General features: G+C 44.0%; 4 protein-coding genes and 3 long non-coding RNA genes across 14 annotated transcripts; 3 read left to right on the forward strand and 4 right to left on the reverse strand.

Annotated features, from left to right (window-relative positions):
* Positions 1–6025: 6025 nt before the first annotated feature.
* LOC135383998 (uncharacterized) lies at positions 6026–7631 on the reverse strand. The gene is made up of 3 exons (XR_010420197.1): positions 7494–7631; positions 7070–7185; positions 6026–6503 (listed from the first exon to the last, which is right to left on the reverse strand). It is a non-coding gene; the product is annotated as an uncharacterized LOC135383998 (long non-coding RNA).
* Positions 7467–9485, forward strand: LOC135383999 (uncharacterized). Its single transcript, XR_010420198.1, has 3 exons — positions 7467–8017; positions 8492–8582; positions 9005–9485. It is a non-coding gene; the product is annotated as an uncharacterized LOC135383999 (long non-coding RNA).
* Positions 9486–14285: 4800 nt separating this feature from the next.
* LOC135386018 (leishmanolysin-like peptidase) lies at positions 14286–38537 on the reverse strand. Of its 2 annotated transcripts, XM_064615720.1 has the most exons (18): positions 38269–38532; positions 37863–37963; positions 37663–37693; positions 37483–37565; positions 37287–37404; positions 36563–36741; positions 35233–35338; positions 31106–31200; positions 30100–30217; positions 29871–29978; positions 29699–29775; positions 26040–26150; positions 24998–25130; positions 24788–24877; positions 16443–16512; positions 15826–15959; positions 15594–15746; positions 14286–14751 (listed from the first exon to the last, which is right to left on the reverse strand). In XM_064615720.1, the coding sequence occupies exons 1-18, from the start codon at positions 38410–38412 to the stop codon at positions 14593–14595; spliced, it is 2010 nt and encodes a 669-aa protein (XP_064471790.1). In that variant the 5' UTR covers positions 38413–38532; the 3' UTR covers positions 14286–14592. The 2 variants fall into 2 exon arrangements, with proteins under 2 accessions (XP_064471790.1, XP_064471791.1); XM_064615721.1 differs by lacking the exons at positions 14286–14751; positions 15594–15746; positions 15826–15959; positions 16443–16512 and adding an exon at positions 20843–22898 and having other exon boundaries at positions 38269–38537.
* A 2640-nt stretch (positions 38538–41177) lies between these two features.
* LOC135386019 (LIM zinc-binding domain-containing Nebulette-like) lies at positions 41178–55083 on the reverse strand. Of its 6 annotated transcripts, XM_064615723.1 has the most exons (10): positions 54829–55079; positions 54157–54251; positions 50638–50722; positions 49170–49368; positions 47513–47551; positions 46234–46377; positions 44602–44715; positions 44318–44508; positions 43280–43458; positions 41178–42160 (listed from the first exon to the last, which is right to left on the reverse strand). In XM_064615723.1, the coding sequence occupies exons 1-9, from the start codon at positions 54898–54900 to the stop codon at positions 43285–43287; spliced, it is 1113 nt and encodes a 370-aa protein (XP_064471793.1). In that variant the 5' UTR covers positions 54901–55079; the 3' UTR covers positions 41178–42160; positions 43280–43284. The 6 variants fall into 6 exon arrangements, with proteins under 6 accessions (XP_064471793.1, XP_064471795.1, XP_064471794.1 ...); XM_064615725.1 differs by having other exon boundaries at positions 41178–43458; positions 44318–44502; positions 54829–55083; XM_064615724.1 differs by having other exon boundaries at positions 41178–43458; positions 46234–46374; positions 54829–55080.
* Positions 55084–56007: 924 nt separating this feature from the next.
* On the forward strand, positions 56008–58787 carry LOC135386021 (large ribosomal subunit protein uL14). The gene is made up of 4 exons (XM_064615729.1): positions 56008–56106; positions 56549–56761; positions 58448–58561; positions 58666–58787. Exons 1-4 carry the CDS (start codon positions 56094–56096, stop codon positions 58746–58748), a joined length of 423 nt encoding a protein of 140 aa, XP_064471799.1. The 5' UTR covers positions 56008–56093; the 3' UTR covers positions 58749–58787.
* Positions 58788–62344: 3557 nt separating this feature from the next.
* On the reverse strand, positions 62345–89522 carry LOC135386022 (uncharacterized). 2 transcript variants are annotated; one of them, XM_064615731.1, is made up of 9 exons: positions 87859–89522; positions 85378–85463; positions 81863–82111; positions 79441–79675; positions 76687–76909; positions 72456–72749; positions 68568–68848; positions 67622–67771; positions 62345–63963 (listed from the first exon to the last, which is right to left on the reverse strand). In XM_064615731.1, exons 1-9 carry the CDS (start codon positions 88762–88764, stop codon positions 63739–63741), a joined length of 2649 nt encoding a protein of 882 aa, XP_064471801.1. In that variant the 5' UTR covers positions 88765–89522; the 3' UTR covers positions 62345–63738. The 2 variants fall into 2 exon arrangements, with proteins under 2 accessions (XP_064471801.1, XP_064471800.1); XM_064615730.1 differs by having other exon boundaries at positions 81803–82111; positions 87859–89521.
* Positions 89523–93408: 3886 nt separating this feature from the next.
* LOC135384000 (uncharacterized) lies at positions 93409–96895 on the forward strand. The gene is made up of 6 exons (XR_010420199.1): positions 93409–93596; positions 93679–93762; positions 95400–95490; positions 95781–95906; positions 95987–96196; positions 96605–96895. It is a non-coding gene; the product is annotated as an uncharacterized LOC135384000 (long non-coding RNA).
* The last annotated feature ends 12532 nt before the right edge of the window (positions 96896–109427 follow it).

Here is a 109427-nt window from a genome sequence, read left to right on the forward strand (position 1 = left end):
AAGCTGCATTGCCCCTGCCTGTAAGAAATCCTCCCTGGAATCCTACAGGATCCCTGTAAGAAACTCTGAGAGAAACTTTGTAAGATTTAGTCTCATAACCTCATAGAAATTCCTTCAGCAGTCTGAGAGATTTCTTTTGTAAGATTTTCTGAAGTATTTTTCAATCCTGAATAGCGAACTTGCGAGTAGAGTACCTGAGAAGTATTTTGGGGGCGGGGGGGGGAGGAGAATTTATGTTAGGAGTAGCAGAACAAGTCGGGAGAAGAGTTCAATTTCTGCTCTCTCTTTTTTTCCTCTTACAAACAAACAATAGACCATCATGAAGAGCGCAGTCCTCTTCGTGACGCCGATCATGAAACGTTTATTAAAAGCAAAAACAAGCGAACACAGGAGCCGTCAAAATCCGTCAATTCATTCCACGAAAACAGAAAAAAAAAGAGACAGAAATGGGATCATGACTCAGTACTTATTGCCGACCATTTTCGCGGTCCCAAGGAACGCGCGTCCCTAGGTTCACATAGAGTCACTGTACCGGTAGTGACTCTAGGTTCACAGATCGAGCAGCGCCATCTCACGGGCCAACTCAGGGCCGTGGTGGATGGAACGACCCAGTGGATGTAGCATCGCCAAAAGCACGTCCCCGTCTACGTTCGAACCTCTGCCCCCAGATGGCACTCAGCAGACGCCGCTCACGCGTCCTCCCATTGGCGCGCTCCGGGTGGGCGGGGCGCGCGAGGGAGAGGGAAAATCTCAGGCCAGCTCTCTAGAGAATAGTCAATGCAGGACTCAATGAGCAGGACTCTAATGCGCGAAGTTTGTAGGACATCGTGCATAAACTGTCACCTTCACAACTAAACATGTGTTGCAACTCTCTACGCAGTTTTAAAAAACATACCACTATGTGCAACTTTACATTTAAGAGGGGATACCAGCCGCGGCGTTTCGCCGACTCTTGGCACGAGATGGCGCCGGGGTCTAGACAGCCACCAGATGGCGCTATAGGCGCCGGGTGCCGTACCCAGTACCGTTGTTCAGGAAGTGCGCAATACGCCGCTGGGGCATGTAGTTCCAACAACACGCGTGACCTTGTTGCATTTGTTCGGATCGACAAGAATGTACGGCTAATCTCCTAAGAAAAGAGGAGTTCTTGAAGGGAATGCAGCTTTGTGGGACATATGTGTCTGCGGTTTCTTCCTTGGTTCGCACTCTGTTCGACTTGTGTATCGTCTTGCAGCTTTTGACTTACAGCGTGCTCCTCACTAAAATCTCCCGACTGAATGACTCGAAAACGGTTCATGCTGGTGAAATAATTTCTTTTGGGTTGGTATTAGTGATGCGCCGGCTACAAGATATGCCGCGTAACGTTTATTTGCATACTCACACCAATTGAATAAAAATTAACTTATGAATTTCGCATGCGATGGTCTCCGAGCATGTACCCCATGAAAGGGCACCTTCATAGGTTTCCATTTCTTTCCCCTAAGTGATCGAAAGCAGGTTATTAAAGCGAAGTTCGGTGAAATAACTTATTTGCTGTATTAATTCACGAGAAGTCTATCCTACATAAATTGTACAGCTAATTTTAATCGCAGATGTTGGGATAACAGTTCTCGTATCTGGGTCCAGGAAGAAATGTCCCCGGAAAAAATGTCCGCGGAAGAAATGCCCCCGAAAAAATTGTCCCCAGAAGAAATGTTCCCTGGAAGAAACGTCCCCGGAAAAAATGTCCCCTGAGGAAAATTCACTTTTGGTACGCGTAGACTGGTTGACTTCGGACGTTGACTTTTTACTATATAGGACGGTGTGAATGTTTGGATTTTTGAGCACCGAAGCGAGTAACCGTATATCCTATTCCATTTCCTAATCAAATATGGAATTCAATGTTCGAATTCCAAATCGAAGTGATGCTTCTACTAAACTGAATATATTTGAAGAGACCCGGCACATGGAGAACAAAAAAAAAAAAAAGAGAGTAAGCGCTATACTTACGCATACATACAGGGTGTCCCAGAAAACGTGTCATTGAATTATAATAAAAGAACTACACCACCTAGAGTCATGCGGTCAATGGCATTTGTTCTTACTGGGTTTTTGCCACCTCCTGTTGTGAATGTCGTGTAACGTAAGTTTAATTATGTACATTTTTGCGACCTTAAGTCGGAAATTTGCCTAGCAAAGGTCACTCTTCTATCCCACCAATGTGAAGAGCGTGCCTAATTTTGTCAAGTGGATGATAATTGACAGGGATATTCAGGAGCTATCCCATCGGAAAAAATAGCCGAACATCATGCTCTACGGAGGTCGCACAGAATAGCGCACAATGAATTTTTCAGCGCAATCTTTGTCAATCCGACGAAAGGAGGTTGGAAACCCAGCCCTCCCCGACATCGCAGAAAGAGATAAAACAGGCACGGCTTATCACGTCCGACTTTCGCTTGGATAATACTTTCCCTCTCCCAATTTTAGGACCTGTTACTTTTTCTACTATCACTCTGTGGGCTGGCTTCGGAACCTCCTTTCGTCGGATTGACAGCGATTGCGCTCAAAAAGTCATCGCGCGTTATGGTCCGATGCTCCAAAAAGCATGATATTCGGCTATTTTTTCCGATGGGATAGCTCGTGAATATCACTGTCAATTATCATGAATTTGAGTGAATTCGGCACGCTCTTCATATTGGTGGGGTAAAAAAGTGACATTTACTTGGCAAATTTCCGAGTTCAGTTCGCAAATATTTACATAATTAAACTCGGAGTACATGACATTCACATTATGAAGTAGCAAAAATCTAATAAAAACAAATGCCGTTGACCGCATGATTGTAGGTGGCGTAGTTTGTTTATTATAATTCAATTACACGTTTTCTGGGACACCCTGTATACGTACCGTACATGTTTGTACTCCAATATATGTTGTATATGTATCCAATTACGGTTATTCAACGAGTCACTTAATTTATTCGTATTCATTTCCATTTTAAAATGACTATTCACACATAGCATTTCTTTGCCTAGGTAGTCGCTGTGCGTCAGTTTTGGTGAATTTACTTCATTGTGTCTTGCAACAATGCGGCCTGTACAGTCATGGGGCTCCCGAGATGTGATACCGCTAGACATACTGGAATATATTTTTGTCTGTCAATTTTGTTGCTTTCCCCCCGCATTTTATTTTCCTCTTCACACATCACCGTGCACGTCGATCTGCACACTTCTAAAAAAGAACTTGACAGGCTCCTGGTCAATCCGAATGGCGTCTTCTCTCCTGATTTGTTGAAACTGGACGGCGTACTACTTTCTGTGACACTTCACATTTGTGCTAATTAGCAGAGAAAATGTTTTTCCGTGTTAGCGCTGCGAAGCAACTATTGCTGTACGCGGTGTACAGGCGTGGACGGAGGACAGCAGGAGGGAGGGTGACAGGGGGTTAGTATGCGTCCTGGGCCGACTTCAGGGCTAAGTGAGCGGACATTCATCAGGAAAGTCCGACGGAAAACCCAGGGAAAACCTCAGAGAGCACACCTGGTGACAGGGTTCGAACCCGTGTCACGTTGTATCAACGAACGTGAAATTGATTGCAGTGTATTCCCTACGAGAAATTGTAAGTGAAAGTTGGTCGAGCTTCAAAGTAAAAACCCTTAGTAAGTGGTTAGGAATTTTAGTATTTATTTTGAGCCGGAGGACTTCAAGACCTGCAATATCGCAACCGGGGATTTCGCAAAAATTCCACGCGCACCAAGAGTAGATGTTTCTCGATGGGACATTTTTTCCGGGGGACATATTTTCCTGGGGACATTTCTTCCGGGAACATTTTTTCCGGGGACATTTCTTCCGGGGACATTTTTTTTTCGGGAACATTTTTTCCGGTTCCCCTCGTATCTTGGGTTCCTTATTTTTCGGCCTTTCGATAATTCGGTTTTCTGACTTTTCGGCCTTTTGATGGTTCGGTTTTCTGAAATTTCGGCCTTCTGCTTTTTGGCAGCGGTCGTTTGATCGTTTTTTTTTTTTTTTTATTCTTCACGCACACTTCAATTTGAATAGGCGAGAAGCAGTGTGCACTGAAAGACCCCACAGAAAAGAAATCCTCTCGCGTGACGTCATGTGCACAGTGTCTGTGTATTCCAGCGTTCTCCTACGTCAAAAAGGAGAAACATGCTTTGTATTTGAATCATTCGATAAAAATGGACATGGTTCTCTGTTATGAGGCAGTGCCATGTGTCATACATTTATCGGTATTTATTGAACAAGCATTCCTGACAACGTTCACGTCGCTACAATGCCCCTCTTCCACCTTTGGTTCCTGACAACGCACGGATTATTGGAATATTTACGGGAATCTCTAAATAACCTTTTATGCTTTCTGTTTTTCATCTGCTATATTTCGTCTTTTCCGCTACCAAAAGCGAAATTGGTAATATAACATGTGTGCTCCCTTTCGTTTCCTTGGTGGATGGAGACGTCCCCGACAAAAAGGCTGCTACCCGTTTTCACTTGGCAAGCCTACCGAGGGCGGGTATTATCTACCTTGGCCATCAGTTAATCCGCTTTGAAGGCACCAAGTGGGCCTCCTACAATGGGCTTCTGGTCCCTTCTGACTCACACCACGAGAAGGAAGGATATGGGTTTGGAATACGGGAGCTTCCTCACGCGGAGTGGTACTTCTCCCTTCTAATCCGCTGCATGGCGCTACTATGCAGGGGGAAGACAGGACCATCTCCCACGGCTCTCGGTACATCTGCATTTTGCCCTTAATCTCGATAACGGGTGAGCGGATTTCAATGAGTATGGTATCAAAATACTCTGGAAAGAATTCTGCATCCGAGTTTCAATACGGATTTTTCGTTTTTCTTCTTACTTTTTAACAAGAGCGCTTCAAAGTTGCATTCAATTTTTCCCGTGCTTTCGCAACGCCTAGAAAAATGTCAAGAGCGAAAATAAAAAATCGGTTCTGAAGCTCAAATGCACCATTGGACAAGCTATCGTACAAAACAAACCGGGTGAAAATCCGTCGAATATTAGCCGAGATTAAGGACGAAACGTGTTCCATAGAAAATACATGGGGCCTTTGGAGCTGGTATCCCCTCTTAAAGCCAGCAGAAACAGCGGGCACGCTGGTACCGTCAAGGCGCGTCTCCATCCCGGCTGTCAGATGGTCATGCGTATAACTAGACTGCATCGATGCGCAATAGGCGGTAGCCGACTGAATAGCGGACTTGGCGAGATTTGGAACGTGACTTAACATGGCGGCACATCCGGTTAGACCGCTAGGCAGTCGACTAACCAGGGTATTGGGCGAGTTTGACCTTAGGCGAGGGACCTTGAGCGAGTTTGAGTTCCAAGAGACTGTTATATTCTGGGCACCGTCAAGGAGTGGGCAGTCATGATTATACTTTTGCATTATAATACTGTTACTGTTAAGTTTAATTGTATGTATTATGTATAAGACTTATTTTCTGAATGTATATTTGTCATAGATTGAGAAGTTACCCGTCAAAAAGAACTCGTTACAAGTTAAGTTACCGTGTGAAAAATGTCATTAAGTCAATAACGAAGTTCTTCAGCCTGAAACGTAATTCTCAGTTACTGAGTTACTTAAAAAAAAGAACGAGTTACTTCCAAGTTACTTCGGACACAAAATAGCATTACGCAGGTGCAGCGCGCGTGAGCAGTTGGGTTAGACATGGAGTTGCCTGTGGGAGCGCAACACGCTTAGATCGTTTTCGTTTATGTCCAACATTAGACCTCTCCCTGTTTATAAACAAATGACGTCATAGTGTTTGACAGCTCCACAAATTTGGTAGAGTTGAACTGCGCTCAAAGCTAGAGTTGAACAAAGTCGCACCCGAAAGCCACGGTCTTGAGGGGACTACGATGGTCCCTGGAAAGGACACGTCCTTCGGTCCTACTTTTCTTTCAATAGGAGGCAGCGAACAAGTGCCCGTTCGTGGAACCCAGCCCTCTCCTTCCGATTTGTTTCTGTGTCAGTCTGTCTACCAACGTGGTAACATCTCATTACGGCCCGAGTCTCATTACGGCCGAAAATCCTTTAATCCCCAAGTGTCTCGTTACGGCCAAAGTCTCAATACGGCCGAAGGTAGTCTCATTACGGCCGAAGATGTCTCATAACGGCCAAAAAGAAAAAAGAAGCATCCACCATACTAGCTCTGTATATACTGTGTTTTATGCTTCCCAAAATGTGTCCGAGGCGGTGTGCCCCCACGGCTTGTGTCACACACAATGGTTCATGCACACAATATTGCGACAGTGTTTCATGCATCCCTCGTGAAAAATGTTTTTATTGTCATATGTGTCACACGATATTTGTATGTGTTACGCCATTTTCTCTCAGTATTCAAGCAACATCCTACTCGTTGGTTCTGTGAGCAAACTGTATGTGTGTGTGTTCTGAAAAGTACTCCACAAGGGAGCCCACTGGGAGCTCCAGGAGTCACATGACCTATGACCATGATCTTCTCCCCCACTAGCTGCCTTCTACAATTTACGTCCACCTGAAATTTACAAAAAAGTACATAAGCCACTGAACAAAATGACATATGCTCTTGTTTGATGATGACTATAAGACATATGCTGTCAAGCAGACTTTTTTTTTTCATATATTCAAAACATATTCAAGAATTATGGACAACAATGACAATTACGTCATAATAATGCAGCTGCATAGCCAGGAAACTATTTCAGGAGGTGTTTTATGAGGCTTGACATGGGGTGGAGGAGTCCCCCTCGTCAGTGCTTTATCCAGACCCCCCCTAACTTTTTTGCCTGTGCACCCCCTACAGGGGGTGCCCCTGCGATTTCAGCTCCAGATACATCTGTAATGATATGTTAAGCTGTAATGACGTAACTATTCCAACAATTTTTTCCAACACCCTTCTCGTGCTTGGGATTCTGGATAAACCACTACCCCTTGTTCATTTTCGTGGGGCACTACATTAGAGCTTATGCCACTGCACTGATGTCACAATATTAAAAGTGTGTGTCACTCTGGGCATTCAGAATTCCTCTAAGCGACAATATGTAAATTCAGAATATCCGAAGGGTAAACATCAGATGTTACCTGCAGGCTTCATGCTGAAACGCGTGTACGCAAAACACTTCCGCCGTGGTGGGCGACGCCGTTAGTGTAATCATACACGCAAGACAATTGCGGGCACATGGAGTAGTGGCAGCAACCTGAAAACGATACATTTTCTTGTTACATATGAGTAATCAAAAATATACATTCCCACATGTTTCGTTTTGTCGTTTGTAGGAAGCGCTAGTAAGGGAACAGCACTTGGTTGGTCACATGCAAGCCACAATGCGAAAGGTGCCGATATTTCGATTACGCGATCAAAAATTAAAAGTCTACAACCATGCACACTTCCACATGCAATTACTTCCTCAGCATCGTGAGACATGACACCCATGACATGACACCATGTATTCACGTATAGTGTAATGTGAAATGATATGCAGGAATGAAAAAGATGCCAACATACCTGTAATCCAGTGTCCCATAAGCTTGATTCGATTTTCTGGCAGCTACCAAGAAGAGCAAATGCACGATTCACAAGTTTCGTTTCGCCATTTTCAAGCAATCCCACGTGACCTCCTTTGGATCAGTGAAAAGTGAAAATTACTCGCGTCATGAACATATATGTTCATCTCAGCGCAAATCACGTTTCGCATGCTATAGAAGGAGGGGGGATCAATACTCTTCCTTTCGTGTTTTGATATCTTGTTGTTTTGCTACTCTCACTTCGGAGTTCGGATGGTGTCTAGCAACGTTGGGTACCTCGTTTCTTGTGTGTGTGAGCGAGTGGTTGCTGTTTACGATGTGTTCATATATCGCTTTGTAGTGCTGTAATGTGCAAATTAGCGGACTTTATAGCGGCTCTCTATTTTCCGTCGTTGTCTTTCGAGCAGCGCCTGTTGTTCCGGTAAAAATCGAGTTGAATGAATCGCCACAGCCCCAACGTATATCGCGCAGTGTTGACCAAGACCAAGTCAAGCAGGAATTCTGGTGAGTAATGCTTTCGTAGATTGCCTGTCTTAGTAGTGTGCTGTCCACACATAGTTGGATTCTCATAAGAGTAATTTAAATTAATCAAAACAGCTGAAGTGCCTGTAATAGATGTAACTCGGTATCCGTTCGTAGGTTTGCGCCGTTTCTAGTTGGTTGCGCGTTTAGGAACAACAAATTTATTCGAAGACGATAAGATACCGATAATGCATCACCGTACAGCAGCATTTACTCGTATCATTGTGAGCCATATTTCATTTGTTAAAATTTGTCGTCGTATTTCTTCAAAAATAAAAGCGCAAGTCGGCGTACTTGAATTGATCTCCAAGAACTGCTTACGTCGAACGTCTGCAAATGTTGTACTTATGTGCCTTCGCGCACCATAGTAGGCACAAAGCATATCTGATTAGAATAAATACTTCAAGAGGAAGTCATTCAAATACATTGTTATTTATAGCTGGTTTTCCATTCCAGGCATGGTATGTGGCTGCACGAAGGATTCCGGAAAAGAAAAACAACAACAGGGCTAATAGGATGTTGCTGCCCAGGGAGTCCTGGCGAAGAGGTGAGCTGTTAAGATCATCATAAGGTTCTGTTGTGAAGTGAGAAATTTTGTAGTAGTGCACGAATGTTAATTCGTGCACTACTTTTATAAAAAAGAAACCAGAAATGGAAAGTTATGCATGCATCATTTCATGAATTGTAATGTATTACTATTTGATATTCACATGTTTCCATTAAGGGAATGAACTACTGAACCTATATTCATATCATGGTCATGCTCTGTGTTTACCGGGAAGTCACATTTTTAAGGCTTGTCATTCTTTTGTCTAAATGAATATTTATGTTAACCTTGTATGAAATAGCAGACACGTATCAACACGTGTGCAGCTTGTGCACATTAAAATGAGCCATGTAGAGACAAATGCTTGTTGTTTTTTCTTTTAATATTCTAGCCTATTCATGGTTGCTCATCGCTTCTTGCAGGTTTACTCATTCCAGAAGCAAGAATTGTATCATTGTAAGGCGAATGGAAATAAACTGACATCGACTGAGATAGGTGCTCTGTCATGGCCAATGACTGTCGGATGGCTCCAAAAGCGTCACAACAAAGCCAATATTCATCTAGCTCTCTACAAGTAGCTAACTCCACATAGTAGCCTGCTTCACAGCCTACACTAGCTTGTGGGAGTACACATTACACAATATGTTGCATTGTGCTGTGGTATGATAACATACCGTTTGTCTCGCAATATGTGTATATAAATATGATAAGGGCCCTAAGGGCACAGTGCATGGCTTATACCCTGCTGAATATATATCCATACCTGGCTGCGACATTGCATATCAATGCAGGTTACAATACACATTTTGACATTTGGCCGTTATGAGACATCTTCGGCCGTAATGAGACTGCCTTCGGCCGTATTGAGACTTTGGCCGTAATGAGACACTTGGGGATTAAAGGATTATCGGCAGTATTGAGACTTTCGGCCGTATTGAGACATCGGCCGTAATGACGAAAAGCGAATTAAAAGTTACTTGGAACTTAACTTAACTTACTTTGGCAAAGTTACCTGAAAAAGGAACGAGTTCCTCTGAAAGTTACCACGGCGCAAAAGTACCGAGTTAAGTTACAAATTACCAAAAAAAGGAACTTAGTTACAGTAACGAGTTACCTCGAACTCTGATATTTGTACAAGGGTCGTTCACAGTTGACCGATACATTTATTTCTTTAAATACCATGAAAAATTCGGGAAGCATGAAACTACGTCAGCCTTTTCGAAGTATTCACTGTGCGCATCTAGACATGCATACCATCGCTGCGGCAATTCTTTGGCGTAGAAAGAACTGGGCTGCTGTCGTAGCCACTGCAGGGCATCTTTCTGGAAGGCTTCCTCGGTGTGGAACGTGTAATGGTAATCGCAACAAAAAAATGCACGCCTTTTCGCAGTCACGTGCGAAGAAGTGACAGCGATAGCTGTATCTATCATCCACGCACAATAAGGGCTAGATGTGGCTCACGGTTCTGCTCGGCACTCACCACGTAGACTATTTCAACGTAGACTATTTTCGAGTCTTCTCGGCTTCGTCTCATCGCGGCCGCGTTACGTTTCCGCACTGCTGGGTCAAGTTGTCGTAATGCAGCCAATGCGCGTCCGATTACACGCCCACAACTCTGATTACACAGCCACAACAGCGGCGCAAGCTTTCAAAATATGCCGCCGGCGTGGAAGAAGGCTTGCGCCGCTGTTGTGGCTGTGTAGTTAGTAACAGTTAGTGATAGAGGTGGATAGTGGTAGTGGGTGGGTCCGCTGAATGCTAACGCATTTCCGCCGCATTAATTACATCAATCGTTCTCTCCTTTTTTTTTATCTCTGAGGTGAAATGATGCATCCAGGTTTCATCACCACGTGATGATTGATTGCAAAAAATTACGTCCCCCTCGGATTGGAAGCGGTTCGGCAGCTGCTCAGAGACTGTCATGCGCCCTCCCTTCTGGTTACAAGTGAGGTGTCGGGGAACGCATCTTGCACAGACTTTGCGGAACAGTAGCTGCAGGTGAATGATTGTCTCCACACTGCCGACACTAATGGCCAATTCCGCGCTGGTCGTTTTCGTGCTGCGCAGTGTACTGTGCTGGAGTGTTTTCAGCCTATAGAAACGAACAAAGAGTGAAAGGAAGGACCAATGAAACACGACGCCCGTTGGATTAAGGCAGCCGTGTGACATGCACTGCTCAAGCCAGTGCAACGTTTTCTGCACTACAACAACCAGCGGAATTCGCGATAATATTACGCTGGGCTGCAATGTCCCGAACTGTTACTCGCCGGTTCTTGAGGATGGCTCGCTCAACGTCCGGGATATTCACTGGTGGTGACTGCAAGTCGGACGAACGCGTTCATGTGGTTCATTCGCCACCATATCCCGCCCTTCGCCAAACTGTCAGCACCATTCGTACACTCTTCCCCTTCACATCGTTCGTTCCCCATACTGTGCCTGTAATGAGTATAATCTGCAAAACCTCCAATTTTAGAAAAATCTGCCACCGAAGCTGGTCATTTGTTGCAGCAGTTAATTGGTTTCAGCTTACATAATTTTGTCGCGGCTGGTCGCAGTGAAGCGCAAAAGGACGCTCTTTCACTCCCTTGTCCACCAATGAATTACGTCCTTTTGCGCTTCGCCGCGACCAGCCGCGACAAAAATACATAAACCGAAACTAATTAATTACTGCAACAAATGACCCGCTTCGGTGGCAGATTTTTCTCTAAAAGGTGTCCACTGAAGGTCCCAAAAGGGGTAGTACACATTTTAATGTCGACGGCGCCCTGCTTTAGAAGTTACGTTTTTTCACGAAACTCATTTGAATTTTTATTTATATAATGAGCGCCTCCCACTCATTCACACGGTGCGCAGCTTGTAGGTGGTGTCGGACAGATAATTGTAAAAAAGAAAGTTCTTCGATTGGTGCACCCGTTCGCAAACTATTTCACCCGGGGATTTAGCTGAAACACCCTGTAGACATGGCTCATGCATGGTGGTGCTAATGAAAGAGCTCGCCATTGTTGGCAGATCTTATCCTATAATATGTACAGTTTACACTGAACAGCTCTACAAAAGGAAAAAATGGGCACCAGTGGCAGTAGAAAAAAACTCGATACAAGTAGTATACACAATAGTATGCACGAGTCGACGTGAGAGGTCTCACCTCATTCACAGGAGTACCGCAATAAGTTCAAGTATTACCAGCGATTACCAGAGAGCAGAATTTTAGGCTCTAACAGCCACCGGTTGGGCACCTCAAATGATGCAAAAAAAAACGACAAACAGAGTGCCACAACACAGACATGCTTTTAATTTATGGTGTAGCTGTAAAGAAAATACATTTTGAACACGTGTTGAGCAATAGTAACTTATATAAAAGGTACCGTTTTTTAAATAACTCTTGTCTAACAAAACTGTTTCAGGGATCCTCACTCAAAAACTTTCCCTAATTTCCTCCAAATCCCCCCTAGAATGCACGAAAGCAGCAGATGGCAATAATCTGTCGAAGGTTCTCTGGTGTAAAGGCATGTTTCTATCATTTATGTGTGTGTGTGTGCTCGGCAGAGATGCTTGAGTAGTCACACATGTAACTACACACATAAATACGAAGTTTGCTTTGAAGGGATTATTATATTTTAAAAAGTTATCTAATTTTCCTGAACACAGCTAGTTCTGTCCATTGACCAGCTCATAAGGTTATTAATTCAAATTTTCATTTATACATGCACTGCTGATTCCTATTGCAAAAACTCCTGTGGTTCCGGAACTCCGACTCCGGATACGCGTTATTCTTTTTAATTCCGTGTTAGCGCCGCGAAGCAACTGTGGCTATGAGTGGCTAACAGACGTCGACAGATGCAGAGAGGACAGCAGGACGGAGTGGGGGACAAGGGGCTTAGTATGCGTCCTGGGCAGACTTCAAAGGGAACTGTGCAGACATTTGTTTGGAAAATCTGCAGGAAAACCCAGGGAAAACCTCAGACAGCACAGCTGGTGCAGGGATTCGAACCCGTGTCACCTCCCAGTCTCGGCGTGGAAAGCAGTCATCATAACCACAATGCCCACGGGAGCTGGATTCCCCCCCCCCCCCCCCCCATAATGGGTCCCTTTTCATACCAGACGGTACGCGATGCATAACAATACCATACTCACGCAGAAAAAAAAAGGATGTGCTCGCGGAGGGCTCCTCATGTCGCCACAGAGTAAGAGAGCTACTGGTGCTGCGTGTCAACCCTTCTCTGGCGTCTCCCCCCCGAGTGACGCCACTGCCAGTGGGAACCATGTGTATAGGGACAAGCTCGTACAGAGTACTGTAGAAAGGACACCTGCTAGTTTCGCGGTGTATTACTTATTCCTCGGATGAAACAGCACTTGCCTAAGATTCTGCTCTCTCGTATCATAACATACTGCAAGCAATCATGAACACATTGGAATGCTGTTCTATACATATATACACATATGTACAAGGCATTAACATAGACCAAGCAAAATTGGAACGTGAAGGAAGTGAGTGCAATCGATGAGCTCACGTGGCCACATAAAAAGTGCAGCACTGCTCACACTGCACTAGACATATCTGCTTATTATTTGCTACATGGTCATGTGGACACAGCACCAAAAGAGGAATAAAGAAACACAGAAGAACGAAAGGCGTCTTCTGCGAGATGAAACATGATTTTTTAACCAAAACAATCAAAGTGGTCTGTTTTCTTTGACACCGACTAAAGTACTGATGCAGTGCAAAAATCTTAGAAAAACTCTAAGATGCAAAATTACAATGAAGATGAATGTCAAGGACCTGTCAAATGTCAACGCCTCAATAGAAACTGCTACTAGCTGCAATCAAAATACGGCACTTTGTAAGGTTTAGATTCCTCGTTAGTTGGAACCAAACACATAAGCCAGAGCCATTTCCACAAAGTTGTATGAGCCGTATAATTTACTGTGAATCACCAATTTTACAGAGTCAATAATAATCTTAATAATTGGAAGTAGATTTACAGATAAGGTGAGGATTACGAAAGTTGAGCGGAAACCCATAAGTTCTTGACATTTTTTGGACACGTGGCTCCACACACTGGCAGCAGAACATACAAAATGTGGACTTTCCCACTGTCATCTCGCCCGTTGGCGAAACTGGTTTTTAGATTACAGCTGAGATAAACAGAATAAACTTGGACCTGACACATTCAAAGCAAGGTACAAATGAAGTCAACACTTTCAGATGCTTGAGCAGTAAAAAAGAATCTCACTTCAGCACAACAGCTCTAATTTCTCTTTTTTCTGTGTCCCAATATATTCGACACAGGTACTGAACGTGTTGTTGGTACAGCTTGGGACAAAAGTTTACGGAACACCGGGGTCTCGCATTTGTCCATTGGGGTGACACCCAAGCAGCCAACAGGAGCGGACACACATACAAGGAGATGGACAGAATAACCGGTCACCCGTTTCTTATTTGAACTCCCCTTGATAGCTAGCACGAGACCGCTGTGATGAAGAAATACGCAAGTGCTGTGTTCCGTAAACTTTTGTCCCAAGCTGTACATGAGAAGCACTGTATTTGTGTCAATAACAGTGCTAAATGCACTCGACATGTTGCACATGCTGCATGTTGTACAGCAAATATGCAACAAAAGAATGTAAAAAAAAATCACCTATTGGCAGTACGGTATGGAACGTAAGCTAAGCTGCTAGGAATATCACAGAATTTACAACATGTGACCACGAAAATGCAGAGGCTTTGTGAGTCTTCTGCAGTATTTATTCTGTTCGCCCCAGGAGTGACGCTTCAACGTCGCCTGCCCAAAGACAGTACTTCCATAAACACTGCTGTTGTTTTGAGCTGCACTTCGTCACTAAGGACATTCTTGGCGGGGTGCTGCTGGGCTAGCCTCCCAGGACAATCATAGCTCCCCGTCTTCTCCACAAATATCCCTCAAAGGATGGCTGTTGAAAGCCACTTGGCCTTTGAGTAGAAGTCCTGTGGACTTCGCTATGCTCCAAGCTCTACCCTTAGTCCACTGCACTAGCTTATCCTGAATAGTAATACAATGAATAGGAACACACACAGGAGTGGCTGCCGCACGGCATGTGCGGCGCACTGCAGTTGGTCCCTGTAGAAGGCCCTCTCTGCACGAATGTAGCTAGCCTTTATTAAATCCGCTTCACATTCCATGCCAGTCCCCTGCGACAAGTTACAAATACATGTATGAACTATACTTAGAGCCATGGCTGTAAAATAATGTGACAAAACAATTTCAGGCATCTCTGTATCATATTTGGAAGTCAGTGTATACAGGGTTAGTCTAGCAAATGTTACACATTTCGATCGCATAGTAAAAAATACAGGACGAGGTCGAACCCACCCCGAACTTTGCAGACTGGTAGCCGTTTGCCTGAAGTTTCATCGAAATTTTTTGCAAGTGTTATGGTCATGTAGAGAGAAAACTAAGAACCAAGCAATATCTCACACCATGCATTTTCAATGGCCTATCTCATACAACGAGTGGCACTTATTTCTACTTCCTCTCTTGCTACTTATGACCATGTGTCGGATTTGTGGAAAATGGTAGTACTGCCATCCATGTAGGTGCGGCATTCCTGATGAATATTGTTTGAAATTCAGTAAGATACCTGGAATAGTTGTGGAAATAAATTCTATTCAGACAAATATAATTTTATCACAGATGGGCTAATAGGCAGCAACATGCGGGAACAAGCATCAGGAACTAGGACAGCCCCAATAGGTATGGGGGAGGGGGGGAATATGTTTATTATATAAAAAAAAAAAAAGGAGGTAAAGGCGCAATAGGTAAGAGAGTGTGCATTTCTCAAAGGGAATAGTATACTTTCACTCTCTTCTGCGTATATGTTAGGAATAGAGCCCTTACGCTCCACAGGAACATGTGGACTGCAGTACCATTTCATCAAAAGGCAAATGTCAGCAGTACCTGCATACCTGCACTAACTGTGGTGGAGTCAGAAAACTACAGAGGTAGCATTTCAAATAACAAAGTTGTCACTTACTGCACATATTTCATGACAAGAGGGGCAGACTATGGTTCCGATGTGCAGCCAGCCATTAGAAAGCAACTGAATCTTAATTTCTTGCTTAGAATGGTAGCAGGTGTAGGTATAGTTTCCTACATCAATGTGGAGTCGACCATCTGCACAGGAGTACTGAAAAATAAATGCTGCGTTGGTTGTAAGAGTTTTCAACTGCACACAGGCTGGAGACAATGCACTGGCTGCACAATACCTTGTAGCATCCACTTCCCCAGTGCTGCCACTGGCGCACCTGGTGGCACGTTCTCTCTTCCCACATCTCTTTATTATGATTGAAGCACTTTGAGCCAGGGCCGTAGTATTCGAGAGCAAAGTTCTTCTCTTCCTCTGTTATACCACCACCCACCAAAAGAAGTAGTTAGTGTACAGGTACTATTAGGAAATATTTTGATGTCAAGCTAAACAAGCTCGTCTTTTAAGAAACACTCACGGTGTGCGAGTGCAACGTGATGGTCACAATATAAATTTGAGCAATGACAATGTGCCACAGATATCATTCGGAGGCCTTGGAAACCGGAATGATCCGTTGTTCATCACTGGTGTAATGCAAGGGCTTTGAGTATATTTACTCGAATATAACAACAACCTTAACTAACACTTTTTTTTTGTTCGACTATTTATTTATCTATTTATTTTTCCCCGAAAATAAGGGGTGCGCGTTAGAATCGGGGACGACTGCGAGAGATGGCGCAGCGCCGCACTTTGGTCACAACAAAGTTTGTTACAAGTGGGATCAACTGTAAGCACGCTCATCTAAGCACATGCCTAGATTATGCTCAGATTATGCTTATCGGTTACAATGGTACTTACGTGGGTTGTTCTCTGGAAACTGGCAATGAGAGCCCCTCACAACGGTATTCTTGGACTTCCAAGTAAATTCCTGAAAAATGCAAATGAAGGACTCAGCTACAAGTGTTCTACATTTCAAGTAGCACTGAAATGACAACACAAAAATGAAGTTTGCAATATAAACACAAAACCCATCATTTTAAATAAATAGGACCGTGCAAATATTATTTTCCCAATTTCAATTGACCATTTCATCAATCTGAAAATAAAAACATTTTTTTATGCACTGTATGAAGCATGTTCAAATAACAATGTTTCTTATGCAGGGAAGGCAAACAGATGTAGATTCTTTGGAGTGGGGGGAAGTTCTGGGCTTTTAGGAGTGTGTGTGTGTTAAGAAACCATAAATGTGACATAAAGATGTTGGTTGTATGTTACAGACACTGACACACACGTAACACCCCCGACAAGATCGCAAGGTCATTGTGCATAAAGTCACTGCGACGTTTCTATGACGCTTTTGATTGACTGGGGGAAGTATGTGCTCACACCACAAAGGTAAACAAATGAGCATTCAGTTCCAGGTGTGCCTTAAAATGAGGGCTCAAATAGCTCTGATTTCTTAATCACAAGTTCCATTTTTATTTTGAGATGATCTTGGTTCATCCATGAAAGGCAAAAAGAATTTTAACATTAGCTATGTGCTGAAGTTCAAACTGTTCACACTTTTGTATAGTTTAGATCAAGTTAGGATCTTTTTAAAAATATCCGGATTTTTTTCAACCTTGCTTGGGAGCCTATTATAAATAGTGAAGTCAGATTATTCTTAGATGCTGGAGAAAAATGCATTAGCAAGCCGTCAGTAGAGCACAATGATAAGATACCAGAGTTTAAAGATAAACGGAACAAATCAACATAAAGGTGAACTGCAGACCTTTTGGGAGTTTCTGCAGAGGGTGAGGATAACGGCATGAATAGATATCTTGTGCAATAAAATTCATTTGGTTGAAGTAGAGCGCCCGGTGTTGTGCCCGTTTTTATTTGTCCCAGCAGTGGCATTTTAGCCATTTTACTGTTCACACAGTTCGCAAGCTGTAGACTGGATTCTTGTATTGCACTGCACAATAGTGCCTTGTAAAGGCACACTGAACATGTTTTGAACTGCCAGTGACAGGTGTTCAAGAAAAGACCAAGAGGACAGTCAGACACTTCCTCATAACTTTATCTTGGTCAGTGTAGCCACGGCCCCTCGATCGCTCTCTCTGCTTCGCTTGGTAAATATAAATTCCTGATAAATTCCTGAAGCTGATCAAACATTTACGGTGATTTCTGTGCGCTACCTCCTGTAAATATCGCCGAAAGCTAGCGGCATGCAAGGTGTCCTGCTGGCGAATTCGTGTGCGTCAGGGCGGCTGGTTCCTCGTGCAGTTTAACTGTGTATGCGTGCCAGCTATAACGCTGAATGAACGTCATTGAAGTAGCCGAAACTACGATCGAGAGGCATCATATGCCAGCCACTCTACGCAGTGCATTTGGAGAAGGTGAAAAACGGGAATGCGTATGCTACCATGTATGAAGTAACTCTGTAACGGCCGGTTTCCTTTTTTAACTTTTATAGCATTTTTATAAAAAGGCTCAGAGATCAGCATAGATGTCGTTTTGCCGCGGCCAGGCGGACATCCTATCAAAGAAAGTGTGCAACTACAAGATGACTAATTACCTAAAATTCATTTATTAGCTTTAAATATGGGATTTCGGGCAAAAGCGAGATGGCAGATTGGGAAACTAGTTGCAAGTCATTTCACGCTTAACAAATCCTGAAACATACACGTTAAAATGTCCATCCCCAAATTTTGATATACAAATGAGCTAAAACCGCGGCGGCCGGTAAAGCTGGGAGTACAGCGCTCATTTCACGTGAGAGGGCCACGTGATTTGGAGTGATGGAGGCAGTTTCAACAAGGATGGTCTCCCGTTCTGTCATCTCACTTTTGCCCGAAATTCCCTAATTAAAGAGTTAATTAATGAATTTCAGGCAGTGCAGGCATCTTGCAGTTACATACTTTCTTCCAGAGAATGCATAATGTAAAACCCCGAGACTAGGGAACACGAAAGGACAGACACAAACACGAAGTCTCAATAGCCATTTTTTCATTTCCAGAGGATGTTCGCTGGGTCGTAGAACTCAACTGCAAAAACGACATCAACCCTGCTGTCATATCTTTTTAATCAAATTTATGTAATTCTATATAAAATACTATTCACACAACTACAAGCAAAAGTTAGAAACGTAGAAACTTCCTAGATAGTGGCCTTCGTATGTAGCTCACTATCCTTTCCACTGATGCTGTCACATTACCTGCCCAGTTTGCAAGCAGTGGACGCAAAAGCTTTGTCAAGAATACCCGACATAGCTGGTCACAGTGATCACCGGAGTGTAGTCTGCACTGCATTACAGTGCATGACTTAAGGCGGGGAAGGATTGTGTCCAAGAAAAGTGACGCAATGCACCACGAACGACACACGTTTGGACTCCTCATTCCACATCAATGAGTCAGGACAGCACAAGCGAACACAACCGCAATCACATGATGAAATGATAATTACACGCAAGAAGGTAGGTAAAGTTATACCCCGGAAACAATTAAAAAGAAAGAAACGTTTGAGTTATCGTTCACGGCATATTATTATTATTTCGCTCTCGAATGTTCTCTGATGAATCTGTATCGTACAAAAGTAAAAAATTGGGATATTTTACATCCCTGTGCGCAATTCGCTTAATTGGGAACGCGATTTAAAGGTCGAAACCCCGTAGGAGCAACGTAGAAATCCGACGGGGAACCCCCGCTCTGTCGCGCCCCTAGCGTGGAAATGTGGCGATTCCCTCGTCACGCTTTTTCTATTGTTCTCTCCCCACATCGGCAGGCCGTACCAGCGGAGCAGAGAGGAGCGATCGAGGGGCTGTGGTGTAGCAATGGTGTTCCAATGTGTACTTCATTGTGTCCATGTTTCTTGAGGAGACGCAATGGCGTTGAGAGGAGAGATGAGAGGAGGAGAGGCGTTGAGAGGAGCAATGGCGTTGTTCAATGCTAAAGGACAGAGTTCACTTCATCATTCTTGTCTTCTATGCATATGATATTTAAAAAATAAAAAAGACGACATTAATCTGCAACAGGTACTTAGGAAACACTCAAAATTTTAGAAAGTGATTGGTGTGGGGTCATATGTCCTTTTGTGATAAACCAACATTATCTTCCAGCAAGCTGGGCAGTTTTTAGAACTGTCTGAATACATAGGAGTAGCCCACACATTTGGGATGTTCTTAGCATCTTGCAACAGAGAAATGTATATTTATTGCTGTACACACACCATTAAATTTGACCATACCACATTTGCATATCTAACTTGATGAGTTCTAGACAGACACATTGCTTAACAACAACTTTCAGCAGTAGCTCAGTTTCACAGCAGCTGACATGGAGACGGTGCTGGAGACCTGTGTAGTGACCTATGTCATCTTCATGTCGGCAGAAGACTGGATTGATGCTCTTCCAAGACCGACTGAACTTCGGACCATTGGCTGTGTGATAGCTGAGCTCCAAGAAAGGCTTGTGGACGCTCGTTATGGACTGGAGTTGAGATAACACCAGTGGGCTGGACAGAGGACTGTGAGGTGGCATTAATCTCAGGCTCGCACGGGCACAATTCTTGGTGAAAGGCTTGCCAGGGTGGCTCCTGCTCGGAAGGCAGAGGATCCATTTGAAGACAGTCTTTGGATTTGGGGATATCAACAGTGCAGGCAAAGCAAGAACTTTGCAGAACGACAGCATCTGCCATGCGAGGTACGATCTTCTGATGCGCTTCAGCAGTGGCGCCCGAAGGGGTGTGTTGCAGGTACGTTGGTTCAGGTACAATGGTGATGCCAAGGTACGCCGTGCCGACGGGGAGGACTGACGATCCACCGAGTACATGAAGTGGAGGCTGAACCCACGAAAAAATCATCTAGGCCGGGAGGAGTGACTGAGAGACAATAGTTATCTTGGAGCCTGTGTCTGGAAATGAGTCATATTGGCCAACACCAGCAATGGTTGCCTCAAAGAAGGAACAATGTAGCTGGGAACCATCAAGTACAGTTGGGGTGCTATGCAGAGCGACTGAATGCGACTGCTCAGGCTGGGTGGCCTGTGGTGGAGCTTGAAATGAGCATATCTGCCAACCTGACAAAGTCAAAATTCGAGAGGCTGCCAGCAACGCGACGGGGAGGGACGCAATGATTTTGGACAACACTGTATTGAAATTCCTCTACCTCATTAGTAGCCGCTATAGGGTGAGGCTGTGCGACGCACTGTCGTGCAATCTTTGCTCCATCAACCGTAATTGCGAAGGCGCGTCATCTCAGGCTCTCCAACATTGCATTTTGCACTGCGCAGCCATTTCTCCGATGATGGCAGCGGTCTTCGTCCGTCACTTCGCTTCGTCACATTTTGGGAACATCTTCCAGACAGCAGTCACTTACGCTCCGCGGCTGGTTGTGCTCAACCAGAAAACCAGTGAAAAGGCATGTGGCACGCATGAGGAAGTATTCCTTTTGTTTGGAGTGTGCCATCGGAGGAGACGAAACTATCGTACGAGGTTGGACTGACGACAGCACGTCTCCTCAAGAATCATGGACACAATGCACGATCAACAAACATGTACACGATCTGCAGCGATCTCCAGCCATGGATGGTCATGCTGCGAAACATGTGTTACAGGCTATCTAATTCTTCAGGAATAAGTTTGCGCAACTTTTAAAGGAAAATGAGAGAAGAAAAGCCAAAGTCCCCAATTTTCTGGGAGATTGGAGGGTGCATCCGTACAATCGGAAGACTGAATTAAATTTGGGAGTCTCCCGGATAATCCAGGAGAGCTGGCAGGTATGAAAGAGTAAGGCTGGCTGGCGAGCAAGGGCACTTGGATGCCAAGTGTCCAAGTCGTTTACATCTGTAACAGGTAGCTTGCGAGATATCCTGGCCGCTGCAAAATGCTGGGGCTCTGTGCTGTTTGGATATCTGTCTCTACTTCCGTTCCTGTTCAGCTGTAGGTAGGTCAGATATACGCTGACGATGGTTGGAAGCATTGTTGGAACTAGTGTTGCGAGTAGGCTTGAACTGAGATCCTGTGTTACACTGAAGGGAAGCAGTGGCAACTGTAGAACTACTATCAACTTGGTGCTGTTGTCCAGTTGGAGTCAACTGTAGCTGAGATGCACGATTTTCAGTTTGTCTGTGGGCTGCAGGTCGATAAACAACGTCGGGTTCCTAAGAAGCTGTTGTCAAGGTCTGTGGCCATATCAATGAAGCCACTATAACAGTTTTTTGGGCACTTCGCCACAATAGCTGCCATGATATTGTGGTCATGAAGTCCTTGGAGGAGATACTCAATTTGCTGCTTTTGGGTCGCAGACACCGGACATCACCGAGGAGCTTGAGCTTTGCGAAGGTGTAACTGTCGAGTGATTGACGTGGAGGTTCGGTGCAGTCGGCTAATTTAGCGTGCCATTCTATGAGAGTCCAGTCATCCTTGAATTGTGTCTGGAAAGCTGTCTTCCAAGATGACCAATCATCATGTCTTTCCCCACGGGCGTCTTTTCAGTTACGACCAGTTCCGCGAAGCTTACTTACAGCTTCATCAGGTTAGGGCTTCATCAGACCATTGTGCTGAGTGACGTGTACGCTCGAGTTCCTTCAACCATTGTTTGGATGAGTTTCGGCGATTGTCTTCGAAGACGTGAATGGACTGTGACAAGTCTGTTTTCGTTACCTGAAGCGACGTGCTTGCTACGGAACGAACTGAAGATGACTGTGAAGATACTGAAGGTGTGTGCGGTGGAACAACCTGTTCCTGATGTGCACTGTGATGTGCTATGGCTGTAGAGTTCCCGTAGGCTGAAGTAGTGAAGACTGTGTTTCCTCTCTAGACTGGGTTGTTGCTGAAATTGAACACCAAATATCTCATTGTTCTTGAAAGTGATGGAAAAGTCGATGCATCAGTGCAGTTCGACGATCATGTTGTGAGAGGTCGCGACGACGAATTTCTTGTTTTATTGCTTCGTCCGAGAGGTCGGCAAGCTGAGCGACACCGGATACAGCATCTCAATTCTTGAGAGATGCCATTGTGCTGAGGGGAAGGTGAGAGTCCAGGGAACGGCGACTTAAGTAAGGCTGTGGAGGCGCACGCACGGGCGACGAATGGGCTTTGGTTGCACCTGGTTATGCAATGTTACGCTTACTCAGTGGGTGAGAAGGGTCTTGGGAGGCCAGGAGAGGGAGATGAACCATGTTTCTCGAAGAAATGTGAGGGGCGTCCATCTTGAACCGTTGATTCCTGTGGCTGATGATTGTGGCTGTTGTGAAGTTGTGACTTGGCTGCTTTTGCGATAAGACTGGCGTTGGAGGCTGGCTTGTATTGGGCTTGAATGAGATCGCTTGAAAAGGACTGTGAAAGCAAAAATAACTGGCGTGGGGCTTGCTATCTCTGTTAGTAAAGGCAGGTTTACTGAGGTAACAGAGATTCTAGGGTTGACTGTACCATGTGAGGAGGTGGAGCGGTGATGATGAGGGTGGTGATGAAGAATGAAGAGGCCAGGCTAATATATAATACTACATTTATTAACTGGGACGACAGTGCGTCCACTGCAAGTGCGAACACTCAGAGCCGAGTCACCAAGTCTCTCTCTCTCTGATGGCAGGCGAAGAGGATAGTTACAACAGAGGCCCCGTCGCATAGGAGCGGTAAGTGACGACTGCATACGCTCACAGCGGAATTACTAGCAGTCTATTTTTTTATTCCGTGTTAGCACCACGAAGCAACAGGGGCTATAAGCAGCATTCAAATTCCAAAGTACAGCTGGAAGGAGTGTGGGGGACAGGGAGGTTAGTATTCGCCCTGGACGACTACTAGCAGCCAAAACACCCCTACAAGACATCTGCTTGTCCGCAGACGAACAAAAGGGTGAAAGACGCCTCAGCGAAAGGTGCGGGCACTTCATGCCAGACTATGCCGAAGTTTAGCAAACGGGATTTTCAGAAGGCGGGGAGAGCCCAGGTGCAGGTAGCCTGTGGTTTCAATTAAGATATTGTTTTTTTTTTGTCGTTTTGTTTTGTCTGTCAAAAATGTTATTTAAAGAAACTGACATTTTGGCAGTGCGAGACTAGACGTTGGGACTTCTAGCAGAGAGGTCGCTTTCCAAGCGAAAAAAAAAAAAGGGGTTGAACGGTAATCTGCCGAGGAAGTATTTTGGAGGCGGGACTAGGCCATGTAACATCAGATATATGTTCAAAGTGTAACTACCTCAAAGTCTGTTTCGGCTTCAATGTGAAGTGTGGAGAGGTGTGACAACAAGACATCGAGGAGTGAAGAAGGAACACCACCACGACATCGGCGATCCCAACTCTGAGAGCTTCCTGGCCCTCAGATAAGACTTTCTTTCAAGATTTTTTTTAAATTTTATATTTGTGTAATAGCCTGTTTGGCAGTTTGGTTGGAACTTGTTAAGACCTCTGAGACAACTTGCACTGTTTCTATTAGAACCTGTGTGGCAACTCGGCTTAGAAAGTGTACCAGAGTCTGCATGGCAATTTGGTTTAGAAAGTCTATTATAGCTAGGGCCTGACTTTTTCGGGTTTTATTTTTGGCCAAATTCGGGGGGTAAATATCGGGTGATATTTTACATTTGAAAATTCTGGTGTATTCGGGTTAAATCCCGTTACGGCATATTCTGTCGTCAGGAATTCGGGTGTATTCGGGTGATTTCTTTTTGTTTAATAAAAATTTGTCTTAACATGGAACTAATGTTTAGCAATGTTATCAAACTTTATTTTAATGCACGCTTATGAGTGTGCCACGCGACCCAGATGTTTTCGGGTAGATTCGGGTTAAACCCAAATTTTACAGATTTCGTTCGGGGGGTAAATATCGGGCGGATACGGGTTTAACCCTAAAAAGTCAGGCCCTAATTATAGCCTGTGCGGCAACTTGAACTAGAAAGTGTACCACAGACTGTGTGGTAACCTTGAGATGGTGTAACTGTGAGCGTCAAACTGAGTTAGTTATCCTTGTGTTTCACGGTGTAGTAAATTTACTTTGTTGGGTTTGAGGTTGAGCATGTGTCCAGTCTCATGTCATTTGCACGTCTAATCATCCTTCTCCAACACTCCGACTGTGTCAACAACAACCTGGTTATGGAGGCGCCTGTTCTCTGGACTCCTTAACACAAGTTCAGTTAGTACAGTCTACACATGTAGAGGTGCAACCACAAGATGCTACTACCATGCTGATGTGTGCATCGACACACCATACCAAATTCACAAGAATAATTGAATTACCTGGATATAGGGACAGTAGTCAGCAAGGACAACAGATCCTCCGTACCAGCTCAAGTTGGCAGAAGGTACACCAGGGATGTAATCAAAGTTCTACAGAGCAGAAGAAAAGAGACAGAGACATCTTATTCAGGTAGATAGTAGTGCCAAGGACAGCACATGTTAACTGTGTGGAAAGGCAATTAAATGCATTATATTCATAAAAATATTTACCAGAAACATATCATCAATTTGTTCTTCATGCTTCATTAGGTTACAAAGAGCCACAGAATCTCTGCTGTCTGTGCATTCAGTTTCCAGGGGATCCTTTTTCACTTTGTCACAGTATGGATGGATGCTCTGTCCCCTTCATATACAAAATGATCGTATTAAAACAACACTTTACTGCAAGGTGCCAGTGATGGGCAAATTCCCTCAAAATTGTACTTACAGTAAAGTATCAAGTACCTGGAAACATTGGTACTTGAAGTACAGTACAAAGTACCCTGTTGCAAATGTTCAAAGTAAAGTACAAAGGTACCTAGTAAAGTACTTCGAAGTACTCGTAAAGTACATTGTAGCACTCGGGGTTGTCCTATTTTTAATTATGCTCCACCAAACAGCCCAGTTCATCACTCTATTTAACACTGTAGTTTATATAGCTCCGTATCCCACTGGTCGGTGGTGACAAAAAGGGAGAACGGAGTTATGCTTTTCATTGGCATTTTTAGCAAGAACATGGTTCCTTGCAAGAGCTTGCAGGTGCAAGGCATGGCCAGTTTGATTTGACTTGATTTATTGGTTCATTAGCACAAAAACTGTAGTATATAATGTTAAAAGTATCATGGAGGAAACAGCAGGAATGCTACTTGTTGAAGTCTCCTCCCTACCAATTCCCCAGCCTTCATTACAAATCAGTCAAGCGAGGCCAACATTGGTTGGTGTAGTTATGTGCATGTAGTGTTAGAAAAATGTTACGAGCCTGCAAGGAACAAGCCTTAGCCCTGCAGTGTCCTGGGTATACCCACAATGTAGCAAGGTTGCATAGATGCAGTTATAGAGAACAGATACGCATTGCATCGAGGGGAGCACACCTGTGGTTAGATGTGGAAAGACGGAAGGGCATCAAGGTTCCATATTTTTCTGTTTGCAGGAGTAAGTAGGGGGCTCTGCCTCAACTTACATACATTTCAGCTAATGGTAAGCAAGTTAGCTATTCTTATGAACTCTACTTTTGGTGGTTGATTAGACACTTGGATTGCAAGAACAAACAAACCTAGCTCGTCTGTTGTCTATCCATTCCTTGCAGCTCTTCGTTGCAAAGTCACATCCTAGGTTATGCCCCCACTCCAGCAACTGAGCTTGTTCATAGTTTGGAATGTACCACCTACGGAAGAGAGAAAATAAGCTCTCAATGTTTTGGTAGCATCCTATTCCACAAACTGAATTGCAAGAAATAAAAATTAATGCATCAGAACAGGTAATAAACATATATACTATTTATATAATACTTGGGTGTAGGGAAAAATGGTCCCTGGTTGCGTGGGGGGGAAAAAAAGGTCCCGCAGGCTCCTGCATGTCCAAAAATACAGGGGCGTGGCTGCAGACAGCTGGTGAAACACATCACAGCCGACCGAGTGTTACTGTTTGTCTGACACGGGTTTTACAGTTGTCCCCTGCATCTTTACTGTGTCGACTTTTATGGACGATAAAAACTGAACACCCTCTCATTCACTGTTTCATTGACCTCACAACTCTGCCTCTGCTGAAGATACGATTCATCGACATAGAAAGTATGACAGAACAACTGCAAAACTTTTGTCTGACCAACAATAGAAAAATACTACCATAGAGGTTGCGTTGGGAACTACATCCGACCATAGGTCGGCATTTGCCCAAGAATTCATTCAACATCACATCATGGTTGGATTTCCGCAAAGCCCATCACATCACACCCCCGTCACAAACCATTGCATCACAAGCCCATCACTCAACATCAACTTCAGAACCCATCATATCACAACCCATCATTCAACTTCAGAGTCCATCACACCATAACCCATCATTCACCTTCACCTTCAGAACCAATGATCGACTTTAACTTCAGAAGCCATCACCGACTTCAACTTCAGAACCCATCACCAACTTCAACTTCGTAACCCATCACCGATTTCAACTTCATACCCCATCACCGACTTCAGAGGCCATAATCGGAATTCAACTTCAGAGCCCATCGCGGTTTTGAAGTTGAATTCCTATGATAGTTCTGAAATCAGTGATGGATTTTGAAGCTGAAGTCAGTGATGGGGTTTTGAAGTTGAATTCTGAGGAAGGCTACATTGGTGTGCCCGGATGCTGATGGATTGTGACGTTGGCGTCCTCCTTGCCCATGTTTGCATGGGTTTCCTGGTAGTGGCGGCGAAAGCGTAAGCGGAGGTGGGGTATGCTGCTTGGAGGAAGGTGTGGTCAGCCTGCTCTTGGTTGGAAGCAGGATGCACGAAGGAAGGAGGAAAGCGAGGGATGAAACGTTTGACCACTGCTGTCGCATGTGAACAGCGGGAGACATGTTACTTGCGCGGTAGGGTTGTTGCACAACATTGCGCCCGTTGTTGACAGCTAAGTGAGCGCATAGCACATTGTGCGTTCATGTGGCTTTGTATGACCGTCTTGTCTTCCGCGCATGGTGCATGAGGTATTAGCTTCGGCATTGCAATATATCGTGGCCCGTCACTCAGTATCACATGACTTCTTGTGTGACATTATGCTTATTGACATTCGAAACAGCCATCATGAACGAATTCAGCGACCAGAGATCACCTTCGCTGGACATATGTTCTTGTTCCCGTTCTTTTATGCAATACACCACTGAAGTGGTTTATCCAGAATCCCATGCGGGGGGCGGGGGGGGGGGGGGGGGGGGGGGGGTCATTATTACAGTTACGTCGTAGCAGCTTTACATATAATTACCTTTATGTCATTAGAGCTGAAATAGTAAGCCCCCTTTTTGTAGGGGGTGTTGCCAAACATTTTTTTTCCTTTAGTGTGGGGGGTGTTGCAGTGGTGTAGGAGGGTCTGGATAAGTCACTGACACTAAAAACTGAGAATCTGCCCTCGGAAAAGTGTAACCCATTGTATCCTTTTTCCTTCAAGGAGAGTATACGGATGGACGCTGAGCGAATTCTTAGCGACCAAGACATTTGAGTAAGCCCATGTAATACATGCATGTGTGTTTCCAGGCTGGAGCCAATGAAAGGGAACCGCTCCTTTGGGGAGGGCCTCCATATTCCTGGTTGCGAAATTTCCGATTTCGAAATTCATGGTCTCAAAACAACGAAGATGCTCTCGACTGCTTCGTAAGATTATATGTTGTGTTTAAAAACCCCATATCACTACTTAACCTCTCAGAATTTTCTGTGTCTGTCGAAGTCATTTTTGCAAACTAAAGCCACATTTTGCAAAATAAGCTGCTGGAAATAAATGTTTTGTGGTCTCTCAATTCATAAATTCAAATTCAAAATTCTCAATTCAAAAATAAGCAGCCTTAAATGCACAGTCGAGAAATTGGGCAATGAGCACTTGATACTAGTTGGAGAGAATGTGAGACGCAAATTCAAGTGAAGACTGCAAGGAACCGGGAAGACCAGCAATTAATTTCGGCATGGTAGCAAGAACTTTCATTTCTCACTTCATTTCATTTTCAGAACGTGAAAGTTGGCTACTCTAACTTAGTTACTTATTTAGCTCGATGACGTAACGCGAAACTAGACCCTTTTGGATGGTAACTTCCCCATCTCTGCTGAAATGTGACTTTACTGGTCATGAACATTTAAGAAATAGCATGTACGTACTTTACCTGACGGAACACCCGTGTCTGGTGGATGCTACACACTCACACGGAACAGATGATTTCGCAAAATATGACCATAACCCTACACACCTCAGATAAATAAGAGCAATAGTGACTCCTGTGTATTACATTTCAAATAAAGGATACCCACAAAATAATGCCAGTCTGATCTTGTGGTTATCTTGGATCCCAATCACACGAAGTCCAAAAAAAGCAAATCTAAGAAGACACAAAATAAGTCTCTATAGTAAAACGCGTCCCAAAATGCAGACCCAATGTGAAGTGCTTGGAAAGGGTATTGGATTCCCGTGAGAATTTTTCATGCTCAATCGCAAATATTGATTGTGCAGAATGCGCATGTAATTGGTCTTCCTGACACTGTCGTGTTCCGGCCCGTGGCATGACAAGCACTAACGCAAACAGGGTACAGATACAGACAGGCCGCTCGTGAAGCCATACTGCAAGAGTACTGTATGGACAAAGATCATCCACGAAAAAGCATGTAGAACAAAAACACAAATATGCATCATATATATATATATATATTTATAAGTCCCAAACATCGCCACACCAGCATTGGACAGCTGTTTCGGCCGTATTGGGCCTTCATCAGCAATGCGTAGGTGGGCGACGCTTGAGCGAGTGGCGTCGGAAGGTCACGTAGAACGTGACGTCCTCCCGTCAGGGTGAGTGACTTACCTCTGAAAGCCCAGTACGAAGCCAGTAAAGTATTAAATCAAGAAAAATAGCATACGCTCTTTGGCTGCACGTTGAACATATGTTTGTAAGTCCCAAACGTCGCCACACCAGCATTGGACAGCTGTTTCGGCCGTATTGGGCCTTCATCAGCAATGCGTAGGTGGGCGACGTTTGAGCGAGCGGCGTCGGAAGGTCACGTGGAACGTGATGTCCTCCCGTCAGGGTGAGTGACTCACCTCTGAAAGCCCAGTGCGAAGCCAGTAAAGTATTAAATGAAGAAAAATTATTTTTTAAAATAAATTTTGTATAAAGTTTTTATATAAATATATAAAAACAAAAACATATATATAAAAAAAAGAAAGGAATTGATGGCTAAAGGAAATACTTGCCCTGTGTCCTCCATGAGTGCCAATGTAATCCGTGAGTACACAGGGTTCTGTGTGTGTGTTCCTGTCATTGCTTCATTCTGTACAGCAGACCATACAAGCATTGTGGATAAACAAAGAAAACGGTAAGCCAAGCTTACATTATTTTGACAAGGAAACGTAAGGCCCGCATTACCTCGAAAAGCCTTTTTTCCCAGTGAGTCAACTTTGTGCCATCTTCACCCTGATCTTCCATCTCGGCACCTTCCAAGTACGAACAGTTAAAATGACGACGGACTTCCTCCTGTAGTTATAAAATGCAGCCTTAAGGATTTTTCTGTCGTTTTTTTTTTTTTTTTTCACCAATACTACTGTTGAGAGGGCAGCACAGACTCACTCATTCCGGATATCGCTATGACACCTACCACAACACGCGGAGTCACCATCATCCAGGAGGTCTTGGGTACTGTGCGGCCACGAATCTTCCAGTTATGCCGCACTATTCTGCGCATAACTCGATCGCTCCACTTGTGTGTCTGCAACCTAAGGAGGTCTATATTACAGCAGGTTACTGTAATACCTGCATCTGTGATGTAGATGCAGATGCCCATTAAAGTATGCAGGAGGCTACAATATCCTTTCCCAAAATGAGAACTTGTCACCAGAGCGTCGAACCGAAACGTTCTTCGGTTTGTTTTGGGTTTGGGTTCGGCCATAAAGGTTCGGTTCCAGTTCAGCTCCGGAGTTCACATATCGGTTTGATTAACCGGTTCAGAGGCTGTAAACCAGGTTCTGAACCGGTTCGAGGTTCTAATATGCTACCAAATTATAGGTAGCCACTAAAAATGATACAAGATCTCTTAGTTAAATTGTTTATGCATTTATTTCTGTTTTTTGACCAACAGGACCCCATTGCATCCCTTCCCCGAGCAACGTGACGGTAGCGGTAACACATATCCGGTATAACGGTCACACATCATCCGGAAGTGGAACGTATTTTTTACGTAGCATCTTCATATGGCAAACAATGTTTACAATGCACTGGTGCTGCAAACTTTCGAAGATAGGAATGACAAAACGCGTTTCTTCTATAAGGGGCGGTGAGAGGACAACTTCCTTCACCCTCAGTGTTGTATGTCCCGCGCTACCGAATGGACCGCTAGATCTCGAGTATTATGTCACCTAAAACAGATGCCGCCACCAGACAATGGGATAGATTACAGGCGGCACACCCCGACCCGAACCGCACCGGTATACTGAACCGGTAACCGAAGCTTTTATATCGATTCAGTTCCAGTTCAGCTTCAAGATGGTGATAGTAATTATTGTTCAGTTCCGGTTCAGTTCCAGCTAAAAGTAACGGTTAATTTTGGTTTCGGTTCAACGCTCTGCTTGTCGCTGTACAATGGAGAGCAGAGTTGATGCTCTTACTCCTTGTTTACAGATGGCTTTCCGCTCCTTTCTCTGGGAGTGAGGGGATAACCATTACTGTCCCTGAAGTATGCATACAGGCTCACAGAGAAACCCTGGAACATGACAGTATGCAAATTACTACCACGTTGGTGTCCTTAGTAAAAAAAAAAAACTCTTAGGACTTGTCGGATGCCGTAGAAAGACCAGAATTTACATTGCAAGGGCACGGAAAATATGAGAGACCATAACATTGGGTAGTACTGCTCGAAATCTAAACATTGTCTATTAACTGTCTGTGAGTATTTGGAGGAGGATGGTTTTCAAAAATATTTGTTGATGTGCTTGACGTGAACCATTTCACACAAATTCTAGCAAGTGTGTATGTGAAGGGCATTTGAGTGAGAGAGAAATGTGTATTATGGACAGCAATGCCCATAAGCCTCCCACAAAGTTTATTACTAAGTACGCTCAAATAAAACACGCGTGCATTCATACAGGGAAAAGGAATTTGCAATCAGTTGAAATCAGAAAACATCAACACCTATTATTTGCACATAGTCCACCCTTGGCACTTTTCCAATGGAAGTTGTGTGAATTTTGGTGATATTGAGTGAATTCCACGAGATGACGGTTATAGGAGTGTCTTTCATACTAAGTATTGAATATGGTGAGGGAAATATTGTTATATAGACTTTAGTGCTGCTGGCGAAAGGCTGGCCAGCCAATGATTGGCAGCTAGTCGGTCAAAGGTACTGAGCCAAGAAAGAAACAACCTTCTTGGCCAACCATTCCACGTGGCTGGCAGGATGTCAGGAAGACGTAGGCCGACCAATGGATGGCCAAGGAACAGATCCGGAATACGGAACGAGCTTGTTGGCCAACCTCATGCCAAGCAAGGGCACCTAGGCCAGCCAAGCTCGTGCCATGCTAGATCCAAGCTTCCATTGTGAGCGCGCACATTAATTATGATTAAAGTAAGGGCTCGATGCTTTCGAGTGCTACATTTTGGGGGGACAAATCAGTACTTGAAGATACAGGATTCAGTCCTAACTGTGGTGGGTACTGAAATGGGCACCTGATAGGTCTATGTACTAGAAAACCTAGAGGTTGGTTGAACTGTACCTCATTTACAATTTCCTCAGTAAGTCACAAAAGACTCTTGAACATGTATCATTTCACAGCACGATTTATTTATTTTTTATTTATAATAGATAATGTCGACCACCTTTTGGTGGTACATATACAAAAATATACGGGTATTTTGAAAATAGACCGAAGTCTATGGTGTAGGCTATTGAAGAATGTTGATTATTATAAATACTTGGGTCTCAATATTAAAAATTCTTTCTCTTTCAATCAATACGTCATTCAATCAATCATCACATCACACACTTTTTATCAGTGCACCGCAGTTAGCTCTGTGAAAACATTCTATCTGCAAAATGTTTTATTGTGAGAACACTGATTTAATGAAAATTTCTTTCAAGTCGCTCAAACTCTCGCAATCGTGCTTCTGTTTCTTGGTACATCTAGAGTTACTAAATAGAGATATGTACACCTATTTAGTGACTCTAGTTGAACTGACAATGATTTATGGGAATGTAAATCACGCCCTTCAAACATGCTCGACTATAAGCGCAGGTGAACTAAACAGAACACGTGGATTCAAATAACTGGGGGGAGGGTTTGCACTTGGCTTTAGCACGGCGTCCAAGAAGTCAAACACGAAAAACCATGATAACATCCCCCACAAAAATCTGTAGATGAAGCCCACAAAGGAACAATAAGGAAGAATACATCTTTGGGGACTTCCTTTACTATTTAGCATCGTTGACCTTGGGAACCCAAAACAGCCAAAAAAAAGCCTCCTCAAAAGCCAAGGAGGCTACAGCTTGTGGGACTACACACTCCCGTTGAGAATGGAGTTACTCTTAACAAGTGTACTGGTTACAGTGCTCACCAGGCTGAGACCTGGATGTTCATGTGGCGCCATCTACATTCGAAAAAATCGTGGATGGGAGATGCCGTAATTTCACGCGTATAAGCCAAACCACAGGTAAGCCGTAGGACCTGTTTTTAGGAAGATTGTGAAAATTTTCCGACAGAGAAGCCGCGGGCAAGACGACACGACTGATTTGTGCGGTACACCAGTGATGCAGATACAAAATCAAAAGCGACTTTAATGCAGTGAAAATGGATATCACTTATTCGACAGAAGGGTGGCTAACATCAGAAACATTACAGGGCGGCTCACTAAGGCATTTTCTGAAAGCTGTGTCAATAACTTCCGTCGAGATGCTCCTCCAGGTTGCCTACCACCCACTGGACCACTTGGGCATGCCTAGCAAGGTGGCTCCGACATGAATCACTGAACCAGATCACTTCCAGAAGACACGAATCACTGTCACCCCTTTCGTTAAAGCTGCATGGGGGAAGGTACCAGGAAGGTCAGTCTGCTCGAATGTGTTTAGTCATCGAGTTGACACACAGTTGTTATCCCTTTGCTATATGTCATCTTTATAATAACAAACCTTAGAAATGCTAACATTCAGCCTCACTATTATTTTGTGACGTATATGTGCTAACACTGATGCACTTCCTTGTTGCCTGCATCATGAGGTGCATTTTTGAGAGCTCTTCGCTCCTGCTGGAATGCTGTGGCCATTGTATGGATACCTTCTTTGAAAACGACCTCATTACATCGCAACTGGTATTTGGGATATATATCGCAGGCATTTGGGATACCGGGCCTTCGCGGCGTTCCAAATCACCGTACAGTTTCCTCTTAGGATCTCCATCAATCTTCATTGCATGCCTTCTTGTTTACAACTTCTAGCGCTTCGTACTCTATGCTCCAGGCCTCAAATGCCTTGCACTTCTTTGCCATTTGGTCGCTAGATACACCTGTAACCGCTAACCTGCTTTCATTTCGGCTAACTCTAGCTCGTTGATCCGAGACATAGTACCCTTCGTAACTTTCGCTTTGCTCCCATTCTACGTGCATGAGTGTGCATCCTTCACGGTCGCCTTCTGATGAAAAGGTTTAGCCGACTTAGGGCCCACAGGTAACTCACCACAGTGACCACTGCCTCCAATCGGAAGTAACTGTACAGGCTTGCAAACACTCGTAAAGCACGTTAAAGCAACGTTGTTAATGTCACGTTAAAGCAACCAAAACCAGCTGCACCTACGAAGCTCACATACGTACGTGAGGTACGGCGAGCATTTATCCAGGCGAAACAAGCGGGAAGCGAGAAACTCTTGATCAGGTCAGCAAATCTGGATCAGCCACATTGCGATAATGTCAATATTTGCTGAATGGTAGCAAATGAAATTTTAACAGCCTTAGTTTTGACTTCTTCACGACAAGGTTGTCAGTCGGTAGCGTCAACGGCGATGCCAAGAGCAGCCGACGTAAATAACTTCCGTGGAGAAATCAGGTTGAACGCTGAAATCGCTCATTTGGATTGGGGATAAATATTGTGTGTTTTTAGGAATTATCCGAAAAAAAGTCAGGCCCTATGTACACGTAGGGTTCTTAGTTTCGGGTTAAACCCGATTTCTCACGATAGTTCCCCCTCCTCCCCCTCGAACAAGTGTTCAAGAATTCGGGTAAAACCCGATATCTACCCGAAATCCTTGCGGTTCTTGAACTTGTCGTTCTCTGTAAACCGTCGGAAAAGTTAATCATGATATCAGCAAAGAGAGCTATCTGTGACAACCTATTTGCCCTCCTTTTATAATCCCGTCCGGCAGGAGTCAAAGACGAGCTTTTGTGGAGCTCGGGCAAGTGTTTGAATATTGCGGTCATTCACTGCCCCAGTTCCGAGCGGAAATATAAATATTCTTGTTTCTCGTCCCAGTGTCACAGAGGTAGCTTGTTTCATGTGCCTTTCGTTTCACCCTAAAATTACCCCGATGACATATCAAACAGAGATCATAGCGCCCGATTTCTCCCCGAATTCTCGTGCGTAAATAGCACCCGATTTTTCCCACTCAAATTTGAAAAATCATAAAACCCGAAAACGAAGAACCCTACGTATACGGGATACACCAATAACCCTTCTGACATGCTCGTATGATATGCCACAAAGAAGACTGTACGAACCACTGTGATCCAAGCTAGAGCAAGGTTTTTCACTCACCAAAGCATGTAATATTTCATGTTTAACAGTTGACAAGAGTGTGTCCATATCCTGAGGCTTAGTAGAAATAGAATCTGGGCATAAATTGGCATGTCCAGCAACTGGCCTAGAAGGTAAAGAAAGCAGTGGCTCTGTTGAAGTGGCTCTCACTAGACAGCACAGTATATTTGACTATACGATATTATATACTTGACACTGGTCTTCGTAACTAGCTCCAGTTACAGAGGTGGTACTTACAACCCAACAGCCTCACTGTATTTGTTCTTATTTACTTATTTTTTTTCTTTTCCTTTTTTTTCTGCCAATAAATGCCACCCCATTCATGATTGCCTCTGGGCAAACTATAGGTGGGAACACTGTCAGGTCGCCCTATGTGTTACGCTTATACCTAAGGGTAAATAAGGGGCCTTCAAGGGAGTGTTAGAAATGGGGCGTGGCAGGATGACGTACGGGGAGCAATGTGTTTCCGAAGAGGAGGGGGGGCAAAGCATGCAACCCCCCTCACCCCTCTTTTTTCTTGGAGGCGGACGCTAAGAACTGTGCGGGTTCATATAATAAGGACATCTGAGATAAAATCATGCCGACCTACGACTACAGAGTGGACAGTTTTTACAAGTGACCTCGAATCTCAAGGGGGAGGGGGGATATGTGCATAGCACCATACATGGCATTGGAACCATACAGCTCTCCACAGAACCAATGTGCATCAGGACCCCCAATTTCACTGAGATTGCCTAGTTGGACATCGGAGCTATCACAGGGCATTATGACTAGAGCCTGAAGTTTTAGGGTTTTACCAGATTCTTCCCCGAATTGAAGGTTGCCTCTTTAGGGTGAAACCCGATTTTTACCAGGCAAATTGCCCACTCTGGGATGTCTGTAGGAATGCACCAACTTACCTGTTTGGCAGAAAAATTCAGTTACATCACCGTTTGTACCAAACCCCTACAGTTAGTTTGAATAACTGAGCATGATTTCTCCCCCGATTTTAGCGTAATGGAAGTTTTTTCACCCGAATTCGCATGAATTTAGCGCACACGTTTATTTACCCGATTTTTACCCCCCGAATTTAGAAAAAAATATTTCCCGAAAACTTCAGGCTCTAATTATGACCCAACCAGACACACTTGCGTCAGAGGTGTTCGCATTCAATGTTTTCTTGTCTCCAATATTTCAGACCACACCTTCAAGGAACAGCACAATTTTGCAATTTGGCTTTTTTGGACACACATTTGGTTTGCTCACATTCGGTCACAGAAAAAACCACTATGGACTAGGCACAATGTCACTTACAGTGAGGTACGTACGTCAGGTGAGTATAGGTACTCACCTATCAGTGGCTGCTTCTTGTTGGCAATGAGCTGCATAAGCTACAGTCTGTCCCTTAAAGCATCGATGTGTCTGCATCGCAGAGATGTAAAATACAAAGTCTGCATTGGCAATACCAGGGCCCATTGTGCCCTTTACAGTTCGACACAAACGTCCTGTACGGTCACATGTCCGGCATGGCTGCAATTCATACAGAAAACAGCAGTTTCAAAATTACTTTACTTATTTACTCACGCCTAGCTACACATGCTAGACTTAGGAGGCCGAGGAGAGTTTCATAAACCAGAAAACCAATCCAAGTGTACCTTTGTCTGCTTTTCTTTCACGAAATATACAGACGGACTTCAGGGGTACATAGTATTCCTCAGTTGTGAATGCAGGTATACATTAGGACAAGTCAACACCCTACACACCAACTCCACGCAGAAACCTAAATACGTTTGTGATTGGCTTAGGCGCGCATATGATGCCTCCAGGTTACAATGTAGTGCATCTGTTGTTGCTTGAAGACAGATCAGGATTCGAAAACACTCGTCGTAGATGCCACACTTACAACATATTTCACAAACACGTAAAATGTGTGCATCAACACAACGAGCAACACCCTCCCTGTCTGTCGGGATATGCCTCTGTGTGTGACAGTATAGCTCTCACGTTGTGTCGGGGCATAGTATCTTACTGGACATTGGTGACAGCCGGAGAAAATATTACAAATAATAGCTTACTTCTAGGTGTTCTTCAGGAACCACAACCTCCCCACAGCTTGTAACCTTCTCACAGTATTCATTGCAGTACAAGTGTGGTTCGTGGTCTCTCGAGAAGGCTTGGTTATTCTTGCACTTCCTGCAACAGAAAAGGTAAATGTAGGAAGAACTCCTGCAGCTTTTCACCAGAAGAAGGGCATTTAGTAATGTGACCAACCTGTTTAGTCGGATTGGGACTTTTGTTGGCCTAACATTAAGTGTCCTCTCCCAGTAAGCAAGAGCAGAAGGAAGTATTGTGTCCTGAAAGGTATGCAACATTAGGACAGATCAACCACGGTACCTCTGCATTCAACAAGACGCCCAATATGTAGTGTTGCGTTGTCCAAACTCAACTTACATTAATTATCACAAACTTCTCCTCTGGTAACCTGTAGTTGACAGAAGACGGTTAGCAATGGTGAGGAAATAATGCAGTCACTTAATAGATGCTTCAATTACGTCGTTTTTGTAGTGTTATTCAGAACTATGTTACCTGCTTAACAGTCAGAGTCAGGATTAATACTTTGCAAACAAGCGGAAAAGGACTGATCGACTTACCCATAAACACTGGCATCATAAATAACCCTTATTCGCAACGGTTGGCTAATGCTTCGTTTTCTTACAATATGCGCCTGCTCCAGGTGAACCGGATTCAATACCTGCAATATCGAAGCGCGTTTAACGGGTTTTTCGAAGATATCCAGTAATAGATGCAAACGTTAGACTAGACTTTACTCGACTTGACAACTTCGTTAAAAAGGAACGCGTAAATTTAAATTTTTTCTTCGGGTATAAATAGGTTGTCGTTATTCCAAACCACAGTGGTTTGCATGGCATACACGTAACATTGTTGTCGCTCGAGAGTAGCACATAAATAACCAGTTTACAGGCAGCGCGAAAGCGCAATAACAGAGTGAACGAGTGGTTTTTGATCAAAGTTACCTTGAACGGAAAGGGAACTTACGTCTTCCGGATTTGGTGGAATATAACTGCACCCGTGCGACGCTGCAGAAATTAACAAAGGCAAAAACACTAACAAATAAACGACACATTGTGGAGAGCTTGTAATTTTTAACTTCACACCCGCAACCATTTTGACAAAAAACATGATAGCGATAGCGATTCGATGCCTGTCACCAGTCCTGTCACATCGAGCAGTCTGGATGTCCTTATCCAACAGTACTGCTCTGGATTACGAACTAGACGCGACACACATGTCATCAACATTTCAGAGGAACGAGAAAGCTAATGACTACCAAGTCCAATTGAAAAAGACGTCGTGCGACACATGATGCGTCACACTGTAAACCTACAAACGCTTACGGGCGTCGAAACTAGGTCACCAGAGTTACCTTGCTCTACCCTGCATAGTGTTGTTGCTTTTTTTTACACGCCATCCGCTCCTCTAAGGTCACTTCCTGAATATCAGTAAGCTGTGAATATGAATGCCCCTCAATTTCTTCACACAATTAGATATGCGTGCAAGAAAAATTCCGCTTAAAAATAATTGTTTTGTTAAAATTTGCGGCGCATCCATCGTATTGAGAGAATGCGAGAGGGTGCGATTCAATGTTTATATATATATATATATATATATATATGTAAAAAAGAAGTATCTGTGTATATATATATATAGACATTGAATCAATCGCACCATGGGCAGACCTTGCATTTTCCCGAGGGGGGGGGGGGGGGCTGCTATGGACAATGCCAGGTGCATGCTGGGTTTTGTCCATTGAACCCTATGTTCAAGTCTGGAATTGAGGAGGTTCCAGACCCCTGCCCCACCCCCTAGATCCGCGCCGGAATCGCACCCTCTCACATTCTCAGGATCACAGTGCCGTCCAGGGCAGAGGCGACAGTGTGCTCTTCCGACCTTCTCACATTGGGGGTGAAGGAAAGACGCATCTCCGAAGATGCGCAACGAAAAAAAAAAACGGTGTTTCTTCACGAATATTTTGCGGACGATCTACCGAACGGATTTTAGTCCTGAAAACGGCTACGATATCAGGTGACCGAAAAGAACAGATGTTCTCATTGGGACAACTTCGGAACTTTTATAATTAAAGAGTTTATTATTGAAAGTTAATTAAGACATTGTCTTAGGAGTTCGCTAATGCCCTCCTAAGGAGTGCCCTTCAGCATATATGCTATATTACAATTGATTTCATCTCAGAAAAAGTGATATATATATATTTCTAAAAAATATGGTCGCAGTTAGCTGGGACACCATGTATATATATATAAAGAGAGGAAAAAAGCCATTAAAAAATAAGAAAAATAACGCTAGATGTGTTTGAAATTCAAACTTATAGATTAAGATGGCTTCTATGGCTGCACGTAGAAAAACAGATACTCATGGAACGATGCGACAGAACCAGAGGACACGTGTTTCGCCGTGTTTGCGGCTCGTCAGCCCTGGGTAGCTGCGCATCGTTCGGGATTGGCAAACCAGGGGTCACTCAGCGAGCGATATACACCTGGGAGGGGGACTGAGCATTCCTCAATGCCACAGTGCAAGCCAGTGAATTATAAAGAGAGGAAAAAAGCCATTAAAAAATAAGAAAAATGACGCTAGATGTGTTTGAAATTCAAACTTATAGATGAAGATGGCTTCTATGACTGCACGTAGAAAAACAGATACTCATGGAACGATGCGACAGCACCAGAGGACACGTGTTTCGCCGTGTTTGCGGCTCGTCAGCCCTGGGTAGCTGCTGGGTTTCTTATTTTTTAATGGCTTTTTTCCTCTCTTTATAATTCACTGGCTTGCACTGTGGCATTGAGGAGTGCTCAGTCACCCTCCCAGGTGTATATCGCTCGCTGAGTGACCCCTGGTTTGCCAATCCCGAACGATGCGCAGCTACCCAGGGCTGACGAGCCGCAAACACGGCGAAACACGTGTCCTTTAAATATTATGTTATTTAAATAATGAGCGCCTGCCACTCATTTACACGGTGCGCAGCCTGTAGATGGTATCGCACAGATACTTGTAAAAAAGAAAGTTCGTCGATTGGTGCACCCGTTCGCGAATTATTTAGCCCGGGGATTTAACGGAAACACCCGGTATATATATATATATATATATATATATATGTTCACAAGTCAGGCGTGCCACGATCCCAGCTGGGGACGGCCATTTCGAGCTGCAGCTCGAAACGGCCGTCCACAGGTCCATCGGTACAGCGTAGGGACACGCGCTCTTGGGTCGGCACGAATAACAGTGTATGTCTCTGCAAGGCGTCAATGTTGTATGCACCTGGTATATTGGAAATATGCTACCGCAAAACTTCGCAGAACCCGGAATTCATCGCGGAAGTCTTTGTTTGGCACGGAATTTTGCGGAATCCCTTATTTTGCTCGAGATTTCCCGCAAATCCGATGAAGTCGAAGGACGCGCAAGAGAGAGTCAGAAAAACGCGCGTGCTGCGCACGCTCCCGGATTAAGGACGATTAAGATTAAGGTACACGCGTATTTACTCGCACATTTTGCACCATCGCATAATTTGCGCACTCACGTTTTCGCGCGCGAATATCTGGCACGCGCGTCACAGCGACCCTGGCGGTTGCTTCAGTGCTATACCGAAGCTATTGCGGTGCTTTTGTTTGATTTGCGCACACTTTCCGATAATTGTTCCAGTGACGCGATGGACGATATACTGTCACTCGAACTAATGCAGTGATGTCAATATCGGCTTTAGCGAGAGCCGATATTTAGTATGACCTGCATACTAAAACGCTCCTGTGCACAATTTGTGCACAACCCCCTCGGAGGTGCAACTGCCGCTACTGCCCATGAGTTTTGGTGTGCGCACTTTTGAAGCTTGCGGAATGCTGGCACGTATAAATCACATCCCAAAACAAGAGAATGCACGCTTTTGCTCTAACATATGACTTTATTCAGTTTCACAAAATATATCGGTAAATGCGGATACTGAATGTCACAACAGAACAAAAAGGTAACCATTTTTTTGTGGCACAATATACGAGCATTAGACACGTTGTCCTGAACCTCGGGAAGGCAAGGCTATTCTACTCTACCTGTCTCTTTAGAAGGTGCTGCAGCAGGAACAACTAGTAAATCATGTGTACATGATACTCTGTTTTATTTGTTGTATATACAAATCTATCGTTTCGTCCAGCGTACTTGGGCTAAGGTACAATATGACATGGAATGCTAGAGGATCTAGAACTGAGTAGCATAGGAAAACGTCCGTAGTTATTTCCTACGAGGCAACATTGAGCACAGACGATTCTAAAATGAATGCAAGAGTGCATACCTTCACAACACACAGAGCAACAACATGCTCCTTCAACACTACAAAAAAAAAAAAAGAAAAAGAAATACGCACCAAAGCATGTACAAGCAAGCATATTCGAGACAGTTAGCTAGTAAATAGTTCCATTCCCGCTGTGCCAGAACACACTGTGGATCATCAATATAGCGATTCCTGAATTCATACCATACAACGAGATGTCCCTTGTTAGACAAGCATGTGCCTCTTTAGGTCACAAAAAAGCATAAAAACAACATATCTTCTACAACGATACTTCAGTGATTTATTGGCGATGTTGTAGCATTTTACTGTAAAGAGGTCTTCTTATCCAAATGGACAGATTAGAAATGTTCCCTAGCTATAAAGCGAAACTATCGCAGCAGATGAAAAAATAAATGGCATGATGCATGTAAAGTATGCTGTTCAAGGCACATTATCAAAGGCACAGGAGAGAGTGCTGCGACAAATCTCGATACCAAAAAATACTAGCTGACATGAAAAACATGTCCTTGAGCTCTGGGCTTTCCTTCGGGAGAACCAAAAAGGAAGGGAGTGCAAGTGAAGGTGCCAGTGGAAGAGCTAAAACATACAAAACCAGTTTGAAAGAAACATCACTCGAAGCACATTGTAGGAATACATGATACAACAGAAACACTGAATTCGATGAAGGTATTATTCCACTGAGAAGCTCTACAGACAAAATACTAAAACATTTCTAGTGTTCTAGCACTCTGTCCCTGACTCATTCAATTGGTCTATGACTTGCACAACCTTAAATTTAAGGATTTCTATCACCCAGTGCATTGATATTGGAGCCCTAAGCATAATGAAGTGCTTTATGACAGTACCATCCCCTTGCAAGAGAGATCTGTGCACCCACCCACATCCTTTGGAAGAGAATGTAGTCACATAGTAATATATGAATCAGGCAATGTTCCCAAATGGGATGTTTGTGCTGCCTGCCAGTTCCAAGCAGTTACTTTGAAAAACAGTGTCCTATCATTCCTGTTGCAGGGACAGTGTAAGAGCACCATTACATTTGTTATGTCATGTGCGATACTGAATTCTACCTGAGTATCTGTAAAATGAAACTGAATGAAATGCTCTCAACAATCCAATAAATTTCTTCACTTTTCCCATGGGCTCTACATTCAGGGACTGCTTTCATGCAGGTGGGCAAGAAGGATCAACTTCTAGTTATGTATGCAGAAAAGATTATAAGCACAACTACTGAGTAACATAAGGTAGAAACAAATAATGCACAATGCAAATTTGAGTTCAGAGACCTGTTGTGAGCCACTATTTATGAGAATTGTAAATGTGAGAGTGCAGCCACTCTAAGGCTGCATGTGTATACTGACACCTAATTGTACGCCACTTACGGCACTTCGTATGTAGCAGAATATAATATTTAGACAGACATCTCAAATTTGCACGTCAAACAACAATAATCCTATTATATTACTACTTTCACAAATACATGTCCCTTCCCTCCTGGAGCCGTCTGCCCAGCACAAAGACTGGACAATAAGCAAAGTACAGAATGATGATAGATTAATATTAAATTTGCATTATCTACAAATATCTATCTATTGCTCGTTACACCAAACGTTCTAGATCACACTGAGATAGCTTCAAGAGGCAAGCTAATACATAGAACATAATAAAATGCAAACGATGTGCCAGCTGCAATAATACCTTGATTAGCATGGCTCAACATAATTTGCAGGCAGCATTCCCGACTGTCCCGTACGCTGCACTGTACCAGTCATCCAGCCTTCATCGATCGGGATGCAGCAGACGATGATGTCCCCATCAAGAAAACTCACTTCGTCAGTGTCCTGTGCTATGTAGTCGTACATCGCTCGAAATGCGCGCTGTAGAAGGTACAGAACGTTATAGTTAAAAAAAAAAAAAATCATTTTGATTGGCTTTGCAACTGCTGAACTGAAAATTCCACATGGCAACTCGCATGATGTATATGCAGAACTTTGCCAGTCATTCTAGCTTATATATAGGGAGTGACTTTTTCAGGTTAAACCCGGTTCTGCCCGGTTATTCCCCCCCGAACTGACCTCTGACCAATTCGTGTTAAACCCGATTTTCCCCCGAATTCCGGTCACTATGAAATCCTCAAGTGACGTTTCCACAGAAGACGAACAAAGGTCGCCACATGCAACACATGTAAGAATGGGTCACTTTCGTTCCCAGCAATACACCCATGTGTGTCAACACTGTCTATGTCGTCGGGAACTACCGCTGGAAGATCAAGATCTCGCAAAAAAAAAAAGAGAAAAAAAAAAGAGAGACATTAGGAAAGGACTTTAATAGACAAGAGCAGAACCAAAAACACCCGATAACACTTGGAAGCACAATTATCGCCCGATTTCTACCCGCATTACAGATTTCAAAATAGCGCCCGATTTTTACCCCCCGAATCTGAGAAAGGCATTTAACCCAAAAATGTCACTCCCTACTTATATACCCCTCTCGGTCAAACGCGTAGCAATGCTCGTTAAATTTTATCAAATCAGTGTTAGCAATATTATTAAATTTGCCAAATGCAACTCGTTTCCCTGTGCGCAAAACCGTTAATGTTGCCCTCTCACCGGCTGCATAATCCTGCTCAATGTAGCGAGACTTGTCTATCATGCACTTCCTCAATTTTTTATTTTGCAGACTACAGTAAAGCCATTTTGAAGAATAATATACATATGTCAAAGGGAAGAAGCTCACCCCTGCTGATGGTGGAGGTTGCATTGGCATCATATGCTGCTGGCTAGCCATTTGGTGCTGGCTTGCCATATGTTGCTGTGTGGGCATGTGCTGGTTAGCCATGTGTTGTCGGCTCATCATGTGTTGCTTTGCTTGTTCCTGACTTGCTGTGTACTTTTGGTTTCCCATTTGCTGACTCGAAGTTTCTGTTCCTTCAAGAAAGACACAGCATGAAAGGGCATAAAGTGGACAAAGTATGTTGTATGTAGTAGGCAAATAAAACAACAAAATTGTGATGTACACACCTTTGTAGTATTGCTGTTGAGGGTTAACATACCCTGAGGCACAGGACCCATAGTTATCATTCAGAGGATCATAATCAGCAATGGATCCCACTTTTCGTGATGGCGGTGCCTGAACTATAAAGTAAAAAGTCGAAAAAAATTGAATTTAAAATCGTGGCAATAATGTGGCATGGTGGTATCGGATCCCTAACCAGACAAGACCTCGAAGTGACTTGTCATGCCTGGTAGGACTCCTAAATGAGCGATACTCATACTTGATGCCTTATCTAAGGTGTCAAAAAATCCTATTGAAAACACTATTTCTCTAAAAAATAAAAGTCCAACTATGGTTATTTTCAAGAAACTTTTGCCACGTGCTACAAGTAATGTTATCACATTTCAACTGAGTGAAATGAAATTTTTTAGTTGGACACTGAAATCTTTTACATTGCATAGTGCCATTTTTTTGCCAGAATAAGGGAGACCACTACCCCAGCTTATCTAAATCCACCATGAAACATATTCCCTAATGACACCGTAACAGCCAGGAGGTTGCTGATAATGGCAACAAGGGTTATAGTACGGTGCTGGACAAAAGTTTACGGAGCACGTATTCCTTCCTTGGGGTGATACGCTAGCATTGCGCACCTTCGGAGACGCACCTTTCCTTCACCGCCAATGCGAAAGGGCGAAGCAGCACAGAGCCGCCTCATGCGTTGAAGATGAGCTTTAACTTGCGGAAACAAAACAAAGACAAATGTATCGGGTGACTCTATCGGAACTGCCCTTATCTCGGGTTGCGTTTTTTTGTTTTCTTTTGGTCTTTTTCCTGGACACAAGAGGCGATAGTGTCCTCTTTCACCCTCTCACATTGTGGGTGAAGAAAAGACGCGTCTCTGAAGATGCGCAATGAACAAAATAAAGAAAAAAATGGCGTTCCTTCACGAATTTTTTGCGGGCGATCTATCGAACGAATTTTTGTTCTGGAAACGGCTACGATATCAGGTGACCGAAAGGAACAGATGTTCTCATTGGGACAACTTCGTAGCTTTTATAATTAAAAAATTAATTAAGACATTGAGATTGTTGCTGTCTTAAACAATGTTTGATATGCTCATCCTCTTTGAAATATACTGAATCCAAAATGCTGAAATGACATAATGGTTTAGTTAATCTGTACACTACAAATCAGAAATCCTGCAGCACAAACAATATAAGAATTCTCCCATGAGTGCTGTTCACACTCTTTGTGACAAGTTCTAAAATAATAAACCCCTACTAGTGGTACGTACAAAAAACACTCAGTATCAGAATCCTCAGAGCACCAACAGGGAATTTCAAGGGGGCAGCAAAAAGGTACAGAACAAAAACACAACTGCAGCAGCCAGCAAAGATAGTGTGCAAGGAATTCCTAAAGCAGAGGAATGTGACACAAGTGTGCATCAGGTGCCAAAAAGCAGGCAAAACTCGACCTGTGCCTCCATGTTGTGCTCAAAGTAGACGTTAGCACTGTACAGGGCAGCAGTGAGGTTGAACGTATTTACTGAGAATACGCCACAATGACATGGCATAGTACAACAAGGTAAGAGCAATACAAGACAAGAATAAAAAGCTAAGGAAGGCATAGTGCACATCCCCAGGCATGGCAAATACCTGGTCCATCCTCGGATGTGTAAATAACTGTTGACTGGAGCTTCGCTGAGTACGGAGAATTGTTATTCGTCTGGGGATCAATACTGAGCATCCGGGCTTGCTGTGAGTGTTCTGGAGGTTCATCGTGAGGGGGAGGGGGCACTGCTGCACCAATCAAAAGCCCACATGCACGTGCAGTCAAAACACACCACAGATGTACATAGACATGGGGAATAGATGAGTAATGATGAAGCATAACTGACACATTACTGGGGAAACACACGGCGTGTACAATGAGAAAAAGTAGGGATGTGCCAACCGAATCCGCGAATCCTTGAATCCTAGGCAGGGATTTGAGATTTGGGAATCCGAATCCCAGTGCCCAAAACGGCAAATCGAATGTTTCAAATCCACCAACACGTTTGTTTGTTTCCTTTTTCAAATTGGCGCCTCGGGAGTCTGCCGAAAGCCTCATTGGCGACGGGTGTTTTGTTGTGTATTTACATTGCTCTGGACTGAAAGAGTTCAGGCAGATACTGTTACATTACAAGTTTTAAAGCAACATGGTTTTGCGTTTGATTGTTGCTTAGTTTTATGAAAATAATTAAGACTAGAGAATTTATGTATTTCTTGTAGTCGATGAACGACGTGTTAAATAAATTAAGTTTAAGAAGAACTATATGGGTATGTTTTCTCCTGAAACTGAACTATTATTTAATTTGTTTTTCACTAAATGAAGGTATAATATTCTGCTTCAAAACACTTTCCAGTAGAAGTTTTTGTCCCTGCGTTTTTGAAATCTTTTTAGAGAAAGGATTTGAAAGATTCGAGGTTCGTAAGATTCGTGGATTCGCAGAACCTTCCTAGGATTCGAATTCCGATTCGGAAAATTCTGGATTCGTCTCATCTCTAAGAAAAAAGAACCCCCTCCCACTGCTGGCTTACAGGACGATTTCAGAAAGTCCATAAAATTTCCTACAATGTATTTTTTTTAAAAGTACCGTAATATATCTCTAAGAATCAGTCCTTATAAAGAGGGTCTTCCTTATGTCACAGCGAACTCTACCCATTGTATCGCCTAGTGCACAGGGTACACAGTGCGGTTAAGATATGGCTAGCGATCATTTGTTTTTGTTTTTGCTTATCAGGGAGGTACGTGCTACAATAGCCTTTCGTCTTTAGCACCAACTATCATAAGGGTCAATCGCAAAGAAGAGTACCACAAATCATGAATGAAGCATGCATTAACAAGTGCAGGTGCACTCCACATGCATTCATATGGCCATCAGAAAAAACTTACAGAACTCAAAACTATCAAGCACCTTCTCTGCATCAAGACCTGCAAGTATATGACATCTTAGACTAACACTACATTTGCAACATTACACAACAGTAAAGTGTGACACCAGAGTATACAGGCATAATTAAGCACATATCCAGGGAAGGGCCCTAATTGGAAGATTAGCAGACTTGACTGGCATAGGCAATACCTAGTCGGTCAACAGATGGGCTGGGCTTACACGCGGCTTAGTCAACAATAGCAAATATGTTTTGAGACCCACACCTACAGAGGTTAAAACTGGTATGTTGCTCTTTGCACCTGAGGTCTCAAAAGCATCCTGTACGGTTCTACTTTTACATGGTGCAGGCTACAGTTAAAACACAACACGAGATGCAATAGGCAGTGAGAGGCACAAAGGTGCACCGCCAGATTAAGTATAAGAATTGCAGGTAAACCAATCGCAAATAGTTTTAGTTCAGTGCTTGGCATTGTGAGGTGTCATAGGGCCAGCAGAATCGACCTCAAATCATTAATCTACGATTTCTAGGAGAAGCACACTCCCAACAAAAAATTCTTCAACATAGTTCGCTTTAAAGGGGCCATAAAGTAAGATTCAATCACCGTTGGAATGGTTTCACTTAATTCTTTCCTTACCACACCCATAGAGCCATAAAGTGAGGTCCAATCACCATTTAATCGATTGCACTTAACCCTTTCCTGACTGTACCCATAGAGTGTCGACCGCTGGTTTATGAGCTGCGATACTTGGCCTTCAAAGCAGATATGGACAAGTGGTGGCATTTGGTAGGTAGTATAAACACTACAAAATGAGTTTTGTTTTCAGTTTCAGCTTTTCCTTGTGCTGGTGATTTACTGCATTTACTGCAGTTATTCGCATTTGAAGCATATTTGGGTTCGATTTCGTTTATTAGAACGCAAATAACGACTTTGAAGGTGTTAGACAATCAGATTTTTGTCCTGAATGTGTGGAAATGTATAACTTGCACTATTGCTGTTCTTCCTGTCTCAAAACCAACCAGGAGGAATAGAAAATGGGCGAAATAGCAAAATGTGGTACAAGAACAGAAAAGCTGAGCATGAAACTAACGTTTTCTGCACAAATTGTGATGTTCATTATGATGTTCATTTCTGTTTTACTCCTTCAATGAACTTTTCACTCAGTTACATTAACAACATGGATGTTGATATTATTTTCCACAACTCATGAACTTCATGAACCAGAGTGCATTTGCAGGTATTATTTCTGACAAAATGTCCCACATTTTGTATATTTTGGAACCTGTAGATTGATATTTTTGTTCAAGATACAGGCGTATCTTCATGAGGTTTCTGCTGTTTGCACCATTTTTTTTTGTGTCCCAAAATTAATTTTGGAAATATACATGGATAGCTTTGTTACTGAAACTATTCAATAGGGCATTAATTTGGCTACATTCTCCTATATAGCAACATATTTTGAAGTGACACTGTCAGCCACAAAAAATATATTTGTCAAACCACCCAAAAATTGCCATTTTTGCGGCAGTAAGGAACGATTTAATCAGGAAACATCCCTATCTTAGCTGATGACCAGTTACAAATAAGCCACGTATAAACATGACATGGACAATCGCTGAGAGGAAAAAAAGATCATCAGTGGGGGCACCAAACCTACCCTGTCCATTTTGTTGTACCCCATTCTTTTCAGGTAGAAGTACCCTTTGCTGTTCCATGAGGTTCTTTCGTTCCAGTTCACCATGGTAGGCTACATTACTGATGATTTTAGAAGTCTGGCGGATCCTCATTGTTTCAGGGTCATCTGCAACTTGAGTCACTTTGCCTTTCAACTTTTCGAAATCTTCATGGTATTTCACCTAAGGCAAATGCTGGTATCAGTATTCTCCATACACCAAGATTCTAAAGCACGAGTTCTAAGGTAACAAAGTTTACTGAGGCTCGTACTATATATATTTTAGCGACTGAGAGTTTGAAGCGATTGAGAGGCAGGTAGTAGTGCATGCAAAAAAATGGCAGTACAAATAAGTAGGGTTCTTTGTTTTCGGGTTTTGTTATATTTTTTTTAAAATTCGAGGGTAGAAATTGGGTGGTTCTTTCAAAAGGAAATTCGGGGAAGAATTGGGCGTGTTCTGTCACGTGTGTTATGCTGTCGGAAGTTTCCGGGTGAAACTAAAATCATGCGAGTCAAGCTGCCAAGATGATTGCAGGGATAAACCATGCAATTGCAACAGGTGTTTAAAAAAGAGCACGCCTTTGGTGCTACCTAGGAGGCGACTAACAGCAGGAGCTTCCGATGTTTTCTTGGGTGCTTAAGAATCAAGGTTGACAACATGATTCATCCCTTTCGTGGCTCACTGTGAAGGTTGAAAGACCTCGCGGAATTCGCTGAGACATCAGGTTATGCCCGAATTTCAGAAAATTGGTTCGGGGTGCAGGTATCGTGAGCAATCGGGTTTAACCCGAAAACGAAGAACCTTACAAGCAAGCAGCATAATTTTCGACAGATCGCTTTCGAACCATTTCAATTTTACACTTTTCATTTTGACCTTTATATGGCAAGCTGTTGTCCTGTTCATGTGATGTTCATTGGTTTCCTCCACGTACAACTCCGACTCGTCTGTATGTCTGTCTGACCTTGTCCAGCCACCTCCTATTGATTGCGTTTTGTTTTGCATTTTTGTTGATATTTGTATTGCGTTTGTAGTTCTCTTCACCCTTACCCTTTTCTCTTGTACCATGTGACTTGGTTTTTGATATATGCTTCACGACTTGTAACAGGTCCTCAAACCTGAAGAAGTGCAGCCTACTGCACGAAAGTCTTGTTTTTTATGTATATAGTAAACAGTTGATGCTCTTAACCGTCTTTGTTATTTTTGATCCTGTTCATGACTTAGACTGTATTTATATGAGTGTCAACATGACGAAGAAAGTTATGCTGAGAATACTTACACGTCCAACTGCTGCCAAAGCTGCACATCACGAAGCATTTAAAAAGGATACAATAGAATAAACGTATAAATAGAAAGAGAAAAGGGAAGAAATGCACAACAAGATATCTATTTGTGCATTTTGCTATTCAAACGTACGGTACTTCAAACGTATGAGCGACAAAGAAATGTGCATACTTGGCTCTGGATACGAGTATTTTCAGCAAGACGCCTCGCTTCTGGCGTATCTGCCACAGTTGTGTGTTTTGCTTGTGGGCAATGCCTGCAAGAAACAGATAATTAACGAGATACAAGGATGCTCTTTCAGCGTGAGCATGATAAGTGGGCTCTCTCTCTGATAATGAAGAATGGAAATACAATTCTATTTTCGAGAGGCTCCAACCTGTGAATCCTATCACCTATTATTATCATCGCGTACTACTCACACAACGAGTTGAAAGATTTGTCTTAAAAGATTTGCCCAAAGCTGCTCATGTCAGCTGGATTTACCACTGCAAGCTTTCGCCGTACACCACAAGTAGAGTCTCGATGTCTCGCGATAAGGTAAACACGTATTTGCCCCCTAACAAAACTCCAATGCCAATACAAAACATGCAGCATGTCTGGTCCACACAAGAAATTTCACACACGTCTAAATACACATGTAACTGTGGGAGCACACTGAAAACAGCGCTGTATCAGACCTTCAACATTTGTGGTGCCTCCTCCACTCACTACTAGATGCTCAGCCATAGAGGCTACTGTAGAAAATCAAGAATATAAAGCAACAACAGGGGTCCACACTTTAATGGTGTTGCACCTCACTGGGTGAAAGAGTCGTCCCACATCCGTATGCCATGCCAACAAGCTCAAAAGTGTGGAGCATGTGTCCAAACAGTTGTAGGACAGCCATAGAGCTCTGGACTTGTCTTTTTCACTATATTTGTCAACACTTGTCGAGGTGAGTAAAATGGAGAAATAAAGCCGAAACGAATTCTCATTTATGCTGTGAAACAGCCGCTGCTATGAGCGGCGTACAGATGTAGACAGATGGAGAGAGGACAGCAGGGAGGTCAGTATGCACCCTGAGCCAACTTCAGGGGGAACTGTGCCGACATTCGTTTGAAAAGTCTGCCAGAAAACCTCGGGCAGCACAGCCTGTGCCGGGATTGATTCGAACCCGTCTCCCCTCCCAGTCTCGGCGTGGAAGGCAATCTTCATCTGCATTCCCTAGCCACAAGCTTGCTACTCCTATGCTTGTTTAGATAATATGATGAGTCATTTAGGGATCATCAACAACATAAAGTTTCTGTGAACTGCAAAAACTAATATTAATTCCAAAAAGCTTAAAAGACAGCAGGCAATAGTAGACCTCCCATGCATTGCACTAATTAAGATCACTTCCTCCAATTATCAAAACTAGTATACTAATTACACAACCATGACAAACGAATCAAAATAAGCATTTTGCATCCCTGGTGTAAAAAGAAAGGAAAGAGAAACAGAACATACGAACCCCCTTACCACACCTCTGCACAGAGACATGTGGTTCGCTGTAAATTATTATTACTGGTCAGCATATCCCTGTGGTACCAGAGGAACAAAATAGAAAAGTTGGTAGTAGTTCACATCTGAATACTGCAGCACAAATGATGGGACAGAAGGTTAGAACAGACATGACAAGGACACCTGCAGGCTCTCAGCTAATAGGATTTATTGGCAGACACGACCTTCATATACAAACAGAAAACGGTGTGTGAAATCATTTCATTTCATTTATTCATAACCCAAAGGCCCTAAAAGGGCATCATTGAGGCTCACTATATTGATAAGCTAGGAAGGGTATGTGTCAGCACTGCTTCCTTTTTATCGAAATTTGGAAAAGAGTATCTTATTCTTAGCTTGGATTCCCTACAATAGTAGTGACGGATAGGAGCGAAACGTGCTACCAAAGGCAAGCATGAATCTTTATCAGCTTGAATGAAGTATATCTAGTGACATTTGCTTGTGTTTTCTGTCTGTATATAAAGGTCACCAGTCAATAAAGCCTATGAGTTTATCTCCAGGTGTCCTCGTCATGTCTGTTCTGTCCCATCATTTGTGCTGGAGTATTCTGATATCCCTGTGGTAACCCATGTCAAACAAAACCTGATATTCCTTCTACAACCCTGTAAACCTATGTCAAAGACCCACAGGTTTCCCTCATACATACATAAATACATCTAAGTTAGATGCAAGTGCTCCTTCCACGTTAAGCATACCTATGACAAGGGCTGCTGCCACCTCTGCTTATTTTTCAGGCTGATTAATGGGTCATCCTACACTTAGCCGCACCCCCTGGGAAGTCAGTGTCACAAACCTGTTGTCCTTGACCTCCATTAGCGAATGAGCTGAATGGGTAACAGTCAAATATACAGTCATGTACTCTATTCCTGAGGCAGAACTTTATTAGGTCATTCAGTACGTTGCGGCAATACTCTAGCGACATGAAAGAAAGCAGTCACTGAAAAGGTTAGCCAGCTGCAGGACTCAAATCCACATCTTCTGGATTACCGGTTCAGGGCTCTACCATCGGACCCATCCATCGTGTTCTAGGACGTGTTTATCTCTACAGATAAATACTTTGAACACTGACTGATAGTTCATATACACATATTTAGTTTCTATTCAGCAATAAAACCAGGAAAATTATGACCCCCCAAACTGAAATTTGAGACATTTGTTTTGGAAACCTTGACCAGACAGGAAAATATGCTACTGAATAACATGTTTGCTTCCACTATGTGCACTGGGTGTTGTACTAGATGTTGTTAGCTTGTAATATTCTACTTAATGGTATCAAACCTAGAATGCTAGCCACAGCACCCAGAAAAATTTGTCAAAAGCGCCCCTCAAAAACCTGACACGATACATCAGGTATTTAGCAAGACTGAGCTAGCTGAGGCTAGCTACTTCCATACCTTAATTACAAGGTATTTACCTTCCCACATCACTGCTACACTGGAGCGGTATTGAATCCTAAAAGTACAATACCACTAATATGGCAAACTCAGTATTGTCGCAGACTGGCCATACATCACCAAAAGAGAAACGAAATTAGAGGGCTAAACTACGAAATGACCGTACGTACGGCTACGTGATTTTTGCTTACTAGACTTTGCTGTGTATTTTAGAAACATGCTTAAGAAATGAAATACCAGCAACTTTAAACAGTTAATACCGAGACTGACGAGAGGGTTGTAGTTCAGGATTATTGTTAGAGTCTATGTATATCATGTCCCTCGCAGATATGATACTGTGGACAAACAAGGTCTTATCATGGTCGAGCATTCATCACTTTCTTATTCCACAGATGGCAACAAGAACAACGATAACAACATGATGAGAGATGGTTTAACAAGCCAGGTTCTCAAGTGACTCAAGATCTCACATTTCAACGCGCATTTTGTTTCTGTAATGTGTTATTCCCTCCATCATCACCTGGCAGCAAGCGTTTCCAGCTTTGTTACTATGTAGATCAACTGATGAAGAGCAATGTAACTTGCATTACGCTATCAAGATTGCAACTGAATTGGAAAAAGGCATGCTGTGGACCTGTCTTGTGAAGCACTTGCCTATAAACAAATTATGAGCAGAGACCGCACAACATTACCTACAATTACTCTCAATATATGTAGGACACAAAATGAGACATAGCTGCAGTAAAACCGTACTTACGCATTACAATAGGGAAGTTTGCTAAAGCCCTTGTACGTCTTCATGTTCAGTGTCATCCCACATTCTTGGCATTTAAAGCATCCTTTATGCCAAATCTAGTGAGATAAAGAAAAAAAGGAGTACAGCCTATTATCGGCGACATTTCAGACAAGTGACGAGGCGAGAAACGGGAATACTTCGGGACCACACCCTGGCAACATCAGTTGAGCAATCAACGATACAACACAGGTCCTTCCGAGGGGTAAACGAAATACAGTATCAGCAATGACTGCTCAAAATTTTGGTGACAATGTAGAGCAACTATCCCTTTAAACGCCGCGTACATCCGTGACGAGTAGCGCAAACTGCAATGGAGTCCGCAATGCCCCAATTTAAGTGTCCTAGTATGCAAAGTTTACGGCAAGTACCGAGAGCAAACAACCTGAAAAGAGTGTAATGTTCAATACCACTGCAGTACACAGTTGTAATTCTATGAAGACTGGGTGTAGCGTCAACTCAAGAAATCAAGCTACCTGTCACGATACCGAACATGGCAATCCGGAAGATATTTTAGATTAAACTAGAAAAATCTTGACGATATTTTCGGGTACAACATGTCAGATAGCGGAACGACTGGAACGCATAGACTGCAATATACCAAACAGTTGTCCTGCATTTAGCAACATATCTTACCTTGTCCAAGCATTTCAGTTCTTCCAGCGGATACACTGTTTTTTCACACCTAGCGCACCTTTTTGTACTCATCGTCTGAGCGAAAATAACACAAGCAACGCACAAGACGATCCGCACTCCTCTTGTCGAATATTACTCGATTTAATTAACACAGTTATGAGAAACTGAAGAAACCTCCACACACATACACCACCTGACACCAACCAAAACGACTGCACACAGGGAAGGAAAAAAATGTAAAACGTGATACTGATACCGCTGATACGTCACGACAAATCGAGCGAGCGAGCGACGGCAAGCGCGCATGCAAGCGAGGCTCTGTCCTGTAATCATAGGGGTGAACGCCTTCGCCACTAGGATCGCAACGATAGTTGATAGGGTTGATAGGCTGATACACTCATACACTCGAACTTGCGAACTGCGAAAAAGGGTTTCGAACTACATTAGGACATATGACTGCAATTCAGCTTCTGTTTTCTCCATCAAGCAGATATGATGTGGTTTCTCCAAAATATTTAAAATGTAATAACCTGAAAAAATGGCTAGGAAGCAAGCGAGTTGGTGAAGATGATGCATAATGTAAAATCCCGAGATTAGCCAACACGAAGACTTCGTGTTGTGTCTGTCCCTTCGTGTTCCCTAGTCTCGGGGTTTTACATTATGTAATAACCTGTTCAACAACTTATTATTGAAGAACACAGAACTAACAGAGAACAGAACTAATTATTCTTCTAACCGATATTAGCTTTGCAACTCTAGCATTATACTTTCATATTTTATTTCATCCTGGCTCATGACACACTTCTGTAAGTTCATGTGTTGAAGCTATGGATCGAAGCTAATGCACTTTAATGCAACATTTATCCACAGCCCGGATGGCTGTTGAACAGTCCGGGTCCGGCAAGCACCTTGTCCATCTGACACGATGAGCAGACGACAAAGAACATTCGCGGTACTAGCGCCAGAGAGCGCGTGCAAATTGGTAGCGGTGGCCACGAGACGAACTACCTAAAGCAAGTGCTTCGATTGCTTCCAATAAACAATTAGTGACAATATTAGATCACGCATTTACTGATTTACTTAATGAATATATTTCTTCATAACAAGTGAACTATTAACAAACATCCTTACAATAATCCTTACAATATCCTGTGCAGATAGTTGCCGCAAGAAGAAATAAAAGTCAATACATGCTTTTTCAGGTTTTCTAAAATCGCACATCCGTGTGAGCATGCGCATACCGATCCTTTCTCCCTCCCAGGAAAATGTCTAAAAGAGGTTTGTGTGATGCTGTTCTTCCCAATCCTTCAAAATCCAGTGAAATCGTTGAATATTTCAACTCACCATTGATGTTCATTGTATGTTTCCATTGCAGCAGCAATACTGCTAAAGTAATTTTGTCACTACGTATACATGAACTATAGTTTCAATAACATACGAGAAGCATGAACCGGAACGTTTGTCTGTTGTAATGCAATCCACTTGTTATTTCTTGTATAATCTGGTGGCATTTATCGACTTGGGCCCTGATATTAGTAGTATCTAGGTACAGTGGATATGTATGACGGAGCAGTTACGTGATCAGGAACCGGGTAGGGTTGTGAACAGTATACTTCTGAAGAGGAAGGTTGTGGTGGCATTTATTAATTGTAACGTGGAATCGTGAAATGTGTTTCACTTACGTGTCTGAGAGAATTTCATGCACGCTACTGCTTTACAGGACGTGGTGGAGCTGCGGGGGCCAAGTTTCGCATATCGCTTGGTCTCCCTGTTGGTGCAGTCATCAACTGCGCTGACAACACAGGTGCAAAGAATTTGTACGTGATTGCTGTGAATGGAATCAAGGGGCGGTTGAACAGGCTTCCGGCTGCTGGAGCTGGTGACATGATCGTGGCTACTGTGAAAAAGGGAAAGCCTGAACTCCGGAAGAAAGGCAAGGCTTCTTTCTGTTACACATGGAAGACGGAGCAACCACGGACATAATTTAGATCCTAATAGTAAGCACTGCAGCAAGACGTGCAAGATGCAGTCTTTGACAGTATACATGATATTCACACGACTATCGGTTCGTCTTTCGTGGTTCCAAAACGACATCCAGTTTTAGCACGACCACGGCTGATAGACGGCAGTGTGCCTGCGTTCCATCTATTTCTCATAAATTTTCTTGAGGTGCCACAGTGCTGCACATTCAGTTACAAAATGAAGGGAGACGAAAAACGTTGCAAAGCACGGGCTTAGGTTTGCCTAATGCATGCGTTTACATTATGTCAGTGATCTCTGCTTTCTGAGCTGGTATTGGTTCCTTGGGGACAATTACTGATGAACTGTTACGTTCTCGTGGAACCGGAAGTTGGCGTGGTATTTGTTGTTTTCCTGCGAAAAATGTATTAGCTTCTGCACCAAACACCAAAGGTAGCCACCTCAACACCGTACCTTTGGGAGAGGGCAACGAGGGTGCGATCCTCCGCTGTGTAAAGTTCCCATATAACCCCTCCAGCAATATTTTTCTGGCACGCCACATGTTTTGACGTTGTGCCTGATCAAGCAGCCACAGTAGGGTTTATTCAAATGACGTCATCCGCAGAAGGAGAGCCACTGTCGCTAGCAGATTTGCAACCATAATGTAGGTCCTCAGGTTTTGACTGTCCAGGCCTTCACCCACATTGCATTCACTATGCACTTGGTGTTTCAAAGTTATTGTGATGTGTGAATATTTGTATCATATCCAATTCACTTCCTCATTTTCCACGTTAATAATTACAGTGCGGAGAAATATACACTAGAAACTCCCGAAATATGCATGCGACTATGCACTGAAAATCTACTAAATCTGCAGTAAAAATCCTCAATACATACGTTTTTCATTGATCTTGGTAAGAAAGCAATGCACCACATGCATATTTTACAAAGAGAAGAGTATTTTGTTATGGGTAACACAGTAAAATAAAGCCGCCTTCGTTCTGCAGACACAACAAAGAATACTTGCACCACAGATATAAATCATGGAGCTAAAGGCCTTGCTTTGATGATCGATAAAATGGCGTAAACACAGGCTGGCTCGTGGACGAAAACCATGCCGAAACAAGCAGGCAACATGACAAGCACGAACATACACGTATGTTCATGTTGCCCATGCTCAGGCTTGTTTCGCCATGGCTTTGCATTTGGCACTACACCATGCCAATTAAAATGCAAAAAAAACTATTTTTCATCATTCAGATACAAAATCATATCGAGAAAGAAAGGATGGCAACGTAACGGCATCGATTTTGCTTTTTCGAAACTAGTGGCCTCTGCAGGGATGACATCTGTGAATAACTCTATGCAGGAACACAGCCTACTCATTGACTAGGAGTCTGAAACATAGCAGGTTTCCAGTGCCTGAATGTAATGTTGCAATATGGGGGAATTTTGTGATAGGGAAGTGAGGAGAGTTGTATGGGTTACACTTTTTGAATAGCGTTGTTGCTCAGTATATATGCTCACTAGAGATAAATGGATTGCATATTTGGATACTACAATCTGTTCTTTTCTGGAGCTTGATAACTGGAAACTGTTCAGCACGCTGCTTAGTGTTGACTGTCAGATTTCTGTTGCTGACTTCTTTGTTTTTATGCAGTGATGCCAGCAGTTGTCATTCGGCAACGAAAGCCATTCCGCAGGAAGGATGGCGTTTTCCTATACTTCGAGGACAACGCTGGTGTTATTGTCAACAACAAAGGAGAAATGAAAGGTAAGCTGTGCTTTTTTGAAACATGCAAAAGTGCCGAACATAGTAGAAGCAAATTTATAGAAACTCGATCGCAACATGCTTACTGTACCCTGGTTCCTTCCTAGGCTCCGCCATCACCGGTCCAGTTGCAAAGGAATGTGCAGACTTATGGCCAAGGATCGCATCAAATGCCAGCAGCATTGCATGATGTGTAAATGTTGAAAATAAAATATCTGCCTCCAAATGATGCGATAGTCTAAATCAGGGGGTCTCGAACATGCAGGTCTTATGTGACCTGCACTCTGCTATTCCGTGGCCTGAGGACCTGGTCTTCGTGTGCACTTTGAGAAACGAACATTGTGAGGGTTAGGATGGACTCAACTTAGTTTCCACACTATGTTTACAAGCTTATGGAAAATTAGGAAGCAGCACAGAAAGACTGAGAAGAAAAAATACAGACTGAGCAGTTATTGAAGTAGAAAACTAGAAACCATTCAGTGTCAAAGTGCTTGCTGCATATCTGATTCTTCTTCTAAGTTGAAACGTGTACGCAAATGCAACAACACAGCTGATTCGTGAAGAAGTGCGAGGGCAGTGTAAAATAGTGCATAGAATCGAATAGAAAAGCAAGCCTCATAGTTTTTCAGAGATGTCTGCACTGCATCGCAATTTTCTGAGTGATGATTGCCAGTATGCTCCAGATTGGCAATAAAACGTCACCTGCTCCATGACACACGAAACGTTGCACGGAAGTTTGTCCAATCGAATGGTCTAGTGTAGAGCAAAGGCTGCACCCTCACTAAATTGAAGGTGGGAACTGTGCCGTTTGCACTATTTCATTCCCCACCTCACCTTCAGCAATGGGGTAGAGTACCGCCCATGGCGATCAACTCCCCATTCATCATCTTGAAGATAAAGTTGCTGTTTTTGTTGGTAGGCATGGGCCAATCGAATCTTTGAATCCTAGGCAGGGATTCGAGATTCGGAATCCCAGTGCCCAAAATGTCGACTTTTCCTCTTACTTCGTTTTAAAGAAAGCAGAAGAAAGAAGTTTTTTCTTTCTTCTTTCTGGTTCTTTTTATAGCTGGCGCTTGCGGAGTCTGCCGAAAGCGTGATTGGCTAGCCCTTTCACCGCCACCATGAACGACATAAAGCTCAGAGATTACAAGTTTAAAAGTAACATGATTCTGCTTTTGATTGTTTCTTAGTTTTATGGAAAGAAATCGGACTCGAGAGTTTATGTAATTCCTGCAGTCGATGAACATGTCAAAATAATAATTACGTTGAAATATATGGGTATTTCTTCTCCTGAAAGTGAACATTATTTAATTTGTTGTTCATTACACAAAGACATCAAATTCTGCTACAAAACAATTTTCAGTAGAAGTGTTTTTTGCCCTGGCTGTTTAAACTCTTTTTGAAAGAAAGGATTCGTGGATTTGCCAAACCTTCTTTGGATTCAGGTTCGGAATCTTATCCCTAATTTCAGTGTGCCTGAACATTGTCATAATTGTTCGTGAATGACTATATATGCACGATCAATTTAGAAGTGTATATGCAGGGTGTTTCAGTTAAATGCCCAGGCTAAACAATGCCCAGGCCCACTGGAGAACCAGCCTGTGGCCTGCTTCGTATACAGTGTGGTAAGCCATTAGCACATCACAACTGGTGTGGATGGGCCTCGAATAGTCATACAAAACAAACCTAAGCATATGTTTTAATGAAGTGTTCCTCTTTTTTGGCCTTTGTAGCCAGACTCACTTGTTACAACTCTGAGGCGCTGGTGCACTACTCTGGCTTCTACAGACCCTGAGCATTCACCACCATTCCCACATTTTCCCACATATTCACTAAAGCTGAGGAGACATCTGCGTCTGCAGAAGGACAGCTATCAAGGAATGCGTCATGTGCAGGGTGTCGGAGCGAACCGAAAACCGAAGAAAACCGCTATTTTGGTGCGAACCGGAACGGAATCGAAACCGTATACGTTTTTTTCGCTCAGGAGGGAAACCGAAAAATATATTTAACTGTTTTCGGTCCAAGAAAAAACTTCGCCAGTTTGGACTACGGATAGGCGAATGAAACAGACGTCGTGTGCTCTGAAGTTTTGTCATGGATACTATACGAGGGTTACGGTTGCGGTGGAATGTATGTCGGTATACTATGACCCTTAGGCTCCCTTTGTAATGGTTTATCGTTCGCGCACGCACACAGACTGAGAGGTATATGTGACTCTCTAGCAATGTGCCGTAGTGTTCGTTTTAATTTGATCCCCGCAAACTCTCCTCAACTAAACAGCGACCCAAGGGGGCCGCATAACGTCGTCTTTATCGGTAATGTCGCGCAACGCGTCACTTGTTGGAGAGCAGCTAAGTTGAATACATTTACGTATACGCGAGGGCAAGCCCGTGTGAAGTGGCGACTCTTTTGTGGACAGGACACGAAGAAAATAAAACAGAGCCGTCGAGCGCGTTTGTGAGTGAAGGTGTTCCTCGATTTGCGTCCTACTCGTGCGGTGGTGCTTGCTGACTAGACAGTAGCAACAGACATTCGGATGGGACGCGATCGCTCCAATCCAGCAAGACAGTACTTTACGTATGACATCACGACAAACAAGTCTGTTTGTAGCATGTTCTTCAAGAAAGGAGAAAGTCCATTTGAACAGACAGTAACCTACAGGAACCAGGAGCTACCAATTTCACAGCTGTCTGTTAATATTAAATACCATGTATGCGGAATAAACGGGTTTACATTTTGTAACATTGATTTATTTTTTGTGGGGATGAATATTCCCAGGAGAAGCGGAACCGGTTAAAAACCGGTATGAACCGTTATTTTTTTGCTCCGGAGCAGAACCGGTACCGGATCGTTTATGATGTAACCGGAACGAAAACCGGAACGAAAAACGTTTCGGTTCGACACCCTGGTCATGTGTGCATATGTGAGTGGTATAGTATTGAATAAAAAAAAAAGGAATTTTTCCAGATTGTCTTATAATAAAAAAAAAAAAAACACAAAAAACTTGTGCGACTTAAAGCTGGATACGAAACTGCTAGTATAAGGCTTTCTTAAACAATGCATGAGGGACAGTCTCTTAGCAGGATGTGATCCAAATGTAATGTGATAATTATTCAGAGCTGAAGGCTTAACTATTGAAAGTAAAGTATCACAGAAGAACTTGCTACAACGTGAAGTTGCATGATGACGAAAGGAGACTGATCTGAGTGAATGTCATGTGCATTGGTGCAAAAAGGAAACAAAAAAAGTACCAGGAACATGAAAGGACCCTCCTGCAAAGCAGTTTGCACTTAGTAATGAAATTTAAGGGTGGCAGGTCCTGCTCTGCAATGAGATGTGTCCATTCATTGCTTCATTTTGAGATAATGCGAACATTACATAAGGCATGAGGGTTATGCTTGCACTGAACAGTCACCATGCTTGTGCTTCTACTGCACAGAAAGAAGCAAGCATCTCCATAAACCTGAGGCTCTACAAATTTGTGGTTTCCCACATTCATATGTAGTTTGTGCTGAGCCTCAGTCAGGACATATAAAAAAATATAGAATACAGAAGGAATAGAGATGCAGGCAAATGTATACTGCTAACTGAAGCCCACAATATAATGCTGCTATTGCTGCTATTAGTTATGAGTGGCCGGTCAATTGCACTCTGCTGGGAAGATCCACGCACTTGGGCAAGCTGAAAGGCTGTGTAGAAATATCCTCAAAGCGAGAACAAGCCGACAATCTAAAAAGATTACATAAACGAGTACAGAAAAATGTGTCACTAAAAAAACTTCAACGATACTTTCATCTAAGTATTTTAATGAATGCAAAGCAACATGCAACCCCACATATAGCTAACCCCTGTGTCAGCAGAAGGGAGAATACAAAATTAGAACAAGTCAATCATACAGGACTTCCCAAGGTGAAGCGTAGGGTTTGAAACCAAATGTAAAACCAATAAAAAATACCTTTGCGGGCTAGACGATGCATTGCAGGATGTAACATATGGTAAAAGTAAAAAAAAAATAACAATTTGTAATAAGGTATTGAGACTGTATAGGAAAGATAGGATTGAATTTGCACAGTCAGAATGTAGCAACATGGCCTAGTGCTCCGAAATTGTTAGCCTTGATTTAGTCACTTGGATCACAACAGGGGCATCGCGGTCGCTCGTGTTCACTCATGTTAACTTCGACATGCAGGCCATCGCGGTGCAGATGTTACGACACCGGATATAGTTGGGCAACCTGCTGCCCGGCTGCATCGAGGCCGTGCGTAAAAGTGCTAGCTGGCAATTTGCTGGTGCTAGGAAAACTCCACGAGAATACACACGATTGCCACGTTTTCACCAAGAAAAATTCAATTGCTCAAAATCTGTCAAGGAAAGCTGCCAAGAAATGACCACACAAATTTGCCATGAAACACACCTGGGAGCTGAAAATTTTTACACGATCCGTGCCAGTTGTATTTGTTTATGGAGAGGAAGAAACACCGTACTTTATCTTGGGGAAACTCCTGTACTTACAATAAATAACATGCTAGCAAAACATAAATAGGTACACAATGGTCACTATTGCAGCCTTTGCAAATACAGCACTGACAGGGGATAATTAAAATAGTTCATGTCAATATATACTATCTAAATATTGCTCTGCAGCAGGCATGAACAGAGCACAAAAGATAATGCCTATCTCAGCTGTAGTAAGTATAAAATATGCAAGCATATATTAATGCATCGATATAAAATTGACGCACACTATTTGTAGACCAGAACAAACTATTTTTGTCAAGATTCATTCCAGGAATAGAGCTGCCATGAGAAATTAAAAGTAATACAGCTGAATCAGCAAAAGGAAATGGAAGCATTGCTGAATTCTAAGCTACAAATGAGCAGAAGCAATTCACCCTGACAGTTATTCTCAAAAAGAGCTTGAGCAGACATGTACCCGATGCTCTAAGTAAAAAAATCTTTGTTGTATAAATCCTTGAATCTTTGTGGAATGCAAACCGGTAGAAACTGTACAACAATGAAGCAGTTTGTCTCATCACAGGTCTTGCTCAGTTTTTTTTTTTCTTCTTCTGCCAGCTTCCAAAACGCTATGTTTCTTCCATCAATTTTGCAACATTCAGATCTCTGCAAAACCTTGTCCCGCTTTCCTCCAGAAACAGCGGTACCTCGAGGCTCAGCAGCTTCTACGAGTCTTCCCGCTTCTGAGGCATGTATATTGCAATGTCACCTTCTCCCGATCGGTCTACCTGCTTAGCTGCCATTCTTTTGGCCTCCATAAGCTTCTTGCGCGCTTCAGCCCTTGCCTTTGCCACACTGTCAGCCTTGGCTGAGTGCTTCGGGCTTGCCGGCACTGAGCGAGATCCCATCTTTTTTGTGAACTTTGATGGTATTTTTACTCCAGGCACCTCCTACAGGAGAACACAACATTTTGCATTAGCTTTAGCAGTGCTCCTTCTGCGCTGTGTTAACTAATTTTGCTTGCATTACAATAATTGAAACACACACTTTCGTTTGAGAGCAAGTTGCTTTTGCATTTTAGTGCCCACTTTAAATGTGCTTCTGATAGTTGCAGAGCCTAAGTTTGTGCTGTGATGCTTTTCAAATGTATACTTAGAGCCTGAAGTTTTCGGGAAATATTTTTTCTAAATTCGGGGAGTAAAAATCGGGTAAATAAATATGTGCTCTAAATTCATACGAATTCGGGTGAAAAAAACTTCCTATACGCAAAATTCAGGGTGAAATCGGGCTCAGTTACTCAAAACTAACTGAACTGGTTCAGTACAGATGGTGATGTAAGTGCGTTTGCTGCCAAACAAGTTAGTGTGCATTCCTACGTACGCCTCTGTGAGGGCAATTTGCCGGGTGAAAATCGGGTTTCACCCTAAAGAGGCAACCTTCGATTCCGGGTGCAAATTCGGGGAAGAATCGGGTGAAACCCTAAAACTTCAGGCTCTATGTATACTCTATGGCAGACAAAGGTGTCACATCAATTTTATGTGTCACAAAAGTGTCACAGTTTCTAGAGCGTACAAGATTGCCATCTCTCATTCAAATCTACCGCTCAGTCAATGAAGTACCTTCATATTCAAACCTTTGTCTCACCCAGTTCTAGATCTTGAAATTGGTGTCCTAACCCAAAATTACCAATTACTAGCAAGTAGTAGTAGATCGGGAGGTTATTATTGTAATGGTTCCAGAAACATGATGAACCAATCTGTGCCCATGATGTCAGCGAACGCAGTCAGAAGCATCGCACTGCCTCTCCCAAACTGCACTTAATTCCAGTGTCAACCCCCTATTCGGATGGTGGGCGTGCCCCAAAGTGAGCGCTTCCCTTGGTTGTGCAATGTCATGCTGACGTCAGTATTCAATACAATAGCTGACAAATGTGCGTGGTATAAGATCGCTCGGACAGAAATGTGTACGAGAAGACACCAATACGCATACGTAGTATACGTGCAGGGTGGTCTGCCAACCATGATAGAAATTGATAGTAAATAACGTAGGCAACGGACAGACACGCGGTCAAGGGATTTTTTTTCTGCCAGGAACATTTGCCACATATTGGTACCATTTTCATTTCATTTCAATCGATGGAAATTTAGTTTCTTGAATTGAGCTCCAAAATTTCCCAAGTCAACCGAACATTTTCTTTACGGAATATGTGGCAAATGTTCCTGGCAGAAAAAAATCCCTCGACCGCATGTCTCTCCGTTGCCTATGTTGTTTACGACGATTTACCGAAGGTTGGGAGGAAAAATGCCGGCCCACTACTGCTCGTATACCGGTGCAATACGTCGGGACGCTGCTGGAAGACGCCGCTATAGTCGCACTTGACAACCGAAAGCACGCTATGTTCGCCAACTTTGTCATGTTGTGCTGTAAGGTTTGTCATAGCTAGGGCCTGACTTTTTCGGGTTTTATTTTTGGCCAAATTTGGGGGGGTAAATATCGGGTGATATTTTTCATTTGAAAATTCGGGTGTATTCGGGTTAAATCCCATTACGGCATATTCTGTCGTCAGGAATTCGGGTGTACAGTAAAACCCGCGGATAGCGATATCGCGTATAACGATATCCCTCGTAAAACGATGGTTCATGATTTTACCGTCAAAATATACATTGGTTCTGTGGGGAAACGACCCGCGCATAGCGATGGAGACCGCGGTTCCGAATATTCGTATAACGATGTTGGACGCTGTCCCGTGCGCGTAACTTCTCTCGCGAGTCGCGCGACAGTGTTCTAAAGCGAGCTTCTCCTAGAGCACGCAGGCGTTAGGTGAAGCCGACTTGTGGAATGGTGACGGTGTAGTGTTGCCAGAAGTTGTCCTGCTATGTTGTCTGGTTCCCTCCATGAGTTCTGATCGCTGTTTTCCCAAGCCACTGCGATGTCACACAGCTTCGCGTTATTTTTTTTAGCATCTGTTTGTTTTTCTTTTGCTACACGCGGGGTGGCGCGCGACTTTTCGGGGACGCGCTATTTAGGTCAGCCCTCGTTTAACGATGTACCCCGTATAACGATGGAATTCGCGATTACCGTCAATATCGTTATACGCGGGTTTCACTGTATTTGGGTGATTCTTTTTGTTTAATAAAAATTTGTCTTAACATGGAACTAATGTTTAGCAATGTTATCAAACTTTATTTTAATGCACGCTTATGAGTGTGCCACGCGACCTGGATGTTTTCGGGTAGATTTGGGTTAAACCCGAATTTTACAGATTTCGTTCGGGGGGTAAATATCGGGCGGATACGGGTTTAACCCTAAAAAGTCAGGCCCTAGTCATAGCGTTTCTTTCCGCGTTTTGTAGTTTGAGTGACAGTATCGTCCATCGCATCAGTGGACCGTCACCTGAAAGTGTGCGCAAATCAAACAAAAGCACCGCAATGACCTTGGTAGAGCACTGACTGCGTTGCGAAAAGCAATTGCCATGGTCGCTGAGACGCGCGTGCCAGAAATCTGCCCGATATAAAACGCGGGTGCACAAATTACGCGATTTCTGTTTTCTTGTCATTTTGAGTGCTAAACTAGGAGTGTGCAAAATATGCGAGTAGGTAAATACGTAGAAGGGTTACGTGTACCTTGGAGCAGTTTGGAGCGTGCCCAGCACACGCTTTTATCTGATGCTCTTTTGCGCGAGCGTGCAATACTTCTCCTGCGACGCTGCATGCCGTAGTAACAGTACACATCGCGCCAATCGCGTCCTTCGACCCAATCGTATTTCCATGAAATTTCGAGCAAAATAAGGGATTCCACGAAATTTTGCGGAATCGCGGAAGACCGGGGGACCTTCAATATGGGGCCGAATGTATGGCTAAACACAAACATGAACTACAGCACCATTGTGTTCTAAAGCACCAAGCTGCGTCAGGTATTGCATGGAGAGAGCCGCAATCTACTAAAGTCCATCGAAGCACGAAAAGTAGCAGAACGTGAACCCTGATGATGAAATCTTTGTCAGATGTGCTATGTATTGCAGATTTCGAGATCTTGAGCAACGGTGCCAACCGTAACCTCTTCGGTAGCAAACACATCGTTCAAAATGTAAAAACAATTGTTGGACAGGGTATATCGTAACATGATGTGATGATACTATGAAGAATAGGTACATGGATGTAAGTATGGATTCATGTATCATGAAAAGCAAATAGTTGTGTGAATGTGGGGAGAACCATCTGTTTTGCTCATTGCTTCATGAAGTCATTTTAGCATGTTGTCATCAGGAGGCAGGTAAAGGGGGTTCCTCGTTATGTCAACAAACGTATTGGGGGTCTTTGAGCTCAAAGTTTGGAAACCACTGGTCTGCACCATTCAAATACGAAAACCTCAACCCACCACTCTTTCTTTATGTGGAGACTTCCAATTTTGCAGGAAGACATCGTTCTCAACAGTGTTACACAGTAGAACACATTCAGCTTTATAGGTTAGGTTAATTAATAACGGAACTTTGTTTTGGAAAGCCAACTTAGAAGGTAAACGGCTAAAAAGACATGTAATACAGACAAATGTGAAAAAAAAAAAAATAAAACCAGCTTGAGTGCACTGTTGCACCTGAGGGATACTTACCACATTTACGGGCTCAACCCAATTATTCTGCTTCAGTGCAGAAAGGTTGTCAAATATGCCGTGCACTTGATCCACTTGAAGCATTACCATGTCCCAAAACCCCGCTAGGTCAGCTCCTGTTGTTTGGAAAGGATCACTGCCATCTTGCTCCTGCGAGCGAAAACACATGTGGACATCTAAATGTTTCCACTCTTGTGTTTCTGAAACACTGGTGTATGAGGTTACACTATATCGTAGTACCCTGTGCAGACTGCCACATGTTATTCATTGTTATTTTCAGAAATAACAGACTGCTTGGGATGGTTAACACATGGAAACACAGTAACAACTGACCACAAACCACGGGGCCTTGCAGCCGTGCCTTACAAATATGTATCCACTAGTATTTGTACACAACTACATTTTACCTGCAGCCTATGACAATAAATTTCTACCCGAAATTCGCATAACAACAGGTACCTTAGGTATACCTGCACAGATACCCACCTATATCAAGTACACACACAGTTTGTCGTTTCATTTTGTGCACCGCGATGTAAGTGAAACGTTCTTATATCAATATATTGCAAGGTCAATCCATTTTGTGCTTTGCAGGTAACAGCAATTTAGACATTAACAACATGATGTTGTGAAGCTCTCTGTTATGCTGAAGTTCCGATACGCCAAATGCATTCCTCAAGGTAGATTGTTGATCAGTGCTGATCATCATAGAGGACAGCGATGGCACTTGACACGGCACTCCAGTGCTATAGCATGAAAACCCATGATTGCTGTATACACCGTAATGTGCTGTTTCCATTATTAGAGATTGTCATAGGTATCGAATAGGCATCACATCATAGACAACTAAAAGCAAATCACGTCATCAGTCAGTCCAGTCATTAGCTTGCTGAGTTAGACATTTCACATTCCAAAATGAACTAAATTATGTGCACACCATACTTACAATATTTTTTAGGCACAGCTCTCTGAAGTGTTGCATTTTCTGTGAAATGAGGAGGTTGCCTTTTCCCACAGCAGAAAGGATGTGACCACGTGCGTCTTCAGAAAGGCCTTGCTGAGCCAAGTCCAATTTTGCAATTTTAATACGTTCCTCCAACCCACTTTGGGTGTCTTCGAGTATCTTTAGGAATGCGTAACCCTCTTTTTCAACTGATGGTGTATGTAATGCCTTTGTTGAAACATTCACAAGTGGCAAAGCTTGACCAAGTGATGACTGTGTTGAAGCTAAAAGAGCAGCAAAAGACACATTCATTAGCTATGCCAATATATTTCTTGTAAACAAGCAATAAAAAGAAAATAACCAGTGTGTATTAATTTCTACCATCAAACCTGCCCAAACACTACCAGAAATATGCATGCAAAGCTGAAATTTGCAAGGTATTTGTGTGTATCTGTGTATTTACAACACAGTTTTCAAAGTTCTGTGTTAGTTGTGATGACTTTGGATCCCCTGGTCCAGCAGTTTTTTGGGAAATCCCCGGTGAATCCCCGGTTTTTTCTGCTTTGGATGGGGAGGTAAATATATCTGGCATAATCGAGTATAACCCTAAGAAGTCCGGCCCTATATATAACGTAAATAAACGTAGAGTGAGGGAGTCTGTCTACGAAGACGACAGACATGTCGCAGCTCATTACTCTGTCGGCACAGGTGCTGAGCCTGACAGATCCATCTTACGGTCCCCTTAAGTCCCCTTTACGTTTCAAGGAACTGCGCATTAGTCATTTCTTCCTTGTAATCCAATTTAAATGGATCTAGTAAGGAGTGAAACAGGTCAAAAGGGGACCAGGTCTCCCTTCCCACATCTGGTGACGTGCAACTGCTGCATGAATAGTATCGGCAGTAGAATCTCGATCATATGAATCTCTAGGGACGCCGGGAAATATTCGTATCATCCAAAATTCGTATGAAAAGAATTAAACCAAATATAAAAATTAAGGCAACAAAATAGGCAATGACTATTCATTTTCCATTAATCTGAGTGAAGAAAGCCTGTCGTAGCGCTTTTGCGTTTCCGTATTGGCCAATGCTGCCGAAATTCACGAAGGCCCAGCACGTGCTGTCCAGACGCGAGTCGCACAACAGGTCCGCAGCACCAGTGTACACCAGCTGCAGTGTTAAGCACTGTTGTCTAGTAAGAAGTACCAGTGTGCTTAACACTGCAGCTGGTAACAAGCAGCAACAGTGCTTAAAACGAGCTTCACCTAAAGGACGCAGGCGTTAGGTGAAGCCGACTTGTGGAAAGTTGACGTATAATGTTGCCAGAAGTATGTTTCATCCATGTTTTTGTGGGATATCGACGACTTGCCGTCTCCCAGCCCAGCCGTCAAACTCTGAACTCGGAACAATGTTATCCGCCTAGTATTGCTTAATAAAGTTGACTTCTGAAGCGAAATTCGTTTTTTCGGACTGCTCGATTATTCGGGCTTTTACGCGATCCCCGCCAAGTCCGAAAAATCGGACAGCAACTGTATATATTTTCGTACCAGCGACTTCAGGTTGCTTGAATTGCTTTCAGTTTGCACCGACATGGTCACAAATTGTCGCTTGTCACCAGAGCGTGTTGTTTCTGCATGGAAACAGGCAATGCCTGTTCATAAGGAACTTAAGTGTGCTTCTTTTCTTCATTAAAAATAAAATGTCTGAATTTGTTGTCTACTTGATTATTCGATCTGTATTGGTATTCGACTCTAAATTATTTGTACTCGATTCGTATTCGATTAGAGCTCGAAAATCACTATTCTCACAGTCCTACAGATCTCTAATACAGTAAACCCTCGTTATATCGAAGTCGCTTTAAACTACATGTATATCTAATATGTATCTCTTTATCTGAAGTACAGTGAAATCCCCGTGCATTTGCATGTATTTACAATCAGATTATTTGAAGTGTGAGGAGAGCCAACTCCGCACATTACAAAGCGTGTGCCCGGCGATAGGTTGCTGGTCACTACCCAGAACATTCCCGAAAGCCGCATTACCCTTCTTTCTTTATTTTCACCAAACACCATCACCCTCGCAACCTCTTTTCCTTCCGTACTGCGAGGAGTGGGACGCACGAGGACAGCTCGTTGATATGGGAGGGAGAGAGAGAAAGAGGGAGAGCGACTGGTCATGTGGCCTTAAAGGAGTACAGAAGGTCATCCAAAAAATTTCAGATTAAGACGTCTGATGAAAGTATTATGTCATTTTACCGGATAGCGCGAAAGGTTTTGATGCGTGCAATTTCTTTCCCAGAAGAAAACTTACATAAACATGGCTCTGTGCGTTCGCCCTTAACTCGCCACTCTGGATATAATGACGAGGAGAAAGTATGATCCCACATCACTGATGACATTACAGGGGGAACTCGTTCTGGTTCACCGGTCAGTGGGGTGTCAGCGCCCTGTCCCTTTGCCGCCGTAAACCAGTTTTGCCCGTGCTCCCAGAGAATTGGGGACCGAAGGAGCGGCCGTATCATGACCGAGCCAGGAGCAATGCTTTCTCAGAACCCCGAACAGCGGAGTAGCAGACGACATTTCTATGGACCAATCAGCGAGCGTGTCCCCTGTAGCATCAGCGCGAGGTCCCAGGCAGATCGCAGGCTGGTACTACTCTCTGCCGCCGTTGCGCACGGTTGCTTTTTGCGGTGTACTTTAAATTCAATTTTTTTTGCGATAATTATGACTCTGTGGTGTGAATTACTTCTCATGGTGCATCTTACTGGCCTACTTGACAGTTATATAGGAATGAAACAGGGTGTTGGAAATGACTTCTGTGCTACTTTAACATGTGGGTGGTTGGATGGTTTTCTTTTGCGTGGCTCAAGTGGTTCGTGACAGAGGTTTGAATTATCCCGAGGTGGAAGCCGCACTACCTGAGTGGTTCGAGAACACCGGGGCTGCGAACCTCCCTGTGCACGGACCCACACTCACCACAAAGGCTGAGACGTTACCATTGCAATTGGGCATGCCGAACTTCAAATGCATCAATGGCTGGCTCGAGCGCTTCAAAAAGTGGCATGCTGTACATAGCACACTTGTCAACGGTGAAAGTGGTGCCGTGAACCAGGATACCGTGGATACGAAATCGGCTTGCAGAATTTCTGGAAGTGTACCCGGACAGTGACACCTACAATCTTGAGGTAGCTGGATTGTTTTATGAACTCCTTCCCAAGCGGACGTACACAACTGCGGACGGCTCTTTGTCAGGCGCAAAGCAAAGCAAGGAACGCATCGCAGTCCTTTACGGAGCCAATGCTACCTATGTTTCTGTTGTCAGTCCCGTGACAGACGCCGAAAGTGTGAACATTGTCGTCAGTTGTCGGGATGTCAACGAAGGAACTTCGGCCGATGAGTCAGAGGAACCTCACGAAATCCCTACAGCGGCGGAGACACAGAATATTTTGCACTTGATTCGCAACAAGGTAGAATGCAGTGGCGGTAACAGTGAACTGATGACGTGCCTGCGGAAACTCTATTAGAAGCTCCTCCCCAAACCCAAGTGACTGCGTTTTTTTGTACGTCAATAAAATATTGTCGCGATGACACGGCATTTTCCTGGGTCTAAATTTACTGTTTTTGAGGAGTCTCCGCTTTTATCGAAATACCGCTTATATCGAATTCTTTTGCAGTCCCATCAACTTCGATATAACGAGGGTTTACTCTCGTTTCTTTTTGAAGCTGTTATAAAGATAACGTTTTCTGAATGTTCCTTCTCAACGACAATTGGAAAATCTATTTAGAAAGGGCATGGGTGACAGCTGCAATGCTGATGCATACAAATAAATGTGGGTGCCCACAAAAAATACTAATGTACGCAGCATTCTCAATGACAATAAGAAAATCGGTTTACCATTGTCAGATAAAGCAGAAGCCTCTGTGCATCCATTCATTCTTGCACTCTTCTGTACACACAAATCAGGCACATCTTCACCTTGTACAAAGGCAAGGTCACCACTGTTGTAACTAATCCCTCTGCTTTCTGAGCTTGCTGGTGGTGTCTTCTCTTCCACATTAAAGAGTTTTGATGCTTTCGTAGACTGCTCAACATACCCAGGAAGGCTTTCTACTGGTGATGCTGACACCTCTGTCAGCCTGAGGTGTTCTCGGAAATTCTTTGTAAGATGTTTGAACACAGGAGGACTACCTGCAAAACACATACTTGCTCTAGCCATCTGTAACATCCAGCTCTAGCCATCTGTAATCTGTTCCGCGAAATATCGCAGAATCCAGAATTCATCGCGCAATCCTTTGTTTGGCACAGAATTTCATGGAATCCGTTACTTTTAGGGGTGTGCGGATATTCGAGTTCTCTAATTCAAATTAAATATCAATCGCTCGAAGTATTTCATTCGCGGATCGAATACCCAATATTCGGATTTCCGAATTTCCGACTGTATTCGCAGAATACGAACGACACCTCCCGAAATTGGGCTTCACCAGACGGTTCCCTGCATGAGGTGAAGCCAGCTTTACAAAACTGCCCATGCTGCAGGACCAACACAGACAGATTGTAGTTTAGCTTAAGATAATGTAATACCCCTGTCAGACGTACTAATTTGGTGTCACTTTCAGCGAGTACACTTGCAGTAAGTGTCATTCTTTCGGAGTCACACGGCATCTTTTAGTGACACTAAATGCAAAGTACACTTACGATGAAGTGAGTTCGCCAAACTCACTTCACTTTGCCTGCGACAATCAAGTACGTAGCCTCCACGGCAGGGATTGCGTAACAAAAAGCTTATTTTTGGAAAAGGAAAGAAACAACCCAATCGGAATTTATTTTTGGACAAATTTGTTAAGACAGCGCTGATTTGTATAAGAAAGACGTAAGGATTTTTGGCGTGATTTACCGGTACTCTCGTTCACAGACTGCCCAGTAGAGTTCGTAATCCACTTCGCGGCAACCATATTTGTTGACATTGCACGGTGGTTAAGTGTTACCGGCGAAATCGTGAAATACTCGCAGTGAAGCACTGAATAATGGAAGACAAAAAAGACAGGGCATCGTGGTCTGAGATAGAAACCTATGCTATCAGAACATGGGAGGAGCAAGCGAAACGCGAAAGTGTATGCTGACATCGCGGGCCAGTTGCACGCGCAAGACATAGTAAACACCACCAAAGAGGTGAAGAAGAAGATTGAAAATTTGTCAAATAAATATACTTGTGTTGGTTCGCAACAATTATATTTATGACGTTCAATCGACTTCGACTGCGAAGAAAATCTTTATGAAATGTTTCTGGACGTAAAAAAAATGATTTTACCAAGAAAGCGTGGCGCACTCCCCGATGTTAGGTGGGTGTTCAAGCTCGCCCATCGTCATCACCATGACTGCTTAGTGACACTTACTTATGCCGTGTAGCAGGAGCCTAGTGAAAGTGACATTACAGGACGGAGTGCACTTCAAATAAGTGACACTAAATTAGTACGTCTGACAGGGGTATTAGCCCAAGTTTATTGTGCATACTACGCCTGACAAAAGGGCGGCGTCCCTCCCCTGTGCAGTTTAGCGGTGGCAGTGGGGGATTTTGATTTGATGTTTTGGAGTTTGCCTTTAAAGACACTTCAGTAATGCCTAGAGCCCAGAAACAAAAAGGGTGTCCTAAGATGTAAGCTCCATCCTATAAAGTTCCTATAAACTCTGTAGATGCCAAAAGATCTTTCGGCAGGTATAAACTGATTGCAGGCGAGAAACCGCATTCTTTGTCAGAGGAGAACACAAGATATCATGCATGTAATGTTGAGCCACAACAGTGCTTTGAATCAGTAAGTGTATAAAATATCTTTCCCACATTATCCAAGAAAATAAAGTGTTTCCCGTTTCAAGCAGCCGGTGACGCCTTGCTGTGGAAAATCGCGGAACTTACAAGTCTGTGCCGTAGCAGAAAACCAGGGGCCTTACGCATTGCATTCAGCTTCCATTTGATGTCATCTTGTATATTTCCAATAAAAATTCAATTCAATTTCATTTTCTTCCCACAGTCACAGCCTCCAGCACGTATGAAGTGGTAGTAGACTTTTTGGTAGAATTTTGGTGCTGATGCAGTAAAAATAGCCCCTTAGGCATAGGAAGGCACAGCTTGGCACAGCATTTGCACTTTTTTGCCATTTTCCCAGATACTTCACTCTCAATGTACAAAACTACATTCTCTGCTGGCAGAGATATATACCCCTGCTACTGGAGCTCGTATGTTTTCTCAGAGTACAAAAAATATTGGACATCATCTTGTGGGGGATGTACAGCAAAACCCGCGGATAGCAATATCGCGTATAACGATATCCCTCGTAAAACGATTGTTCATGATTTTACCGTCAAAATATACATTGTTTCTATGGGGAAACAACCCGCGTATAGCGATGGAGACCGCGCTTCCGAGTACTTGCATAACAATGTTGGGCGCTGTCCCGTGCACGTAACCTCAATAGAATATAGTAGAAGATACAGTAGAATCTCGATGATACGAATATCACGGGGTAGCGGAAAAAATTCGTATAATCCGAAATTCACATCAAAAGAATTAAACCAAAATAAAAATTGAGGCAACAAAATAGACAGCGACTGTTCATTTTCCAATACAGTCAGTGAAAGAGGTAGGTGGTAACGCTTTTTTTGTCTCCGTATTTGGCCAATGCTGCTCAAATTCGCGAGATGATTCAAAAGGCCTAGCACATGCTTTCCACCCGCGAGTTGCGCGACAGTGTTCTAGAGCGAGCTTCACCTAAAGCACACAGGCGTTAGGTGAAGCCGACTTGCGGAATGGTGACGTGTAGTGTTGCCAGAAGTTGTCCTGCTATGTTCCCTGGTTCCCTCCACGAGTTCTCATCGCTGCTTTCCCAAGCCAGTGCTATGTCACACAGCTCCGCGTTTTTTTTTGCATCTGTTTCTTTTTCTTTTGCTACATGCGGGATGACGCGCGACTTTTCGGGGACGCGCTATTTATGTCATCCCTCGTTTAACGATGTATCCCGTAATACGATGGAATTCGCGATTACCGTCAATATCGTTATACGCGGGTTTCACTGTAATACCTAAAGCACTACTACACTGACTACATTAGTAATGACAACACCACTATTCAAAAGTAGAGTCTGAGGCTTGCGGGAAATATTTTTTGCCAAATTTAGGGGTAAAAATTGGGTGGAAAACATCAGCATCCAATTCGAGTGAATTCAGGTGTAAAATTTCTGGTATTATATGACACAGGTAAAAATTTGATTTATCAGGCTTGTTATACACATCACAAATGTAAAAAGAAAACAGCTTTTAAACTAACTAATAACACTGTCTGTGACAAAATGAGGACTCTGTTAAAAGGTCTATGGCAATTCAAACCTGCATTGAGTGGAACGGTAATTCAAATCTGCATGATGATGATGCAAACCTGTACATGGATTAAAGCACACTATTTCGCTTAACGTGACTCTGTTACAAGTCTTCACGTGAGAAGCGGTTTCGTTTTCGTTCCTGCGTTGAAGTAGGAGAAATGAGTGTCGGAATTCAGTTACGTTTGGCGATTCGTTGACAGTTCTGCTTATTTTGGCTCCTGACTTCTTCCTTTTCAGAACTATCTAAGTTGCTACTCAGTTGCTTGGCGCTGGGCGTTGTTTCGGCCATCCCGAAAGGGCGTGACACATGCGGAACTGCAAGAAGCAACGCGCGCTGCGGCGTTGTTCCGACCATTTCTAGACGCGCGCACTTGGTGTACGTGTGACCTCAGAAAACCCAACTTTTAACGTGCACGGAGACTTTACGTTGTAATCTGTCAACCGCTGATATTTGCGTGCAAACGATTGTGGTCGACGAACGTGGCAACATTGGCGCACGTCACTCGCTCCGTCAGCATCACATGCGTTTCGGGTGGTCATCCGAGAGCGTTTCTTCGAAGCTCGTACGAGGCCATGGCATACATGAGACGTTCTGACGCTGGAGAAAGTGCATCCCATGCTTTTCGCCCCGGTTTGGGTAGAAATCGGGTTTTACCCTATTCACTAAATGTGCGATTCGGAGGGTAAATTTGGGGAAGAATCGGGTAAAACTCGAAAACCTCAGAGCCTACTCATATGGAACGTGTGGCACTTACGGGAACGCCCACGAAGTGGTTGCGCTGAGCAAGAGAGGCTCCTTTTGCCCACAGCGGAATCTACAGCGGCAGGTCTTGCTGAAGTGCGAGTACGAGACCTGGCTACTCGCTCGGCTGCTTCTGCACCATAGAGTGTGGCAATGCGCTGCTGCACGAGAGACCGTGAAGGCTGTGCTTCCTTTGTCCCATTGCTGCACTTGCCATTAGCAGTGACTTCGTCTTTCTGTAAAACAGGATGTTAAAGATGACCGAGGACATCTGCTAGCATGAATTCTGGTTGGCCATTTAAGATGTGGTTTGAAAGAAAGAACACTGATGCCCAGAAGAAATAATGCATCTATGCTTCCTTACCATTCCTCAACACTACCAGGGTACAGTAAGGAGCATCTGTGTGTTTTAGTATCTGTGTATCAAACCCAGACGGGATTTTGTTGGTGGCATTACGCTTGACATGTGGTTTCAGTCTTGGTCCTGTTCTTTATTGGTCATACCTTAAATACCATATCTACTCACTTATAGAAAGCACCCCTAACTCGAGAGCCCAAATTTTGGTACTTTTTTTCCCACCATCCTCCTGAGACCCAGACTTTAGTGGCACTCCCAGACTTTAGTGGCACAGCTGGCTCATATTGACAACATGAGGCAACGTATCGAGTGCCCGTGGGACAGGAACGAAGTAGAGAATGAGGAGGCATAGAGGAAAAGTAACGCCATAGTTGACACCCAATGAGGAGGACACATTCCATATGATGAGGGAGAGCGATCGTTAACAGTATGATTTAATTTTGTCAACCAACGTGCTTGGAGTTGTCAGTTTAGGTTTTAACCAGCGATGGTCGGACCAGTGAGACGCGAGAGCTACACATCCAAGTTAAAGCTCACGGCAGTCCGCCCTGCTGAGCAACATAGAAATCGTGATGCTCCTAGTCATTTTTCAGTGAACGAAACACAGGTGCGTAACTGGAGAAAACAGAATGGGAGCCTTGTGTCTGCAAAGGTCCACATGGCATTCCGGAGACCGAGCGCAGCACGTTTCCGGAAATCGAAAGTGCCATTCTGACCTATGTACACAAACTTAAACAGAGGGGCCTGGCAGTGTCGTCGGAAATAATACAGACACATGCAAGACAAATGCTCGCAAGATGGGAAAAATTGCCACAGGTGACTTCAAGACAAGTAATGGATGGACACCCTGCTTCAAGCATCACTGATTTAGTGTGGGAGGCCGGCGATGACGATGACACGCTAGGAGGAGGCGAAATATCGTTGGTTTCCGGGGAGTCTGACACCGATGACTTGGAATAAAGGTGGGGTTTATGTACCTCTACTATGGTGTTTCAATTTTTTACCCGCATTTTGCTCGCACGGGGGAGGTCCGACTTATAAGTGAGTAAATATGGTACTTAACCAAGCCTTGTAGAAGTGTCATACTGTACATCAGGGTATTCTGTAGCTGCACATGATAAAGGGCAGTTTCGTTATGTGCCAACTTTCACAGAGCCTTAGACAGCCATAACCGCAGTAGTGCCGGTTCTACCCCCTTATTTCACATGCACCAACTAGAGGAATTCAGCAGATGCAAGTATGATGCTAGAAGTTTCACCTACCCACCTATGCTGCCCACACACCAGACATAGAAGCAAAACTGACACATGGTGAACACTGGAGTAGAAGGCAAGCAAGCTGGTGTAACAGACTTGTAAGCAACATATTCCTTGAGTATAAAGAGAAAGAGATATGTTGCCTACATGACACACATTCTCCAACTGAGCAAACATTCAAAGCTATACGCAAAGTTGCAAACATTGCCTTTGAGATACAGCAGTGGCACGGAGTTACCTTCAAGGAAGGAATTATAGATTGATTACAGCTTGAGATTGCATCTAAGGCACATTAAAGGTCACGTCAATAAGTGAGCAGATTTCAAAATGCAGTGCTTCTTGTATACAACTTCATTACATAATACAGCAGATACCCAAGAAAGTGAGCTGGCTGTGCGCGTGATTGCTGGTGAACCAACACATGGACCAATGGAACCTAAGTTTACTCCAGCATGGTACATGATACACGTCAATGCAGACCACGGCGGCATAATCTTTCTACTGACAGCGATGAACGTTGTAGTTACCGTAAAAATAGTTAACTTCGCAGCTTTGATAATTCGTGAATTCGTGTGGGTGTGGGAGCGCGTTTCGGGAATATTTCGCGGGACCTTACTTTCGCGAATTTGTGTGGAGGAGGAGGATGGAAACAGAAGTCGCGGGGTTGGGGGTTCGTGACACTGACGACAGTAAACAACAGACTTCTACATGCCGGATATGGCTTATAGAGGCTTACTATGACCTCCAATCCCGTAGCAATGACATATGTGCTGGTTTTGTGAAAGCAGGTATCTGCAGTGCCAAGTGACACACCACGCGAATAAACTACTGATGTTGAAGTGGCGTTTCAATTATAGAAATGTTTGACAAGAACAAATTTGTGACAATAAAGGTTATCAAGCGAGTCATTTCAAGGTCGTAAAAAGGTCAAGTAAGTCTTAAGGTTCAAGTAAGTTTGTGGAGCTGACGTCGTTGCAAATTCCTGTGCCCACACTTTATTCATCCCCGCTACCTATATTTCGCTGATCCTCGATTTCGCAAAAAAAAGTTCAATCGCTACATTCGCGAAAATTAAGTCCTCGCAAAAATTTCTACTTTTACAGTACCATAGTAAGATTTCCACACCCTTCTGAAGAAATAGGAATCCACCAACCTGAAGCCGAATTCGTTCCATATGTAATGGAGATGGCTTCTGAGTGGTACGAGGTGCTGGACTGGGGTCCCGGCTTCTACAGAACTGACTATAGCTTGTGTACCCATTAACAGCACAGCTGATGCCCAGGTAAGATGGCCTATGCTCCATGGTTGTGGAAGACAATCTCTCTACAGTGCTTCCTCCCACCTTCAGGTAACCATTAGAAAGCTGTACTGCAGAGCCATCTGGTGTGCTGTGACAACATTACAGAATAAGTTAAAATATATTTTAAAAAATAGCAGAGGGCTGAAAGGCATTAGAATCTGATGGAGAACTTGCAGGTGCTGCTCAATACGTAGCTGGGATAAATGACAAAATTCAGGGGGACCATACACGCATTTTTCCATCACTTAAGTTATTCAGATAATTTTGTTCGAAAATCGACCATCGTCAGGGAAACAAACATGATACAGTAATACATAATAAATGACCAATGGTAAGTTGGCATTTCATGTCACATGACATGCCGACTGTCAAGCAGCTTTGCTGCTTTTTGCCAGGCCCTCAGTATTCATGTATTTTTGTATGAGTAAATAAAGACAATAATAACAAAAAAAAAAACATGAGAAAATTCACAAATTGAAACAAACTGAACTGCTTCAAGCTGAGAAAAGGATGTGACTTCTACATGCAGACACATGGACAACTTCATGCTAAAACAAGAAAAGGATGGACAAGGAGAAATGCTTGTGCTGTTCAATCCACAAGACAGCAACGTAAAGACATTCACGTGCAAGGTCCACTGCCAAACGGTGCATGCATTTGTAATGTAATCGTACGAAGTGTATGATTATGCAGTTTTCTTATTCTGCATTCACCAACATTACCACAGAGCTTTAACAAACGCAAGAGCAAATGTGCAGTTCAACCTCATATTAAACATGCAATACACCTTACGCACAGAACACTATCTGAAATTCTGTTGACGACAACAGTCTGGAAGAAACAAAAATTACCATTAAGTTGGGTATAAAATACATACACAGAAGAGCATTTATAGTCATATTGCACAGAGCCAAATACCAGATGTGAGAAGGGCACGAGACTCCATGTGATGGCAATCGTACTAAGGCATTCTACAAAATTTTCTACAAATTTGTTCTCATGAATTGCAACAGCAAAACATTTAGCTATAATAGTTTGTTAAACTGCAAAGAAGGTCGATTTTACAACCACCGAAAATGCTACATCATCTCTCGCCATATTTGCTTGATTATTAGTGGCTTTACATTACATGACGGTTAGGACCATGAGAGATGCCCTAGTGGCTGGTCTGTGGATTAATTTTGTCCACCAGAGAAATCTCTTACGTGCATTGAACTGAAATCTAAACACAAGGTTTAGGCCTTCGCAGAGGATGATGAGTCTTAGCAACTTGTAGCGTACCAGGAAGGTTTGCTAGATCTAGGCCTCCATGAATTACACTAACGCTGAAACCTTTATGATACTCCCATAGAAAACTTGAGCTGAACTTATTTTACTTTGCGCTCACATGACCCAGAATGGTGTCGTTAAATGACGAAAATATGACTATAAAATATGACTATGATGAACATATGTGTTTTTATGTACATATATTAGAAAAGTGTGATGACATTTTGCTTTGTCTGTTATGGTCACCTGCTGTCGAAGAGCGCTCCAGCCAACGTCCAGCATTTAAATGACCTCAAATTAGCACTGTCTCAAATTTCGATAGATTTGACGAGGGCACACGAAACAAATTGCACGAGCTGGAAGCAGATCAAATCAATCCAAGAATGTTATACATTTCAAATAAACACAGTACATAAGCGTGGCTACTACACTGACTATCTTTTGAGACGTGGTTTAGAGAATGTTTGTAGCAGATTCATGTCTATGGCCTTTTTTTCACTTAAATTTGGTCGTTAATTTGTACATACTGTCCATTTTGTTTTCTCTGTGTGTGTGCCTTTCAGTACACGGTGGGTCCAATGTGTTACTTTATCCTAAACAAGTAAAATATCACGTTGCAGTGAATGCAACATGGAAGAGACAATGCAATTTAGCGGCTTCCTGGATTTGAGCATGCCACCATGAATACCATCATGAATACTAATCAAAATTCACCGAGATGTAATTTTGAGTGACCAAATGTATTGTACACTTTACTTGCAGTTGACAATCCAATGTGTTTTTGGACCTGTGACTACACCACATGTTTACATCCATACAATGCATATATAGCAGCAAGATTTCCACAACTCCCTGATGACTATAAATGGCCTCCAGTGTACCTGGTGATAAGCGGCAAGGCAAACATAAACAAGCAGAAGGAGCAAGCCAATAGGTGGACACACACATATACAGGAAGGTGGTGCTTGTAAATCTCTCCTCGTGCAGTGACTCCTCCACAACTGACCCATGCCCGTGAGGGGACATATTTCTGCTGCTGCCTCCAGACACTGCCACGCTGCGAAGTGTCATCTCCGAAACGTCCTTTGTTAACCTGTTCCAGTCACGGTTCTGAGAGTCACTTGCTTCCACATCCAGTGAACAGGCTCCAATTGATTCAGTGGACGGCACTTTCATGCCCAAAGGATCCATAGGAGGAGAGTGCACCACGATCCTATGCTGCAGGCTTAGCGTCTGCGGAGGCTGTACCCGTCGACTATGGTCGCCAAAAGAGAATAGAGAAGAATAGTTTGAGCAACACAAAGAAAACATTGCAAAATACCACTAGCTACTGTAATTTCACCACATTAGCCGCGTCTTATGCAATATTTTTTCTCTCCCGGGTGCTCTGCGGCTCATCTGATGACTAGTTTCCCCTGGTATTTTCCCCATACGCCGGTTTTAATGAAAGGGTCGACAGTGTCTCTGGCCCTGCCAATGCACAAACAATGCGTAGCAGGGGTGCGTCCACATTCGAGTAGAATGACCTTCTGGTGCATTCCCCCAAGCAGCTCGAACAAAAGTGGTGACAATGATTCATGTCTGCTGGAAGGCCACTGACATGTCGATCCATGAAAAACACGCAACAAGGGCACAGTCCGATATTGGTAGAACACTACAACTGACCTCCTTTGTTGTACACCATGCCGACCCCAGAGTATGGACCACAGGGTTTATGGCCTTCCCTACGGTCTCCTTTGTCCCACAAACCAGTCGCGTGGTATTGCTTATCTGCCGGACAATTTTCAAAACGTTCCTAAAAAGGGTTCCTGCGGCTTATCTGCGGTGCGGCTTATACGCGTGAAATTACTGCAGTAATAAAAACTTCCTGTGGAACAGGAAAATGATGTGAACCTGAACAATAGCACTGGTGAAAACCTTGACTTTGTGTGAGACAGAACTAAGTTTGGAGTTCAAACGTATATGGACCCAAGAGCAGCATCAAAAGGCAGATACCCTGTTACACTGTCATTTCTGGACCTATGGACCTAAGTCGGTTGAGGAGGTTTGAACTACCTTTTGCAGCTATTCTTTTGACTAATCTGAACCAATGCAGAACCTGAACAAATATTTTCCTGCCCAGTTTGATGTTCCGCACGGAAGTTTCATTTTGATTTACATTGTACTTAACAAGGGAATGCTGTATTACACGCAGCTTACTAATTTGGATCACACGCACAGTGCGGCAATAGTACAGAACCGACCCCTAAGTATTCTCCTATGTGTGCATTTCCCAAGCTATGCAGCACCTGTTCTACCCTTAGGTGTCCCAGATTCATGAGACTCCTCATCCCCCATGAAGGATATGTATACACAGAATGCCTTATGGCCTTTCTGACCTTTCACTAATGGTCTCACTCCAGGTGCTGTGCTTTTTCCCTGTTGATGCATTTATCAGTAGCCCATACCCAGTAGACCTTTATGCGTTTGTAGAACCAGTACAAATAATTCGTTGGTATAATATCGTAACATCATTAAGTAAATCATGTCCAAAATTTATTACTATGCATCAGGTAATCATTAACATTTGGCTAAGTAGATACTGAATGCTTCTGAGCATATCTCAGCACAGTGTGAAAACATTAAATGACCACTAACAGCTCACTAGACAGTCATAATTTGGTCTCGTCAAATATTAGACCATTATCAACGTTCAATAGCCTGTCAAATTGCTTTAGGGCAGTAGTCACGTCGTGTGAAAGAATGAGCAAACACTTGATTCTCTCCTAGCATGAAATGCACCAGTTTGGATTTGGACGCATCAAATGAGCTCAGATTCAAAAGCTTATGTTTGGGACTGTGCATTTTTTGGCACAACAACATCTAAGGACAAAAGCTTATGCGAGACCATCGCACCATAAGCTGCCTTACACACACTTTCCAAAATGGAAGATGCCTGTGCACAAGGATGCCCTATGCTATAAATGCAGGAGAGACCGATCATCTCTCGCAATACTTGCCACTATACAAGCCTGCTTTCAAAAGGGGCATTCAAGCATGCATTTTTAATTTCCTGGCCCCATAGTAATATTAGAACATTTGAAAGTTAAGAATATTATCCTTCCCAAGCAGCACAACATCTTGGTCCAATATTGGGCCAAGATGTTGTGCTGCTTGAGTTGTGATCAGGGTTGTTTGGATTTTATCCACACAATTTAATCCTGATTTTTTTTAGATTTCGTCCAGATGCTATGTGAAGGACAATCGTAATTCAACGTCACACGGAAAACTCCCGCTTCATTTTATTGCAGTGTCGGCTGTTTACAAAAGCCCGGGTACACGCAACATTTAACTTTTTTTTGAACTTTGTAATTTTTTAACTTGACTTTTTGAACTTTTTGAATTTGATTTTTTTCCAGTTTTCTTCTACCTCTGCCCATTCAGGGGGAGGCTTTCTTCTGCTTCCTGGAGACATTGTAACTGAAGTACGACAGCTAATGTCAGGCGTGTAGCATCTACACCATTCACCCACACGTGCATGGGACTCTACCTTTCGGAAAACAATGGAAACTCATTCAATGTTACTGGGACAGGCAGTGTCATCAGCCGAAACTATGAGAGGTCACACGAAATCAGGAAGAACAGCAAAACACATTTGTTTTTACTCTGTGTCACATTTCTAGGCTTGTCTATATTCTCCAAAAATATCCGGGTTTTACCCAAAAAAGCCCACTGGAGAGGATCTTTTTAAAAAATATCTGGATTTTTTGCAACCCTGGATGTGGTTTAATAGTCACAGAAACATTTACAATTCTATGACCAAGATTCTTGTAGATCACTTCCATTACGAGGAAGGAAGTCAGTACACAAGAAGAGCCAAGACAAGTTCACTAACGCAAGTGTGGTAGCACGAGTTCTCTTTCACTCTGTTTGCTTGCTCTGCCCTACTTTTAAGAGCAGACTGTCAAACATTCATTTTCATGTGGCTGCAGTGTGTCTAGGCTATTCTAGTAACCTGTTTGTTACATTCCTCATAAATAAAGAAGAGCCCGACATAAAAAGCAGACACACCCTTTTGCTTTCTCAGAGTCGTTTAGCTGACGTGAAGCCCTTGCACTTTTTCTAACTCCAGATAAAAATCATGCAATATAAATTGAAGTTCACGAAAACTATAATATGAAAGGCACTGGGTGTAGATCATAAATTTGTGGCCTCCTAGTTTATTCTAAGTGAAGGTCACACATGTGCATGGCAGACAGGCAGGCATAAATCTGCTCTGACCAGTGTCAATTGCGTAACTGTGGCCGTAAGCTTCACTTAGAAAGGCACCCACACTCCGGTCAAGGCGACAACGTGGCAAGGTTAACCCAGCCCACTTTCTCCATGTGTGGGGTGTATGAATACTCTATCATTCACACACATTAAAGCTGGCATAACTCCATGTGGTCACCACCATTTGTAAATAGTGAAATGTCGAGACTATCACTGATGTTAACTGGCCACAGGTGTGTTAATCAGAACATATTAGAGGATAATTATTACCTTGTTTCTGGTACAACCAAGGTGCTGGTGTCTGCACTCACGCTATGAGGCAGGGATGACTGCTGATGTGATGTGTCATTTCTAGTCTGAAGCAAAAAAAAGAAAAGAAAAAGGTTCTATTCAAGAAATGGAACATATAACATGTAATAACTTGGAGCACATGGTTATAAAGCTTACTTCCTATTGTAGCAGTAAGTTTTTTGAATAAGTGCTGAGTAACTGCTGGTCAAACATTTGTTAAAGAAACATAAAAACTGTCTTCTGATTTAGAACAATAACTGAGACTTGGACAACGGGGAATGCCCTTGGCAGTAACACAAGAGGGAGAGAGAGAAAAACATGCTGAAAACTATGCTCCCCATTTACTCTGTGTCATGTCAGGAAATCCCAGCTACAGTGCAGTATGCTGCATGTGTGTATCACAATATTTCCTGGAGACACCACAAAATTATGTTTATCAAAACTTCTGTATCAGTGTTACCAGTGCAGGAACCTGTATCTAATTGCAACTGTTTGGAGTGCACTAGCTCTGAGAGGACAAATACCGTAAAAGTGTGGAATATATTTTCACATTTTGGAGTGAGTTTGAGCTGGAAAATAATTTGCGGGAACTTGAATTCTCAAAAGACACGGGCCCATATCCACTGGTCACTTTAGAGGTCAGCCCCAGGTCAGGTTATGAATAAAGAAGAGTAGTATTCATATTCAAGGTCTAACACCGTAAATGGTATGCGCAATTCACGGGTACATAAATTCGCGAATTATTCGTGCATGTGAAAAACACGAAAAATACGTCCATGTGAAAAAAAGAAAACGACTTTTACAGTAAATGTTATAAGGCTAGTTAATAATGTTATATAGCTATTGTGCCACAAAAATGTAGCTTTGACAAAATGTAGTTTGACATTTTCTATGTGCTGACTATTGCAGCGTGTGTAGTATATTTAGAACAAAAATCTGCACAAATGACAGAAGTAGGTGTACCACATTTTGTGTCTCGCATGAATTGTTAGGAAAGCATTACCATCGTGGGAAGTGACCTGTTTCATATCTGCAGAGCTACTTCAATGGAGGAAGTTTAAGAGGGCAAGTGTGCTTCCCTATCAAAATATTTGCCTCTGAGCATACAAAAATTGGTGATCACATTCTAATTCTCTCCCTCCTGTATTCAGAGGTTGAAGATGCAAAGGACTTCGTACTCATAGACTATCAGCAAATGGTAAAGCTGAGGGAGTGTGCAATAGCCATTTTTTCTCCCTAACAGAAAGGGCCTCATGAAACCCTATTGTTGTTATGTTCATCAATGTGACATGTGACACTACACAGTTCTCTTGCTTCAACATTGTTCTGTCAGAAAGAACTGCAAAGCAACTATGTAACTCAAAATGTTTCGTGCTTCAAACAAGATGGCCCGGATTACATGCTACAATCACTAACTGAATATCATGCTCAGATTAAGTACGATTCACACATGCAATTACTTAGTAAGTCATACAGTATCAGTGGTGACACCACGTGACTAAAGAATAACAGAGTTGAACAGGAGTAAGACAGTATTCATAGTAGAGTACAATACAGAATCAAGTCCAACAGAATTATGATCACTAGCAAGACCTCATGATGCACAGATAATGCGCAAACAGAGTATGACCTCAGCCCCCACATGAATCGAAACACACATACGACATTCAACAGAAGAAAGAAAAAAACTTGAAGCACATCTACCTGAAGTCATGTACAACTATGAATTGTGAACACACATGTAGTACTTGCTGATGCATCCTTGTATCTGCAGGTCATGCAGGTAAAGCAACATGTAACAAACCAGGAATGTAACAACTTTCAAATGGTGGCACTGTCAAGGACAGTTCTGTCTGTGAGCAGAGTTTGAGTGCTCCTTTATATTTTTGTATTCCTTTGTTCCGTGCTCTTGAGCTAACTTTGAACTAACAAAGTTTGAGCGAGAGCTTGTCTAGGCTGTTCTCTCTACTACAGACAAGATGTTAACAGTGCAACGTAAACAGAATGTTAGAAATTACAAGTGTTACTCGGCTTGATAGTAATGCGGGAGACTCGGCAGACTTTTAAGTCATCGGCACTAGATCGCGTTTACAAGAACAGATGAACGGGAAACTTAACCCAGAGTGGAAAAGGGAAACTAGAACTTGTGTTCACCACAATGCTGTACGTGAACAGTGTCCAACACTGCAATCATGCCCCAGGAAATTGCTTAAAGTAGGCAGTAGTCTTCCTGTACCAGCTCAGAATAAAATGTTGAAGAAGGAGGAGATATCAACACACATGCCCACGAGGTGCAAGCATGGATGCATGCAACTTTACGTATCTCATCAAGCAAATAGAATGGGCTGGTCGGCAACAAACAAAAACAACAACAAAAAGGGGAACTTGGTCCGGCTGAATCTCACGTGCAGAGGCAAAGTACAGGGATCCTACGGGCACATTCAAAGCCATTCTCGGTACCTGGTAAGATGATTCACGCTTTCCATCCACCGCCTTTGCCGTGCCACTTGCTGCGTTCGAGACATGTGCCTCGACGTTGTGGCGGAGAGCACAACGAAAGGCACTTGCAAACCGTGCACTTCGAGGTCCTTTGGACTGACTAGGTGAAAGCTTTTGCAGAAGAGCCCATTCTCTAAAGTCCAGGTCACTCTTTGTAACTGGGACGGACTTTCGAGGTAGTCCAAAACAAGCCGAGGTCGGCCGTGGCGGCAGCTGTTGGGCGGGGGCAAACATGCCCGTCTTAGCTGTCCTAATGCTTAACGTGTTCAAAGCAGGTTGGCTTCCACCTCGACATTTCACAGCACCGGCAACTCGATGGTCCTCGAGGGATGCCATATACTGCTCTTTCCCTTGCAGAGCAAGTTCAAGGGATTGGTCACTTCCATCCATGCTCTCTCTACCCGCGACAGAGCCATCAATGTCCTTCTGTGAGAACTCCACCACTATCCAGGGCTTTGATTTTGATTTGGAGTGCTTCTTAAACCGTGGCGAAAACTTCTTGAAAAAACTAGATAAGCTGAGGCTACTGGACTTTTTAGGGCTTGGAAACGAAATCTCGCGTGAAGATGTGGAGGGGAGTGTGGACGATTTGTCAATGTTATGAACCCCCTTGGGTGAGGACGGTGCACTTTGAGACAGAGAAAATGCTTTCAATGTAGTTGCACATGAGGAGTATGACTGTCGCGAATCAGACCGCAAGCTCGTTTGAGATGCCATAAGATGTATTGCTTGCGCGTAGCTTTCGCTTCTGTAGTGTTCGAACCTTGCAAACACTTCCAAGTACTGAAATATATTGTAAGGCTTTGGTCTTGACAGGGGGGCTGCCTTCGGTGTGATATCTTCTTCTGTAAGTTGGGGGCAGCTCATATTCCAAAGCTTCCTTCTCACCACTCTGCAACTGTTCTACCCCGGACAGGCTGGAGGTTGGAATTCCTCGCGCATGGGAACTAATTATACCCAGAACAAGCTTCCTAGTGATAATGACGGCGAAGCTTGCCAGCAACACACTGAAGCCCACTGTGGGGCCCTTAATTTGGTTCACGGCCACCCTTAAAACTTGATTCAAACAACGGCACGGATGCGAAGTAAAGCTAAGAGCTCACGGGTACATTTTAAGGCTTTCTACGCAGCGAAGTGTTTTATAACTCGGTGCAACATGGGGCAGGCTCATTGACATGCACGAATCCCCGGTACAACGCCCAATTCTATCCATATGACTAGCATAACTGCAAACGCACGCGGAAGCCAGGGTATGCCAAGCGGGCTTGATTCTCCCTAAAAGGCATGGACGCAAGCGGAAAAAAAAAAGATGCTCTGCAATTTACCATAAACACTGCGCAAAGTACGACAGAGAGATGAATGGGGTTTTCATCATGCGTCAGCGAAGTAGATGAGGTGACAAGGAAGGTGAAACGCCGATGCACAAAACTGCATGTCAAACATGAAAATAAGCCTGGATGACACACAAGTGCGGCCGCATTACTCCACGCCGGGCATCGCTGCCCGAGCTGCAGATCACGAACCTAAAATACACAGCTACGTAAGAAAATGTGGCTGCGGAACATGTTTCTTGTCTCAAGCCTTGGAAGACGCAATGCACCGCGCAGTAAACGCTTCCAAACCCAGAGTCAGTTCACACTGTATCATCCGCGGCGCGTTATTCAGTCGGAAATTACATACAGTGCTTCCTATACTCACATATGTATCAGTCCCGGCACAATTTTCGCACCGTCGTTCACTGCTCGTACAACGATTGGTGAATATTGCTCAGCCGGAACACACTTCGAGCCAGGTGCACTGCGGCTGCCAGCACTTTCAGTAAGGGAAGCGACGAAGTTCCCCTACCCACCCAGATATTCACAGAACACAGGAGGGTTACTGACCGGAAGTGATGTTCTTTTGTAGATTTCGCAAGTCCAAGTCCGCAAAGGTAGAGCAGACCTGCACGTTACAAAGGGAATAGAATGCAAGACGTGGCGGCGCTGTCTTCCGGTGCCTTTTCCTCTCTCGCCCTTTCGCACTCTGAAGCGCTTGCTACGACCGACTTTTGTGGTCTCGCGTCACTGCCACTGCTCCCACAATTTTGTATTTGCTTCAACACGGGTGTCTTCTAGGGCCGTTAGAGAACTGTATCCGGTTTACTAGCTGAACAGTGGTTAAAGCGCACAAACGTGTTAAAACCACAGTGAAGGTGAATATTAATTCCAGCACAGGCACTGTAGAACGTTTCTTTTGTTTGTCTACTGAGGTGCGGGTGTATTTTTTAATATCACCTTCCATAATTTCTTTATGGTGTGTTTGGTTAGTACAGCTCATATATTCGCTGACGCGGTGACGCCACGTGTCCGCACGATTCATGCAATCGTGAGTCATGCTGTTTTGTAACAGCAGGTCGCTAAGGCGAAGCATGGAAACAACACAGTTGAACGTGTTCGTTGCAAAAGGGCCGTTGCTACGAACAAAATTTATATGGCGTTTGGACCAGAGACGGCAATGCACTTGTCACTATAAAAAAAGAAGAAAAGAAAAAGAAACATCAGATACATCACTGGAAAATCACCAACATGGATATCCACCGCAGTCATTTCAAACTAGAAGTAGACCGGTAGAAGCTGACAAACGGGCAATGCGTGCTGTTTTCTTTTCTTTTGTGTGTTCGAAATGCATCGATAAACGTACGCCGGTACATTTTTTACGCAGTCGGTGCAAATAATTACACACCGATAATAAGCTGGTTATTATCAGCTGAAGTATCTGTTAATAAATATAGCTGCTGCAGCTCTCAACTTGCTTGCGCTGTATGGAGCGCTAATGTAGAGTGAGCATTTTCGAACTTTACACTGTTGTAGCGAAAGGACCGGTGTACGTGGAGCGTCACCTGACTCACTTATTAACTTGTTACCATATCTGTTATTGCGAGTTGCTAATTTATTACATCAAGTTCAGGTTTTGGCTGTTGTAAATGTAACCAAAATAATGCAAGTGAGATATTTCGTTCACTGTAATAAGAAATGCCAGCTTCGTTTCTGAACGACTTGCCGGGTGTATTCACGTCTAAAGTATAACTACTGAAAACCGCCGATTCATGGTGAGCGAAATAAGCACTGACCTTTCACACCGAATTAAAAAAAAAAAGACGTAGGAAGGATTGCTACTCCGCTACACAAAGCAAAAACGTAGCGAATACGGTAGAGGCGCTACTATAGTAGCGCCGCTACAACACTGGGGTCGGATTCACAAACGCGATCGTAAGTTACGCTAAAATGCGCTAAGACGTCGTAGCCTGCGACGCGCGTACGACGGCGTCGTCGCAATTCACAAAGCTATCGTAGTGGGGAGGGTATCCCCTTTGATGAGGAAGAGGAAGTTGCTCGCTTCCTGTCACGTGCACCTCGGAGAGAAAGCCAAAGGGTGCGAGACTGTTTTCGCTATGGTAACGATGACTCAAATTTGTAATCGCACCAATAAGAGTCGTCCCGTTAGAAGAAGACGAAGTTGTTCGTCCCCAAATGTTTTGCTACTGCACGTGCTCTCGGTCTTTCGGTAGCCATAATGGATGCCATGCAATCACAGGAATATATTTGTTGTGTCATCGAACGCGTTTCGCGTTCGATGACACAACAAATATATTCCCAGTATGTTCGTCTCGGTTAGGGGGTGGGTGAGGGTGTTTTGTAAGCGGTGTGTGGCACCCAGTTTTGCAGCTTTTATGGCTTCTTTTGCCTTCCTTGCAGACAATTTGGAGGGGTGTTGGGGGTGTCTTAGCGGGGTGTAGGGGATGCTTGAAAAATCCCTGCGACCCGATATTACGGAGCACAAATTTGAAGCATTTGTTGAAGGTTACCAAGTAAAAAAGTGCCTCAATGTCACTTCGGGGATGGTCTCGAAGGTTATGTGGCAAAGTGCAATGCTTTGGCGCGTATTGCGGGGTCTTGGTTTGCCGTCTCCAAATCCACCGCTGCCAAATAACGTCGCCATCTTTCTTCGTAAGACTGCTCGGGAGCTCTCGCAGGATTCCGCCGTAAGCTGCGAAGATCTTGCGACGCGCGCCCTTCGTGAATCTACACTTCGTCGTAAGTTTCCCGTACGACGGAGATACGACAGATTCCGTTGCACGAGCTCTTGAATCCGATCCCTGGTTACTACTGAGTGATATATCATTTGCGTGTGTAGTGTGTGTGCGCGTGTGTGTATGCCTCATCTTTTTCATCGTCATTCCAGTCCCACGTGCACTGAGGTATAGTACCGCAATTGTTGCGGTGAGACGCTCCATCTCATCGTCATTCATGTAGTTGTTGTTGTTGTACACGTACAAGTGGTTATACAGTGGTTTACAAAAAATCAGTGGTTATTTCGCTCAGCATGGGTCGGCGATACCGTACTATAGATTTTGTGAGCACCCCCTCACACCCGCCTAGTACACTTCCAACAAACTTACAACCACCAAATATCTGCCAAAGAAGCCAAAATAACTCTAAAATAGGCGAAAATTGAAGAAAAAAAAGTACGGTTGTCCATACCCTACAGAATCCCCACCCCCACCACCACCACCATCACCACCACACCACGAGGTGCAAATCGTGCGCGTATCCCTGTATCGTACGATAGCTGAGAGGTTACATGCACACAACTAGCTCACCATAACACAGCTTCGCTGAATAAGTGGGTACTTCACAACGATAGGTAATTAAACCTGAAAAAGTTGGATACGTGGGTGCCCGAAAAGCTGTTTTTATGGAACAAGGCATGAAATGGGGTGGCAATCATAAGGCCGAAACTCATAAGGCCGAATTATCAGAAGGCCGAAAAATTAAAAGATCGAACAATCATATATGGCCGAAAGATCAAAACACCGAACTATCTGAAGGCCGAAACGCCAGATAACCGAATTACCGTAAGGTCGAAAAGTAAGGAACCGAATACACGGAAACTGTTATTCCAACTGCGATAAAAAATGAGCTCTACAAATTAAGTAGGATGGACTTGTTGAGAATTAATATAGGGAATAAATCATTTCACCCAACTTCCCGTTAGATAACGTACTTTCGACAACTTAGCCGGAAAACAAAAAGGAAAAGTAAACATCACTGTGTCATTGTATGTGTTTATTGTACACGATGACAATCACGTTCGGGTTACCAAATGTATAGAGCGACACAGTCTCCTCTACAATTCATTGAGTGGGTGGTACAAGTCATTCACTGGCATTCATCCACCAGGCATTTTCTTTTTGTAGTAACATGTTATAGATTATTGCTTTTCTCTGTCTCTCTCTAGCCAGTTTATTTCCAAATGTTACGCATTCCAATTATTTGATTTCTAATAAAAGAGTTAAATAGAAGTTCTACAAAACCTTTCCTAAACTTATGAAAAAAATAATCCCCTTCAGTGGTGGGGTGCTCACCGTACGTCTTCTGTCTCTTTGGCCTTTTTATGTTGGGCGTTCTGATTTTCGGCCTTCTGATAGTTCGGCGTTTTCCCGGGGGGGGGGGGGGGGTGATGAAGCTGAAACGCATCCAAGGTGGACGTGTAGCCCCACCGTAGCGAGTGTGCACCAATGTGACAGTGACGAAATCAGTACTGCTTGAACGAAGTAAAACATTTATTTCCGCGTGGCTGGTACACTTTTGGTTGGCATACACATGATAAAGAAAGCGGATACAGAAACCAGCATACCACCAGAGTATATTCTTCACAAGGTATGTAAAAACGTCGTCCCAATTACGATTTGAAACGTGTTTTCTCTAAGAGCCGTTTGTTTGGTAAACTCGTTTGCTACAGCATTTAGGTCTACTTCGCGACCAAGCTCTTTGTGCCGATGAAGTAGGGCGATATGGTTTAGTCTGGCCTGCCCCATTGTAGAACGTAAGTAGGCGGGGAGACCAGGGAGAGTTGTCACACGGGTCAATTGCCACACTGGCTACTTAAAGAAAACGAAGCAGGGTAGGTGAGTCATTGTCCCGCTGTCTGTCAGCGGCACGAGTTTACCACTAGCTGAAGAAACTTTCATTGTCATGGAAGGCGCACACAACACAAAACTTGTTTCAGTGACGAATACCGTGAAAGTGGTTAATTTCGCGGTCTTAATAATTCGCGAATTCGCGTGGGAGCGCGTTTCAGGTATATTTAGCGAGGCCTAAATTTTGCGAATTGGAGTGGAAGCGGACGGAAGCGGAAATCCCGGCATCGGGGAGATCGGGGGTTCATGACACTGCCGACAGTAAACAAAGAGAATAGACCTCTACCCGAGAAACGTCATCATGGCGTTGGTAGACAGACTGAAACCAAAACACATCGGAAGGGGAGGGCTGGATTCCACGAATGGCCACTTGTTCGCTGCCTCCTATTGAAAGAAAAGTAGGACCGAAGGTCGCATCTCTTTCATGGACCATCGTAATCCCCTGCAGACCGTGGCTTTCGGGGGCGACCTTGTTCGCCTCTAGCTTCGAGCGTAGTTCAGCTCTACCAAATTGGTGGCGCTGTCGAACACTATGTCGTCATTTGTTTACAAGCAGGGAGAGGTCTATTAGCCGGCCTTTACATGCCGGCTGGCTTATAGAGGCTTACCGTGAAATCCAATCCTGTAACAATCACATACGTGCTGGTTTTTGTGAAAGCAGGTATCTGCAATGTACACTAAGGGAATAAACTACTGATGTTGAAGTGGCGCATCAATTACAGAAATGTTTGACAAGAACAAATTTGTGAAAATAAAGCTCGTCAAGTAAGCCGATTTGTCTTTATGGAGCTCATATATCATAGCGAATTCCAGTGCCTGTACTTTTTCATTCCGGCTACCTTTATTTCGCGGAACCTTAAGTTCGCGAAAAAAGGTCGATCGCGAAATTTGCGAACATTAAGTCCTCGCAAAAATTTCTGCTTTTACGTAAGTAAAATTTTCCGTTTTTGCAATAGTCTTCTCCCTGTTTGTAAACAAATGACGTCATACTGTTCGACAGCGCCACCAATTTGGCAGAGTTGAACTACGCTCCAAGCTAGGGGCGAACAAGGTCGCGCCCGATAGCAACGGTCTTGAGGGGATTACGCTGCGTCCCTGTAAGGGACGCGACCTTCGGCCTTACTTTTCTTTCAATAGGAGGCACCGAACACGTGCCCATTCGTGGAACCCTTCCGATTTGTTTCGGTTTCAGCCTGTCTACCAACGTCATGATGACGTTTCTCGGGTAAAGATCTATTTTCAAATTTTGCACGACGCTTTATTAAAGCTGTAAAAAACTGCACGTGTTCATAATGTTTATTTACCGCTTGGAAATTTTTTCACGCATTTTCAGCAGAATAGGTCCCACGGTTCATTCCACCAGTGAAGTAAGGTAACTGTGAGTGTCGTCGTTGTCCCATTTCTGGAGGGCTAAGTTGTCACATGTTTCAAATGGTAGAGCGACTGACAGCGCAAACTATATTCGCGAGAAACTATTTAAGTAGCTTGTTTGGTGCATATTGGAGTTCGTGTAATAATTTGTTCCTGCTTTTTATATTTACAGTGCCGGTCTACAGCGAATAATGGCTAGCTTGCGGTGCACCTATGTCCTATGAGTCGTGTACCGCTCTGACAGACGTGCTCATTGTGCAAATGTAAGGCCTAAGATAACAGGCTCTTTTCTGCTCGTCTAGTTTGTTTTTCATATGCACTTGCAATGGGCATTACATTCGGTACACGCCACAACAAATATTTCGAGGAAATGCAGCTGAGGCAACCTGCCCCAGCCCGTGTGACGGATTGCCCCTCTACTGGGGCGTATTGTCACCCCTGACGACCTCCGCGCAAATGCTTTTTTATATATTATTTTTTAAACCTGCTTTAGTTTAATATGTGTGTTGTGTAACGAAAAGATCGCCCTAAAATTCAGCTTTGGTTTCATCAGCCTGACGAACGTACTTTCGTCACATCAAATCAGAAGTAAGAACTGTGACAACCCTCCCCAGTCTCCCCGAAGTTTTGACCCGCCGGAGGCATGAGAAAGACCTTTCAGACGTGCCGGAGGTCACAGGTATTGTGAATGGAATTTCGAAGAAGTTTAACAACTTCTGGAAGTAGCGTCCTTAGTGGTTTGTCTTCCTTTCCCGACAGAAACTCTTTCACGTCCTGACGAGGTTGCGACACGCTGCTTTGCAATGTCCATTAGCATGTCTCGGTGAAGTTGAAAGCGACCTGCATGCAGGACTTCTATATATAGAACTCGCACAAATAAGTGCATGTCAACCTATCCCGTCAAGAACTTTTCGACTCTGGCCGAATGCAATCCGACCAGCGTTGCCCACAAGACTTCCATCGGCGCAGGTCGGCCACAGCCTCTCGCAAGTTTTAAAAATAATTTTTATGATTCCTGCTTCATTTTCTTAGGAAATATTTCATAACCGTGTTCTGGTCATGTAAGTGATTGTAGAAATAACACGTGAATGATCTAGTTATGTAAATGAGTGTAGAAATAACACGTGAATGACCTTGTCATGTAAATGAGTGTAGAAATAACACTTGAAATCCACCTGGTACCGAAGTCTCCCTTCAAGCAGAGGCTGTTTCAGTTCAGCTGACTTAATTCACCTACCTCTGCCTTTTGTCTCTGCCTCTGTTTTTTGTGTCCCTGCAGTGCTGCAGTGCCGACATATGCCATCTTTTGTTGCACTGCAAGCGGTACGCCGGCCCCCGAGCCGTTCTCGCCTCAAGTCTCACTTCCCTACTCCACAGGGAACTTTCCCTGGCGACGCTGCTGGGACCTGTCCGGCACACCAGACAGTGGGCAGTCACCCGAGCCCTCCTGTGCTACATGAAGGACACTGGGCTGCTCAGCGGCCTTTGAGCCACCCCATCGTCCCCCGCAACTTTTTCTTTTCCTTTTTTGCTTCGTTTTTCTCTTTTGGGAAGAGCAAGTCGGCCTCGGCCTGTCTGACCTTTCCTCCTTTCCTTTTTTCTTCTTCTCCAATAAACATATCCCCCCCTGCCTTTTTCTCTTTCACCTGTGGGGGAGGACCTGAAAGACTAGATGATGATTTCTGCGACACGTAGTGATCATCACTGACGTCCAAGCTTTGAGTAACATTTTGGGATGGGCCCTTTGTGGTCCCGTCACGAACAGAAGGCGAACCATCAGCTTTTGAGGAGGTTGTGGCTGCCTCTTTGTGGCCAGCTGTTCCACCGTCAAAGTGGAGACACTTGCGTGCCCTTTCTTTTTCCTGGGGAGTGTGGAGTGGAAGCTCAGGATCCTGAATACAGATCTGAGTCTCCACAGAGTGCCTCAGTGGTGCCACTCCCCTGCGCACCATGTTAGAAAAGGTACCTCTTTTTCAAAAATCTTTAGCTTTAGCTGCTTTATAAAGGGTGTTGAAAATTAAGCTTTCACTAGCACTTTATAAATAGGCGAACAAAAGAAAACTGGTGCTACTTTTTCTCTTCCTTGAGTAAGAAACAGGTGCTACATAATTAGCAGCACCTGTTTCTTACACAAGCAGCATAAAGTTATCATCCGGTTTCCTGTCATCGCTGTGTTTGCGTAGCGCTCGTGAAAGCTTAATTTTGAACACCCTGTATGATATATCCTGTTCTGTTTTTATTCTGGGTATCTGTTTTCCTTCCCTCTAATGAGCGGGCAGGACCTACAGTACACAGGATGGCTACCTTGCTGTGATGATTGTGAAGGGTCTTCCATAGAGGTATGGACGAAATTTGGTGATACCCCACACTAGAGCACTGCACTGCTTACCCGAAAGCCCGACCCGCGGGCCTGGCTTGGCCTGGCTTGGCGTTTTTTATGCGGGCCTGGGCCTGGCTCGGGTTTCAGCCACCAGGCCCGGGCCGGGTACGGGCTTGACCACGCCGGCCATGGTTGGGCATGTACGCGATCATATTTCACGAGACTGGACAGCTGAATTTTTATGACACTTTTTTTTTCATTCCGTATGGAATATCATGGTATTCTCATCTGAGAACTATCACTTTTTATATATGATCATGCTTATTTCGTGTAATGGGTCTGGATTTCACACGTGCACTCACACACATTTGGGGACGATTGGTGCGGCGGGCGCGCTGAAAGTCCGGCACGAGGGTCAGTTACGTTAGGTGTCGGGATATATTTCATTCCCGTGAGAGTCCGGCACGAGGGTCAGTTACGTTAGGTATTCTGACATATTTCCTTCGCGTGAGAGTCAGGCACCAGGATTAGTTATGTTAGGTGTTCTGACATATTTCGTTCTCGTGAGAGTTCGAGAAAGGAGAACTAACACCAGGACATGCGCAATAGAGCGGAGATGAGTCTCTCTTGAACAGGTATATACATATCACCCACGCGCCGCTGCGCGCTGCCTTTCCAAGCGGGTAAGCACCGAGCTCAGAGCGGCTTGCCTGGCAGAGAAACACAGCCGCTCCGTTCGAGTGTACAGGTTGGGACAAAAGTTTACGGAACACGCGAGCAGTGTACTTTTTCTTCGATGCAACACCCTAGCGGCCGCCGGAAGCGGGTGAGGTTACTGTTTCGGAGGGGTGGAAGGGTGCGCTGTTAGCGACCCACAGCGGTAGCTTCCACTTCCCAGACGCACCCAAGCCCCCAAGCGATACTGTTCCCACCACTGTGTGTCAATAACAGCGCGCGCTTCCACACCTCCGAAGCAATAAACTCACCCGCTTCCGCCGGCCGCTAGGGTGTCACACCGAAGAAAAAGTACACTGCTTGCGTGTTCCGTAAACTTTTCCCAACCTGTACCTCCTCACTCTCTCCTCCAATTAGCTGCGTCCTTTTCCTTGCTGCGCTGTGCTCTTTAGGAAGTCTAAATACGCCTCCAGGCCTCGAGAACACGTAGAGCAGAGGCGGGCTGGGACCGGGCCTGAGCATGGAAACAGTTGGGTACGGGCTGGGCCCGGGCTGGAAATTCATAAAAGACGTCGGGCCGGGTGCGGGCCGTAGCAGCCGGGCCTGGGCCGGGCCTGAAAATTAGGCCCGTGCAGGACTCTACCCCAAACGACTGCGAGGCATTCCTTGTGTGTCGTCGAGTAATTCTGCTCGGCTGGTGAAAAAATCCGAATTGCGAATGCGACCGGCGACTCCAGGGACGCTGAGGGACAATGCTGTGCAAGAACTGCACAAATGATAATTGGGGGTTTACGTCGTGAGACAACTGAGAACTGCGCCAATGCCATACCAACTAGCGTCAGTATGAATCTCGGTTGGCAACTGGGGATCGAAGTGCGAAACGACGGGCACCGAAAACAAAACAGCCCTTAAGTTGTCGAAAGCCATTTCACACTGATGGCTCCATACTACAGGGCTCACAGACACTGCAGACACTAGGGCTCCAGTTGAGCACTGAAGGAAGGTGTGAGAGGTGGTCTTTGAGGGTAGCATAGATGATAATACCGTAAAGCCCCCATAGTCCCCACAAAACAGTGTCCATCATTCTTTCAAACGTGGCGGGCATGTTGCACAAGCCGCAGGGCATCACAAGAAACTCATAGAGGTCGTCTGGAGTAGCAAGACGGGTTCCGAAGATACATATGTCAGCGAGAGGGGTATACAGCCATCTTCCACATGACAAAGGCAATAAGGTGCAACCACTCCTTTCTTGGCCAGACAGTGACGTTCGGGCGTGATGGTGACTTCAGTGAGCGATGACGACGGGATCAACGATACGGGGATGATGCAGGCTGTCCACCAGGGTATGACAACGTGCGCTCAGCTCTGTTATACCAACTCCTTGCCAGCGTGATCCTCCGCGCATGCGTAGCGCCCATGGAGGGGTGCTTTTGTCAGTCGAATGCAGGCTCTCGTAGGGAGAGGACGTGTTGTCGGTCGCCGTGCCGCATCAGTTGACGCCTGGCTGTCGACAGGAGCAAACGCTCCGTCAGCATGGGAGAAAGGTGAGTGTTTTTTTTCCCGATGTGTGTCGTCTTGGCGCACTTTTACCTAGCTCTTGCTCGTCTTAAGACTTTTCCCCGCATGACTGGACTTGCTTAGCAGTGACTTCGACGCAGTCATCTCCGTTGAATTTCGTAGCATTGTGCGTCTTAAGCCTTTCTTTCGCTCTGACGCATGTGTTCATTTTTACACTGCGCCGAGCATTTCAGGTTGTCATCTTGTGTCAGCTGAGGAAGTTCATAGCATTGTGTGGTGATGCTGTGGTCAGGCCTAATCGCTCGTCTTAAGCCTTTCCCCCTGATGTACACTGTTTTCTCCGTGCTGTCGCATGTTTAGCAGCTAGGCCTTTTTCCTGACGAGTATGTCTAGACTTCCCAGATGAAAAATTTTCCAACTGGGACCAGTTCAAACTGTGTTATTGAACTGGGACCAGTTCAAACTGGGACCAGTTCAAAACCAGTTTGCAGCTGGTCCCAGCTTGAACTGGTCCCAGTTCAATAACACAGTTTGAACTGGTCCCAGTTTGCAGCTGGTCCCAGCTTGAACTGGTCCCAGTTCAATAACACAGCTTGAGCTGGTCCCAGTTTGAACTGGGACCAGTTGAAAACCAGTTTGCAGCTGGTCCCAGCTTGAACTGGTCCCAGTTCAATAACACAGCTTGAGCTGGTCCCAGTTTGAATTGGGACCAGTTCACAACCAGTTGGCAGCTGGCCCCAGCTTGAACTGGTCCCAGTTCAAAATACCAGCTTGCAACTGGTCGCAGCCGAAGTAGCAACGTTTCTCCTCCAAGCGGAACTGAGCCACTCGGGAGCTCATTTGGATCTCCATGATGAAACCCATAGATGCATGATACTGAAATAAACATGAATTATTTTATTGTGCACTTCTGAAACAGACATTTTGTATTTCACGATGCAGTTTCTCACTGACTTTACAGAAACGGTTGAGGAAAACAGGAAGCATTCCGGGCAGTCGTGGAAGTCATGTCATCAGTTGGTTTTCTACGTATATAGCTGCGGAAGACTATCATTACTAATTCATTTAGTTCACTATACACACATATGTCGCAGACACTCACCTTTCTTGTGTATCCCCCGTTACAGGAGGCGCTTGTGGAGTCCGACCTTCACAGTCGTTCTGTGAAGCACAATATTATCACCAAAACATGAATTGAAAGGCACAACTACTCCACAACAGACTCACATGCTTTTCCGATCCACGCCACGAGTACTCTGGTGAGCTATGCGGGTTCTATAGAGCAACCCGTGTTTTCCGTGTGAAGGATCTGAAACACGAGAATGACGTGCATTAAAAGCGGGAACGCGCAGACTAACGGCACATGATGAATAAAAGAACGAGAAACAAAGAGACACTTTTCACAGCGTGTGGTGTGCAAAAAGTTGCTTTGTTAACGTTAACATCGCATTTGCATAAACCGGGCGTTGGTCGTGAAAGAAACGCGTCCATATGTTCTCGTGCAACACACTGGGGAGACAAACCTTACGTGCAGCAGGACGGTACGGTACCATTATTTATATTTCTGTTTTGTTCGCAGGAAGCAAAAAACACTTGAGCATAGTACTCACGATGAAGCAGTCTTCGCAGCTGCAGCAGAGCCGCAATCGTATGACACCTGTCTGGTCGTACTGAAGCCGATGACGCTCACTGTAATTTATGTTGTCGCATGTCACGCTAATAACATTAAGAGCAAAAATGTCACTTGGGGCATGCTGAGACGAACGCGAAAAGTCAAAACACGGCAGACAAGCGCGAACGCTGCATCTGGAAGCAGCAAGCGACCGTTACACCTTGTTCAAACGCGTCATTCATCAGGGGAGCAGGAACGCGCAAAATATGCAAACATAATAATTCCAAATTAGCTTTTGTTAACATTAGCGCACCTTCAAAAAAATAGAAATATGATTTTTTTACTATAAAGTTGCTTTCCAATCGTCCCCCAACCTTTCTTTCGTAATCTTCATATATGTTATTACAAACCTATCCCGGAACCCAAACCGAAACTTCCCCTAAACATGTCAGCTGGTCGAGCTTGAACTGGCACCACTTCACTTTCCAGTTGCCACCCCCAGCTTGAACTGGTACCAGGTCATGTCCAGTTGCCACCCCCAGCTTGAACTGGTACCAGGTCATGTCCAGTTGCCTCCAGCCCAGTTTGAACTGGTACCAGTTCATGTCCAGTTGCCACCAGCCCAGTTTGAACTGGTACCACTTCACTTTCCAGTTGCCACCTGCCCAGCTTGAACTGGTACCAGCTCATGTCCACTTGCCACCAGCCCAGTTTGAACTGGTACCAGTTCATGTCCAGTTGCCACCAGCCCAGCTTGAACTGGTACCACTTCACTTTCCAGTTGCCACCAGCCCAGCTTGAACTGGTACCACTTTAGTTTCCAGTTGCCGCCAGTTTGATCCCACTTGGTTCCAGTTCATGACCAGTTGGAGGCAACTGGGAACAAACTGGTACCAGTTGACTTCCCAGTTCATTTTTTCGCCTGGGTTGTTTAGCAGTGCCTTGCCTGGCTGACCTTTCCCTTTTACCTGCCTCTTTTTTTTTGTAATAAACATATCCCCCCCAGTGCCTTCTTAGTATTTTGTTGCTGTTTCCATCTTGTGTTAGCCGTCGAGTTTCGTAGCGATGTGCGGTGACGCTGCTGTTAGGCCTAAGCGTTCATCTTCTCCGCTTCATCCTTTTCTCCGTGCTGTCGCATGTTTATACTTGTTTAGAATTTTCAGTAGTGGTTAGGCCTTTTCCCCGATGTTTTGTACGCTCTCTCGCATGTTTAGACTTGTCGTTCGGCAGTGTCTTTTGTGTTGCAATTTTTATCCGTCACTAGTATTTTGCCATTCGTTTTGTGTTCCACGTATATCGCATTGAGGGGGATGGTGGTGCCATCTAGTGTGAAGCCTTGCAACACGGTAGCCCCCTGTCGTCGATCTCTTCAACTTCCAGTTGTCTACAAGCAACGGCGTTCGGTGGTCAGCTGCTCGTTCCGAAGTGATTTCTTCGACATGGCATCTTTGATTTTCAAGTAAATTGTTTCTCTCCACTCTACTTCTATCTATTTTTTTCTTGTCATGAACGATGGTTGCCGGCAACACACAGGGTGGTCTGGACACGAGTTAGATGCTCCCCAATTAGTGTGGTGAATCATGGACGGTCTTAATTACTGTGGGGTGCTAATTTAATTCCAAGCCCCTTGCGTGTTGCAGGCAGCCAGTGGTCACTCCCTACTACTTAGGTGACTGGTACTTTCTAAAAATCATGAGAAAAGGGGTGACTTCCGTGTCTACGCTAGCAGACGGCGCACGCTGCAGGTGCTGGAGGTGGATGTGCCTGGCTCTAGAAACATCTTTACAAATAGGTAAAGCGCGGCTGTCAGAACCTAACCAATATCGGCTGTGTTTTTCTGTGTGTGTACAAAAACTAATTTACAGGCGGTAAGCACGCACATAATGAGTATAGACCTGTTTCTCTGGGCCAGGTGGCGCGAGTGAGCAGCAACGTCAGCGCCCCAAATTGTGCAACACGCGGTCGTTTAGCAGACGACGCGACACTTTCAAATACACAGTCTCGAGTTGTTCGCACTTTTCAAGAAGCACCGCTTTTTCTGTGGATTCCCTACAGGTTTTGTAGTTTCCTTGGCACCATACCGTTTGAAACACCATGCAAAACACGCTGATGAAACGACCTACTGTTGGGATCTGTGGCCGTTTGGGCCCGAAATGCGCTGTGCAAACTTAATTCACTGCAACAGCGCTATAACGGCTGCAACAAGCAAACTTCAAGCGTGCGTCACGTCTATAACCAGCTGCATATTTGCTTTTATTTTCAGCTGCAGCTGAAAATAAAAAATGTGTTAAAATCAAGTGTCAAAAATTTCTTTTTGATATTATGGGTTTCATATTCCTCCATACATTCATACGTAGGAGAAGTACTGAGCATTACCGTCGCTGTGCCAATACCTGGTAGTCCTGAAGGATATAGTCAGTCCTTCACAACAGCACGACAGCCACCCATACTGCTTCAGAAGCCCCTGGGAAAGCAATTTTAAACACGCAGCGATCACAAAGCACCTTGCCTATCAGTACCTGTGAGGCACATATGATTCCATCTAACTTATTTATTACATGTAGGCTTGAATCTGTTGACAAAAAGTGCAACACACTTTTGAGAAAGATATGGGGCCATGTTGCACTTTATTTTTTGAAGTTTTTGCCATTTAGTATGGGGGGACGTAGGATCACTACTTGCAGACGATGGTGGTTCGCTTCCATGGCTACGATCGTGATAGGCTACGGCCGTTGGAAACACGATCCTGATTGACTGACTCTTAGTAATTACGTCACGTCGACGAGTGAGCAGGCTTTCTATATCTAGGTGGTGGTGGTGGTGGTGAAAGGGATCGCCATTGTCGGCCTCACAGAGGTGGGCAATGTCACAACTGACGCCCTGGGGGTATGTGCGCCCTGGGCTGACCACTAAGGGAATTGTGCCGACATATGTCTGAAAGCATCTGAGGAAAACCCAGGAAAAACCCCAGACAGCACAGCCGGCACCGGGATTTGAACCCGGGTACCTCCCAGTACCTGGTACCCAAACGATTGAGCATTATGCGACGGTCGCAGCCTATAGGGGGCCACATGCCATGAGCCAGTACCACAGGCATCCATAACATGACAGGGAACTTCATGGGTGAATGTCCCTTTCCGTATATCTGCTGTATGTCGCATGTTCGCCTTGAGTTCGCAGCTCGCAGACATGTTCGCCTTGAGTTAATACCGGAGAAAGGTAACAGAAACGGCAACAGAAACAGAAACGGTATTATACCGGAAATACAGCAGGTATCGGTAACAGAAACAGAAACGGATATCGCACGGTTAGAACACCTGAAACAGAAACGGAAACAACAATAATTTACGGTAATAATACGGGTACCGCCGGACCCGAATTATTGCAGTTTTTACCATATCATGTAGATAAAATTATGAAATAAACCTCAATGAAGCAAACTAAAATTAACTGAAGAACTAAAACTAAAATGAACTATCAAACTGGAGCATATAAGTAAGTGGTATAGTAAATAAGAAGCATAGATCTTATACGCTTATGGTCACCTGGAAGTTGCAAGCGTGAGTAATATTCCTGGAAACCATGTTCATATTAGCTGTTCACAGAAATCACGTACCTATACAAAGTGGTCCACCAACCATGATAGAAATTCATAGTAAAAAACGTGGGCCCCGGAAAGACATGGTGTCAAGGGATTTTTTTTTCTGCAAATAACTTTTGCCACATATTAGTAACATTTTTATTTCATTTCAATTGGCAGAAAGTTAATTTCTTGAATTCAACTCCGAAATTTCCCAAGGCGACCTAACGTTTTCTTTGCGGAAATGGGTTCCCCGTGTTCATTTTACTCAGTATAGCACACAATCCCACTCGTAATGCAATGGCAATTGCCGAAATGAATTCGCCGAAAATCCGTGGAAATGAGCCCTTGGCTCCGCCTCTTTTTTGACGGCTCGTATTTTGAGCGCAAAGCTGCGAAGAAAGGAGGTTACATTGACACGCCACACGAGGGAGGAAAGCGTTACAAGCCGTCGGGTGACCTCATTTTTGATAAGATAGCTCTGATTCCCGCACTCACCGTGCGTGTTTGTTCCGTGGGTAAGGCGTGTAACCCTTTCCCCCCTCGTGTGGCGTGTGAACTACGCTCAAAGCTAGGGGCGAAAAGATCGTGCCCGAAAGCCATGGTCTTGAGGGGATTACGATGGTCCCTGAAAGGGACGCGACCTTCGGTCGTACTTTTCTTTCAATAGGAGGCAGCGAACAAGTACCCATTCGTGGAACCCAGCCTTCCCCTTCCGATTTGTTTCGGTTTCAGTCTGTCTACCAACGTCATGATGACGTTTCTCGGGCAGAGGTCAATTGAGGCTCCTAGGCAAGTCATCAGAAAGCAGATGCCAGCGTGGTCGAATTGGTCAAGGCGCTCGACCGGTAATCGAGAGACGTGTGGTTCAAATCTCGCCGTTGTCTGGCTTTTTCGATGACTGCCATACTTCAACTGCTCACGTTCCCAGGCAACTTAAGCCTTGTGTTATGTTTTAGCCTCAGAACAGTACTTTCCATCATGTTCACCAGATGCCGGTGCCTCGTACTCGTGTCGAAGGTGTGTGTGAATGAGAAGAAACGTAGGAGAGTGAGTGAGTGAGTGAGATTAAATGCGCGTCCCGTCAGTCAATTGAGGCTCCTAGGCAAGTCGTCGGAAAGCAGATGCCGGCGTGGTCTAATTGGTCAAGGCGCTCAACCGGTACATGCCGCTACACTGCAGCACTCAGACGGGACGAAATCGCAAAAATTTTCTGTTCCGAACGCGTTATGGAAGCAGGTAACTTAACTTGATGATTAACACAAAAATTTTCTCTGTACGCGATGTTTTTCGTAGACAATAAGACACCTGAACATCGCCGCGCGTGTTCCCACTCGGATCACTCCTCGGGGTCAAACGAGGAGAAGAATGAAAAAACGTCATTGGTGACGTAATAAAAGTTGAAAGAGGCGACCGCGCTTCTACCCGGGTCAGTGCTGACTGGTTTTCTTTTCTTTCTTTCCGTTTTCTTTCCCCCTGCTTTCTCCCTGTCAAGGGATGAATAAGGGAGGACCTCGATATTCCTGGTCGTGAACGTTAGTTAGAACGTTAGTTAGTTAGTTAGTGAACGTTAGTTAGAACGTTAGAACGTGAAAGTTAGGTGTGAGCAAAAAATGGACAATGTTTGGTATGGCACACCTCAGCCACTGCAATACTTATTCCAATAATTTTGTGATTACTGAAAGGCCAACGTATCCCCTAAATGCAACTGCAAAAATATGTTGCACTATTTTAGTAGGATGAACGCAGCAAATTTTTCTCTGTGCCCAGGTTTCGCTGTAGCGGCCTTGCTCTCTGGCTCAACTTTTGAGTGGCACGCCATCGCGCATTTCCCATTTCACAGGGCCTTCGGTCTCCCTGATATTGATTATTGATTGATCTCCGGTCTCCCTGATTGATCTCCCTGGCATTGATTCACGCCGCTAGCACTTATTTGTGGACATGTCCACGTCGGCATTCTTATTTACGTGCAACCCTTTTTTTTAGTAAAAAACGTGGGCCCCAGAGAGACATGCGATCAAGGGATTTTTTCTGCCTATAACTTTTGCCACATATTGGTACACTTTTATTTCATTTTAATTGACAGAAAGTTAATTTCTTGAATTGAGCTCCGAAATTTCCTAAGGCAACCTGATGTTTTCTTTGCAAAAATGGGTTCCCCATGGTCATTTTACTCAGTATAGCCTGAGTAAAATGATTAACATCCAGTAACAAACACTGGATGTTAATCCAGTATTTTAACCTGTCTCAATTCGAAATTCCCTCAGTGACGATTGTTCTCGCAGATGAAGCGGGAAGACATTTACTGTTGCGATCTAAAGGTAGAACCAATTTGACGCTGCACTTTAAATATGTACCGTAATTCCCCCAAAATAATTCCGGTGTATACAGGACCCCTTTTCCAATGAGGAGGCGGTGTGTTGAGCAACATATGCAAGGTTATCGTTCCCATGTGGCAACAAATAAAACTGATTGCCAAGAAAATACTGAAGCGCTTGGCGCAGAATTTGGCCGACGGCAAAGGAATATCGGGCGCCGTGAAAAGACAGCCATAGCAACGGGGAGAGACGTGCTGGATTCCATGCAGGGCTCTAGAAAGAACAATGGAAAGAAACGTCACAAAAGTCATCAAAAGGCGCCGACACACAACGCACCTGCAGATATCTTTGGTTCGCCGTGAGGGCTGCACATCCGTTGTGCTTCGGCCATGACGTCAACGAAAGACAAAAAACAGTCGCAACGGTCACCGGTGTGTCTGACGAGAGACGTGACGATATTCGAACCCCCTTCTGTTCAATACGGAGCAGAAGATACTTCATACCAACTCCAACCAACGGGCATTATTTGGGACGACGGAGGAGAAATGGACGAGAAAGATGTCGTTTTCCCAATAAACCATCTGTTGAGTGGCATGTTCAAGATGGTCACCGTTTATGCGAACAACAAACTCGTCAGTTGTACGCCTACAGGAGTATTTTTGACGTCGTGCTTCATTCCACGCCCCTGGCTCGAGAGAGTGTGCACGTAGCTGGACTCTTTGTCGAGGACGATAAACATTTACAAAACAATTACGACGTCTCGTCTCGCGTTCCGAAACAACGCTTCGAAGTGACGAAGTGTGGAAAATACTTTAACCTGGTCGGTCAGATCAATACCGACCTGTTCCAATAGCCGCGCCTGATGCTACCTCCCGTCGAAATTCGTGTCATTTTCCTGTTAAAGAACGACGAATTTAAACTCATACCGGCTTCCCACGACAACAAAACGTACAATTACTAGGTGGACGTTTCAGTCCTACAGAAAAAGGGCAAAAAACAGCTTGCAGCAAAGAAGCGAAAGGCAGGTCAAAAGGTGCTTGTCCTTCAAAAACTGGTGAAGACGAAGCGTCTGCCAAGGCAGCCATTCCAGTGCAGGTAAAAGGAAAGCAGACCAAGCAGTCTGACAATAAAGTACAGAAAAATCCTGCAGAGGAAGAACCCCACACAACAAGTGGTGAAGAGGGTTCCAATGAACAGTCGGGTGAGGACGTGGTTGTGAGCCAAGGACCTCGGAAGAGAGGCAAAAAAACTAGAAGCAGCATCATCAAACAAAAGGCAAACAGCGCCAAAGAAACGGAGAAGAAAACTGACAGTGCCCCAACAAGGAGAGCTGGAAAACAAGGAGCCACTAAGACCTCTCCAACGAAGAAAGCGTTACTGGAACCAGTGGATGATGCATCGGAAGCTGAGAGCGACGAATCGGAGAGCAAGTTGCCAAAAAAGAAATCTGCAAAGGGGTCAGCCACATCTGCAGCACCCATTACCAAGAAGTCCCCAGCAAAGCGTGGCAAGAAATGAGCTGCAATAAAGCAGAGCTCTGATGCTGGCCCTTCTGATGACAAAGGGGATGAGGAAGAACCGACACAGAAGAGGCCAAAGGCGCAGGGTTCTGGAGACGCAGACGAAACCCTAGAGGTGGGAACTGACATCGAGAAGCACGAGGACGACAGCTCGAAGCTTTGGAACTTAAAAAATATGTTCCTGGAACGTCAATGGGATCAGAGCGTGGGCTGGAAAGGGTGGTCCTGACTACGTCAAGTCTGAGAATCCTGACATATTAACTGTTCAGGAAACATAGTTGACAGAGTCCAGGGTCCCCTATTGCATTATTGTTGAACTTCTAAGTAATCGTGGCATGCTGGCATGCGTGTTCACTTTATCTCATCTTCCCTTATATTTTAGCACATGTACATGGAAGTATTTCCAATAAAGAGGCATTAGTTGTCATGTAAAAAAAAGGAAGGTATCAGTGAAAAAAAGAGACATGTTATATAGAACTGTAAAGTAGCGCCCTGTATAGCGTTTGTGTAAGAGAAGCTGTCCCTTGTGTAATAGATGGATTCCTAATAAATGTACACATTGCACCTCATCCCCATCTTCTCATCCTCATCAATATTTTTCACCATTAACATCCATACATAACACTCACCCTCATTATTGTAACAGTATTTTATTGT

Source organism: Ornithodoros turicata, chromosome 2, assembly GCF_037126465.1.
Source record: "Ornithodoros turicata isolate Travis chromosome 2, ASM3712646v1, whole genome shotgun sequence".
In the NCBI taxonomy this organism is placed as follows: domain Eukaryota; kingdom Metazoa; phylum Arthropoda; class Arachnida; order Ixodida; family Argasidae; genus Ornithodoros; species Ornithodoros turicata.

Excerpts from the sequence above, each read along its gene's own strand:
- LOC135386018 (XM_064615720.1), bottom strand. The coding sequence starts at position 38,412 with ATGTTTTTTGTCAAAATGGTTGCGGGTGTGAAGTTAAAAATTACAAGC. Across the intron at positions 24,878-24,997 it reads AAATTGATGATATGTTTCTG|AACTTTGATTACATCCCTGG; the intron begins GTAAATATTTTT and ends TCTGCTCTGTAG. Across the intron at positions 15,747-15,825 it reads GGGGAAGTGGATGCTACAAG|TACTCCTGTGCAGATGGTCG; the intron begins GTATTGTGCAGC and ends TTTATTTTTCAG.
- LOC135386019 (XM_064615723.1), bottom strand. The coding sequence starts at position 54,900 with ATGAGTACAAAAAGGTGCGCTAGGTGTGAAAAAACAGTGTATCCGCTG. Across the intron at positions 46,378-47,512 it reads GCTTGATAGTTTTGAGTTCT|CAGTGCCCCCTCCCCCTCAC; the intron begins GTAAGTTTTTTC and ends TGATTGGTGCAG. Across the intron at positions 44,509-44,601 it reads TCAACAGCAATACTACAAAG|GAACAGAAACTTCGAGTCAG; the intron begins GTGTGTACATCA and ends TCTTTCTTGAAG.
- LOC135386021 (XM_064615729.1), top strand. Across the intron at positions 56,762-58,447 it reads GCCTGAACTCCGGAAGAAAG|TGATGCCAGCAGTTGTCATT; the intron begins GCAAGGCTTCTT and ends GTTTTTATGCAG. Across the intron at positions 58,562-58,665 it reads CAACAAAGGAGAAATGAAAG|GCTCCGCCATCACCGGTCCA; the intron begins GTAAGCTGTGCT and ends GTTCCTTCCTAG.
- LOC135386022 (XM_064615730.1), bottom strand. The coding sequence starts at position 88,764 with ATGAGCTGCCCCCAACTTACAGAAGAAGATATCACACCGAAGGCAGCC. Across the intron at positions 85,464-87,858 it reads AGCGTGAATCATCTTACCAG|ACTAGAAATGACACATCACA; the intron begins GTACCGAGAATG and ends TTTTTGCTTCAG. Across the intron at positions 63,964-67,621 it reads GGGTTGAGCCCGTAAATGTG|GAGGTGCCTGGAGTAAAAAT; the intron begins GTAAGTATCCCT and ends GTTCTCCTGTAG.